At 45.7% G+C, this 131,693-nt stretch overlaps 1 protein-coding gene and 1 pseudogene across 2 annotated transcripts; one reads left to right on the plus strand and one right to left on the minus strand.

Moving 5' to 3' along the window:
- The first annotated feature begins 28,707 nt into the window (after nt 1-28,707).
- On the plus strand, nt 28,708-121,569 carry ITGA6 (integrin subunit alpha 6). 2 transcript variants are annotated; one of them, XM_055122485.1, is made up of 26 exons: nt 28,708-29,049; nt 76,183-76,307; nt 78,374-78,453; nt 79,888-80,143; nt 82,322-82,453; nt 85,948-86,158; nt 87,241-87,434; nt 87,783-87,871; nt 88,529-88,647; nt 92,995-93,093; nt 93,385-93,446; nt 100,703-100,863; nt 101,013-101,156; nt 104,326-104,438; nt 104,562-104,751; nt 104,842-104,925; nt 105,020-105,099; nt 105,251-105,328; nt 105,417-105,519; nt 107,617-107,790; nt 109,754-109,852; nt 110,299-110,409; nt 110,507-110,611; nt 112,425-112,550; nt 116,645-116,774; nt 119,158-119,295. In XM_055122485.1, the coding sequence occupies exons 1-25, from the start codon at nt 28,856-28,858 to the stop codon at nt 116,750-116,752; spliced, it is 3,237 nt and encodes a 1,078-aa protein (XP_054978460.1). In that variant the 5' UTR covers nt 28,708-28,855; the 3' UTR covers nt 116,753-116,774; nt 119,158-119,295. The 2 variants fall into 2 exon arrangements, with proteins under 2 accessions (XP_054978460.1, XP_054978459.1); XM_055122484.1 differs by lacking the exon at nt 116,645-116,774 and having other exon boundaries at nt 119,158-121,569.
- Nucleotides 43,715-43,915, minus strand: LOC129400334 (small nucleolar RNA U3; annotated as a pseudogene).
- Nucleotides 121,570-131,693: the final 10,124 nt, after the last annotated feature.

The following is a 131,693-nucleotide window of genomic DNA, read 5'->3' on the forward strand; positions in this document are numbered from 1 at the left end:
TTAGAGTGGGCTCTAGGTAAGTACAGAAAGTATATCGATTTTATATCTGTTTTTGCTTGTTTGTTTGTTTGAGGGCCAAAACACTGAGGTGTTCAGAGCTTACATCTCACTTTGTGCTCAGAGATAACTACTGGCAGGCCTCAGGGGACTATATGTGCTGCTGGAGATGGATCCCAGGTTGTCCATGTACAAGGCAAGCATCTCTCCCTCTGCTATCTTTATTAGATAGATTGGTAGCCCTGAAATGTGCATCTTTTTTTTTTTTATCTTTGGGTCAACCTGGTGATGCACAGGGGTTACTTCTGGCTCTGCACTCAGGAATTACTCCTGGTGGTGCTCAGGGGACCATACGGGATGCTGGAAGTCAAACCCGGGTTGGCCGCATGCAAGGCAAATGCCCTATCCGCTGTGCTATCACTCCAGCCCCTGAAATGTGCATCTTTTAAATTAAAAAAAAAACATTTCAAAGCCACCAGACTTTTGCACATGTCATTCGCTTATAACTAATGATATCCCTGGCCAGTTTAATATGAACTACAACCTGGGACATCTGTCAACATCTGCTTTGCATGTTCCTTACACGGCCTTAGGTCCCAGTCCAACAAGTAACAGAACTCTGTTGTGCTTGAGACTGGGAGAGGAACAAACTCTGAGCCCCTCTGAGCATCCTGCCTACTCCCCGGTCCTCTCTGTCCTGGGATGTGCCCACATTCAACAGCATCACAGCTGGGCAGCCTTTGCTGAGCTGAGGCAGGCTGCCCAGGGAGGCAAAGAGGGTGGCAGGGAACACTGGCTGCCATCTCACCTGGCGGGTGGAGACCACAGGCTGGATTGCAAGTCAGGACGTTAGCAGGGAGCAAAAGGTCGAGAGAACCCTACAAAAGGAACTAGACAGACCTCAGAAGGCAGAACTCCGAGAGATGTATGGAGGTTGACGTCTGGGCTCCATCCCGTGGTGAGCTGGGGGGGCTGCCACACAGGCCCCGGGCGGGTATCAGAGGACTTGGCAGTGGAACTCCCACCGGGAAAGAGGTTTTAAGCCAATGTTTTTGTTCTTTTCTTTTTAACCGCTCTTTGAAGACCAGGGGGCCTCTAAAGTGGTGCCCCGGGAGCCTTGGGGTCCCACTGGCGATTCTTGGCAACCTGATATAGTAGGGCTCGAGGGTGCCGCTCTGGCTCTGTACTACCGGGTAAAATCCAGGCCCTCTATGGTGCTGGATAGCCAGTGAGGCCTACGGACCATGTACTACCGGGGATGGAACCTGGGAGCTTGCAGGCATGCGCCCTGAATGCCGTCCTATCTCCGGCTGTCTGTTGCTCTTTTCTGCATTCCAAGCTGTTCAGATTCTGATAGCAAATCCTCCTCCTGCAACCAGGGCAAGGCGGAATTCACTGACACAAACAGGATTGATCGAGTGTCAGAAGCAGGCCTGATAATGGAACCCAGAGCTGGCCGGAGAGCAGCAGACTCATGCCCAGCACCTGGTAAGTAAGAGAAGTCGGGGAGGAGAAAATGGGAAAACTTGCTTCTACTTTCGTCTGGTACCAGTCTAGCACGTTTAAGTATGAAGAAAACAGACTCTCCACTTTGCTCTTGGAAGGAGGTACTTTCTTTCCTAGCCAGTTTACGTCACAGTAGAAGATGGGGGGTTGATAAAATAAAAAAAACAATGTCTTTATTTCCTATGTATATTGCTTTGTTCCAAAAGACGCGCTAATGTGTTTTCATGTTGGGTTCAAAGAAGAATTTGTCCTGGAAAATCCCAGCTCCTTTGGAAGGGCAAATGAAACACGAAAGACCTTCTACTAAATCTTCACCCTGTTAAATTGAGAACTGAATTTCCTGAGCCAGGGGGAGCATTCTGGCTCAAGTGGTTTTTAATTAAAGCAATTTATATTCAGAGAGTGTGCTCATATGTGTAGGCTCACATAAAAATCAATGAAGTTGGGAGGAAATGGAGGGGGGGTGGGGAACTAACCTAACCAAGAAGCACTGAGGGAAAAGGAAAAATGAAACTTTCTGTTCAATCTCTGTTTAAGATATTTGTAGGCACACCCGCATTTCAGCCAAACTGTGAAATATGGTGCATACTGTTTATCATTCTCCCAGCCTCCCTGCCCTCTGTCCACAAAACTAAAGCCCAGTTGAATCCTAAGAAGGGCCCTGCTCCTTCTTTGCTCCATATTTAAACAAGTACACAGTTTGAGTGTCTACCAGAGCACGTGAAATAATCTGTAGCCAGTGCCGTGGGCACGAATGGGTGAATCCTCTTAAACAAGCTGCACCACTTTATCATCTCCGTGAAGTTTGCCGCATATAAATATAACCCGCATTCTTTTATGAAACACATTAAGTGCAATAAAATAGTTGCTTTGGTTCTTTTCTGGAGGCAGAGGGAGAAAAATGTCAACCTCTCATTGTGCAGTGTTTCTAACTGTTCGTAACAGATCCTCTTTGTGTACCCTCCGTGGCTTTCCAGCACCAAGTTCCAAACTGCAGATAATAGCTTAGAAGGCGATCTGAACCCATTCTGTTATGTAGATGAAAGGAAGTCTTTAAAATTAATCTATGGCATCTCTGAATAAAAAAGGAGGGCACTCATCCAACTCATTTCCTTGGGCCAAAGCAGTGAGCAAGCCGCAGAAAAATGCCAAAATTCCGCTGCTCAGAAACAAGAGTTTGATATGGCACAAGCACAGCTGACAGGCCACCAGATTTTTGCTTCAGACTTGTTGCTGTTTGGAAATATGAAACCCTGTTATTATTCAATGTTATCTCTATATGAAAAGTTCACATAAAGCAGCCAATGAAATAATGAGTATCTAAAGATGTTTAGAACATGTTACATTGCTGCTTTGTCTCAAAATATTTTTACCAGGGATACACATTAAATGGAGATGATATGAGCAGACTGTCAAAACCAAGGAAAGCAATGGTGAAACTGTCACATTGGGATGAACATGCAGGGAAATATGCAAGGCACAACATCCTAAAGAGCCTGTTCTATTAGTAAAAAGGTAGTGCAAAGAAAGAGAGTACAGAGGGTGATGTACTTTCTTTGCATTTGGCCCATGCCTGTTTGTCCCCAGTACCAGATATGTTCCCCTGAACATCACCAGGAGTGATCCCTGAGTGCAGTGGCCCCAAACCAAAACCAAAAATTGTAGGAAAAAGATACTCACTGTGGGGCTGGAGCGATAGTATAGAGGGTAGGGCGTTTACTTTGCACAAGTCCAACGTGGGTTTGATTTCCAGCATCGCATATGGTCTTCTGAGCCCTGCCAGGAGTGATCCCTGAGTGCAGAGCCAGGAGTCAGCCCTGAGCATCACTGAGTGTGACCCAAAAAGCAAAAAATATACTATATGTATATATATATATGTGTGTGTGTGTGTGTGTGTGTGTGTGTGTGTGTGTGTGTGTGTGTATACATATATACACATACGGATAGGACGTTTGCCTTGCACACGGCTGACCCTGTTGCAATTCCTCCATCCCTCTCAGAGAACCTGGCAAGCTACCGAAAGTTTCCCACCCTCTTGGCAGAGCCTGACAAACTACCCGTGGCATACTCTATATGCCAAAAATGGTAACAAGTCTCACAATGGAGACGTTACTGGTGCCTGCTTGAGCAAATTGATGAACAACAGGACGACAGTGCTAATGCACAGTGCTAATATATATTCTCATTGTTAGGGTCAGAGAGATAACACCAGGTTAAAGTGATTGCCTTGTGTGTAGATGACCAGGGTACAATTCCTGGTACCACTTATGGTCTCCTGAGCACCACCAGGAGTGATCCCTGAGCACAGCACCAGGATTGAGCCCTGACCACTGCCTTGTGTGGCTCAAATACCACCCTCCTCAAATTTTAGTGTCAATTTAACTTTTCCCCTTTTCTTTCTTCTGTTTTTAGCGTGCTAGAACTCAAACTTAGGTCCTCACACATGTAAGGTAAGTGCTCTACCACTGAGAGTGCTCTACCACAGGTTAATTTATATTACAGCAAACACCAAGCTCAGGACTCAAATACAAATAGGCTACATGGGAGGTTAAAATAAATTTTCGGTTAAATACATCAGTTAAAATGGTTTCTTACATTCAGGATATTTAGATGCAGAGCCTTGGAAGTTCTCAAGCACTAGAATCAAAGATGAGTGCTGCTCTTATATCATCATCATCATCATCATCATCATCATCATCATCATTCCATTGACCATCGAATTTCTCGAGCAGTCTCAGTAATGTCTCCATTCGTCCTAGCCCTGAGATTTTTGGAAGCTCTCTTTACTTGTCCTTTCCAACAATGCTGCATTGGAGGCTCTTTCGGGGTCATGAGAATAAGACCCAGATTGCTACTGGTTTGGGCATATTAATACACCATGGGAACCTTGCGAGGCTCTCCCATGTGGGCAGGAAACTCCCGGTAGTTTGCCAGGTTCTCCCAGAGGAGAAGTAGGCTATAAGATATCTATATATATGAGGCTGCTCTTATATATAAACAATAAACAGGAAATTTAATAAAGATATGGATCCTACTCATAATACAAGATGACATATAAAAACACAAAATATACAGGAACGGAAATATGCTAGACCTACCATAAGGAAAAAAAATCCCTTTGGGGACATGTTAAAGAGAATTTGAATACATGGAGAAAACTATTCCACGTTTCAACCAACAAAAAAATGTCCTATTAATCCCTTCCTTCATCAAAATTAGGCTCTGATTTTTAACATATTCCTAATGAAAATGTCAATAAACACAGGGGAAAACTTGTCAAAGTATTTTAATATTGACTGGGGGAAAATATCTGTATAAGTGAAAGAAAGTCCTTTAAAATGTACAATAGCAGTATAGAACTTGCTCAGGCTTTTAAGTATTATCATAGGGACTGAGCTTACATGGGGCAGAGTTGGAGATTGGAGGAAGAGGCAATCTGGTGAGGGTGTGATGGGTATAGTGTTGGAGTGATGTATGCAGGAAATGTATAATCAACAGTTTTGTTATCATAGGTGCTAAGGATATGATTCAAATAGTAGAGCACATCCTTTGATGGATAAGTTTTCGGATTCAATCTTTGGCACTTCATATCCCCATCTCTACCCAAGTACTGCCAGTGTGGCATCCACACAATTATAGTTTTATGGAAGAAAACTTCTAATGATATTAGGAAAATACAACAGCTTCAGATATTACTAAGTATTATTGACAAAATTCCCTTTCAATCTTTAAGTTGGAAGCTGGAGAGATAATTTAGTGGGTAAGGTGCTTGCTTTGCACATGACTGACCCAGCTTCAATCGTGGCACCCCATATGGTCCCCAGGACCCTGCCAGGAGTGATCCCTCAGCATACCAGGAGTATGAGCCCTGAGTATAGCTAGGTGTTGTACCCCCAAAAAATAAGTAATATTGGAATAATATACTTTATGATAAGACTACCAACCTCCAACCTCTAGCTGATGGTTTAATTCATTGTTTTCCAAATTACTTTGAAACTGTTTTTCATAGGAAAAAAATTATTATCTCAAGCAGTAATTCAAATTATTTTTTAAAGTAACATTACTTAATTACAGACAAAACACAAAACTAGTCTATACTTCTTAGCTTTATGACCTAAAATGGACATAATACCAAAATATTTCCATCAACTACATAGCCATAATTATAAAATTAGCACACGTACATGATGGTGTTTTACAGAAATGAAAACTGCGGATGATATTTTAGTACTAGGAAAGCTTACTTAGTTGTTTTGACATTACACTAGTTGGCTTGAATATTATGGATCTCACCGAGGAAGCTTTTATTGTGAATGCTTCATTTTCAATTTCATACAGTTGGGTTTTTATCCATTGATCCATTCTGTTGGTTCAATAGTTATCTGATCGATTGAGCACACTGACCTGTGTGCAATGTGTGATGTGGGCTACAACCAGAAGGTTTAACACCAAGTCTCCGGGAAATAAAAACACAGGTGCTCTCAAGACAGCTGGTTCCTGAGTGGTCACCTCAGAGTATGGGATACTCTTTGATTGCTTTTCTTAGATACAGTTCAAAGGAAAATCCCAAATTTAAAAAAAAAATGCATTTTGGAACTTGCACATTTCAAGTTGTAATTTACTTTTATTTGTTTGTTTGATTGCGGCCACACTTGGTTGTGCTCAGTACTTTCACTTGGCTCTGAGGTCAGAGATTACTTCTGATGGTGCTCAAGAGACAATATGGACGCCCTTGGCCCAGATAAGATCCAGAGCTGCTGAGTGCGAAACAGACCCTCTGCTCCTAAAGACTATAATCCGAGAGGTCTTCTAACCCATTTTGGCACCCAGAGCGGCTTCTTACAGACATGCATCTAGACTGTGAGCTGTGCTACAACCCTGCGCTGCTTGGGGATGGATTTTTCCTCTCCACCCTGTTTTTCTGCGGTGGCAACATCCACGTGGCGAGAGCCACCTTCTAAGACGCCCAACCCAGAGGTATGAATTTTGCGGTTTTGTGGCTCATAGGTGATCATGGGAAGGGGGCATTACCAGCACTCCCTCGGCCCAGATAAGATCCGGAGCTGCTGAGCTCGAAACGGACCCTCTGCTCCTAAAGACTATGATCGAAGAGGTCTTCTAACCCATTTTGGCACCCAGAGCAGCTTCTTACAGAAATGCATCTAGACTGTGAACTGAGCTAAAATATCAGAAATCCAAAACTCATATAGAGTCTTCATTCTCAGCAATGAAAAGAAATTATTAAATGATGCCTTTTCAGCAGGCCTGATTGTTGGGGGGAAATTCTAAACAATAATAGCGAGTTCTCTATTGAAATATTGAATTTATTCAAAGTATAGAGAGAATAAAGTGAAGATCATTAGCTACTTAGGTGGGGGCTGGATGGGAGGAGGGTATTTTGGGGTTCTTGGTGGTGGAACATGTGCACCGGTGAAGGGATGGGGGTCTAATCATTATATGACTGAGACTTAAACCTGAAAGCTTTGCATTTTTTTCATAGTGATTCAATAAAATAGAAACTTAAAAAAAAAAAGAAAGAAAGAAAGAAAAAAGAGACGATATGGGGTGCCAGGGATCAAACCCAGGTTGATCACATGCAAGGCAAGTGCCTTACTTATCCATAATATCTCTCCAACCCTTGATTGTTTGTCTCTTTTTAAATTTTAGAATAACAGAAGAGATTGGGCAATCTATCTTTCCAACACCCATCTTACGGGTAAAACTCCTTTTGAGATCAGTGCAGCCAACCTGTTCTTCAGATGAAGAGTCTGACGCAGAGAGTTGCACTGCGGGTGTGCCAAGAAAGTAACGGTGAAATTTAGGTAAGAGGTCAGAGTTGTGTGTATCTAGGAGAAAGAGTGTGAGGTAATCAACTGGTTGCCCAGCCTTTGGCTTACTCGCTTAGGCTTCACCATCTTTCTACTCCTAGCTACACAGGCAGGTATTTCAGAAACCGCAGTATACAGAACCTTTGAGGCCTGGTGTGAAGCACCACCCCTGTGTAGGTTCTACTCAGCTTCAACGCTGCTGACTTTTCTGAGGCCAGGTGAGTCAGGAGCCTGCTTGCAAAGTGTTATCTGCTCCTAATGAGAGACCTGCAAGGACTGAACACTGACCCAGGGGAGCCACCGTACCTGCCCAAGTAAGGGCGTCCCTTCTTTGGTATCAGCTGCCAGGTGCTGGGCGTATTTGGTGTACTTGGAGCCTTCAGATAAACAGTACCTGAGGTTACATTGCCGAGGCTGGTGGCAGCAAGTATGGGCACAACCCTTAGGTATTTGGATATGTACGTATCTTAGTCATAGTGAGGCCAGAGTGAATTTCCCATCAAATCAAACCAGTTACAACCACCTCCTCAGATATCAGGGGGAAGTAACATCGCCCTTGCCATTGTCACAGACAGAACCTAAAGAAATCACCCAAGAGTGCACAGAATTCCAGGGTGATTGGGCCAAGAAGATTCCTAACTCTTGTTCAATAAGATTACATTTAGTATGACATCAGCTTCGCTAGGCTTGAGCGAAGCATATCCTTTCTGCAACTCAGCAGAATAGCAGTGGGATATAATTGCAGTTCCACGGCTCTTATTATTAACTCTTGCAGGAGCCCGAGTTCTTACAAAAGCTGGATAAAATGACCAGATTTAACTCATTTGCATGTCTTGGGGTAACGTATCAAGACCAGTCACAACAGGCCAGGTTGCCATCATCTGTACTTAACCTATTTTGTTTGCTTCTTTTTTAGGATCACCAAAGTTGAGCTTAAAACTTTTAGAGGGAGTTTGACCTACGCGCTTTAATAGGAACTTCTTAACCTTAGCCAAGGTTTGAAGGCCAAATATTTATAAACGTGTTCCTACATGCATAAAAGGGAGGATGTAAGCCCAACAGTTAACAATGATTATCTCCAGGGAGTGGTATCGAACGGGGTGGAAAATATCACTTTCTGTTTTATACACTTCTATTGTCTAAGTTTCTTTGTTTAATAAAGAGCATATGATTCATGCTTTAACTTTTAAGGATGTTGTTTTTATTTAGAATATTTTCCTTCATTTGTGAACAATGTAACTGGATTCACACTCACACCAGAAGCAATTATGATTCAAGGAATGTTCGAATACATAGATCTGTATTGACTTTAGAAGGAACTGGTATACAAAGACTGTCGCAATTCATAGTCGAGTCTATCTGTCAAGCAGGACTGATGCTTTCTCTTGGTTTCTTCTCCAAACCCCCAGTGAGAATGTGTGTGAAACCAGGAACACTGCTTGTTGCGGCATGAAATGTGGGTGGTGGTGACTGGTGACAGATCTTGGTGGAACCCTGCAGCCAGACCATGGTTTGAAACTCACTTCAGCCCCTGCCAAGTATTTAATCTACAATTCTCAAATTTCTGGGCAAATATCCTTTGTATGGTGGTGTTCCACTTCAGAGCTCTGTGGATCCTGGTGGGTTGGGTTGTAGCCGAGAAAAGGAATATGCACCCTCTGTTCTCATGTGGTCTGCTGAGAAGATGGTGAGAGGAGGGATCCTGACACAGTCTTTGACGGGCCAGCAAAGCTTTCCAGGTGCTTCCCCAGCCACTTCTTGAACAGCTTCAGAACGAGGCAATCTTTGGCCTTCATCCCTACCTATCTATAGATTCTTCATATGTTGACAGAAAAGCTTCTTTTTTCTTTTTCTTCATTCTTCTTTTTCGCACACACCTAGCAGTACTCAGGACTTAAGGATCACTCCTGAGTAAGGCTCTAAAGATCATAAGGAAGCCAAGTGCTCTAACTGCTGTATTGTATCTGTCCAACACAACAGAAAGACTTTGTCTGAAGCTCCTTCTTGCTACTGAAAATATGAAACTCTGATGTCTTTCCATGTTTATAAAATAATTTTTTAAAAACAACTTGGCTTTCTTTTTCTCAATTCCTTCTAACTTTACTTACAAGCCATACTTTGATTGTTTTGTTTTGTTTTGTTTTGTTTTATGGGCCATACCTGGCCATGCTCAGGGTTTCCTCCTGGCTTTGTGCTCAGGGACCATTTCTGGTCTTGGGGAACCATATGCCATAATAGGGATGAAACCTGATATGGCTGTGTGCAAGGCAAGTGCCTAACCCACTATACTATCTCTCGAGTCCATACTTGAATATTTTTTATTATTCTTGGACTACTTGGTGAAAGTTCTATATCTTTTTTAAAAGAGTAATACAAATAGCATGTATTCTATGTAAGAGTTGATTAAAGTAGAGCAGAAAAAATTAAAACCCAAATGTAAAAAAATCATAATTCATAAAACTTCTATACTAAGTTCCTCCCAAAGTAGGGAGTTTGTTTCTCTTGTACTTTACTATGAACTTTCCTATTTTCTTTTTTTTTAATCACAATTTATATAATGAATTCCTTTTTCTATAAGTGAGTGTTTCTCAAAGTGAGCAATTTCACCCCCTAGGGATCTATGTAGTTTTCCAGGTTTGGGGAGGCACGTGGTGGTGGTAGCCTCTCGTGCATTTGGGAATTCCAGGTTAGGGGTGGGGGGTTGTAGCCTCTCGTGCAATTGGGAAGCTATTTCTGTTTGTTTGCTTAAAGGTGGTAGAATTTCAGGGGATTGCTGAGTGACTTTTTTTTTCTTGAAGAGTAGACAACAGGCCAGATAAGTGTGGGAACCCCTGAATAGGTCAACACTGCATTGAGCCTTTATAAGATTTTTACAGAGGTAAATCACTCTTGATTTGGTGTCATTGTTCTTTTACTTTTTGCACATTATTTTCCTAACTTATTTTACAGCAGAAGCTCTTGATCTAAAAATTTTTCCTCTAAGATTTTTACTCGTCTGATTTTCACTTAGGTTTTTCTATCTGAAAGGAGCTAAGACCCTCTTGAACTATATCTAAGGTCATGGGACTTTTAGGAGTCCCATTCAAGGGTCCCCAGGCACTGTGGATCACAGTGGAACCTGAGAATCCTCAGAAAACTAGTTTTGAGTTGTGAGTTCTGAGCAGCAACTCAGAACATACCACTCTGGTCAATCCTGTTCAATTACTCACATATACTTCCTTTCCTTCCCTTTCTCTATCACTTTTTATGCCTCCATCTTTCCTCTAAACTTATTCTCTTATTCAAAGTTTTACTCATCGCTTTGGTTACAGATGCATAGGACTATAGTACCCTCCCCTCCCTTTCTTCACCCTTCCCCTTTCTTGCTCCCCTCCCCTTCTCTCCCCTCTCTTTTCCTGTCTTGCCTTGCTTTGCCTTCCCTTCATTTTGTATTTTGTTAATGCTAGCACAGCAGGCAGAGCATTTGCTTTGCACGCAGCCGACCCAGTTCAATTCCTCCGCCCCTTCGGAGAGCCTGGCAAGCTACCAAGAGTGTCTCGCCGCTCGGCAGAGCCTGGCAAGCTACCCGTGGCGTATTCGATATGCCAAAAACAGTAACAACAAGTCTCACAATGGAGACATTACTGGTGCCTGCTCGAGCAAATTGAAGAGCAACGGGATGACAGCGACAGTGACAATTGTAGAGTACACATCTAATGATGCTAAAAGCCGCTCTCAGCAGTGTTCAGGGACCACCAGGGCTTCTCCTGGACATGCTCAGGGGCCATAAGGTTTTGGGACTTGAACCCTGTGGGCTTCTCATATAATATTTTTCCAACTTTAAGTCACTATTGCCAATAGCAGAGCTGTCTTTCTGTTTTCTTAGAAGTAAGGATCTAAGAGACATACTTCATCTTTATGTTCATTCCAGCCTTGATCTATGAGCAAATGCCCCAAGTCAGGTGTTTACCCAGGTCAATCATCTCTCTGAGCATGTGAGGTTTTCATACAAAGCAGTAGCAATGGATGATTTGGCACTGGAGTAAATAAGTGCTCCTGCACATCTAAAATGAATCAAGTAGTTCTTATTGAATCTTTTCCCTGTTTTTTTCTGAGAGTTTGAATTTCTGCTGTCTTCTGGGATACTAACCATTCACCAAAGTCATTAGTATTTTAAAAACTGAAGGCATATATTTTATACTCTTAACTTAGATAAATAGATAAATTTGTTGAATGAGATCGATTGTAAGAATTGAACCCCGTGTTCAATTCTTTGAACTCCGATGTTCTTAAGAACTCGTCAGAACATTGGGTGAACTCTGTCCCATCTAACACTATTAATTTTGTGGGAGTTTGTTATTGTCCGTTGTTGCTGCTGTTCTTTTCTCTGTTTTTTGTTTTTCGGATCACCCAATCAGCAATGCTCAGATCAGAAGTTACTCTTGGTTGTAACTCAGAGTAACTCTTGTACTCTTGGTTGTACTCAGAAATGACTCTTGTTGGTGTTCAGGGAACCATATGGGATGCATGGAATCAAACCCTGCTTGGCTGCATGCAAGGCAAAAGCCTTGCCTGCTGCATGATCCCTCTAGCCCCAAACACTATAGTTCCATGGGTAAGCCATGATTATAACTCAGACGAAAGAAAATCAAAAGATAAAGTTTTTATTGATTGATAACATAGAGTCACATTTTCTAAGAATCAGCCAGTTTTAAGTTTAATCCTGGTTCCCACACTCTGATCTGCATATATTGAGGGTCTCATGTGAGCCAGCAGCTCCCCACTTTCCTCATGTATAAAATAGGGCTACAAAGAATATTTTTGATACAGGCCATTGCTAATATGGCATGAACTAATAAATGTAAAAGATTTGCCTACTATGGAGTAAACATCCCATAAATGCTTGTTTTAGTATCATTATTAATTCCATAATCACTGTTGACTACCAACTAGTTTAAGCTCATTTCGGGCAGAATTTTGTGAATTTTGCAACCACAGTGCTCTTGAGAGAATTTAGGATTTTCTGTTGTTTTTTGACAGTTTCTGTGGCCATAATTTTTTATAGAAAGAAATCTGGACTGGCTCAGCATGCTAATTTTCTTACTAATTACACAGGGTATTTTCTATATTATTCTTATACATATTATTTCATGAATTCCTATAAGAAATAGTTTCAACCACCTGAGATCCACTTGAGAGAAACTATAAGTTTCATGCCCTCCCCCAGAATATTAAATATGTATTTAATCCATAAAATTATCTTTAATATAATATGACATTTAAAAATAAAGCTCATTCTTTGTATCTTACAGTGATATTATTCTTTATACTACCCATACTCCCCCACTCTTTATATTACTATTTTGTATAGGGACTTAAAGCTGTGAATATGTCGATGTGAAAATTTATACAGAAACAGACACAAAAGACATTCTAGAATTCAAGTTCGTGGACTACCAAGAGCCTAATCAACAAAGAAACATGGTGTTTTTCGCGGTCATCTTAAACTAAGGTGCAAAAGTTCTGCTGCAGGGTTCCATCACAATAATACCCTTGTCTTATTAAATATCCATATCAGGTTCACTGCCTCTACACAGGCAGCCTCTTGTAGCCCAGTGGTAAACATTTTAATTAGTGAGAAGTGTTTGCACATCTGCTTACTTCAAGCACAAGTGCTTTCCTTCTTCTCACAGAAAAATTGGGATATGACAAATATTATCATCTCTATTCATTTCCATTTGCAATTTCAGCTAGAATGTATATATGAGTCTCACAGGACCAGAAAATGTCTTCACTGAACAGCATTATAACGGCGTTGCCCAATGCTAGGGGCTGATGGGAAATTGGCATTCATAAGTGGAGCTGTGGCGAATATTCATTTTTCCATCTGGAAACTAAGCATATGTGATTTAGAAGATTGAAAATTGGTGTAACTTTGGGACTATAACTATATAAACTTTACAATCGTGAGAGTATAATTCCTATTTAAAAATGCCTATGTTGCTGTAAAACTGAGACATAGAACTGAATTAGCTGTTGAAACTGATGAAGTCTATTTTCCAGCAGCAGCCTGAGGCACAGCTACATGAAAAAACCTCATTGGTGGGAATTTAGGACCACACCTTGATCACTAATATGAGGGTCCTGAGAAATTGGAGAGGCTCTCTGTTCGTTTCTCCACAGGATTCCGATTTCAGTAAAAAATTCCAGAATCTCCTTGGAAATACAGAATATGGAGGAAAGGAAAGGAAATTGAGTAACTCAAGGACACACCTTATTCCATAAATAAAATTCTGCAGTTAGAACTTGGATTGAAAACCTCCTGGGGATGGACCACTCGTTTCTCTGTTAGAATTGCTCTCTGGAAATTAATGGGCTTGGCTTTGTCCCTCTCACTGTTCTGCACAAATGAACCAAACTGGGAAGCAGTTGGAGTCATTGAAGCTTAACACAACTCCAGCTATTATTTACATGACTCCCATGAAACCCTGGTGCCAAACTGATTAGATTTACAGTTCATTCGATAAGCTTGTCTGCTCATGGCACATAAGGCAGTGAACCTTTTCACCAAATGAAACCAGAGCTGGAGAGAGAGAAAACTAACAAAGCCTTTAATGAAGAGGGAGGCTGAGAGACTTTGGTGGGCAATCTTTTAAACTTTAGAAAGCCTCGCTTAGTCTGGGATTCTTATGCTCACTGTTGGATTGACATTTTGGGTCCTGCCCTCTTGCGTACCAGAAACTCTGCAGTGCTGTTTTTAAATTTCTTGTGATAATGGAGCTATTTAATGCTAATAGCAACTAGGGACTATAAAAGACTCTTGAAAGTAAAGATGCAATGGGTCAGGGAGCATCATGGGGATCAGTGGAAGCTATGGCCAACCACAGAATGCCACACAGAGCTGTTTTTTGTTCTTCCCCTATCGCCCAAGCTAGAGGTTAGGGGAAAGGGTACAAAGACTACCCCATTTTCACAGGCTTTGGGCCTATTATTGAGTTACAGGGATTTAGTCATGGACCCATGAATCATCAACTCTCTGCCCCCCTTCACACACACACACACACACACACACACACACACACACACACACACACACAACACACGACTCTGCCTTGTTACCTTTAGGCAAGTATAACTGATCTCATTTCTCAATAAAAAACATGACTCAAACACTTTGTCAACCATGGCCTTGTTCCCTCTGAGAAAGATGGCAGAGGAGGAGCCAAGTGAATAGAAGCTGCTGTGCACCATCAGTGGCTCACAGAACATCTGGTTTGGTCATCGATTGCTTCACCACACACTGCCCTAAAGCTTAATGGCTTGAAACAACAACTACTTCATTAATATTTCACAATTTTGTGGGTCTGGAGTCAGGCAGAACTTAATTGGGTAGTTCTTTTGCTGCATATATTATCAGCTCGTAGATAGGTGGGTTTATAGTGTACAAGGCAGCTTCATTCCCATACCTGGCACTGTGGCATGGGTTACTAGAAGGCTAGACTCAGCCAGATTTCTCTCCCTCTCCTTCTCCTCCTCCTTCTCCTCCATTTTCCTCTTCCTCTCCTTCCCTTTCCACTCTCCTTCCCATTCCCTCTCCCTCCCCTCTCTTTTCCTCTTTCTCCCTCTCCCCTTCTCTCCCCACCATTCTCTCTCTCTCTCTCTCTCTCTCTCTCTCTCTCTCTCTCTCTCTCTCTCACACACACACACACACACACATACACACAAACACACACACATATCCTCTGAAGTCACATGATTCTCAGGGAAGTAGTCTTTCTTAGATAGTGGCTCTGGGCCCAAGAATGAGTGTTTCATGAATCCCAGAAATAAGCTATAAGACATCTTATACTTTATATTAGAAAGTCCCAGAACATCATGTCTGCTCATTCTCATTGGTCAAGAAAGAACTCTCTGGACAACCTGAATCCACACCCCAAATACTTCATGCAACTTTAGAGAAATAAGTTAGTATTGTAAATCATTTTTCAAATCCCTTACCCAGTAAGGGGGCGCATTGGGGGAAACAAAGGAGACACTGACAAACAACTTAAAAATGATGAGTGGTTGATAATACTTGATAATTGATAGATCCATTAAAGTATATGATTGAGAATAACTATACAGGCTTCAAATGAAGAGCTTTGTCATCAATTTTACTATCAATCTTGAACAAATCAGAGAGAAATTTTGATGTTTATATATAACAGTATAGCCTGTGGGCTGGAGAGATACAGGAGCTAAGTTATTTGCCTTGTACATAGCTGACCTGAGTTCTATCTTCAACACCACATATGGTTCCCCAAGTCCATCAGAAGTGAACCCAGAGCACAGAGCCAGGAGTCAGCCCTGAGCACAACTGGGCTCTTTTGTCTGTAGGGTAGAGACAATAAACATTAAATTCTGAGACTCACACACTAGATGTCTTTTCCCACTGTTGACCTTAAGGGCTGTCATCTAACAACTCATGAACTTACTCCTTCACCTACTATCCATATTTCTGGAATTCCATATAAACTATAGCTGAAACATTGCCCCATATCACAGCATCATTGAAAGTGCAAACAAAAGCTTATTTCCTTAGGCTTTTAATTTTCATTATAGTGAGAGATCACATCTATAGTATTCCTTCAGCTCAGCTGTGTGAACTAGAGTATTCGATGCATGCTTCCTCCCAGAAATCTTCCCCTGAGAATTCCTGGCAGGCACTGGGCTTCCTCCATGGAGGCATGTGGTATGGATTGGGGAGATGACAGGTGCAGAGACAGAGCAGTGAGACACTTGAATGAACTGTTGGGGAGTGAGGAGGTAGACCTGATTCTTTTCCACTTCTTGTCATCATGTCTTCTCTTTCAAGAGTACAGAGAAGCTACATTGGAGGTGGAAATACTGTGGACACCTCAGAAGAGTAGGCCAAAGTGTGAGACATATTCCAAACTAGGAATCTTACCACCACCCAGAACCTTTTGTATTTTGTTGTTATTATTATTGTTCTTAGAAGTCCTTAAAGTCCTTAGGACTTTATGGTTTTCTTTGGGATGGAGATGAGAAGGGGCAGGGATTGAACTCCATGCAAGGGTCGGCTGCATGCAAGGGAATTGCATAACTTGCTGTACTATCTCTCTGGCCCTCAAAGGATTTATGAATTTGTCACCATCAGGCCCCCTTCTCCAGACCACTTTCCTCCTCCCAACTTCCCCCAAATTTTGTGCAAGAATTTCCACTCCAGAGTAGGTAGTCTACTTTCACTTTTTTTCTTATCTTTGAGTTGGGAGTAAGATTATTGCTTTGGGGAACTTAACTCCCAAATGGGGACTTGTTAACTGACCAACTTGACCACCAGGGTTTCTGTGAGTGTTACTGAGTCTCACAGGAATTTGTGTAGAGAATATATGCCCTTTAAATAATGTATGCTTGGGGCTAGAGAGATAGTAGGGTGGGAAGGTGTTTGCCTTGCGTGCAGCCTACTGGTGTTCAATCCCTGGCATTTCCCCAAATACTGCCAGGAGTAATTTTTGAGTGTAGAGCCAAGAGTAACCCCTAAGCATCACTGGGTGTGCCTCACACACACACACACAAATAAATAAATAATGTACTCTCTTGTTTGAATAACATGCTTCATTTTTATCCTGTAATACATGAGTGATATATCTTCCATAAGACCCCCCCCCCAACTTCAAAACCTATTTAACCTGAGAGAGACTTTACAGACTGCTGTCCTCAGTTATTTTTCAGTAGTTCCCTGTTCTAGGCCTCATTGTTTGTATTTGGCACACCAAGATGGATAAAGCCTAGTCCTTACACTCAAGAAATGAACAGTCTACCTGCAGATAGTCAGAAAATGGACTCAGAGTAGCATCACTAATATAAAGTAGGAGAGAAGTATGCAGAGCACTGATTGGATCAGAGAAGGGACTACCAGCAAGGATGAACAGGCTGACTACTGAGCGCCAGCTGTCCTCTTTGAATATCCCATTCACCTGACTGCTGGAATCATGTGTGTGTATCTATTCACATTCTTACCATTAACATTTTAAAATTATATAATATATAATATTATAATATATTATACAAATAAAATTATATATACATACATATATAATTCAGCTATATATATAAAAATCTAATTCAACTGCTGGAGTTATATATATCACTGGAGTATACATATCACACATATATATATGTATATATATATCATTCCAGCAGTTGAATTAGTTTTTTTTAAAAAAAATACACGTTGAAGTCATTTATTAAAGACATGACTGGCTGGAGATAACACCAAAAGACACTCAGAGAAATAGATATATTTGGATTATTTCCAGAGTGTAAATTAGAAAATTCTTAAACCCTTCATAAATAGAGTTGACTATCTCAAATACTTTTAAAGACTTGTTCAACCACTATGATTTTTATCCAATCTTTTTTGTACTGAGACACAACCATGGTGGGTTGGCTCCTTGGGGGAAGCAAAGTTCTTCTGGAGCAATGGGGCAGAGATTATTTCCCAGAAGGGTCTAAGGTTGAACCTGGGTCAGCCTGGATCCAACTCTCGTTCACTGCATGAGGGAAAGTCCCTTGATGGCCTTTTTGTGCCTTCTATCCTCTGGAAGCAGGAAGAACAATCAGCTCCTATTTATGAATGAACCACCCTGCTTAATGAACGAGATGTTGCTGCTGGTTCTTTTCTGCCAGAGGACACCTTCGCTAAAGAGTATAGGTGGCAAATTGCCCCAATCCCTCATTTGAGGCAGGAAATCTGCTCTCTGGAGACTATTTATCAGCCAGTGCTTAAAATATGAGACTCAGTAGATAGTAAAGGGGTTAAGGTACTTGCCTTGCCCATAGCAGACTCCAGTTTGATAACTGGCACTGCATGGAGTCCTTTAAGCACTGCCAGGATTGATCCCTAAGCACAGAGCCAGGACTAAGCACTGAGCACACCAGGTGTGACCCTAAAAGACACTTGAAAAAGAGAGAGGCAATCAAAAGTCTGGAAATTCTGAGTTTTAATGTGTTCCATTGGGGGTTGGGGGCTGTTCAGTGTGCAGGGTCATACCTGGATCTGTACTCAGGCTCACGTCTGGAGGTTCTTGGGAAACCATATGCAGTGCCAGGAATCAAGCCAGGGTCACAAGGCACTCATACGTTAGAAGAGTTTCTTAACCTTTGTACTGTCTCTCCAGACCCTGAGTTTTAATTTGATCTGGGATGTTAATATTTTCTCCTAAGAAAAGCACATGTTAGGTCGGGGAGGTAACTCAATGGTAGGATATAAGTTCAGTTGAACAAGGCCCTGAGTTCATCACCAGCATCTCATGCTCCCAGCCAATAAACATCTCCAGGGAGTGGCCTTGCCCTCACTTCTCTCTAGCACCTAAAATGTGGTATAAGTATCAATGACCCATTTTTTTTTCTTCATGATGGCAGGAATACCCATACATACATTGTACAATCTAGAAGCATTTGACCTTTCACTTTGGGTCATGTGACTGGGGACAGCAAAGCCATTGTTATAGGAACATTCTTAGCTATTAGGTGGTCCAAATTTCTGAATTCTTCTTTCTTTGTTCTTTGTTCTAGTTAGTGGTATGTTCACTGGGCAGATTTTGTTACACCGCCTTCAAATGTCTTGAGAACCAGTTAATAGAAGTGACTTGGTAAGTCTAATAAAAACTTAATCATTTATATGCAGATAGCTTGCTTTCAGATTCAGAAAATTTAAAGTTCAAGGTCTGATTTCCTTATCAGTAGCATATTTTCTTCATGACCCTGCCAGTTTATTTTAAGTCCTGTAAGCTGCTTTAATATTAGCAAGAAGTGTTTGATAAAGATAAAGCTTTAAACAAAATAACAATGACTTTTCAACAGGCCACAGTTTGGGATATCTCCATTCTCGGTCTTCCCCTGACTAAATAGGTGGTGTGAAGAGGAAGATAGGATGTGTCTGGAGATGTCTCTCAGTTATCTCTGACCAGTCCTGGCCAGAGAGTTCTCTGAACTAGTTTTCTGTTCTGAACTTCAGATGTCTCGTCTCAGACCTGTTTTTGCCTCCCCAATTCTGGTAAGAGATAATTCTGGTCCAGAGCAAAGCACCAATTTGCCATCATTTTAGTTCACTGAGAACCCTTGGTATGAACAGAATTATTTACCCAGGATACCAGGAAGGAGTGGCTTGTCCTGACCATTTGCTTGAAGTGAATGAGGAACAAGTGATGTCATCTGCATATCTGCATTCTCTCCCTACTCCCTCCCCCCAACCCTGTAATTTCTAGTACCTGATGTCTTTTTGATTATATATCTTAGCATTTTTTTATCTTCGTTTTCACAGCTGCCATCTTATTCCATCATTAATAATAGACATTGTGGTTGACACCTCACTTGCAGAATCCTATCTAATCCCTTCACAGCCTGGTAAGATAAGAATTCAGATCCTTTTTTTCCATAGGCTCCCCCTTCTTCTGACCAGTTCTGGGCTTCTTTTCTCCTTGCCCATCACTTTGGAAAGTCTCCCAACAGTATTGGAGTATTCAAGAAGAGAGAATTTATCAGAAACTTCAGAAATATTAATGCAGGAGCACTCTGGCTCACCACCCTGGATGCAAATTTGCAGCAAGGTGCCTCATCATTTGGGGATTGAAGAAGAATCTGGAGACAAAGGTGTACTTGCTGGGGCCGCCTGAATGAGGGCATTTCTCCATAAGTTAAAAGAACACTTAACATGGAGCTGGAGTGATAGCACAGCAGGTAGGGCGTTTGCCTTGCATGCAGCCGATCCGGGTTCGATTCCCAGCATCCCATATGGTCCCCTGAGCACCACCAGGGATAATTTCTGAGTGCAGAGCCAGGTGTGACCCCTGTGCATCAGACGGGTGTGACCCAAAAAGCAAAAAAAAAAAAAAAAAGAACACTTAACCACGGGTGTTGAAACATTCTGTTGTATGATTGAAACCCAATCATGGACAACATTGTAACTGTTTATCTCATGGTGATTTAATTTTTTAAAAAATTCAAAAGAAGAAAAAGGACACTTAACCAGTAGCACTTGGGCTTGAAAGTCATCTAGCTTATGCATGGTCAGTGCCTTAACAGCAAGCCCCTTTGGAACGATGCATGAACTCTTGGAGGTAGCTTTTAAATCTAGGGGTCATGTCGCCAAATGTGGGGGAGGGGTCACAAGCAATATTTGAAATTCGTTTGAAAATAAATTTCTTTGTGACTAATTATCAGTAAATATTTGATCTTCTCGGAGAGCCCGGCAAGCTACCGAAAGTATCTCGCCCACACGGCAGAGCCTGGCAAGCTACCGTGGTGTATTCGATATGCCAAAAACAGTAACAACAAGTCTCACAATGGAGACATTACTAGTGCCTGCTTGAGCAAATCGATGAGCAATGGGATGACAGTGAAAATGACAGTGAAAGTGACCTATTTTATATACCTATATACCCATGATCATGCATAAACTTCTCTGGTGAAAAGGGAGGCGGGTGGAAAAGCTTAAGAAGCCCTGCTATGAGAGACCTCCCTACTGTTCTCTTATTCGGACCCGAGACTCAGACATGATTTCTCAATGGGATAGAATTTCCCAGACGGGTATGATGGAACACATAACAAGAGTAATAGTTGGTTCAGTACCTGCTCTGATGTGTATATGAGACTGTGAATATGCAAAAGCAATCAGAAGAGTGGAAGGCTGAAGAGAACACTGAGGTAAGGTACTATTTATGATTTGATCCCTAGAGCCTCAGAGGGTTCCCTGAGACTGCCAGGAGTGGCTTCTGAGCCCTGCCAGGTGTGTTCCCCCACCCCCACTCCCCGACCCCCAGCTCAAACCTTGGTAGGAATTAGCTTCTCTTTAAAAAATATGAAACAACTCAGGCCACATTACAGATTAGCGTTTTAGAGAAGTGGAAGAATTTGCTCTAGTCCCTTGGCTGGAAGACAGGTTAGCACCTTCCTGTGGTCTTGCCTAGACCTGAACTAAACTCTCCTGAGGGGATGGAGGAGAGGGAAGAAGGGGGAGAGAGACAGAGGGGGAGAGAGAGAGAGAGACAGAGAGAGACAGAGAGAGACAGAGAGAGAGAGAGAGAGAGAGAGAGAGAGAAAGTGCCTGCCATAGAGGCAGGCTGGGGGAGAGGAATGGGGGGGTGGCAGAAGCAAACTGGTGACACTGGTAGTGGGAATTGTACACTGGTGAAGAGATGGGCATATCCTATGACTGAAACCCAGTCAAACAATTTTGTAACTGGGTATCTCACGGTTATTCAATAGAAAAAATAAAATCACTATCATCCTGTTGCTCATGGATTTGTTTGAGCAGGCACCAGGAACGTCTTCATTGTGAGATTTGTTGTTACTGTGTTTGGCATATCGGATATGCCACGGGTAGCTTGCCAGGCTCTGCCATACGGGTGAGATACTCTTGAGAGCTTGCCAGGATCTCCGAGAGGGGTGGGGGAATTGAACCCGGGTCGGCTGCGTGCAAGGCAAATGCCCTACTGCTGTGCTATCACTCCAGCCCAGAAAAAATAAAATAAAACTCTTAAATAAAACTCTCCATAGATCACTGGTTTAAGTCCTGGCTCACAGTTTGTCTTTTTAATTTTTCTCACTGATTATATATATTTTTATGGAAGTTAAAACAATTTTTCTTTAAAGAAAACAGTCTTTGAGATGTCTTCCACATTTGGCCTTTCTGAACTACACTATAACTGGCACGAGAGACACAGAGCTTGACGTTCCTCTGGGGAAGGGGGGGATAAGGTGGAACGGGTCGAGTGAGAAACCAAATATTTCAAGTACAGGTTTTTACCTTGAACTTGGGAGCTCAGTTTTCAATCTAACTTGATTCATTTAAGGTCTGAAGTTAATTCTGACTGATTAGGAAAATGTGACTTTTCTGGCTCGAATTTTCTTTTTTTCTTAAAACAGGGGCCAGAGAGATAGTACAGAGGATCGGGTGCTTGGTTTGCATGTGCTGACTGGGCTTTACTCCTGGCATCTCATATAGTCCCCAGAGTCTGGCCATGCCAGGAGTGATCCCTGAGCACAGAGCAAGGAGTAAGCCCTGAGCACTGTTGAGTGTAGCCACACACACATACATTTTTCTTCTTAAAACAAACTTCGAGAGTGGGGCCGGAGCAATAGCACAATGGGTAGGGTGTTTGCCTTGCACGTGGCCGACCTGGGTTCAATCCCCAGCATCCCATATGGTCTCCCCAGCACCGCCAAGAGTAATTCCTGAGCACAGAGCCAGGAGTAACCCCTAAGCATCACTGCATGTGACCCAAAAAGCAAAAAAAAAAAGAAAAGAAAAGAAAAACAACTTGGAGGAAAGAACTCCAACTAACATGACAACTAGAAATACTCTACAACCTCTCTCATGAGTTCATTATAAGTGAATTAGAAACATTTAACTAAATTAATTGTATCTGATTTATGAATGAGATCATTATGTGTAAATTAGAGACATTTAAATTAAATTTACCGAGTAAAATAAAACAAAATAGATTTGGGTGAATGAACTAAGTATCCTAAGCATCAAAGCTAAGTGGTTAAAGAAAAAGTTATATCCATGTATACAAACACAAAGAATATTATTCAGTTATTTTTAAAGGAGGTTTCCTGAAACAGAGAGATAGTGCAGTGGGTAGGTGCTTGACTTGAATGATACTGAGCCCGGTCCTATCCCTGGCACCACATATAATTCCCCCAATCACAAGGAATGATCCCTGAGTGCAGAGCCTGGAGTAAGCCTGAAGCAGCACCTGGTATAACCTGCAAAAAGACAAATTCTGAAATCCAGCTATACACAGATAGATGTTCTGGTTTTGGCCCAACACACTAAAAGCTTCAGGTCACGTTAATTTTATTCACTCATAAGGCCAAGCTTTTACTAAATGAGGGTAGATACTAATGATTTCTCCTTTATTGATGAAAAACTGAGGTCTATAGAGAGTAAAAGACCTTTTCAAGGTCATTTGGCTGGTGAGGATGAGAGAAAGGCTTTGAAACACAGACTTGGCTTCCACAGACTCTGTGAACCTTCCTGATGTATGGCTGCATTAAAGAGCTCCAGGAATGTATAAATCTGTCAGTATCTTTCAACCACAGAGAAGACGAAAGAGTTTTCAGTAGCGAGTGTCCGGGTTGCCTGGAAGGAGCACATACGATTTCTTTGTTGTAGTGATGATGACGTAATAGAACAGTGGCCTATGGGGCTGGAGCAATAGTGTGGGGGTAGGGCACTTGTCTTGCACTAGGCTGACCTGGGTTTGATCTCTGGGATCGCATATAGTCCCCTGAGAACCGCCAGGTATAATTGCTTAGAGCAGAGCCAGGATCGACCCTTGAGCATTGTTGGGTGTGGCCCCCCTCAAAAAAAAACCCAAAACCACAAAAAATCCCAACAATGAATTTGAGAGCAAAATAATTAAAGTGACTGGGGTGGGGGCATGGGAGTGGAGAGTAGCTCAGGCATGCCATGGGTTCCTCAGACTTCTCCCAGGGGGCCAGTATTTTAAATGATTTAAAAGCTTCCCTGCTAAAGGTGGGATGTAAAATTAATTTCCCGTGAAAAACAGTCTTTGTGGAATTTAGCCTTGTCAGAGTTGATCCTCAAAATCCTTCAGCCATAGATAACCTTGTTTTCAAACACATATGTATATCTTGAGATATGTGTGCCACACAATGTGTGCATACAAACACACACATAGAGACACACACAGACACACACATGCACACACACGTGTGCACACAGACGCACACAATTTGCCCTGAATAGTCTGCATACCTTTTTAATCAGCAAATAAAAATGAATTTTGCCATTGAGTAACAGATAAACATCTTATTGTCCCAGATTTTTTTTCCCATTAAAATTATGTCTCTCTCCCCAGGTCCTTTTATTAGTTAATTTTTTAAAATTTATCTTTAATAAGACACTGTGGTTTACAAAGTTGTTCATAATAGAGTTGTTCCAGGACCGATCCTACCACCAGTGTGCCCTTCCCTCCACATCAGTTTCCTCATCCTTTTGGCCCCCAAGACTGACATTGTCTTTAGTAGGTCCCGAAGGACCTTTAAATCTCCCTTTGTAAGACACTTTTCTCTTATGTTGACCCAACTCTATTTACCACAGAAATGAAAACTGATTCATCTAACTTACTAAAGTTAATCAGTCAGGAAGAGCTGACAATCTTCAAAGAGATCATTGTTCAACGCCTTTGTGTTGGGGTCAGGGATGTGACACTGGTAATGCCTTGCATGCATAAGGTCTTGGGTTCGATCCCTGGACCTACAGATACACAAAAGAAGTCTTTGTGTTTGGCTCATCTTCAAGGATATTTTACTGCAGAGAAGTAGAAAGTAGGAATATGGCTGCTAAATTTTTCATCTATGATGGGCACAAGCCAAAAACTCAGAATGTCTCCTATCCTCGTTCTTCCTTCTCTTACAGAAGTAGCATTCAAGTCAACCTGCACTATACATTAGTAGCCATATTTAAATATAAAGTTATTTAAAGTTTATATCTGAGCATCACCACATTTGGGATTGAAGAAATAACTCTGACCATTCAGTCATCACCTAGATATATCTTTCGAAGGAAGCAGTGAACAATGTACAGAATTCGTCTAGGAGAGAAAAGGTGATGATGGTCAGAATAGTTAATAACTAGAACTCGGAGGCATACCCCACCAGAAGGCAGCTCTGCAGTTCTACGGGGTTTAAGGATTTAAACCTTTAGTTGCTAGACTGTAGGGAAATTGATGGACAGAAGTTGGTAGACCCTAAGAAATGACTATGTTGTGTGTATATACCTGTGAAGCTGAACTTAGGGAACTCCAGGCAGACCTATCAACCAAGTCAGGCACTGCCAGGCATGCCCTTATTTAATTAAAAGCAAAAAGAAGTCTGAGGGCCGGAAAGATAGCATAAGGGTTAAGACACTTGCTTCTCATGTAGCTGACCCCATTTCTTCTTCTTCTTCTTTTTTTTTTTTTTTTGCTTTTTGGGTCACACCCGTCGATGCTCAGGGGTCACTCCTGGCTCTGCACTCAGGAATTACCCCTGGCCATGCTCAGGGGACCATATGGGGTGCTGGGAATCGAACCCGGGTCGGCCACATGCAAGGTAAACGCCCCACCCGCTGTGCTATCACTCCAGCCCTGATCCCATTTATTCTTTCTTTTTCAAATTTTACATGTTCAGTTTTATTTATTTTTAATAGACCTTACAAAACTGTTCATGATTATATTTCAGTCATATGGCATTCCAAAACCCATCCCTCCACAAGTGTACATTTCCCAGAATCAATGTTCCCAGGCTCCCTGCCATCACCCCGCACCCTCTATCCCCAGTCTACCTCTATGGCAGGACTTTTCTTCTCTGTCTCTGTCTCTGGAGCTGACCCCATTTTAATTCCCAACTCTGCAAATGATCCCCTGAACACTCCTAGCAATGACTCCTGAGCACTGAGCCAGGAGTTGCCCCTGAACATGTATAATTCAAAAGACCTAACAACAACACCAAAAAAGTGCAGTGCAATAGGTTCATTTTAGGAAATACTTTGGAGATCATACTTTTCATAGGGGTGTTTTGGGTTACACTCAGCAGTGCTCAGGGCTTACTCCTGGTGGTGCCCTGGGGATAATATGTGGTGCTGGGGACTGAATCAGAGCTGTAGCTTCATGTATCTGAACCCCTGGACTGTATCTCCAGTCCTATGCCCTACGTTGGACTGTATTTAATTGGAGTTACTGACAGGCAGAAGAATTAGGCTTTGAAACTCTCTGGCATCTACCCCCTAGTGTTCAGGGCCCCCCTCTCTGTGTGGCAGGGACTGCTCCCTTAGTACAAATGCTGTCAATGTCACTGTCACTGTCATCCCGTTGCTCATTGACTTGCTGGAGCGGGCACCAGTAACATCTCCATTGTGAGATTTGTTGTTACTGTTTTTGGCATATCGAATATGCCACAGGCTCTGCCGTGTGGGCGAGATACTCTCAATAGCTTGCTGGGCTTTCTGAAAGGGGAGAAGGAATCGAACCCAGGTCAGTTGTGTGCAAGGCAAACACCCTACCACTGAAAACTATTTTTTTGTTTTGTTTTGTTTTGTGGCCATACCTGGCAGTGCCCAGGATTTACTTCTGCTTATGTGCTCATAGATCACTCTGGTATGGCTCAGGGGACCATATACAGGTGCTGGGGATTGAACCCAAGTTGATAGCGTGCAAGGCCCTACCCACAGAACTGTCTTTCTGAGTCCTGAAAACTTCTTGATGTGAAGAGGCACAAGACTCCATGTACCTGCCAAAAGTTTCTATTTTCCCCTGCTTCTATTTCCAAGGCAGGGATGGCATGCTGCAAGGTAAAACACTTCTGGGCATTCCAGGAATCTCAGGTTAGCACTTATGAACCGTTTAGGGTTTTTCTTTTCCTTACAAAAAAAAGAAAAAAGGATTGAGGCATCTTTTGCAGGCTCTGAAGACCAAAGGCGCCTTTTCAGAACAAGGTTTTCCAGTACATAAAATACGATTTGCATAAGATTCCAAGGAAAGGAATTAAATGGAGATTCAGCTAATACATTGTTCATTGTTTTATGCAAGACCAACATATACATTTATTCTTAACTGATACATCACGTAACAGCATCTAGTTGAGGCTCTATTTAATAAATACTATCACTTAAGCTACTTGCAGTGACTGAGATGTGGTGTAAACCCTGTGGGTTCCACTGGAGACAGGCTCCCAGACATTATGCTGCTGTCACTGTGAAGTGTTAACTTGGGGCTTTAAAGTAAGGTGGTGCTAAATTTCACTTAAAGGTTAGTGATAATTAAAAAAGTAAAAATTTTTCGTCATCCAAATTTGCAATAACCCTGAACTCTCTCAACCCAGGTTAAGAACCCAGGGGTTTGAGTGATAACAGAGTGGGTAAGGCGTTTGCCTTGCATGCGGTGGACCCCGATTCATTCCCAGCATCCCATATGGTCCCCTGAGCACTGCCAGGAGTAATTCCTGAGTGCAGAGCCAGGAGTAACCCCTGTGCATCCCCGGGTGTCACACACACACACACACACACACACACACACACACACACACAAGAGAGAGAGAGAGAGTAAAAAGAGAGAGAGAAAAAAAGGAACCCAGCGATTGTACAGTGGTAGGGCATTTGCCCCGAACTCAGCCAACTGAGGTTCAATCTCTGGTGGTCCTCCGAGTACTGAGTACCGACAGGAGTAATTCCTGAGTGCAGAGCCAGAAGTAACACCTGAGCATCGCTGGGTGTGCCCCAAAAATAAAAAAAGAAAAAGAACCCAGCAGAATAAAGTTGCTGTAGGGACTCACACCCCATTACTGACTCCACCCTATGTCCTGGAGGCAGGAACCACCCCACGTTGGTACTGAGTTCAGAGCTGCAACTTGGAGAGCACATTTCCCTCCCATTTAACCTAGCAGTCTCGAGGAGGAGGGAGCCCCTGAGTTTGTGCCACTTTCAATATTTAAGGTGCCACTTTAAATAATCCGTCTTTTGCTGCCGAGCAGGCTGCTCCTCAGTCTCTGAACCCCTGGAAAGCTATGGCGTCTTCTGCAATCCCTTCTTTCCCCTAGGCACTGATCGCTGAGTGCCAATTTGGGACACGACTAAACTTCGGTTTTTCTCATCGGCAAAAAAGAAAACACCTCCATAGGAGTGTTAGGCGGCTCAGATTAGCTCATGGCTGCGAGCTATAAATTGTACAGCGTTATTGAAAATTGACATAAATATATATACACATATATAGTTTTTTTGGACGATTCTGTCTGAGGACAGAGATCCAGTTACGCAGCTTCGTTCCCCCACAAGTCAAGCGCTCACGTCCATCAACAACTTGTGGAAAGAACGCATGCATGCATGAGGTCTGCAATTGCACGTGGGCCCCCCCAGCCCCCCAGCGCGCGCGAGCACCGTGCTCGCCGCTTCCGGCCTGCAGGGCACCCCACCCCACCAGCGCCGCGTCTGCTCTAACAGGTAGTCAGCAGCTCCGGGGGGTTCTGCACGCACTAGTTAGCCGCCGTCATTCCAGCGCTTGCTTCCCGGGGAACATTCCCCACCCTCCAGCGCCGCGGAAACAGCCCGGCTCAGAGTTGGTCTGGGGTGTCTTCTTCCCGGGGCGCTGCTGCTGCCAGGCCGGCCAGGTAGGCGGCGGCCGCAGAGCGCGCCGAGGGGCGGGCGGGCGCCCCAGCAGCGGGCTGCAGCGGCCAAGGCGGCAGCCCGGGCCGGCCCGGGAAGGTGCGGGCGGGCGGGCGGGCGCGCGAGGAGGGGCCAGCGGGGTGGGGAGGGGCGGGGCCGGCGCCCTCGTCACTTGATAAAACGCCTGCGAGTCTCCAGAGAACAACGGGCTCATTCAGCGCTCGGGAAGCTGCCCGCGAGGGGGAGCGGCCGGGCGGGGAGCGCGACTCGTCCCGGGGGTGGGGACCGCGCGCGCGGTGGCGAGCGGAGACCGAGGGGACCGCGGCAGCAGCGTGCAGCCGGCCGCCGCGCCTCCGCGCTCCCGCACCTCGCTCAGATGCGCCGGCCCATGGCGGCCGCGGGGCGGCTCTGGCTGCTCTACCTGTCGGCTGGACTCCTGCCCCGACTCGGCGCCGCCTTCAACTTGGACACCCGCGAGGACAATGTGATCAGCAAAAGAGGGGAGCCCGGGAGCCTCTTCGGCTTCTCGCTGGCCATGCACTGGCAGCTGCAGCCCCAGGACAAGCGGCTGTGAGTGTCCCCCCCACCCCCATCCCTCCACCCCTACCATTCCCACTCCCACCGGGGCACCGGGCGCGCGCGCCAGGCGGGGCGAGGGCGCGCCGCGTTCCCGCCCGCCGGCCCTACCCCTGCGGCCGCCACCCGCGGGAGGAGCAGCCGGGCCGGCCGGCCACCCCCGCCCCACCCCCGCCCGACTCCTGCGCCCTCCCCGGGCCCGGAGCGGCCGAGCCCTGCGGACCGCGGGCACGGGTGCCGGGCGGTGCTGCCCGCGCCCCCTCCCGCCGCCCGGAGAGTTTTACTTTTTTTTCCTTCCCCCGCCTCTCTTGCAAACAAAGTGATTTCCCGCGGCCCCTCCTGCCGGGCGTGTGTGCTGGGAACCCGGCAGGTGGCACGCTGGGCCGGGCTTCGCGTGTGTCCGGGCCGGGGCTGGGGAGGGAAAGGTAACTCGGGGTGGAGGTAACTCGCGGTAGAGGGGTCGCGTTCCGGCGCTGAGCCTCCCGGGCGCGTTGTTGGGGGGCCCCAGGCCTTCCCCAAACTCCAGGAACGTTCGCGCGCCCCGCTGAAAGTTGGAAAGCCACTTTGCTGCGAGTGGTGCGCGGCGATTCCTGCGGGGCGCGCGATCAGGGCGGAGGAAATCCTTTCCGCGTCTTCCAGAGGTTTTTCTCTTTGGAAATGATGGAACTCACCGAACACCTGTTGGAGGACTAAGTCAGCTGAGAAAACAACCCTTCCCCCTCCCCACCCCTCCCCCCCCGCCCGCAACTCCCGGGAGCAACGTGCATGCCTCTCCCCAGCCCAGGCCCCAAAGCCCAGTGGCACCCCTGCAGTTAGTTCTCTGGGCTTGCTTGGACTGGCTCACCCCAAGGGCGAGAGCCGGATGTCCCGCCTGGGCCGTGGCTTTGACTCACAGGCTTTGGGAATGACAACCCCGCACCATACAACCCCCCCCTCCTATGATGAGCTTGCAGACATCCACCTGCTCTCCTGCCTTTCCTTGTCTCTCCTTGACAGTGTTTGAGTCCCACTGCAGCAACTAACTCTTTAGGAGCCCGTGTGGACCCTTGGTAGCGGTAATGCCTGTGGAGTTGCGTTCTTGATCTGTGCTACCTCAATCAAAAGCTCAGGCCTTTGATTGAACCGGTGTTGGGGGGGCTGGGGGGGATTGGGGAGTGGGGAGGTGCTTCCAGGACCAACAGACCAGAGAAAACAGAATGCAGCACAGGAGAATGAGGTTTTGACCATGTAGGGAACTTCTGGAACTCAGCACTGGAGCACTCTGTGACTGGTGGCTATGGTGGGCCCGCTGGGTATTAGATTATTCTGATGACACCTGCTCCTGCAGCAGAGAGATTGGCTGGAGATGGGGAAGTTGCCTGGCCTAGAGGCCTGGCGGACTGCCTGGCACTTCTCTGTCTTGGTAGAAATAATGATTAAGCTGTAAATCAGAAAGGCAGGGTGGGATCTGGGAAATGGAAGCTGGGCTGGTGACCTAGGAGTGGGTCCACCCAGAGGGAGAAATGGAACTGGTGAGTGTAGACCCTGTGGGTGTCCAGCAGAGGGAATACATTGCCCAGGGCATTGGGTGTGCACCCCAGACCCCTGTGGGGGCTGCCTGCCACTGCTTTCTCACACAGACTCTGTGAGAGGTGGAGGAAATCCTCTTTAGATGGATGGGTTTAACGGGACACTATAGTTGTACCGAGGTCAACTGCGGCTTGCTGAACTCCTTACTGCTGGTGGGTTTCTCTAGTTTTAGAGCTGCTGTAAACCCTCCCCAAGGGGCCAATCAGCCGGCAATTACGGCTGATGCTTCCTAGAAATGCCCTTTTTTAGGCACTGGCAAGAGTGAATAGCTGAAGAGGCCGTTGGGTGGGGAGGGGCTCCCTTTTGGGGGATTGTATCTGTCCCTGGAGTCCAATGTTTAGGTCCTATGCTTCCTTGGGTAAAGCACCCCCATTTTCTGGTGCAGCCCTTGTCCACCAAGAGAACCAGTATTCAGCATGCCCGTTGCTGACCTTTGTCAGCAAAGAATGTGGTTGTAAAAGACAGTGAAATCAAGATCCCCATAGCTTCTGGTGGAGTTTCCTCAGCTCTGCACGCTATGATGGAAAAGCTCAGGGAGTGTGGAGGGGCCTGTGCTTGGTCCCACTTGGCAGGTGTTAATTTACTCTGGGCTTTTGTCTCCTTACCTGTAAAATGGATTATTGCTTAATAGAGTTGTGAGAATTAGGAGAGAACTTGCGAAGTGGCAAAGTGGTAGGGATGCCTGCTGTTAATGGTGATTAGTTTCAAAGCAATAATACCTGTCCTGTGCCAGTTAGGTGCAAGTGTTGCAAATTCATGATTCTGAGACTGTGAAAAGCCTGTTATAGTCTGGGTAGTTGTCATTTTAAATTCTTAGTCACATTTATGAAACCAGTGTTTAAAGCAATTATCAATCAATCTCAGATTTATGGCAAATTTGCTGAGTAGTGATTTCATTGAGGTAGAAGTGAAAAATCTAAATGTGGGGCTAACAGATGAAAGTGTGACAGTAGAAACTGCTCTGGATTTTTGTGAGTTAAATTTTCTACAGTGCTATTGAACTATTTAATAATATCTAAACTTTTAACATTTTATAACAGAATAAAACTGTGACGAAGACTCTTAAAACATGTTGGGTGTTCCTACAACTTGGGAGACTATAAAACTGAACTGAAGACTATAAAATACCACTTAGGTTTTAGATTGAGTATTAAAAAAAAAAAAAGCAAGCTTCAGATTCAAGAATTATAAACCAGTGGCTACAGTTTCTGAGATCAGGGAATTATGAGCTGATGGCTACAGTTTCTGAGATCAGGGTGTGTGAGTAGAACTTGGCGTTGTTCTCGGAGTGGTTAGGGATGCGTCACCACTTCCAGGTAACAAATGCTGGAGGCCTCCTGTGGCCTTGTCCATCCTGTGAGTAACCGCTCAGCATTGCTGGGTGGAGATCGGTCGGTCTGTGTCTGAACATGGAATAATCTGGAAGGAAGAGTCTACGGTAGGTACCTGTCTTTTCCTTGTGGCAACGTTCAGATCCCTCGTAGCTTCCAGACTCTCTCCAGGTCCACCATCAGTCACTTCTGTTCTGAGTCTGTCTTCTTCCTGGCTTGTAAAAATCATGTTCGGTGATCTTGGCTCCCTTTGGAGATAAAGTTGAAAGCTGAAAGTTGGGAAATGCCTTAGGTCTTCTAAGGGCTTTAGTAGAATCTTAACAGAAGCCGGGTCTGGAACCTGGTATTTCTGCCTCATGCTCAGACCTTCCTGGAAAGGGACAATCAGAAATGTTCTGCAGCTGGGAGAAATTGGCCCATGCTGGAGTTCCGATAACATCATCCATGCTGTTGCTGTATGGAGCTGCTCCCTTGTAGGGACCAGGCCATATCTATTTCAATATCTGTGCCTGTACTCTCTTCCTATTGACCCTTATTCCAACTGGCCTTGGATCAGCTCCTGGGGTTTTTCCTTCTTTGCTTGACTCACCGTCCGTCACACACACTCAGTTTCTGAAAAAGTTCAGTGAAGAGTGACGGGAGCCATCCAGGATGTGTACTTAAGTGCTTGCTTCCTTGCGTTTATTCTGAGTGCCAAAGGACACAGAACCATCACCCAAGGACTGTGCTTGGTCACCTTGAGTCCTAGGAGTGCGGAAAGAACCAGACTGGACAGAGAGACCTTGGGACTCAAGAAAACACAAAGGGACAGATTTAATTTTAGTGCAGGCTGGTATGAGACTATCCAGGTAATAAGCTGGGGTGGAAAGGATGAGTATTCATACAGAATGAGTGATCTACTGGGGAAAAGGGTCTCACGCTTATAAAGGCAGTTATTCTGTGTTCTGAGTTGTACACTTATTCTGTGTTAGCCTATCAGTGTTCCCATTTAGGCTTTTATGAGAAAGTCCTGCGGGTAAGTGGTTTCCCCTAGAACCTTGACTCTAGGACAGAATGAAGTATATGGCACTTTCAAGAGGGTCGGTAGGAACCAGATAGGAAATACAACCCTATGCTTAGATGTCAGGTTTAGTTTGACTCCGAAGTTGGATTGGTCGGATTGGGTGGATTGGTTCGGAGTCAGCTCATTTTAAAAGAACCAGAGAGCTACAGAGCCAGATCCAATTTCTCCCTGAATGTCTTCTGAGTCCTGTCTCCGCCCTAGCACTCTCTTCTTTCGAATGTCTGAAGTGTTTAGTGTCAGGTGCCGTGACAGTTGGACTGGTTTTGTATTTAACTGTTACCACCACTAAAGGATGATCTAATTTCTCCTGAGTGGATTATTGGTTATGTGAGACCAGGGGTTTGGTGTTTGTTTCTTTGTCTGATAGCACCTAGCTTGGCTCTTTCAAGTACAGTGGAGTCATCTTATACACTCAGTTTAACTTGTGAAATCCACTATTCCAGCCCAGGTTGGAGAGAGGGAGAAATTCCTTTGCTTAACCCTTTGCCCTTCTCTGGTCTAAGTGGATCCCCAGGAGGAGAGAGGCCTTAACCTTCCGGCAGAGACACACAAGATGTTAATTCTTAGTCTTCGAGTGTTCAAGAGCCCAGCTCCCGACAGAGGGATTTTCATGAGTGATTTTTAATTATACTTGACTTTTGCCTTAAAAGACAGACCTCAGAACTTAACCCCCAAAATACAGGCTTTCCCAGCAGTGGAGACTCAGACTTCGGAAGTTGCTATAATACAAGTAGAGAGAGAAGGATGGGTTGGAGGATGGAGGCCCTGGAGTCACTTGACAAGGGGGTGGTGACCAAACAGGATTAACGGTGTGAGGACACTTGTGAATTGATGGCAGGAGTCTTGGCTCTCCGAGAACAGTAAAAGGTTCTTGAGGACATGAAGTCTTCAGGAGGAGACTTGAGGACACCGCTGACCTAATCCTGGAGGTCAGTAGAGCGCCTGAGAGCTGGTGAATGGCCTTCTGGGTAGACCCGTGTCTGCACCAGAGTTCTGAGGGACTTGTGGAAGCTCATAAAGGTTGAGCCCTGAGTAACGGATTCCAGTGCTCTTCCCCATCCTCGGGTGAGTACAGATCTGTCTGGGAGGGAACCTCAGGACTTCCTAAACCTGGCTGGACATTAGGGTCACTTGGAGAATGCCTTCGTTAAGAATATAATCCTTGGGCTGGAGCGATAGCACAGCAGGTAGGGCGTTTGTCTTGCACGCGGCCGACCTGGGTTCAATTCCCAGCATTCCCCGAGCACCGCCAGGGGTAATTCCTGAGTGCAGAGCCAGGAGTGACCCCTGTGTATCGCCGGGTGTGACCCCAAAAGTAATATATATATGTATATATATATGTATATGCATATACATATATATGTATATGTAATCCTAGACTCAGCCCAGCTCTCTGGCACTCATTTTTATTGTTATAATTCAAAGATCTGTTCTTAGAGTTTTCTTGGTTTGAGCTCGATAAGCTTTCCATTCTTCACATAGGTACACTGGTGGGAAGACAGTAAAGTGGACTAGAGTAGACTCAGAGTTCGCCGGGATAGATTCTGTCCTGCCATGACAGTGCGTGGGGTTTAGATAACTCCGCAGTGTGTGTGTGAGGGCGGGGGGTGCAGGAAACGACTCACCATTAAACAGTTCCTACAATTCAACATAATTCAACATTATTCTAACACTCGCTTTCCAGAGACTGTCGTCAGCTCCTGCAGATTGAGGGCTCAGGCCCACCAGACTGTGTCCCCCATTTAAGATGCCAACCAGTCCTGGTTGTCGTCAGTGTTCGTGACTGACCAGCCCCTACAGAGGGAAGGTTGCACAAGCCTCTTATGATGTTGGCTGATTCCTTAGAGCACTTCACAGAACTCAGTAACAGTTTACTTAGTAGGTCGCTGGTTATTATGTCTGGCTGTGACTCAGGGCCAGCCAGGTGGCAAAGATGCATAGGGCAAGTTATGAAAAGAGTTTGAGAGCTTCCACGCCCTCACCCCAACCCTCTCTACCTGCTCACCAGCCTGGATGTGCTTCAGATCCCCCTCATTTTGGGGGTTTTTAATTATGCCAGCATCATGAGTGAACTCATTGGCCATTACTGATAGCTTTCAATTCAGCCCCTCTCCCCTCCCTGCAGTTGGAGAGTGAGAGGTGGGGTCTGAGAGTTCTAGTCCTTCAAGAAGTGGTTGTAGGATTTCTACCTCTCTACCTGGCAACCAGCTGCATCCTTTATTTATTTATTTATTTGTTTGTTTGTTTATTTTTCTTTATTCGTGAATCACTGTGAAGTTACAGACTTACAAACTTTCGTGCTTATGTCTCTGTCATACAACGGTCGAGGGCCCATCCCTCCACCAGTGCCCATTTCCCACCACCAATGGTCCCAATATCCCTCCCACCACCCCCACCCCGTCCTCCCCCCGCCCCACCCCGTCTCTGTGGCAGGGCATTCCCTTTTGCTCTGTCTCCTTTTGGGTGTTGTGGTTTGCGGTAGAGGTATTAAGTGGCCATCATGTTCAGTCTGTAGTCTACTTTCAGCCCGCATCTCCCATCCCGAATGGGCCCTCCTAGCACCTGTTACTTGGTGGTCCCTTTTCTATTTGAGCTGCCTTTTCCCCCAACATTCGACGCCAGCTTCTAAGCTGTGGAGTAATCCTCCTGGTACTTATCTCTACTATTCTTGAGTATTAGTCTCCCATTCTGTTACTTTCTATTCCACAAATTGTGCAATCTTTCTATGTCTGTCCCTCTCTTTCTGACTCATTTCACTTAACATGATACTTTCCATGTTGATCCACTTATATGCAAATTTCATGACTTCATCTTTTCTAACAGCTGCATAGTATTCCATTGAGCAGCAATGGAATACCAGTTGCATCCTTTAGTGGGGTCCCAAAGCCACCTCATTAACTTCATGTGATGCCGTATTGCTCTGGTAGCTTCCCAGGTTCCCAGGGTTTTAGCCGCTCTGCCAGGAACAGTGAATATACTTGTGTTATGAAAAACCACAACAACTGACCTCCTTTGCCCTTTCCTGCTCAGCTGAAGAGCAAGGGGAACCTTGCTTCGGACTGTGCTGGCCCAGAATAAACATACTGTTTGCTTGTTAAATGTGCTAATGTGGCCTGGCATGTAGAGCAAGTTGGCTTTATGTCCGCATCTGCCTTGTCTCATAGCCTGACTTTGTGCCAGCCACTCGCCTGCCACCCCCACCCCCACCTTATTCCTTTTCTTCCCCTTTATCGTCTCCTGTGTCCACTGTCTGGTGTACAGCATGTCTCCACCCTGGGAACCTCAGCAAGGCTTTCACACTGTTGGCTGCAGTTATCTGTAGCACTAGACCTGTATGTTGTAAATGTTCAGCAGGTGTCTGTTCTAACAGATGCGACTTCTCCAGGAATCTTCCCCCCACTCCCTCTCGCCACCCCCCCACAATAGCAGGTCCATTGTTTTCCATGGTTATGTAACGCTCACAAGACCCTCTGCTTTGGGGTTTGACTTTGGTGATGAAATTTTGGTGTACCACCTCCTTTTCTTCATTCCACTCTCGTGTCTGGGAAGCACATTTCAAAAAGCACATTTCCATGGCGTTTCAGTGTGCAGAGACAAAGTTGGGAACATCTTGGCCCTGTGCAGACAGAAATGGCGATGTGCCTGCCCTTGCTTTGTTTTATAGGTTGTCCGTTCTGCGGACGTGGGCTGTGAATTCTGGGGCGGCGTGCACCCTAAGGAATGTCAGCTGTGTGGTCGCTAGACCCTGCCAGACTCTGACTTCGGAGATTCCCCTTGGTGCTTGCTGGGCAGCCCACACAAGCAGGACATGATGACTTTCATGTATGGCAGGAGGAGCCTGTTCAAAACTGCATGGATGGAATGTGTTTGTGTGGTGTGTGTGTGTGTGTGTGTGTGTGTGTGTGTGTGTGTGTGTGTAGGGGGGAGGGGATGGGAGTGGGGAAAGGAGGGGGTGGGGGAAGTGGTAGCCTTAAACTGTCATTTAGACTCACAAACTCTGATCTCTTGCAGCTAAGTTAGGAGGCTAACAGTTAATTCGCCGGAACTGAGGCAGGTAGATTGGCTCCTCACCAGAGCCTGTCCCTGTTTGCCTTATTACAGGGCGGAATGATCTGATTTGTCCTCTCCGCCTATTCTGTTTAGGAAAGACCAAACAACTGCCAATCTGCAGATCACTTTAACTATTCCATGGTTGACCATTTTCTGTTTCTTTTTTCTTTTTGTGTCACACCTGGCAATGCACAGGGGTTAACTCCTGGCTCTGCACTCAGAAATAACTTCCGGTGGTGCTCGGGGGGGACCATGTGGGATGCTGGGAATTGAACCTGGGTCGGCCGCATGCAAGGCAAACGCCCTACCCGCTGTGCTATCACTCCAGCCCTGGCCATTTTCTGTAGGTCACTGAATGTCGAGCAGACTCTCCCCACCTCTCTCTCTCTCTCTCTCTCCCTCTCCCTCCCCCCCCTCTCTCTTTCCCTCTCTCTCTCTCTCTCTCTCTCTCTCTCACACACACACACACACACAAACACACACACACACACACACACACATTGGGTTTCAGTGTTAGATACTGCTATCACTTCATCTAATCTCAAATGGGAAAATATACTTGAGGAAGCTTTACAGTCTCAAAAACCAATTAAGTGGGAAAGGAGACTGTTCTGAATTAGGAGGGCTGGGTGGAACGGGGTGGGGAGAGCGAGCAGTACAAGTGAGGAAGCAAAAACAAGTGACATGCAGTTGTGGATATGTATGTGCACACATGTTTATTTGCCCAGTAGTTAGATGTGTTTGGCACGGCATACAATCTGAGGATTACTTTTTTTTTTTAAAGCCATTTTAGATGTAGTATAGAGAAACATTTTAGAAACTCTTAGATTTCTAAGCCTGGGAGTATAGAAATAAAAACAAACACTGGAATAACTTGAAATGAGTCCATTGGGTAGTGATATGAAGAATAAATGAAGCGCACGGTAATGCTCATTTCCTCAAGCTCTCTGATGCTTGGTGATAAAAATGGCAATGCAATTTCTTCATTTTGAAAAAGACATTTATTTGTATTTAGATTTTCGGGTTTGGGTGGGTTTTGGGGGCGGCATGAGGGAGTGGGGCACACCTGGTGCTGGTCAGGGCTCTGCGTACGGGGGTCAATCCTGATAGGCTTGGGACCATATGGGATGCCAGGGATCAGACCCAAGTCAAGGCTTGGGACCATATATGATGCCAGGGATCAGACCTAAGTCAGCTGTGTGCAAGGCAGGACCCTTACGTGCTGTACTCTCTTCAGCCCTGTATTTAGGTCTTTATTGTTTTGTTTCTGTCAGCCGACCCGGGTTCGATTCCTCCACCCTCTAGGAGAGCCCAGCAAGCTACCGAGAGTATCCTGCCCGCACAGCAGAGCCTGGCAAGCTACCCATGGCGTATTCGATATGCCAAAAACAGTAATACGCCTCACAACGGAGACGTTACTGGCGCCCACTCGAGCAAATCGATGAGCAACAGGATGACAGTGACAATGACGGCTGCTGTAGGGTTTTTGTTGGGGGTGGGGGATACCCAACTGTACTCAGAGGCTACACTTGTCAGTGCTTGGGGGGATCCATATGTGGTTCCCAGGGATCAAGCCAGTGTCAGTTGTACAGTTGTGTGCAAGGCAAGTGTTTTACCTCCTCTGCTATCCCACCAGCTCCTGCCTGTATTAAAGTCCCTTCTCCCATCCCTTCCCTTTTTTTCATTGCTGTCACTGCAATGACTAGGGGTCACACACTTTATCGTGTTGCTCTTTGGGAGTCACATGTCTGGTTACCGGGTGGTACATTTGTCCACAGAGCTCAAAAGGTCACACGCACTTAGGGCAGTGCTTCAGCACATCTGGTTATAGTGCTCATTCTGGATTTTTCCAGTACTCTCCGGGAGGCACACACTCTTGCAGCAGTACTCACAGTGCCCTGGCTGCAGTGCTCACACACATTCTGGCCGCAGTGCACTGGGAGCCCCACCAGAGACCCCAGGCAGCAGGACCACTGGGACCAGAGTCCTGCACGGGGTGCACTGGGAACTGAGCTCAGCCTCACACTTTCGAGGCGGGAACTTCCTCCACTGAGCCATTCCCGGGGCCTTGCACAGAGAGGATTTTAATTGTGAGTCACATAAACATGAAATATTTCAGATTCAGGAGATAGGAGGTCAGTCAGCTAAAGCTCCTGGGCCTTTGTGACCTTTGTGTCCCTGTAGGATGGGCATCGTCCACTCTGGGCTCCTGGGCTGTGGCTGGAGCGTCTGCATTGGTCCTGGTTTCCAGGTCACGCTTGGAGCCTCTTGCTCCCTCCTAGTCCAACAGAGGAAGGAACCCTTCCTTGTTCCTTACCTGCTGATGCATTTGTCCAGCCACAGCCTGACCACTTTCTACCTACTGCTAGTGGAGTTTTGTCTGTTTCTTGCAAACAAAGGTATGTTCAGTTAGTGATAGGGAAACAATTCCACAAGGCTCTGGAGAGATTGAAGATAGGATAGAAAAGAAACTTAAAACCTGGGGAATGGATGTGAGACATTCAAAATGTATTGATTGGGGTGGCTGAGAAGCTAATTCATGTTGAGATCCTGAATAGGACTCCAAACAATTCATGACCCCTGTCCCCAGAGCCAGTGGGTCTGATCCTGGTGATTCCTGAGTATCACCAGTGTAGCCCTGGTGCCTCTAGCGCCATTGGGTCCGAGAATTGAACCATCCAGTCTGGTTGCTCAACTGTCACCGGTAGTAGAATCCCTTGGCCACCCAAGTACTGCTTGAGAATCCTCTTCCCCCGCAAAAAAGAATAGGCTTAAAAGAGTCCAATTTTGCTGCCATAAAAATAAACGGAGGTGGGGCCGGAGCGATAGCACAATGGATAGGGTGTTTGCCTTGCACGCGGTCGACCTGGGTTCGATCCCCGGCATCCCATATGGTCCCCCAAGCACTGCCAGGAGCAATTCCTGAGTGCAAAGCCAGGAGTAACCCCTGAGCATCGCTGGGTGTGACCCAAAAAGAAAAAAAAAAAAAGAAAAAGAAACGGAGGAGTTTTCAAATAAGGAAATGCTTAAAAGCCTCATAGGTGATAGGGTGTTGCTATTCCAGGATAATGGTATTTGCTACAGAGACCTCATGGTTTCCTGTGCGACCAGACCCAGAACCAACTTAAGCGACACTTTTGGGAGAGTGAGAGTGGGGAGAATAGGTTTGAGCTACAGCTGGTGATGCTCAGGGCTCACTCCTGGCTTAAGATCACTCCCAGTGGGGCTCAGGGTACCCTAGGTGGCGATGGGGATCAGAGCAGGGTCAACTGCGAACAGGGCAAGTAACTTAATCCCTGTGCCTTCTCTGGGCCCAAGGATCACTGTCACTGTCACTGTATCACTGTCATCCCGTTGCTCATTGATTTGCTTGAGCGGGTACCAGTAACGTCTCCATTGTGAAACTTGTTACTGTTTTTGGCATATCAAATACGCCACGGGTAGCTTGCCAGGCTCTGCAGTGTGGACGGGATACTCTCGGTAGCTTACCGAGAGGGGCAGAGGAATCGAACCCGGGTTGGCCACGTGCAAGGCCGCTGTGCTATCACTCCAGCCCGGGGCTCAAGGATAACTTAGAATAATATTCAGAAAAAAAGCTCAGCTGGCTGAGGACCTGGGTGGTAAAGAGGCTTCCTGCGAACACACAAGCATATGAAAAGGTGGGTGACCTGGGGCTTCTAGAGCGTAGGGGTTGAGGGCTTGGGAGAGGTTGACAGGAGATAACTGATGCACAGCTGAAGGGAAGACTTTGGGGGGCCACCGTGAGAGTGCCGAAGCACCCCAAACATGGTTGAATCAGTCAGTTTAGAAAGAACCGTGCTTTGCAAGTCTTGTATAGAGAAGACTGCGACCTAGGGGTTAGCTCAGAAAAATGGGGGAATTGTGGAAGGCACCCTAGGGTCCCCTCCTTAGGGTGATCCCAGCAGGTAATGCCAAGAAAGTGACCCCCACGTTGAGCAACACCCCAGCCAGGAGCCAGATGAGCCATTTTTCACGATCACAAAGTGTCTTCCCTAAGTATGCTTGTCTGTGTGGGGAAAGCATGTATTTATTGTATGTGCAACTTTTGAGGAATGTGAATTTCCATCCTTACTTGACCATAAGCACCAAGAAAGACTCGAGGAAAATGTGCTTCAGATCTGCTGAGACCACAACACTGTCTCTCTCTGAATGTGTGTGTGTGTGTGTGTGTGTGTGTGTGTGTGTGTGTATGTGTGTGTTTAGGGGTTCTACCAGTTTTCATCAGGCATCTACTATACGTTCTGCATAGAACTCTGATGCTGGAGGTACATCAGCATACCAGAGGTAAAATTACAACTTAGGTACAGATGCAGGAGACAATAAATGAGTGTATTGCTTTGATGGTAATTGGTAAAGAAGAAAATACCAGTGGAGAGAGGGAAGAGGGCATGGGCAAAGGGCAAAGGGACTACCAACCTAATAGTTGGTAATAAGTCAGCCTAGGAGGACTTCACCAAGGCAGAGGATAATTATACCCTGTCACTCTTGGGGTGGAGGGGAGGAGCATTTCTGACCAGTAAGTGCAAAGGCCCTGAGGTGTAAGATTGCCTGGCAGATGAAGGAGCAAGAGGCGAGACATAGTCTTCTTGAAGGCACATTGTCACAGAAAGACTTTGTTTCTCTGAAAGAAACTGAGAAGAGTTCCACTTAGAGTCCCATATAGTGTTCTGAGAAGAGGATGAACTTTATTTTTTTTTCAGTTTATTTATTTTGGTTTCAGGGCCACACCTCGCTCTGAACAGGGGTAGCTCCCAGCTTGGTGTTCCAGGATTGCTCTTCAGGATGCTCAGGGGACAATAGGGTGTCAGTATCAAACCAGGGCCCCAGACCTTAGAACCATTTTTCCTGGATCCTAACGTGGACTTTAAATGGATTTTTTTTCCAGGTGCGAGACTATTGAACATGGACAGAATGGGGGTGAGGATAGAAGTAGGGACTAGTAATTAGGTGGCTTCTGTAATAACAAGTAAGATTTGGTGATGGCTTGGATCAGAGTAGGAGTGAAGATGGTAAGAAGCGGTTAGATCCTGGGTATATTTTGAATTTGGAGCTGACAGATTTCTTATGGACTAGGTATGCAGTGTGAGAGAGCAGGAATGAATGTTTCCAAGGTTTGGCCTGAACCACCGTAAGGATTGTTGCTCTTACAGTGGTTTAGGCAAGACTCTGAGGAGAATAGGCTCAGGGGCAAGAACAGGATTTGACTTTCCATGGTTGGGTTGGAGATGTCAAGACAGCCAAGTGGCTTCGTCGAGCAGGTATTTGAAGGAAGTTTGACTTTTCAGATGGGAAGGTTTGGCTTAGCGATGCATGTAGTGGAGACATAGGTGTCGAAGTGGTACTTAGGGTAATGGGCTATGATGATCCATGAGGGGGAGGAGGACAGAGACTGATGACCAGGCAGTGACTCTTCCCACTTGGGGATTAAGGAGTATGAAATGTCCAGCGCTGGACACCCGAGAAGATGGGGCTGTCTCGGAAGCACATAGTGAGGGGGCTCAGAGAGGGAGTGCAGGCTCCACTATGTGGAACGACCCTGAGAATTGACCCTGGTGAAGCCATATGGGCCATTGACCGTGTGTCATTGACCGTGTGTCAGAGCCCTGGCAGTGATGGGGGGTGGGGGGGAAGAAGGGCAATGCCTATCATCGGTTTGGTGAGGGGCTAAAAGAGGAACGGGAGTCAGAGAACAGGAACTCTTGGTTTTGCTGAGGAGCAGAGCAAAGAACAACGGGCAAGGGCTGAAGGGAAAACAGAAATCAAGAGGAAAACATTTTTTGAAAGATGTAAGAAAGTGATAGTGAGCTTGTTTGTAGCTGCAGGTGCTTGAAGTCAGAAAGGAATAGGGACCAGGGGAGGTCCTGTGGGATCTGTGAAGCACAAAAGATCTGGCAGGAAGGAGTTAACCTTTATTGGAGCTCAGGTGGCTCCTCACAGGACACTGGGCACTGATGGGGGAGAGGCGAGGGGGGGATGGTGAGATTCCCCCTACCCCTCCCATGCCCCCCTCCCCCACTCCCATTACTTCTACTCTTTCAATGAATGGAAATAGTGCATGAGACCCAAATCACCTAGGGCCTGTCAAGAGGTTTGTCGTGATTGGATTCCATTCTTGTATCAAAGGCTGAGGAATGTGGGCTTGGAATCCCAGCTTCCCCGAGTTCTGTTGCTCTGACCTTGAGGAATTTGCTGGTGCCCATGTAGTAGGGATAGGCTTACGATGAGATGTGGGTCATAGAGGGCACCAAACATGGCGCTGGATTCCATAGGCATCAGCCTTTAGGTGGGAGCCCTTAAAAATACCATTTCCTTCATGGCAGAGTCTTTGAAGCCATTTCTTTAGAGTCTGGTAGATTACAGACACTACTTTGGGGGGGGCAAGTCAAAGATGAAGGTTCCCCTTGGGAGGGGCTCAACAAGATTTTGGTGGGGGGGGTGGTCGGTCATTATAGGCAGTTGGAAACTCTCCGAGTGTCTTGAACCAAGGGAGAGAAATGGGGGCTTGGAAGAGGAAGAGAAAATGTGAACATGCAGATTCCTAAACGATCTTTGTTTTTTTGTGCTATATTTGGGCATCAGAGAACCGCAGCCATTTGTTTGATGAGTTTTTTTTTTTTCAAACGGAACCACTCAGACTGCCTCCTCTCCCTCTCCCTTCCCAGGGAAGAGAAGAAGTGCTCATCTGTGGTAAAGGGCACTTGCAAAAGCCACACCTAGAACCAGCTTCAGACCCAGGAGAGGATGCTCATGGTTTCGGGTGCTCTACACGATCAGAGAAACTTCTCTAGTAACGAACTATAAAAATGATCCCAGAACGTAGAGTCATTATTTGATAAGATTTGGCGGGGTTCATTTTTTGGTCCTTCATGTATGGGAGCATCTGCCTGGATGGACACAGTGCCCGTGGCCCCCGACACCAGGTAGAGATGGGGGGGGGCTTGTGCTTCACGAGAAGTGAGGTGGGAGCAAGGCCTGAGAGCCCAAGCTTTGCTTCCTGCTTCTGACCTGGCGCCGATGGGCCTATCATCTCATCCTCCTCCGCTGGTCGAGCACCTTGCTGCGTCTGTTGAATACAAACTGCCTTAGGAGTTGTCGGGAATGTGGAAAATGGGCATCCTGTGTTCTAATATATGGTCATTTTTAGGAGGGAGGTTAAGGAGCCTACGAAGGGGTACTGAAGAGCTACTCTCAGCTCGGGGCTTGGAGACCCACTCCTGGTAGTGCCTGGTGGACTGTGTGGTGACAGGGATGGTGTCTGGGCTTCCAGCATACAGAGCATGTGCTTCAGCATGTGGTAAGAAACAAAAACCTAATCCAGCGTGTGCTCCTGAGCCATCTTCCCCTGCCCACTGGGGTCCGTTTTCAACCTCTTATTTCGCAGTGAAAGTGGTGTAGGCTAAAGAGGTGCTTGAAATAAATCTGAATGGGAAAGAAAGTAAAGTGTCTTTGAAATGATCCAAGAGTAGCACTGTAGCCCTGTTGTCCCCTTGTTCATCGATTTGCTTGAGTGGGCAACAGTAACGTCTCCATTGTGAGATTTGTTGTTACTGTTTTTGGCATATCGAATACGCCACGGGTAGCTTGCCAGGCTCTGCTGTGTGGGCGGGATACTCTTGGTAGCTTGCTGGGCTCTCTGAGAGGGACGAAGGAATCGAACCCGGGTTGGCCATGTGCAAAGCAAACGCCCTACCTGTTGTGCTATCACTCCAGTCCTCAATAATTGAGGTTATTTGGAGTGATCCAAGAGTATCAGTTTCATTCTGGGATGTTCCACAAACTAAGTATGAAACATCTTTCTGAGGTAGCATCGTAGAAAGTTTTTTTTTTTAAAGGTCATTTTATTATTTTATTCTGCCCTAGAATCATACGTACAGGGCCTACAGCAAGTAGGGTTTTGGCTTGCATATTCTGACCTGGACTCCGTCCCCTATCCTCCGTAAAGTTCTCCAGGCACCACTGGATGTGGCCCCCAAACCAAACCAAAACCAGAATTGTGTGTACATTTTAAAATACATTAAATATGAGGCCTTAAAGATGTCCTAAGCTTTGAGCTCTGACCCTATTGCATTCTGCTTCCTCAGCCCTTCAATTCTTTCTGCATGTGGTTGGGAATCATTGATCAGCCCAAGCTTTTCTCTACAGAGGACCATGAGCCTCCAGTGTCTGGGGACAGGAGGTACTGGTGATGTGAGCCTGGCTCCCCCCGAGGACCCAGACTTGGAGAAACCAGTCATTTTTTTGTCGTAAGCTTTCAGCTGAACTTAAGTGATGATTGAGGGTGGGGATTGGGGACTAGCTAGACTTGTTGCTTCTATCTTGCTACTCGGCGTAATTCTTGATGGCTCTATAGTGAAAGCCAGGAGATAGTATAGAGCTACCTAGCATGTACCCGACCCACTTCTATACCCAGCACCACGTGGTCCCCTGAGCATTGCCGGGCGTGGCCCTGGAGAACCCCAGCACTGTGTGTGTGTGGGGGGGGGGTGACCCAGGTAGCCCTAGCCCTACAGGGCCCAGCCAAGCAACACTACCTCTTTGGGCCATTGCATAGACCCTTGCTTAGCCAAGAGTCACTAATGGATCCCCTTCAGAGCCCGCCACTCCCCCACCCCCCGGTAAACTGAAAGCATATTTAGGTCTACACTGTGTACAGGTTGAAAGTGAGGTTTAATACGATAGTGGTTTATTTACAGGTTAAAGTCCAAAAGAAGTGTGCACCAGATTAGACTAACAGCTGTCCCTGCTCCCTGACCATCTTTAGCCTGATTGGCAAGTACTTATTTCTGCCACCGCCGTCCTGTCTCCCTCTTACACAAGCAGCTCTGTTTTATTCTTTTGTTCCTTGCCCCTTTGACTTCTGGTGCCCAGCTCCTGTGGGGTCAGCTCTATTCTTACCGATAGTTTTATGTCAGGGTTTCTGGTGAGGTTATTTGGATATTGTTAGAATGCAAGTGGACCTGATGGTTCTGAACTCTGTGCCCTTTGAAGGCAGGGCTGGGTCTGGTTTATCTTCTATGTGCTCAGAGCAGTAATGTGGAACGTGACATGTATCATTCCTCAAACATGAAAATGAAATAAAAGTGATAGTACAGTGATCAGGGAGGGCGCTTGCCTTGCTGACAGGGGGAGGGGTTGTGCAGACTGACTCTAGGGCATGATGAGGTCCTGCATTCCGTCGCAGCACTGCAAGTGTGGCCCCTAAATAAAAACCAACCAACCAGAAACCGAACACCTCTGCTGCAGTTAGAGTTGCTTTTACCTGTGCAAAGAGCGGCATGTTCTTGGAATGTACAATCCAATAGTGCTTTTGTGGATTTCCTTACCACTGAAATCGTTTGCCACCCGCAGAAGTGAGGGAGGAGCCCAGGGAAAGTTCTAGAAAGGTCAGCTTCCTCATTTTCTAGATCAAGGATTGTCGTCCTAGGTCTCGCTGCCCGCCCTGGCAGCTGAGTGTCTGTCCCACCTCCACTCACATCCAGAGCTCTTTCCCTTGCATTTCCTGTCTGCAGCCTGCCACCGGCCTCCAGCTCCCACTCCAGCTGAGATCTGGCGACCAACACAACCATACTTAGGAAACAGCCTCCAGCAGACGCCTGAGCAGAGCAGCCCAGGTGCCACTGCCTGCTCTGGAACTCTCTCTCTCTCTCTCTCTCTCTCTCTCTCTCTCTCTCTCTCTCTCTCTCTTTTTTTTTTTTTTTTTTTTGGCTTTTTGGGTCACACCTGGCGAGGCACAGGGGTTACTCCTGGCTCATGCACTCAGGAATTACTCCTGGTGGTGCTCGGGGGACCATATGGGATGCTGGGAATCCAACCTGGGTCGGCCACGTGCAAAGCAAACACCCTACCCGCTGTGCTATTGCTCCAGTTCCAGGAACTCTCTCCTTATCAGGGAGCACTACCACCGGAACAGCCATTTCTTTGTAGGAACTGGGCCAAGGTGTCCTTGGGTGGAAACAGGGAGACCCACTTGGTTCCACACTTTCCGTCCATAGCCCTTTTTTTTTTAATTAGTGAATCACCGTGAGGGTACAGTTACAGATTTATACATTTTTGTGCTTGTGTTTCAGTCATACTATATTTGAGTACCCATACCTCCACCAGTGCCCATTCTCTACCACCGATGATCCCAATATCCCTCCCACCCCCCAATCCCATCCCCGCCACCCCACCCCGCCTCTGTGGCAGGGCATTCCCTCTTGTTCTCTCTCTCCTTTTGGGTGTTGTGGTTTGCAATAGGGGTATTGAGTGGCCATCGTGTTCAATCTATAGTCTACTTTCAGCACACTTCTCCCTTCCCGAAAGGGTCCTCCAGTCACATTTTACTTGGTGTTCTCTTCTCTATCTGAGCTGCCTTTTCCCCCAGTATGTGAGGCCGGCTTCCAAGCCATGGAGCCAACCTCCTGGAACTTATTTCTACTATTCTTGGGTGTTAGTCTCCCATTCTGATATTTTATATTCCACAGATGAGCGCAATCTTTCTGTGTCTGTCTCTCTCTGACTCATTTCACTTAGCATGATACTTTCCATGTTGATCCACTTATATGCAAATTTCATGACTTCATCTTTTCTAACAGCTGCATAGTATTCCATGTCGATGTACCAAAGTTTCTTTAACCAGTCATCTATTCTCGGGCACTTGGGTTTTTTTCCAGATTCTGGCTATTATAAACAGTGCTGCGATGAACATATAAGTGCTGATGTCATTTTGACTATACTTTTTTGCTTCTCCGGGATATATTCCCAGAAGTGATATTGCTGGGTCAAATGGAAGCTCAATTTCTAATTTTTTGAGAAGCGTCCATATTGTTTCCCAAAAGGCGTAGCCCATTTTTATCAGATGCTCAAACTGTTTTGGTCCACTGCCTCCTTTGCAGATCAAACGGCCCCACCTACACCCCTGGAATTCCACCTTTAAGCAAATAAACAATTGTATCCACAGTTGCACTGAGGCTACTCCTGTATACCTCCTGTTCGTAGTATGCAGCCCCTCTCTGGGCAATAATGGGCTGGATCAAGGGCCAGGCCTGGACCATGACTAACTCTGCTCCTCCCCGAGGAAGTGGACACTGCGGTGGTTGGGCCACGTCTGCCACATCCAACACCAAGGACATTGAATCTGAAGCTAGTTGTATGTGATGCTTAGCTGTGCTGGTGCTCTGCATACTGGAATGCCCCTGCTGTGGACAAATCCACTGCCTGGAAAGGAAGGGAGGACTTTCATGTTGCTGTGTTTCCATCTGCAGCATCTTCCCCTGAAAATAGTCTGTGCATTGGATGTTTTTGAGTTTGATTTGTTTGTTTATTTGTTTGTTTGTTTGTTTGGTGTGTGTGTGTGTGTGTGTGTGTGTGTGTGTATTTGGTGGTGGTGGGTTGGGAGAGTGTTTGGCTACAACCAGCTGTGTTCAGGGTTTACTCCTGGCTCTGTGTTCAGAAGTCACTTCTGGCAGTGCTCAGAGGATTGTATGTGATGCTGGAGATCAGACCGGAGGTGGCCACATGCAAAGCCAGTTCTTAAGCCCCTGTACTTCTCTCAGGCCCAGTGCCACGGGCTTTTGCAGTGAGAAGCAGAACTCCTCTCTCAGACCTCACCTTTCATTCCGACCATGGCCATCATTGCCAAAGGTGCTTTTTTACCCTCTCGTTCTTTGGACTTCCTCCTGTGTATTTCATTCAGCCTCTGCCTCTGCCTCTGCTTGGGTCAGCAGAATACCTGGTCCCCAGGAGGGATTATTTATACACAATTTTGTTGTTGTTTTCATGGAGCTGTCATGCGTCTGGTATGCCTGTAAAGCCGCCTTTGCCTCCTGCATGGTGCCAGTACCCACAACAAAGAGAGCGTGTGTGAGCTTGTCTGCCCCGTGCCGGCAGCAGCTGTGTGATTGGCCAGGAACCTCGCCTCTGGCGACCACTGTCATTTTTTTTCTGCTTCCCATGCTCCACTGGATGTTACAGATCACAGTTGAGATTCATTTTTGAATGGGAAACACAGTCGCAAGGTACAACGATTAAAACACTGCGAGCAAATGTGAGCCCTCTCTTTCCCACCCCGACCTGATGCCCCGTTCTGACCGAAGGCAACCATCACTCAGCACTTCTTGAACAATGTCTCTGTTCTTTGCGGAGCACATATTGGCCACTTTTTGTGCCTAGGTGGTCACATGCCACTTGTATTCTTCACCTTCTTTTCCCTCTCCTCCCCCGCCCCCGCCGCCCCGGTGTATTTAAGAGCTTATTTGGAGTTGTCATAAAGTGTCTCGTAGTATTTATAATAACTGCATAGTATTGGCACCACAAGGTGAATCTTATGTCACCAGTTTGGAAATGCAGGTCATTTCTAACCTTGTGCTGTTCAAAGCAGGATTTCAGGAAAGACTGTGTCACCTCTTTAAGCAGAGGTTCCCATCCTAGTGTAGTGGTTTTGTTTTTTTTTTATTTCTTGCAAGATCTTAAAGTATATTTTTATTTCTTGCATGTGCTCTCTTAGTGAACAGAAGAAAGCCCTCCATGCGAGATTTTTTTGTGTTATTTGTGTGTGTGTGTGTGTGTGTGTGTGTGTGTGTGTGTGTTTTGGCTTTTTGGGTTATACTTGGTGATGCACAGCGGTTACTCCTGGCTTTGCACTCAGGAATTACTCCTGGTGGTGCTCAGGGGACCATATGGGATGCTGGGAATCGAACATGGGTTGGCCGCGTGCAAGGCAAATGCCTTACCCGCTGTGCTATTGCTCCAACCCTGTGTTTTTTTTTTCTTTTTGGGTCTAACAGGTGATGCCTGGGGCCCCACTGATGTTTCTCAGCCGACTGGTCTCCCCAGTCAACGTGAGGGCCCAAGGATGAGATGCTGCTTGGGCCCTGAAATATCCGGTGGTACTGGAAGCCTCCAGGGCTCCACACTGTTATACTTGTGTGTGTTTTGTGGGGAGTGGGGCGGGGCGGGGGGGTGTCAGGGGCAGTGCGGATGGACTCAGGGATCAAACCTGGATGAGGTGCATGCGCAGCCTGTACCCTAACCACACCATACTCTCTCTTGGCTCCAGATTTTTCTTGGTGGGTTTTGTTTTGTTTAGTTTTCATAGGGGTAGCATTATTTTGCAAGAGTATAAATGCTTATGCTTTAGGAGTATATGTACCCCATCTCACTACTGAAGTGTCCGCAGCCCTTCAGCAGCCCTCTGGGAGCCTTTTAGCCTATAGCACGCTCTTGTTGCTCTCAAAAATTGTGTCCTCAGGGGCTGGAGTGATAGTTCATCGGGTAGGGCCTTTGCCTTGCTCACGCCTCACCCGGGTTCATTTCCCAGCATCCCATATGGTCCCCTGAGCACTGCGAGGAATGATTTCTGAAAATAGAACCAGAAATAACCCCTGAGTATCGCCAGCCATGGCCCAAAAAGAGCAACAGCAACAACAACAAAGATGTGTCTTCCTGCTGATATTATCAGAGGTTACTCTACCAGTGGAGTGGAGTTGCTCGAATCTTTTCTGCCACTGGAGTTGACAGTCTTACACCAAACAGATTCCCTGGCCCCACCTGCATCTATACTTGCTCAAGATTTCTTGTCAGAATTAGAACTAGAATGGAATGTGCCCATCAGATGCTAATAAAGGATATATAGTGCTCCATCACTGCTTAAGTATCTACACAGTTCTACAAACTTTTTTTTTCATTTGTTGCTTGAAACATAGTATGAGAAAATTGAGATAGAATCATAGTACAAATAATCTATACCAGATGATACTCAGTTTGTCTGTGATGGAATCATTCTATTGATATGATATACCAGATGACATTCACCACCAGAATTTAAATCTACCAGGTCCTCTTGTAACTTCTCTATATTTCTGACTGTTAATTGGCTTGCAGGGTAAAAAGTATGAGTACTGGGAGTTGGAATGATAGTGCAGTGAGTAGGGCACTTGCCTTGCACATGGCTGACCCAGGTTCGAGCTCCTGTATCCCATCTGGTCCCCCAAGCCTACCAGGAGTGATCCCTGAGCTCAAAGTCAAGAGCAAGTCCTGAGCACTGCTGAGTGTATCCCAACTCCCTCGTTATACCATCATCTTCTCCCCCCCACACAAACACACACTCACAAAATGTCTGAGGTGTGACTCTCTGGAAGTAGTAGTGGCTCTGTGAGCACATACCCACATAGCATAATATCCCAGCTATGATAGGCCCAACCAGGACTGACGTTCAGCCAGTGTATTCTTGTGAGGTTATCTCATTATTTTGTTAGACTTATTGACATCTTCTCTTCAGGCTGGCAAATCCTAATCCTGCCAGAGTTGTCTCTTGACAATTCCCTGGATGTTCTTTCTGTAGGACAACCCCCCCCCACCCCCCGGTAATCTAGCAATCGAAGAGGAAATGTCATAAGAGACCAGGACATCTGGGATAGCTGCAGTGCTCCATACAGCTGGCGTCTTTAGGATCACTCGTTCCTAAACTGTCCTGGTTGCTCCATAGAAAATATTTTCTTTCAGTGCAGGAAGGTAGTGTAGTAAACATTGTCCATGTTGAGCGACAGAACTTTCGTAAATATTTACGTGTGTGTACACGTCCACTTAAAACACTGTATTTTTCACTTGACCTACTTCCAAGCCTCCTCTGGAGTGAGGTATCACGGGCCTAGTGCCCATTCTCCTTATGCCACTGTGCGGAGCTGCAGCTGCTGAATCCCAGGTGTCAGCATCGACTTTCTTGGCAGGAGGAGGAAAAGGACAAAGACAGCAGAGCGTCCATGGGACCTGTGCACCCTCTTTCCAGGGTCCTGCACACACCGGTGTGACACTGGTCATGTTTCTCAGTTAGTGGGACTAAGTTTCATGGCATGTCTAGGAGAGAAGGGAGGCTGGGAGGTCAAGTCGTTATTGGTGTATCTTTATGCCCCCGTTAAAATTTTTACTATGAAAAAAGGGGGTACAACAGATACAGGACGACATCCAGCCATGTCTAGCACAGATCCAGAGCTGTCCTTTCAGTTATCACATTTAGAGAACAAACTCGGTGATTGGATTAATTTCCTTTTCAAAGCATTGAAATAGTTTGAATTCCCTACTATTGCCCTCATTATGGACTGGAGCGATAGCACAGCGGGTAGGGCATTTGCATTGCATGCGGTCAACCTGGGTTCGATTACTCCCGTTCCTCTCAGAAAATCCTGCAAGCTACTGAGAGTACCCCACCCTCACGGTAGAGCCTGGCAAGCTACCCGTGGTGTATTGGATATGCCAAAAGCAGTAACAAGCCTCACAATGGAGACATTACTGGTGCCCACTCGAGCAAATTGATGAACGGGACGACAGTGCTACTATTGCCCTACCCGTGGTATATTCAATATGCCAAAAACAGTAATAATAATGGGCCTCATTCCCCTGATTCTGAACACGACAGGGACGAATGAGACGTTACTGGCGCCCCTCGAGCAAAACCGATGACAGTGATACAGTGATACTATTGCAATAGTAAAATAAACGTGGTCACTTACCAGGTACAAGTTGTGTTGGTAGCAGTCTCCCAAGCACAGAACCAGGTATGACCCAAAACCAAAAAGAAAGAGATGAGTTTTTTTTTTAAGTATTTTTTTTTTAAGTATTAGCACAGATACTGTTGATGTTTCATATACTTGGCAGATAAAAACCTGCATGGCCGCAGGATGCTCAGATCTCTAAGTATTAAAATGTGAGGATAAATGTAGACTATACACATGATTTTGCCAAAATTGGCCCAAGGATCTGTTCTGTGCCAGGTCCTGTGAAGGTCAAGGATGTGAGCCTGGTTCTTAGAGTTGGTTCTACGAAAGAACAGTGGACTGGAAGGAGAAGCAGGACATTAGGACAGCTGGAACTGCAGGCATCGGTCGGATTGGTCAAGCACAGGGTGTGATGAGTTGTCACATTGGACAAAGTCCAGCAGGCGCTTTGTAAAACAGAGAACAGGATTGCTTGTTGACTTTGAGTTTTCCTTTTCTTACTGGAATAAATAACAGCATTTTCTGCAATAGCTGAGTAATGAATTATATACTCATTATGAGTATTATGTATTATATACTGATGAGTATTATGAATATGAGAGTTATTTAATCAGTTGAAAAGCCCTTTTGGGAGGCTGAAGAGATAGTACGGTGGGTAGGGCTCTTGCCTTGCATGTGGCCCACCAGGGTTCAATCCCCTTCATCCCATTTTGTCTTACAAGCACTGTTGGGAGTAATAACGGAGCCCAAAAAAAGGAGTAATTCCTGAGCATCACTGGGTGTGACCCAAAAATCAAAACAAAGAAAAGTCCTTTTTTGACTAACATATTATTTAAACAAACCAGTTACATATTTGCTACCTATATTCAGTTTGCTGAATTGAAGTGGAATTCTTGGCCATTTTAAATGTAAATCAGTATCGAGGTGATTTATACCATGCTGGGTGCTAGGATAGTCTTTTCCCTTTCAGTTATTTAAACTCTTTTCCCCGGAAGATTGGTTGCAAGTGTTGAAAGAAATATTGCTCCAAACAGAATTCCTTCCCTATCTTCTTCATTTTGCTGATCTGACCTGTCTTGTTGGCATTCCAACTGAGGCCGTTGGAATTGATACCACAGTGTTCCTTCTCTTTCTCCCTGTAGAAGGTGGCGGTTTCTGAGCTGGAGCAGGAATGGGCTGTAGTGAATAATAAACATGCAATGCTTTGGGTGTTTCCCTTATTGCATGAACTCCTATGTTCTTGGTGAGAGACACACCTATCGTCAAAAGTACCAAGTCAGGTAAGAACTCGAAGGCTCGGTTCCACGTCAGGAGAGCTCCAGACTCCCTGGAGGCTGGATTTAGTCCTGGCATGTTTGTTGCAGGAGACAGGAGAAAAGTCTCTTGTGAAATTTCAGGAAGGCGGGGGTAGATACAGTGGTTGCTTCTCTCACCTACAAAAAGGCAACAGCTATTCTTTGCGCCCCTGGGGACTTGGATCTCAAGTCTTTCTAGACCTTAATTGAAACTGCCCATGCTTCGGTGAAGTGCTCTTTTTCAGAAACACTAGGGAAGTGGTAGTTTTAGGTGCCCTTGTGCTGTTACTTGCATCCTACGCAGCAGAGAGGAACTTAGGGGTGTTTGGGTTTGTAGCAACCTCCGGGTGCAGCACCAGGTGCAGCTCTGATTCTAGCACGGAGAAGCTCCCTCACCTCTGTCCATGTAGAATTGCCAGAGCTTTTATTTGATTATTTTCTTTAATGGGGGGCTACCCCGTCGCAGTGCTTTGTGCGGTCCTGGCTACTTCTGGTTATGCTCATCCGGCCAAGTGGCTTGATAGTGCTCAAGCCTCGTGCTGGAGTGGGGCCACGGGGTGGGGATCAACCTCAGGGCCTGGCACTTGCTTTACGCCCGAGGCATCTCTCTGGCTCATGTGATGTTTTTGAGTCTTGACTCTGCCCGTCTGGCGTCTGTGCATGGCTGCTTATCGGTGGGAGACTCCAGGAGAGACCCCTTACTCCTCTCGATGCGGCCACCATCGGGAGCTGCTCCTGTCTGCAGTCACCTGCCCTCCGTCCCTTCTCCTTCTGTAGCCTTACCCGGACTGTGACCAGACTGGGTGATCTTGGTTCTTTCTAAGATCTTTGTTCTCAGGCCACTTTCTGCAAATGTCGTTTTTGCAGCACGCCTTTCCCCCACCTCCCCGTCCTACACTTCGTTGGCCCTGAGCTGCTCTGCCACTAGGATGCTGGCTCCTCCTTCTGCCTCCGCTGGTGCTGGTTGCCTGTGTGCTGAAACTATACCCCCGTGGCCCTTTGGGCAGACCAGCTGCCCTCTGGTGGGGGTGTCCTCGAGGACCCAAGGAGTATCAGGGAGGTCTTTTTTGAGCCTCCTTCAGGAAGACATGAATAATGATGATTCAGAGATGACCCAGCCAGGTTGCCACGTCAATAAGGCAGCCCTTGTTAAAGACATGAGCAGGAAAACAACAAACCGTCTGGAAAGAGGAGCAGAAAGTTGGGGGAACATGCACAAGGAAACTATCCACGTTCCTCCTCTTTCTGAACCAAATTCTAAAACCACGTGTCATGACATCTTTTGAGAGGAATCCCCAGAATGTCAAATTCCTCCATCAACTCAGCTGCAAGATTAAATATCAGAGCACCTCTTCTCGGTTGAAGCTTTCAAGATTATTCTTCGTCCATGCAGAGAGAGCCCTTGTTAAATAACCTTTCGCTGTTAACAAATTGTTCTGTTATCTGTATACTCAAGGCTAGGAACTGTGCCTGCTGGCCTCCTTCCTACCTCGCCATGCAAGGAGAGCTTCCAATGGCGGGCTCACAAGCCTTGTGTAGGGCGAGCCCTGGACCCCAACTTCCTGTGCCTTGCTCTATTTTGATCCTTGCACCCCGTATAATCAGACCTCCCCACTAAGCACCACACTCAGACACCTCCTTAGCACTTACTGTGTGCAGAACAGAATTTTGCTTTCAGCTGCACTCTCCACAAAGTGGACGCTTGAGCAGTACAGGCAGTCAGGAGTGCCCATCCCCCACACGGAATGTTCCACGGTATCATTTGGAGTTGGCCTTCCTTATAGACAGGTTCCACAGCACAGATACGTCAAATCTGTGAATGTAGGGGGGAAAAACATCCCTGGGTCGTTCAAATCCAGCTTGTCCTTTTACCTAGGACTCGAGGCCGCAAATCCAGGTGCCCGTCCTTCCCTCATATCCCACCTTCTCCTGCTGCTGCTTCCGCATTTCATTCTGACTCTGACTACTTTCCAGGGGCTCCTCGACTCAGTTCAAGTCACGCCACACAGGCATGCCTCAGACTTCTAACTGGTCCATGCACTTCCACTCCTGCCCCAGCCCAGCCCATTCTCTGCAGAGCAGCCGTTGTTTTTTCTACGTGTGACATCATAAGTCTGTGACTCCCCTGCCCACAGTGGGCACCTGGAACCCCGAAGGTGAAAATGACCTTCCTGCCATGCTCTACAAGACCCCCCGGAACTGCCCTTTAGCATCCTTACCAGCCTCACCACCTCAGTTGTGCATCCCACACGCCATGCTGGACCTGGCTTCTGTCTTTGGGACGCGCTGACCTGGATTCTCCCTGAACGTCTCTGGAGGAGAGTCCGTTGGCTTCGAACACTCGAGCCTTGGCTCTTTGCTCCTTATTCCGTACAGCCCTCGGGAAGCTCAAACTAAATGTCCCCGACCTCAGAGAGTCCTCTCCTTGCTCCTCTGAACTGCCTCAGTCAGTCCGTTCATTTCTGCACTCTTAAGAATCTCCACAGGGGTTGGAGCGATAGCGCAGCAGATAGCGCGTTTGTCTTGCACGCAACCGACCTGGGTTCTATTCCAGCATCCCATATGGTCCCCCGAGCACTGCCAGGAGTAATTCCTGAGTGCAAAGCCAGGAGTAACCCCTGTGCATCGCCAGATGTGACCAAAAAAACCCCCAAACAAACCAAAAACCAAACCAAAACAAAAAAGAATCTCCACAGCCTTAACCAGTTTCACAGCTTAGGACATTTGGTGTGTCAGCCACTCATTTCACCTCCACATCTGGCTGCTGGGTGTCTGGGGTGTCTGCTCCTCTGTGTCCTGAAAATAACACCTAGAGCGGTGCCTGGCACAGCCTTGGCGTTCCACACAGGGGCCTTCTGTCACCCTCGACACCTATTACTCACACATCTCATAGTTTCCTTGGCGGGGAGGCAGCAAGCCCATGGAGTGGGCCAGTGAGACAGATTTGTAGGACAATTGCAAGGCCCTCCACGCAAGCCTGTGTTTGAATTTGTCTCAGCATTGGAGAGATGGAGAAACAGAGGCACAGACCTGGCTAGGGATGCAAACCCAATACATTTCCCGTGTACCATACCTTCCCCGATACCCCTAAGAGCCCTCCCACTGCCAGCTGACCATGGTCTACACTCTGACCCATCTCTCATGAGTGGCTCCTACTCTTTCTCACTTCCCAAGCAGACTGGTCAGTCAGCCCTTAGGGACAAGTTTCTCACCCTGGCCAGACTATTCTTCAACACCAACACTTTTCCGTTTTTTTTTTTTTTTAATTGAATCATTGTGAGATACAGTTACAAAACGTTTTTTTTGCTCTTTGGGTCACACCTGGCAATGCACAGGGGTTACCCCTGGCTCTGCACTCAGGAATTATCCCTGGAGTGCTTAGGGGACCAAATGTGATGCTGGGAATTGAACATGGCTCGGTCGCGTGCAAGGCAAAATGCCCTACCCACTGTGCTATCGCTCCAGCCCCAGTTACAAAACTTTTATGATTGAGTTTCAGTCAATGATCGAAAACCCATCCCTCCACCAGTGTACATTTCCCACCACCAATGTTCCCCGTATCCTCACCCCCGCCCCCCCAGCCCTCAGTCCCACCTCTCCAAATGCCTCCTGTGTGGCAGACAATTTCCCTTCTTCTCTCTACTTTTGGGTGTTATGACCAACACTTTTCTTACTCAAAAATTCTGAACCCCAGCTCCGGCTTCACCTGTCAATTTCAAGTCCTCAGTTTTTTTCCTCTTCAGGGTACATGTCGATGGTCCAGGTTTTCTCCCAGAAGTTGTACTTTCATTCCTGTTATAAACTCCTTGAGGGCAGGAATCTGGTTCCTTCTGATTTTATTTTTTAGTGACCTCAAGGGTGTTTGGCCAAGAAAATCTGAAAGCCTGTGTAACTGTCCCAGCCGGCTGATCCGGTTGGGCCAGTCGGAGCTAAGCTTCACTGGGAAAGTCATCTGTTGCCCACATCTCCTTGGCTTTTCTGTTTACAAGGAAAAGTGGTTCGAAGAGGCGGAATCCTCTATGACCTGCCATCAAAGCTCGCCTTTCCAAGATGAGATTTCTAAGAATCTTGCAAGAAATCACCTAAGAAATGATTAACCCCGTGTATTGGGGGCACTAAGTTATTGTCACAATTACTGACTGCCGTTTACTTTTGCTGTTAGTTGGAAGCAAGGTTCAAATTTCATTTGAAGGGTTTCTGAGGTTTGCTATTAGAACCTTTAATGGGATGGTGGTAGAGTTCACTGCTTTGGCTGAGAAGCCAGAGGTGAGGACATTGAAGGCATGGTAAAGCCCCCCTAGGTGGTGCAGACTGGCAGGGTGCAGTGGAGGGAGACTGTCTGTGTGTGGGAGGTGGTGGTCACTGCTCTGTTTTGAAGGACGAGTTTTCCTTTCCACCTCACACAAACATTGACCTTAAGAAGTGGCTGGAAAGTAGCAGCCAGTGACTGCGCTCACAGGCGTAGCCCAGGAAGGCAGGGGATGGGGAAATATTTGCGGAAGGAATGAACGGAATGAGTGAAAGTCTGTGCTTTCACCCAAAACTGACTGCCAAAATGTCGGTGGTATTTAAGAAAAGATTTGTTGGCAATTTTTTTCTTTGCTTAAAATAATGCCACACTATTAATTATAAGCTTTCACATACTAAAAAAAAATCAGTAAAAACAAAGCAAATATTTTGCTCAAAAATGTACAAGAAATGTTGAAGAAGTGACTTTCCGTGATAGCTCCTCTCCCCACCCCCCACCCCTTACTGGTATGGTAGAAAGAGTGTAGCTTAGGGTAAATCTAATGTGCCGAAATTATTAAAGGTGAATATTATTGTCTTTGCCTTTGTTTTGTTTGTTGGAGGGGCCACACCCAGCCGTGTTCAGGACTGTCTCCTGGCCCTGCCCTAGGGATCATTCCTGGTGGTACTGGGCAGACCATATGCAGTGCTTGAGATGGAGCCATGATTCACTGCATGCCCCTAAATGCCCTCCCTGATGTACTACTGTCTGTCCAGGGCCTCCCCGACCTTTTAAAAATAGCAACTTTCGCAGCACTGCTGGGGGATTCTGGGTCCTCCCAAATCACATTACATGCATAGACCCAGCAATACTCAGGTGGGGGGTACTGGGGAGGGGGCACTAGGGCTACCCCCACTGCTGCTTGGGACCATGACTAGGTGGGCAGGCTCTCCTGTCCCCAAACTGAACTTTGCCATATAGGTGTATAAATTTCTACAAGGAACTCATTTTATGTTTTCATTAAAAATACTGTGTTCTGGGGCTGGAGCAATAGCACAGCGGGTAGGGCATTTGCCTTGCATGTGGCCGCCCCGGGTTCGATTCCCAGCATATCTCATATGCCCCCTGAGCACTGCCAGGAGTAATTCCTGAGTGAGAGCCAGGAGTAACTCCTGAGCATCGCCGTGTGTGACCCAAAAAGCAACAACAACAACAACAAAATACTGTGTTCCTGGGGCCAGAGTGATATAGGACAGCTGGCAGGGCACTTGCCTTTATGTGGTCTACCCGGGTTCCATCTCAACAACCCATAGGTGAACCCCATCAGGAGTGATCCCTGAGCTCAGAGCCAGGAGAGAGTGCTGGGTGTCGCCCCTAGAGCTGCCAAAGTAAATCATTAACAGTAAATCATTAAATGAAAAATAACCTTCCATGCAGCCTGAAAGCTCTTATAGCACTGAACTGGGGCATTAGAGGACAGGGCAATGGAACTGACCATCTCAGACCCTGTCCCTGTCCCTCCTTGGCGCTGCGTGAGGGGATGGACAGTTCACACGTCCTCTCCAGGGTGTTCGGAGATGCACTCCTGACGCCGGAGGGACGGCTGAGGAGAAGTGACCACAAGCCTGGCCTGGCCATGAATGTGGCCTTTAGAAGCCGCCACGTGGCCTGCTGTTGCTGAGGGCCCTTCTGTGTTTAAGTTCCTGGTGTGCGGGTGTACTGGAATGTCTAGAACAGTCTGTTCAGAGTCCCCGCTGTCCCCGCAGAGTCCTGCCCACAGCCGTGCCGCTCAGCCTTGCCTTTCCTCCTTGTCCTTCCTGCAGAGCCCCTGTCTCTACCAGTTGGCTCACATAGCTTTGTGCCATGGCACCACATTGACGATTTTTGTTTTGTTTTTTTTTTGGTCACACCCAGCGGTGCTCAGGGGTTACCCCTGGCTCTGCACTCAAAAATCACTCCTGGTGGAGCTCAGGGGACCATATGGGATGCTGAGGATCAAACCCAGGTCAGCCGCATGCAAGGCAAATGCCCTCCCCGCTGTGCTATTGCTCCAGCCCCTGACTGGTGGCCCTCTAGATTCCTGGCCGAGACATACTGGCCTGCTGGCGTTCCTGGGTTTTTCAGTAGTGGGTTTTTCAGAAGTGCCAAAGGCGCACTAAAGCCACATCAGCTGACTTCCCAGAAGGGAGAGTGTCCTGGGTTATCTTGGGGAGCCCAGAGTTTCACAGGGATTCTGACAGCTGCTAAGGAATCCCAGAGATGCTGGGGGGAGGGGTGGGCATGAGGAGGGGGGTTGGCATGCAGGGGACATTGTGGTATGGGGGATTGATTGAACCTGGGCCTCGTGCATGCAAAGGCCTTTCCCTTATGTCTCCAGTTCCAGGAGCAAGCTTCTCTGGTAAGGACAGGTTATTCTCTTGCAGGGACAATAGAACAGTCAAAGCAGCCGCCATCGAGCTGTGCCCAGCAGTCTGGCTGGCCACTCCACCCCCACCTTGTTTTGGACCTGTGAGGCACCTTGAATGAAGTCCCCTGGGGGTGTGCCTCCTTCCCCTCTTAACTACACATATCCCAGTCTCCCCCTCCTACAATCCTGGCAGCTGGGGAGGAGGAGAGTGGAGGGGGGGAGGGCTGTGAAGTCAGGAAACAGGAAACACTGTCCCCCAGATTCTTATAACAGAATGGCAGGTGCCTTGTTGAGCCCAGCAACAGGGTCTCACTGCAGAGCTCTAGGATAACACATTTGTGTTGCTTGAAATTACACCATAGAAAGTGAGTGTCAGTGCTGAAGGCTGGGACTCAGGCACTGCGTTCACGTGGGGGCTTCTGTCGCCAAGTCACTGCAGAGAGTAGCTCTTACACACCTGCCCTTGAGGAGATGGAGCTGTGATTGCTTTTCAGTAGATGCTCATTGACTGCCCGCCCCAGGCCCGAGACGGTGCTGGGAGCCTGGGAAGCAGGAGGCATGTCCCCATGGGACTTCACTCAAGGTGCCTCACAGTCCCAACCGGGGGGGTGGGGGGGTTTCCAAGGTGGTGGTCCCAACCGGGGGGGTGGGGGTGGGGTTTCCAAGGTGGTGGTGGTGGCCAACCAGACTGCTGCTCACAGCTAGATGGTCAGAATAGCGATCATCTGGCTATTGTCCCAGCGAGAGAATAATATGTCCCTGCAAGAGAAGTTTGCTCCTGGAACTGAAGGCATAAGGGGAAAGGGTTTTGCATGCAGGAAGCCCAGGTTCAGTTCCTCACACCACATAGTTGTCTGCACAGCGCCCCTGGCACCGCTGGGATCCACCCCTGAGCACTGCAGAATATATCCAGCCCCAACCTCCACTCCCAAAAAGACATGTTTCCTATCTTTATTACCTGGATGAAATCTAGAGTTTTTATCAGCCGTATTTGTATTTAGTTTTCCTTTCAGTTTGTTTCAAGAGTTTCTTCGGGAGTGATAACACAGGACACATTAAATACAAGAATATTTGTGAATGCTTAGCTCATTTAGTGTACATTTCAATGAGTGCAGAGTTCTCGGGTTGATTTGTTCCTTTGTTTCTATAAGCGGTCACCCTGGCCGTTCTAGGTCAAACTGGCCGAGGGTACTGGCCGGAGGATTTGGTTCAATTCAGGTTTTGTTGTATATGTGGTGCTGGGGGTTGCCTGGGCCACCTCGGCAGTGCTAGGGGACCCCCAGGGCCACACCCAGCAATGTTCAGGGGCTTGCGGGACCATGTGGTGCCTGGGATTGAACTGGGGTCGATGTGTGCAAGGCACACCTAGCAACGTCATTCCTCTACTCACTCTCCAGCCCCTCGGGTACATTTTTTGTTCTCCAAACAGACAATCACCGAGAGAAGGAAAGGAGAGATTTCATGACTTTGTTAAAAATGTCATTTCATAAATTTGTATAGGGAAGCCTTGGGATGGGGTGTTAGTCTGACGCCTGGCAGTTCCGGAGGCAGAGAAGCACAGCCTCCCAGGGGCACGAGTGGGCTCAGGAGGATGGGCACAGGAAGTCTTACAAGCTTAATGCAAGCTTGACGCTGCCCCCCCCCCCACCTCTGTTCCTCGAAGGTGGAGCAGGTGTGGGGAGGATTTTTTTTTTCAAAGCATACTTGTTTATTTAGGATTCAAGGGAAGTTGTGCCTTAAAAATCCGTTTTTGTAGCTGAGAAATATGACTTGAATGAAGATAGGGTATTCAAAATGGGTGGTAGGAGGTGATGGGAGGGCAATTGGGGACACTGATGCTAGGAAATGCACATGGGTGAAGGGAGGGGTGGCAGAACACTGTGCAACCGGAACCCAGTCATGGAGAGCTTTGTAAGGGTCCATCTCACAGTGAGTCAATAAAAAAATAATAATTACAAAAACAAAAACCCAAACCAAAATAAAATGAGTGGCATTTTTTATTTTCAAGAGAAAATTTGTTGGAGAGTCGGGAGGATGAGCAGAGCTGGGAGGATCTTTAAAGGTCTGAGTCCAGGGCAAGGTTCCTGAGCACTCAGGAGTAGGTAGGGCAGCCTGCCAGCCTTCCCGGCAGGTGTGCACAGGGAGGCAGGAAGCAGTGTGGCCTGGGGGATTCCCCCGGGGCCTGGGGAAGCCGCCCTTCCCCCACTAGCCTGGTGAGTCAGCCAGGCAGCTGTGGACTAGTGGCCCTCAGGGACTCTGAGCCTTGGAGACTGACCATCAGACACAGGCTTACCTGTGCCAAGGAAACCTCAACAGACCTTCCCTTAAAAAAAAAAAAAAGTCGGCACTGTGATTTTCAGAGCTTTTAATAATAGCTTCAAGCATTCAGTGTTCCAGTTCTCCAGTGTCAGTGTCCCTCCCCTGCCATGACCCAAGGTTCCCTCCATCTTTTCACCCCACCTTCTTAGCAAACTTCCTGTTGGTTTTTTTAAGTTGACATATTAAGTTTGGATCACATACGAACACTAGTGTTAACTCTTCTGGATTGTATATACATAATAACCTCACCTGTAAACCACTGAAATTTCCCTGACTCATGACCCTTTATGTTATCACCATTTCATCTCCCTAAACATCTCCCTAAAACATGTCCCTAAAACATGTCCCTTCTCCAAGGCCTTGGTGTCTTGTTTTTGTAATCCAGGACCAAGGGTTGGTCATCATCTGTTGCCTTCCATTCTCTTGTCTCGTTGCTCTCTATACCGAAGCTGAATGAGCCCGTCCAGCACATGTCCTTCTGCTGCTGACTTACTCTCAGCATCACCCTGTCCAGTTCCATCCAGGTGTTGGCGGTACACTGCAGGGTTTAATCTTTACTCAGAACTGCGCAGAATCTCCGGGTGTGGAGGTACCACGGCTTCTTGATCCATGTGTCTGCCTTTGGGCGTGAGGATTGTTTGCATCTGCTCCATTGCCCGCTTTCTGTCTGAGGCTGGGTGGTCTGGTAATCTGTCTTCCAAACTGAGGCATTTTGCAGAGCCAAAGGGGGCCCCAGGACGACAGGAATGAACTTTGCTGGGGGAACCCTGGGCCTGTGATCAGCCTTTTAAAGAACTGGAAGTTGTGACCACATTGTGGCAAATGATGAGTCAAAAGACCCCCAGTGGACTATCCTAGTTGCCTTTGTGCAGAAGACTGGGAGGAGGAGACCGCCCTGGGGTCTTTCCCTGCAGAGGCAGTTCTTCCCCCTGGGGGTCTCCAGCTGCAGTCTGTGTGCTCTTGAACACAGGCAAGATCTTTTTTCTCACCTCCAATTCATCCCTCTTTCTATTTAAGCTCTATAAAATCTGTTTAAGAGAACTACCGTCTGGCTGATTTTATTTTGAAAACAAAGTTCTCTCTCCTAAACACATTAGCTTAAAAGGACCTCAATGAGTCTTAATTGTACCCGCTAATAGAGGTTAAATTGTGTTTTTACAATATTTTAACTGCTACACATTGACATAAAGAAGGCGGTAAGGAAATTAAGTTTACATTTAGTAATAATGCCTCAGGATTTGACATTCTAATTGCAAGTCTTGGGTGTGTTGTTTCAAACTTTGAAATGTTCCAGAAAAGTGGAGGTTAGATATGGATTTAGAACTAACATTGCCCATTTCCTCTGGAATCTGAGGAAAGGTATTTTAAGAAAGGTGAATAAAAGGCTCTTCGTTGTTTGTCAGTAGCTAATAAACTATTTTGTCTGCATTCGCAGAAGCTAAAATAGACAAATTGACTTTGAGGAACTGACTTATACGTAGGCACTGGAGGAATCTGAGACTTTAGAAGTCATGCTAATAAAAAGTGATAATACTGTGGAGGTGACATTTACCTTTAAGATGCAGGACAATGGAGAGTGAAAACCCAATTCCTTCCAGGAACAATTGCCTGCGGATTTGTGGTTGCAGCTGTAGAATAGTGCTGCGGTGTGACTGCCAGGCTCTTGGGCCCCACCATGGCTGAACAGTGTCAAAGGCAGAAAGAGTGGTCTGGTCTGACTTTAGGAAGGGAGAGTGCCTCCCCACAAGAACATTAGATGGGGCCTGGGAAGGGAGTCAAGGATGCTACGGCCTGTGGTCCCTGGGAATGACCGGGTAGAGCAGGGCCAGGAATGAGGGAAATCCTATGAGAACAAGGGATTCCAGAACACAGCATCCCTAAGCTTTGCAGCATCCTAAGCAAAAACAAAACCTTGCTTACTTTTTTTTGGTAGAGGAGAAGGGGAATATTAATGTGCATATTTTATAGGGTCTGAGTGGATTATAAATGAATTAACAATGAAAAAGTATGTTCCTTCCCGAGGGTGCAAAAAAAGGCAAAAAAGCACAGTAGAAATGACATCTGCACCTGTATGTTCACTGCAGCACTGTTCACAATAGCCAAAATCTGAAAACAACGTTGAGTATCTGGTTAAAGAAACTTGGTACATCTATACAATGGAATACTACGCAGCTCTTAGGAAAGATGAAGTCATGAAATTTGCTTATAAGTGGATGGTCATGGAGAGTATCATGCTAAGCGAAATGAGTCAGAAAGATAAGGACAGATATAGAATGATTACATTCATTTGTAGAATATAAAAAGAACATAATAGGAGGCCGACACTCAAGGACAGTACAAACAGGGCCAGGAATATTGCTTCATGGTTGGTAGCCTGCCTCATGTGCTGGGAGAAGGCAGCTGGGATAGAGAAGGGATCACTAAGTCAATGATGGTCGGAGGGATCACTCGGGATGGGAGATGTGTGCTGAAAGTAGATAAAGGGCCAAACATGGTAGCCTCTCAGTGTCTGTATTACAAACCATAATAAAGTAGAGAGAGAGTATGGAGGAAATTATCTACCATAGAGGCAGGGGGAGGGTTGAGATGTGGGGGGTGTTCTGGGAACATTGATGGTGGCAAATGTGCACTGGTGGAGGGATGGGTATTTGATCATTGTATGACTGGAACTCAAACATGAAAACTTCATAACTATCTCACGGTGATTCAATTAAAAAAAAAGAATAAAGTATGTTCTTGTGGCTGGAGAGACAGTACAACGGGTAAGGCACTTCTCTTGCATATGGCTAACCCAGGTTTAGTTTCCTGTACCACAGTTGGTCCCCCAAGTCCTAAAAGGAGTGGTCTTTCAAATAGGAACTTAGAGCCAGGAGTAAGACTCCAAAATAAAAACAAATAATTTGCTTTTATAAAGGTAGCCAAGGCAGTCATGACAGCATTTGAAAATAATTCTAAACATCTAGGGTCAGAGTGATAGTACAGTAGGCGTGGCCTTTGCCTTGCACGCAACTGATCTGGATTCAACACCTGGAAACTTGTATGATCCCCTAAGTGCAGTCAGGAGTGATTCCTGAATGCAGAGCCAGGAATAAGTCCTGAGCAACACCAAATAAGGCTTCCAAACCAAAAATAATTAATTCTAAAATAAATAAATAAATAAATAAATAAAATTGGGAGGTGAGATAGGGGCTTAAGGACACACCCGGAGATATTGGGAACCACTCCCGGATCTGTGATTGGCAGTTGCTCTCAAAGGTGCTCAAGGGACCATGCAAAATAGGGTGTCTAGTGTGAACACTGGCACCCAAAAAAAATAAAGCCTTACTCCTCTGACATTTCAAGAGTGATTTTCAGTGTGACAGCTCCCTGCCCAGCAGGCCCCACCCAGGACTCCTTTCAGAATTCCTGCCCAGGATACAACCGAGCCAGAAATGCACCCTGTGTGAGATAGCAGCAAGGCAAGAGGACCAAGGATGGTCAGGCATGTGTGCAGAGCGTGAGCCGGGTGCATAGAAGGGAAGGGCCCAACTAAACCAAAGGAAATGCTGGAAGAAACTGATAATCCAGCACAGAACTCCAGGAAAACAGACTCAGGGTTCTGAAAACACAACTCCAGAGTAATTGGTGGCCTGGTTGGGTAGCAGGCACCAGCAGGACAAAGCTTCTGGAGATGACAACTGTAGCTGCTGAACTTTCAAAAGGTGTCTCGAAGTAACAGAAAATGAAGGTTGAGAATCTAGAGCCCCAGAGAGGAAAGGATACTGAGAGCAGAGACAAGAATCCAGAAGGCCCATCAGAAAATGGAACAAGTGGTCCATGCACGTTAGGGGTTCCTGGAGATCAGTGTTCCTAGGTTCATAAAAGAAAACATTCCTCCGAGAGCACAGTAATAATTATAAAGTGTCTCACACACAGACACTTCTTTGAGGCTGTTCATTATGCCTCGCTTAGAAGCTGCCCTCAAAGAAAGAAAAACTGTGGGATCAGAGAGTATGGAATGAGGCCTTGCATGCAGCTAACTCCAGTTTGATCCCTGGCATGGCATATGGTTCCTGGAGAACTGCCAGGAATGCCTGAGCACAAACCAGGAGTTAACCCTGAGCACAGCCTCGTGTGACCCAACCTCCCCAACCCTCCACCCTCCAATTCCTGCAGAGGAGCTCGTCCAAAGAAGCAGCTCAGGTAGCTTCGTGCATATGAGAGGCCTGGATTTGGTTCCCTAAGCGCTGCCAGGAACAAACTGAATACAGAGCCAGGGATAGCCACTGAGCACTGCCAAGTGTGGCCCCAAAACAAAACAATTGAGAAAGGAAAATTGAATTTATAGGGGCTATATCCAGCAGTGCTCAGGGGCTATCCAAGTTCAGTGCTTCCTGACTGCTACCAGTTGTGCTTGGGAAAGCACGTTGTGCCAGGGATTGAACCAGGATTTCTGTATGCAAAGCATTTGCTCCAGATTTTTAGGTGCCTCTCAAGAAAAAGCTTTTAAACCCAGACTCTTTTACTCAAATCCCACCAATCAAGGGTGAGAGTAGGACCGTGATGCTGCTGCATATTCAGGGACTCAGTTTACCTATTAGTTACTGTTCCTTAGTATAACATTTAGGAAAACTCAAATACAAGGGAAGCACGGGCTCCTGGGTAAAAAGAGATGGACCCCAAGAAGGAACTGTGAGAAAAATCCTCATATTCCTGTTGATCAGGTGGAGAGAGAGGGTAGTTTAGTCCACAAAGCAGGAGGTTGGTGGGCTGGAGGGGGAAACCAGAGCCAAGATGGGATCCCAGTTTCAGGCAAAGTGTGTTTGGGAGCTCAGAAAAGCATGAGGCTGGATTAAAGGCAAATAACCACAGAAAAAACAAAGGGCAATGAGAAATGCCAAGAAAAGCAAAAGTCATGGCCAAGTGTGAAGTATTCTTGAGCAATTGAGCGCAGGTAAGAAAGGTAGGTCTGTTTGACCTTGACACTAAGAATAGTTTTCTCTAAGGTCAGGGAAATGGATCTGCTATCCTTTAGTTCCGGACTGAGATTAGTTTCCATGCAGTCAGTTCACCTGGTTACTTAAAAGAACTGATAATGGAATTGTGGTTGTAAGACAAAATATCACTGGCAAAAAGCTGTAATTCTAGTATATAAGGTATAGCTAATAGCTTTCTGGAAAACAATATGGACAGTCCTTCAAAAACTAGAAATTGAGCTTCCATATGACCCCGCAATACCACTTCTGGGAATATATCCCGAGGATGCAAAAAAGCACAGTAGAAATGACATCTGTACCTATATATTCATTGCAGCACTGTTCACAATAGTCAAAATAAGGAAACAACCCGAGTGCCCTAAAACAGATGACTGGCTAAAGAAATTTTGGTACATCTACACAATGGAATACTATGCAGCTGTTAGGAGAGATGAAGTCATGAAATTTGCTTATAAATGGATAGACATGGAGAGTATCATGCTAAGTGAAATGAGTCAGAAAGAGAGGGACAGACATAGAGGGACTGCATTCATTTGTGGAGTATAAAATAACATCACATGAGGCTGACACTCAAGGACTGCAGATATAAGAGCCAGGGGAATGGCCCCATAGCTGGAAGCCGGCTTCATGAGCGGAGGGGAGAAGGCAGATGGAATAGAGAAGGAATCACTAAGAAAATGATGGCTGGAGGAACCAGTTAGGATGGGAGATGCATGCTGAAAGCAGATAATGGACCAAACATGATGACCTCTCAGTGTCTGTGTTGCAAGCTATAATGCCCAAAAGTAGAGAGAGAGTATAGGGAATATTGTCTGCCATGGAGGCAGGGGGAGGGTGGGGAAGGGGGTTATACCTGGGATATTGGTGGTGGGGAATGTGCACAGGTGGAGGGATGGGTGTTTGATTATTGTAAGATTGTAACCCAAACATGAAAGCTTGTAACTATCTCAAGGTGATTCAATAAAATTTAAAAATTTTTTAAAAAAAGGTATAGCTGATGGATGGAAGGATTTGGAGAAAGAAAAGGGTTGAGAAAGAAACAGGTTAGTAATAAAAATGTCATCTCACCAACTGGGGAACAGAGATTTAGCTGAAAGCTTTAAAAAGGGGAAATAAAAAGAAGATATATTTTTAAACGAAAAGGTCAGCAAGATGGGGAAAAAAAACAAAGAAATATGGTTATTAAGAATAGATGGGAAAGTATTCAATAGTATAAGTACTTACTTTTTCATATTGTGGTATCGGCAGTTGTTTATCACCTCAGTAAATCAATCAATAAATGTATAAGCACAATATCTAAAGTTATCAAGAACCAAGTGATTGGTTTAAAGATATCCAAAGAGCGGGCCTGGGGTATGGACATCTGTTGATTCCTCCTATACATTGTTTTTTACTCTTTGATTTGTCTTGGTATTTATTACTTGAACAAAACATTAAATTGAGTTTGAAGATGGGTCAGATGCAGAAGTCCCCTAATTGCCACAAGGATGCCATCTTCTAGTTTTTAAGGCCTAATTTGGAAAAAAAGCAAAGAAAAGATTGGGTTTTAAATGAAGCAATAATAGCGTCCTTGTTCTAATGAAGCAATATTTCGCATTTCCTGGGACAGAGTTGCATGGCTCGAAGCAGAAACTTTAATCCTTGAGGAAATGAATTATTGCCAAAAACAATGAAGCAAAGCTATTGTTAAAGTTCTAAAAGTGTCCCAGTGTTTAGAGCTTTTGCTTGAAGTTGCTATGCAAAATATACCAGCTCTCCTTGGGGGAGAACTTTTGTCTATGAAACAGAAGTATGGCTCCTTAGGTATCTAAAATAACTGGTGGCAAATCTTGTGATAGTGGATCCTGAATCTTTGTGCCAAGAATTTCTGCCTAAACTCCATTGATCTGAATTTCTGTGAACCTCAGCTAATTGCCACGCTTGTGTAGTTTGCCTTTTACATGGGATTTAATATCTGAAATTTCATTTCTCATCTTTAAAGCTGTTGTTGTGACTGTGGGGCAGAGAGATATAATACTGGGACTAAGGCACTTGCCTTGCATGCAGCTGATCCCGGTTCTATCTCTAACAATGTACGTGTTCCCCCGAGGATGAGGTCTCACTCCTGATTACAGAATCTAGACTATCTCCTGAAAACCATGGATGTGGCCCTTAAACCCCCAAATGCTGTGGTTTTATAAGTTTTTGAATTTCATCTTTGTGGTTTAAATGTGAGCTTCCGATATGTTGGAATCTCCAAGTATCTCCCCACCCCAGGAAGACCTCAAAATCACAGGTGATTTATCTGCTGACTCTTTCTCCCTGTGCCTTTGGTCTTTCAAATAGTATTAAGTCAACCCAGCTTCTTGCCCCTCCTTGGTTCCTTTCTTTCTCCTTTTGACCTGGTCATTGTCAGCCTTCTGGGACTCCCATGCTCTTCCCACCACTGAAGACACCAGCTTACTGTGCTTGTTCCCTATTTGTCACCCAATGGTGAGTTGTGACCAGCTCGAATTCCTGGCTCCCTACTGGGAGAGCAGCAATAACAACAGCTGCTCACGAAAATGTGCCCCGAGCAGCCGGACAGCTGCCCTCTATTTCCTCGCTGCTGTGGGCATCCGGTAGCTACCGCGCGGGCGTGAGTGCCTCCCTGTCCACCCCCAGCCCAGCAGCAGAGAGAGGGCCGCCGGGCTAAGGGAGGAAAAGTGGGGTTGGGGCTGCAACTGGATTTTGGTCCGGCCTTAAAGCTCCCTTCGCTGTAGACTTGTTTCTCCTAGAGCTCACCTGTCTACTCTCTTGGGTGCTGGCTGGGCTCTGAAAACAGGGGAGACCAGACAGGACCGCTCTACTGTGAAGGACGGCCTTCCCCTTAAGGCCTGTGCCCTCCAGTGATCAAGTTGGTTCTAGGCAGTTAGGAGTCTGGTTTCCTGAGCCAGCGAATAGCTTTGTTCGATGAGGAGACCCCCAAGTAGCTTTATTTGATGAGGAGACACCGGACAATTTGGTGGGGTTTATTATGGTGATTATTGCACTGTGAATTACAGAGTTATGAAGTTATTCATGATTAGCTTTTAGACATGAATGTCTCAACACTGAGTTCCTTTATCAGTGTCCACTTCCCTCCACCAGTGTCCCCAGTTTCCCACCCTCCCCTCCCAGCCTGCCTTTATGGCACAGGCTACTTTGGGTCACGACCGGCCATGCTCAGGGTTACTCCTGGCTCTGCATTCAGGAATCACTCCTGGTGGTGCTCTGGGGACCCTATGGGATGCTATGGGTCGAACCCACATCAGCTGTGTGCAAGGCAAACGCCTTACCCACTGTACTGTGTAGCTCTGGCCCTATGGCAGGCACTTTTTTCTTTTTATCTCCTTTCAGCACCCCATCCTCCTCCAGAGTGACCATTTCCTTCCACTGTTGTCCTGGTGATCCCTTCCCTGACCTCTGCCCCCTCACCAGTGGCAAGCTTCCTACTGAAGATCATTTCTGCTGCCCTTTGTTTCTACTGCATCTGGACATTTATTACCCGCCCCCCCCCCGTTTCTTTATATCCCGCACCTGAGCAAGATCATTCTGTGTCTAACCTTTCTCTCCGCTGCCCCCCCCCCCCCCCAACTCAGTATGGTACTCTTCCAGATCCATCCAGTAGCAGCAGATTGCCTCATTTCCTAAGGCAAAGTACTATTCCTTTGTGTGTATGCACTGAAGTTTCTTTCTCCAGTCTTAGGCAGTTCGGTTGTTTCCAGATTCAGGGTATTGTGGGTACTAACGCCCCATGAACACAGGCGTGTGGCTAGCTATCTTTCCTGCATCCGGCTCAACCGACTAAACTCCAGGTGCCTCCCCCATGACTTCCCTGATTTGCCTGTGAGAGGTCAGAGAAAGGGCGCACCTGGACTAGGAGTGCCCGCCCACCCACCCTTTTCATTTCTGCTTTTCCTCTGGCTGGGGGAGAGGGCTCACAGTACCCCCAGCTTCCGCTAGCTTTTCAGGGCCCTGGGATGGGAGGAAGACCGTCTGGAGTGTTTGTGGCAATGAGTGAGCCAGAACAGTCAACAGGACCCAGACTCACCTCCTGCAGAGATCATTTGCCTCTGGGGCGCTGTTCACTTTTTCCTTAGAGTGGTTCCACCCCACCCCCAGAACCTTCCTGCGGCTCGAACCCTTCCGTGTGCCCAACCAGCTCTTCTGTGGCCATCTCGCAGGAGCCCGGCACGTCTAGCACCCGTCTCCGCCGGCCCCACGGGAACCACATGCCATGGGTGCGGGGAAACGGGGACAGAGGGGGTGCCCTAGACTGCAGCCTGGCGACCCGAGCTGGAGGAAGCAGCGGCCGGCTGCAGGGCGGTGCTTGCAAATGCAACAGTGTCTACAGCTTCTGTAAATAACAGGAAGCGCCGCCTCTGCAGGGCACCCGGGATCGGCGGAAGAGCCCGAGGGGGGGAGAGGGGACAGGGGTGTGGGGGTGGGGAGGGGGTTTCCCCGGGGCTGCTGCACCCGGGAATGGGGCTCGGCTCCAGTTCTCTGGCCACACGGCGCGCCCATTGCGCGGTTTCCTCCTGCCCTCTCGCTCTCACTCGGGCCCCTTGGAGACCCCATCCGCGGCCTGGGACCCTGCCTCTGCGCCCACACAGTCTGGTCTCGGTGCTGGAGGGCACCCGCGGGGGGCGCCCAGGGCCACAGTGTTTGTGGGGTACAAACCTGATGGCACGGATGAGCCCGCCCGGAAAACAGGAAACCCCAAGTCCGCCCAGCGCCAGCCTCACCAGCTCCTGGGTGTGTCCGAGCCCCAGGGAGGGGTTAGAGAAGACACTGTAATAACCTGGGGCGCCTTTGATGCCTCGCACTGAAGTCGGTTACCTTTACAGGAAATCTCTGCACCACCCCGCCCAGCCTGCAGCCCTCAGCCCTGCAGCCCTGCCCCGCCTTACCCTCTCACTTTCCCTGCAGCCCTGCCCCGCCTTACCCCCTCACTTTCCCGGGCTTCCTTGTCACACCTCTTCAGCCCTCCCTGCGAAAATGCCTTCTAGGTGCTGGGATTGATGAACTCCCAGGAAGGCCTGGAGAAAACTTAGCTGTGAGGTCACCTTGGCTCTGGCTGTGAGGTGCCAGGGGCAGAGTCCTGTCCACCGCGCTGCACCCTGCGCACCCCCTCCTCCCCACCCCAGCCCTGGGCACAGGCTTCTACCCCGCTGTCCACCAGGTGCTTGCTCTTGTTGCTGGTGGTACAGGCCGGGGTTACCGCTCTGCTCTACCGTGTGGGACACGTGGAATCAGGCCTGAGACAAGGCGGCACTAGGTCCACAGGGGCACCGCTGGGCAGACACTGGTCGCTTGACCTTAAGTACTCCCTGCCCAGATGCCTGACGTGCCCAGACCCAGACCCTACCTTCTCCATCCCAGCTGTCTCCTGTGCAGGGTGCGGTAGAACGGGATGGGATTGGAGGTGGCAGGTGATCATGCTGCTCTCCAGGGAGCTGGGAGGGCCGTGGGTCCCCAGCCAAGGGTCCCCGCCTGAGCCAGGCCCCGTTTGTCCTGTAATGCCTAGCTGCGCAGGCATCTCTGTGCTCGCTGCAATGACAATGGCTTAAAAAAACGATGTAAATGAGAAGAAGCACGATGTTGTATTAAGTGATTTTAATTTATTTGCCTATGCAAATCACATTGCAGTCAATCATCATGAATTGATTTTACTGATTTATTTTCTAGTAGTTCCACTTGCTATTCCTTGTAAGTTTTGTGTAACAAAGCAATAGGAAGAAAATTTACTATATGCCTGCCACCGAGGCAGGCTGGAGTTGGGAACCTGAGGACATTGGTGGAGGGATTGGTATTGGAGCACTGTGTGCCTGGAACAACTACATGAACAGCTTTGTAAATCATGGGGTTTTTAAAAAAAATGGGGGGGCGCCACACCTAGCAATGATGAGGGGGTTACTCCTGGTTGTGCACTCAGAAATGACTCCTAGCAGTGTTCAGGGGACCTGAACACATAGGATGCCAGGGATCAAACCTGGGTCAACCTTGTGCAAGGCAAACACCCTGCCCACTGTACTATTGCTCCAGCTCCCAAATTAGAAAAATATTATTTCAAAAGATATGAAGTCCTCGATGGAGGTCTCAGCAGAGAGGGAAGTAGGGGATATTATCTGGGACCCCGTGGCAGGGCGTATTTGTTGCTTGGTTTGTGCCTTTGCACCTTAGATGTGGGTAATCCTGAGGGCACCCAGTGACTTGCCATCTGTCCGGAGTGAGTACTTGGTGCTCCTGACCCCCAACTCTGCCTGTGTTCTTTCTGTCTATGCAGATGTGTGTTCTTTTCTCTTTGTTTCTTTTCTGAATTGTCCCATCAACCAGTCAGATCCCAGAGAGTGTAAAATGGGTGGCAAGTAAGAACGTTCGAAAAGGAACTCGGCAGAAAGGCAGCAGCTCTCCAGTGCTCCCTTCTTAAACAACAACTGGTCAGAGCCATGGGAAAGGAAGATTTTGTCTAGAGCACTGTGTGTTTACGTAGGGCAGCGTAGTGGGACACTGGTGGAGGGAAGTGGGCTCTCTGGTGATGGGTGTAGTATTGGAATGATGTGTGCATGAAAAGTATGATTGAAAATATTGTAAATCCCAGGATTTCAATAAAAATGGTTTTTGTTTGTTTTTAAATCCCTTATGTTTGGAATGTTGGGGTGGGGTTGGGTTGTGTGTCTCTTACAGGGGATGCCACTTGAAGTGGAAGGGAAGGACTGTTGCAGTGTCTGGTGTATATAAGTAGTAACCCCCAGGTACTGCCCAAATTGGTGGGTGGTGGGGCAAGCGGTCACAGCGGCAGTGCTCAGGACTTACTCCTGGCTCTGTGCTCAGAGATCATTGCCGGTGGTGCTTGGGGATCATGTCTAATGCTAGGGTTTGACCTGGGATTGGCAGGTGCAAAGCAAGGGCCTTAACTCTTGTACTGTCTCTTTGACCCCTTTCCTGAATTTTTAGGGAGAAACTGGCTGGATGCTAGTGGAGGAGCTGGTGGGAGAGAAGCATGTCCAGAGATTTAAAATTCAGCTGGAAAAGAGACCAGGGTGGCAGATGCGTGATTCAGTTGGGTTATCGTGGGCCAGCGTTCAGTTCAGTGGTAGTATTGCTAACAGATTTTATGGGGCATATTAAACATTGTAGGAGTTGATCTGGGCAAAAATGGAGTCAAAACTGACAGCCCCAGACACGCAGCAGTTAGGATCATCCCTGTGCAGAGATGAGCCGTGAGAGAGGCTTAGAGAGAAAGTGTCTGGAGTATCAGAGCCTTGGACTGCCTGGGGCTTGAAGCCTGTGCTTTTGGCACTGGTTGTCTTCAGGGTTTGGTGTTGTGACCTTGAGGCCTTTGCAGACTTAGGTTTGGGTGTGCTATCATTGGCCACCAGCGCATTAAAGTCTAATGACCTCCTTGTTGCATAGCATATAAATGGAAAATCCAGAGTATTGGGCAGCTAAACTTATTGAACCTATTGACTTCTTTCAGAGAAAAGCAAAACCAATCATTCAGACATGCTCCACCACTTCACTTTGTAGAAATTCATCTTCTTTTAAACAAAGCAAAACAAAAACAAAAAGACACAGCCCCCAATTATACTCAAACCTATTATTCTCCCACACCCCCAGTGCCTCGCCCCCATCCGTGGGCACGGTTCTGCCCATATTGGACAGTTCTGATCTAGGGAAGACGCAGTGTTTAAAAAAAACTGCCTGTTAGTATTTACTAAGTCTCATGTGACCATTTTTCTTTCTTTGGTGTGAGAGTGTTTTGTTGGTTGAGTTCTGTAGGATGACCTTGACTTAGAGGTCAGGGTCTCGTTCTGTTGAAAAGTGGTTCAGCCCTTTTTCCGATTGGGTGGCCCATCTATCCTGGACCTGAGCAGCATCGAATTTTGGTCTCTTGCATTAAACTGCTAGATCAGGTGACTGAGAATCACTGGTGAGGCCCCCCGAAATTGGGATGGGGGCCGTGGTTATACAGCCAAGCCCTAGAGAGATGGGTCTTCTGTGGCTGTGAATCTTGGCTTAATTTGTATGTTTGTGTGTTGTTTGAACCAGCTTAGGACTCTGCCTTTGTTTTCCCTCCCCATATAGGATAAAAGAATAAGTCATCTCTCTTTTTAAAATTTATTTATTTTTTTGTGTGTGGGGTGCACTCTCTCCCAGTGGTGCTCAGGGCTTACTCCTGGCTCTGCATTCAGGGATCACTCCTAGCACGCTTGGAAGGACCCTATGGGGTGCCAGAACCCAAGTTGGCCTCTTGCAAGGCAAAAGCCCTACTAGGCTCTGTATTATCATGCTGCCCCTCAGTCGTGTCTTTGATAAAGAATTCTCTTGGTTCTGTCAAGCGCAAAGTTAAATGCCTATAAATAACTCATTTCCCCACGGTCTGTTTTGTCCACAGATTGCTGGTGGGAGCTCCTCGGGCAGTGGCCCTTCCACTACAAAGGGCCAACAGAACAGGCGGCCTGTACAGCTGTGACATCACCTCGCAGGGACCTTGCACACGGGTGGAATTTGATAACGATGGTATGTTTCATACTTTCTGTGTTCCTGTGGCCAGCCAAGGCTGCTGCACGCTTTCTGCTTTTCTTTGTGCAAGAGGAAGAGCGGCGAGCGTTCATTCTTGGAGAGAATAGTGTGATCAGCATTGACTACAGCTTTGTTTTGCTTGCTCCCATAAACACCCTCTAAATCTCTGACCCTTAATGCTGAGTGTTTGTAAACCGATTTCATGTATGCATGCTGCCATCTAGTGATGAAGTGTGGTTCTGCCGGGGGGTTGTTCAAAACCTGGATTCAGAGCCACAAAGAAAATGAATGTGCTTAGTCAGCAGCCAATACTTCGTGCTGTTCAGGTATGTGGCAGAAAGACTTTAAAATCTCAGGTCTCTTCAAGTGAGAGCTGACTGACATTGATAAAACTTGCCCGACTGTTTCAGAAGCTTGTTCTGTGGGGAGTGTGTGTTGAGCAAAACAATTAATCTCCTCAGCAACTCAGGTCAAACCTAATTTGACATGCTTAGTCTAGTTAGACCTGCAGATTCATCTTTATATTCATCTTTTGCTTTTCCATCTTCTAGCGATAACACATCATTGTTATTATTCCATATAAAAATGATGCATTAACTATGGGGAATGTCTAGAGAACAGACTGATAAAGAACAAACTCAGAACCCACTATTAATTTAGACATCAACAATCTTGAACATGTCTGATGTTTTTTCTCATTTGCTTAAAGCTCTTTCTCTTTCTTTATAATTCTATGAGACAGAAGTTCGTGCCCACCTTCCTCAGTGAGTAAGGTAACATTTGGATATAGGATCATGCAGTGTGTTCAGATTGACACTGATATATGGTGAGCACAGGAATTGCCTTTTGAGCATTGATCTGTAGCACTTGTCATTTATCAGACCAAAAGCAAATCCAAGATCTTGCTCTTTGTCTCAATAAAGAAAAGAACGGTTCACGCTCTGATGTATCAGATTTGGGAGTATGTGGGAAAGTGATGGCTTTGCTCATTGGGTTGGCAGTTAGACTTGACAAACTGGATATTATACGGTCGATTTAAGAGGCACATGGGGGGAACTCTTAGTCATCTAACTTTGAAATTCCTTTCTCTGTTCAGGACTGTGGCATTAGGGCAAAGCCACATGGTAGAGCTATGAATTGTAGGTGAAGAAGTCTATAAAAGGGTCCTGGGGAGGCTTAGTGGCAAGAGCTCCTGCTAAATTAGTTAAATTAGCCCTCCACTAGTCAAAAAATAAATTTGGGGGATCAGGTAATTGCATTTACTTAGATACCCGAGGTGAGATTTCAGTCCCTAACTCTCACTCATGGTTGGTGTCACTCAGAGACACACCTAGTAAAGTCAGTATAAGTCCCCATGAACTAATGTGCATGATTCCCAGTGAGCTTTGTGGCCAAAATGTGTGTGAGAACCACAGCTGAAGAGTAAAGAGGGGCCCAGAGAGAGAGTACAGCGGGTAGGGCATTTGCTTTGTATGTAGCTGACTGAGGTTCAATGCCCGGCATCCCATATGGTCCCCTGAGCACTGCCAGGAGTAATTCCTGAGTGCAGAGCCAGGAGTAACCCCTGTGCATCACCAGGTGTGACCCAAAAAGCCAAAAAAAATTCATAATGTCGAGAGAGAGAGAGAGAGAGAGGGAGGGAGGGGCAAATCTTTGAAAAAATTCATAATGGAGAGAGAGAGAGAAAGAGAGGGGGGGAAGGCCCTGCCATAGAGACCAGCTGCAGGGGGGAGGGATGGGGAGTGACGTCGGGAGGGAAACTGGGGGCATTGGTGGTGGGAGGTGTACACTGGTGGAGGGATAGGTGTTGGAACATTGTATGACTGAAGCCAATCACGAACAGTTTTATAACTGTATCTCCTGGTGATTCAGTTTTAAAAAAATTCATAAAGTATTCTTGGAATGATTCACTTAAGATGAAAAATAAATTTGGGGGATCGGGTCATTGCATTTACTTAGTAGCTAGACATGGAGTCGAGTCATTTAGAAAATGTATATTTTGGTGACTCTGTTAGTTTATAACTGTCCAGTTGCTTTCAAGTCCTGTGTTGTGCCTTCCACAGCTGACCCCACGTCGGAAAGCAAAGAGGACCAGTGGATGGGCGTCACTGTCCAGAGCCAAGGCCCAGGGGGCAAAGTTGTGGTGAGTCTAGAGAAACCTGTTCACGCCACAGTGGCTGGGTGTCTTCATGTGCCAACTCACAGCAGTGGCCAGACAGGCGGGCAGAGCTCTTGCTGACACGGGGTTTCCTTCTAGAGAATGCACTGCTTTACAGCAGAAATCGGTGTCAAGATGAAATAAATAGTCTTTGTCCCCTGTAATTCCTGACAAAATTTAAAACAGCTATACAAGTTGCTTCTTTTTCCAACTTTCAGATAACTACTGATAAACCTTCCTGAAGATCACTCCTTACACTCTTGATTGTCTTTAAAAAAAAAAAAAAAAGGCAGAACAAAACTAGGTCTGGGTTTCTGTCCCAGAAACTGTGTACCTTTCATAGAAGAGAATGTTCATGGCAAGGGGTAAGATTAGACCATTTAAAATCCTCATTATTATGTTGGAGATACTAATGAAATGGTAACAAAGGAAAGAAGATGTATTAGCTGAATTATGCAAGATGCCATATTAGTATTCCAGGCTAGACTCTGATGATCTTTTTGTTGCTTTTAAAATCTGATTACTGTTGAACAGGTGTGCATACGGAAACTTTATGTAGAAAAACGACTTCTGTTCAACATTATTTTTTATATTTAAGGAATGCATTCTGGGATGTTGGCTTGACTATTATGAAGTATTTTCAGCCTGTGTGACAAGGAGAGTAACTGTGAGATAGTTTTAATCACACCTCCTATAATTCTCTTCACCTTTTCAAAATAAATATAATGAGGCCAGAGCTATAGTACAGCAGGTAGGGTGCTTGCATTGCATGTGGCTGATCCAGGTTCAATCCCTGGCACCACATATGATCCCCTGAGCAGTGCCAGGAGTGGCCCCAATTTTTTTTTTAATTAAAAAAAAAGAAAATAAACATACACATCTCACATGAGTATTTTTCACAAACATAATCGTGTGAAGAGTCATACAACCATTCAGAGCCAGTTGAGAAAACAGAACAAATTCTTTCCCATGGCTTGGTGGCAGGTGAATTTACAGATCTCCTGCCTATGGATTACAGATTGGTGTTCAGTATTGGTACTGCTGTGTCCTGCTCTGGGTGAGAATGAGGCAGAATCCTAGCTTCCACATGCTCCTTAATGTCGCTTTGGGAAGACTTGCTGATTTTGGATCCGGTTCTTGGATAACCGGTGTAATCATCCTATTTAGAAAGAACCTCTTTTTTTTCTGGTTTTGTTTCATTTCACTTGTTGGGTCATACGCGGAGGCGCTCAGGACTGGCTCTGTACTCAGAGACCAGATGCGATGCTGGAGATTGAGCCACGGTCAGCTGCATGCAAGGCGAGCCCCTTACCTGCTGTCCTATCGCTCCAGCCCCAGAGCTTCATTTTTATGGACAGTCTTAATCCTTTTGTCATCAGATATAAAGCAGTGGGTTATTTTATTCCATCTGCTTTGCAGACGTGTGCGCATCGATACGAGAAGAGGCAACATGTTAACACAAAGCAGGAATCCCGGGACATCTTTGGAAGGTGCTATGTCCTCAGTCAGGACCTCACGATTGAAGATGAAATGGACGGAGGGCACTGGAGTTTTTGTGATGGTCGATTGCGAGGCCATGAAAAATTTGGTTCTTGCCAGCAAGGTGTAGCAGCCACTTTCACTAAAGACTTTCATTACATTGCGTTTGGAGCCCCAGGCACTTATAACTGGAAAGGTACGACTTGTATATTTGCAGGAATAGATATGAGAAGGAGTACGTAAGTTCTGTGCCAATTATTTAGTATATTTTTATATACCATAGTTTACTATATTTTAAGTTAAAATAAATGTGTTTGTATTTTCATACACAACTATAAGGTACCTATATATTATAGAAGTGGGGTAGAACACGGAAGTCTGAAAATTATATGATTTAAAAAAAACAAATGTTGGTAGAAACATATGTTTTAAGAGATTTAACCCTGGTTCCAGTAATTGACGTTAATACAGTAGTTCACCTTTTTTTTCCCCTATAAGACAACCTGAGTAGTTTTTGCTCTTTTATATCTGCCTATTTCATGCATCTTGAAGGTCTTTTTTGATTTTTTTTTTGTCCAGAGCAGAGAATGGTGTGGTTTTGATATATAAAAGGGGTATATTTTATTAGTAAAGCAGCAAAGGGCAGATGATAAGGGAACTTTGGGATAATAATTTCAGGTAGCTTGTTTGATGTTGTGATAGAGATGAAAAGGGACATTTCAGGGAGATAAAGAGGGTGGAGAATTGCCTGTTTTTTGACTGGGTGAACCTAGTTGGTTCGCTAATGAGGAACTAATATCTCAAAAAATTAAACAGGCATAGAAAGGAACTACATTATAAAGAATAATCTCTTAACTGTCATTGTCAGTGATTACATATCAGGCTTTTGAGAGAAGTTTATTTAAATAAATGTATGTTACATAACATTTTCACTAGTCAGAAAAATCTTAGGAAATTTCCTCTGTTCTATTAGAAATTTCATATTTTAATGTGTATTAAATTTTTTATCCTTGAGAACAGTTTCCTCTGTTTGTCAATCATAATACTGGGAGCAACTTCATTTGTGTCTCTTATAGTCAACTAATCTTCCACATAAGAGTGTTTGCAGGTTATTTTTGCCTAACTGAAATAGCACATTGCATTAATTTTTAAAGTCTACTTTTTCTTGAGATAACACGGTATTATTACATATTTCAGGAGTGCATCATTGAAAATTAGCTAAGCTCATTATATGCTACATTACATGTTACATTGAGTACATTAAGTCTATTCTATCCTTCACCATGTCACTGTTCCCATTGACCTGGATTTTACCCAGCCCCTAACCCCTTTTCCTTCTGGTAGCTAAGAAGCCTTATAGTCTGACTGTTTTTGTGTAATTTAGTACATCTCTTTTGTCTTCTCTGTGTACCACATGAGTGAATCCATCCGTGTTTGTCTTTTCTCCATCGGACTTATTTCACGAACATAAACAACACCCTATAGGTCTGACTATGCCATTGCACATGAATTTCTTCTTTATTGACTGAGAATAGTGCAAAACATGTTGAATTTGGAAATAGCTTTACTTCTGTTTTATCTGTTTTTTGTGGGGTGGGGCATGGAGCTCAGCTGTGCTCGAGGCTATTCTATCTCTGTGGCCAGGGGCCATTCCTGGCAGTCCTGGGAAACCATATAAGCTGACAGGGGAGAAGCCAGGGCTGGTCACACACAAGGCAAGTGCCTTAAACCCCGTACTATGTCACTGGTCCAGAAAAAGTTTTAACCAGAATAGAGTTATATGTAGCTATAAAAAAAAAAAAACACATAAAACACTCAATTGTGTATGGAAATATGGAAATTATGTATTAATTATCTGCTTTGTAAATCCTGATTTTGAATGTTGCCGTTAAAAAAAAAAAGGTGATTTGGCTTACTATAAATTTTTGTCTTTTTAGTTATTAATTGAGAATTATTAACTAATCTTAAAGTAATTTGAAGAAAAGATTAAGGTAATTCACTTAAGTTTTACTCATAGTGAGGTAGACTGATTAGTTTGCAAAGAATGTAAAACATATCAGGTTTATGTTATTTTTAATTATTTTCTGTGGGTTTCATTAATTAAATCCACATTCCATTTTCCATCTGGCATTATATCTCTAACTGGAAAAAATGCATAAATCATTTTTTTGAATTATCAAAACAAATTTCTTTGATGTCAGATTTGCATGAGCAGGATTTTTCTTTTTGACCTTAGTAACCCTAAGGGTCATCGCTTTCTTTCGCCCTTTCTTCCCGTACTGAGTGATAACATAAGGCTGTGTCTTAGGAGCCATCTGTTTTATTTTGATCATCTTCATTTTTTTCCATTGTTTTTACCATTTCATTCCTTTAGGGATTGTTCGAGTAGAGCAGAGGAATAATACTTTTTTTGACATGGACATCTTTGAAGATGGGCCTTATGAAGTTGGTGGCGAGACTGACCGTGATGAAAGTCTAGTTCCTGTTCCAGCTAACAGTTACTTAGGTAGGAACGAGTGCAGGGGGCCTGTCTGCCTTTCCGGCTACTTCTGTTGGGACGCTGGCCTCTCGGAGCCGGGCACGTCTGTGACTCTATTGACTGGAATCTGATGTCAACCTTGGTGATCCAGAGGGACCCCTGGCTCAATCCCTTGGATTCTTCTTCCTTCTGACCTGGGCTTCCTCCGTGGGGGAAGGAAGCCTGTTGTCTCTTAAAACCACCAGTCTCCTTGTTGGGAAGCTTGTCTCTGGTCTCAAGTTAGCCTCCGAAACTGAAACGGGCCATTCATGCAGCTGCTGAAAAAATGTCTGGCTGTGAGCAGTGAGCTGTTTCCTCTCTCTCGCTGCCGCAGCCAAGGAGGACTCAAAGACCCACATTCATGAAGTTGCTCCTAAGAGTCAGGGCAAGACCTCCAGGACCTTCCTCAATGATTGCGAATCTCCAAAGGTTGGAGATCTCCAAAGATGGGGGCCCCTCGGGTCACAGGGCCCCTGGAGGATGGCCCAGGGGCTTTCTGACTGAGGCCATGGTGGACTGCAGAAGCAGCTTTGAGGACCCCGGCTTGTGTCTAAGTGCCAGTTCCTTAACTCCCAGCCTTGTTTGCATTACTAATGGGTGTCCTAAATTATTCATGTGCATTATGGTAATTACACAAAGGCTTTTAAAAGCTTTAATTCTTGGTATGAGTTGACATAAAGAATAATTACTAGGCATTTCTTGGGGAAAATGTAAAATATCTCCTAAACCTAAATAGTAACCTATTAAAAAAAAATAAGGAGAAAAGTACCCGTATGCTAGAGCTATGACTAGAACAATGGAAAATAAAAAGAAGTCTGGACAGATGAAACACTCGCTAAACAGTATGTTAGTAAACATAGTCTTTAAAATTGTCCTACTTATATAAATGTATATGAACAACATTATTAAATTTAAAAAAACCTGATGATTAGGATTGTGGTGGAAGGTTATGGGCAATTTGGGCATGGTGGGGTACAATAACTTTGTCCATCAGTATGTACTATGGTAACATCTTACCTAAATTGTTATAACAAATGAGCAAATAAAACTTCAGACTTTCTTTCATCCCCACTCCCTCAAATAAAAAACCTTGATATGAAAACATAGAAGAGGGAAAAGTTACACAAATTCCTTGTGAGGCACCTGTGTTTGTTGTAAGACGGGTAAACTTATTCAAAGTAGTGTTTCGTGGCATTATTTGAACTTCCTAATAATATTGTAAAACGAGTATATTACCCTTCTTTTGATAAGGAGAAGGTTCAGAGAGATCAATTTCCTAGTCTAAGCGATACAGTGAAAAATCTCCCTGCCACAGAAAGGAAATCTGGAGAGAGGGACTTTTCGGGAGGGACACCATCTGTGTGGGCTAAAGGTTAGTGGCCAGGCAGTCGGAAAGGGAACTAGGAGCCCAACTATTTACAGTCTCCATTATTAAATTTGAATTTTCAATAATGGAATGCTATATGAATTTTCAAGATTTAAATATGAATTTTCAAGGCAAATATTATCAGTAAGCTGGTATTTTATTTCAGTATATTTAAAACAAAATCCTACCTTCAAATGTGTTATTGAGGAATTCATTTGGAGAAGAGGTATTTGCTTTTAATCTCTGCTCTGGTCAAGAAACCAACACTTGGATGTTTACATGTGGATTTTCTAAACCTAGTGGCTACTGGAACATTTGCATATACAGAACATGTTTTATTAAACACCTGTCACCTTTAGAACAGGTGGATACCAGGGAGGGGGAAAAAAAAATACTCTCAAAAGTGGATACCAGGGAGGGGGGAAAAAAAAGTCAGTTATGTTCTTAATGCTTGAATCGTCCATTGCTGTTTGTGAATCTCTCTCCCCAAATCAGTGGCTTGGAGGAATCATTTATTGAGCCTTTCCCTTTAAATTAGTGACTTTGGGGAATAAATTTATTGTGAATCTTTTCAAATCAGTGGCTTTGGGGAATAAAATTATTGGGACTCTCTCCCTCCAAATCAGTGACTTTGGGAAATAAATTTATTTGGAATCTTTTTACACCGATGGCTTTGGGGAATAAAATTATTGTGAGTCTTTACCTCCAAATCAGTGGCTTTGTGGAATAAAATTATTTGCACACGGATTTGGGAGCTGGTGGCCTAGTGTTACTGGATGTGGAGTCAGCCTCGACAACCAGCCACAGCGGCCGTGGCCCCTTGCCTCTTACCAAGCATAATTGTTTTTTCTCTTCCATCTCTTCTGCCCTGTGCCTGTGTACAGGCCTGCTGTTTCTCACCAGCGTTTCCTATACAGATCCTGATCAGTTTGTTTATAAAACCCGGCCTCCCAGGGAGCAGCCCCACACGTCCCCTGATGTGTTGATGAATAGCTACCTAGGTTTGTGACCTCTGAAATGACAAATAAATTGTCTTGGTCATGGTCATTTTTTTTAAAAAAAAAATTTGGATCCATACAGAGCATAAATCTTTTCATTTTCTCTTTCATTTCAAGTGAAGCACACATAAAAAGCATGCCAGGGTGGAGGCCCTGCCGCCAGATGGTTTTCAGAGCTGGATTCGATTATATCAGCCCATTCTAAATTTGCAGCTCATCGTATTTTTCCACTCACTTCACAATTTGAGAACTGCAGCAGTAGCGGTGAAGCTCCTCACAAATAAAGACCAGTACGAAGGGTGAACTCCTGCCCGCTCACCTTGTGATAGGAAGATGCACTTCATTTAACTGGCATCGAATGTCAGCGAATCAAAAAAACACCTGAGCATTTGTAATCCGACATCCTGATTTTTCACAATTTAAATGTCCTCATCATTTTCTGCTCCTTAGTCCCTGTATGTAATTGGATAAAAACAACTTGCTTACTGCTATTGTTTCTGCCAGGTTCTCAAATACTACCTCATCAATCTTAATTCTGTTTACATGCTTGTATCTGACAAATATGTCGGTCTAAAATAATGTCTGTGGTCTATGAATGCTGTTAGCATTTTCTTCTTGCCTGATTACCAAGAAGACTGATCAATATGGAAGATTCTCATGTTTTGTTACAGCAGTTCTGTAACATAACATTAGAATCCTGTGACACGGATACAGTGGTGCTGTCTGGTTGTATCTCTGCATATGATCTGGCAGTCCCATAACTGAGCTCCATCTCCTAATACAACCCAATGTTCATACCGGGGTTTAAACCGAGTATTAAAGATAAAGGAAGTAAAGTTCTTTGGGATTGAAGTTACACACAGCTGAATAGTCTACAAATGTTTCTTTAAAGTCAGTTTCCCCAGAAAGCTGTGGAAAGAGCCTATGACTTCATGCTTAAGTCAGATTTCTTAGCTCTAGGGCTCTTTCCTGTTCCAAATACAGTGACTGCTGGAGAGGGTCAGAACGGGAGGGGTGGAAAGGCAAAGGGGAATGACAGAGTTCCCAGTGCTAGGTACTGGGAATGTCCTAATGACAAGGCTTATGCATATAAACTCTTTTAAAATGTTTCCCTCTAGGCTTTTCTTTGGACTCCGGGAAAGGTATTATTTCTAAAGATGAGATCACTTTTGTGTCTGGGGCCCCAAGAGCTAATCACAGTGGAGCTGTTGTTTTGCTGAAAAGAAATCCGAAGTCTACCCATCTGCTGCCAGAGCACATATTTGAAGGGGAAGGTCTGGCTTCTTCCTTTGGCTACGACGTGGCGGTGGCGGACCTTAACAAAGACGGGTGAGCACCTTGGGTTCTTTGGGATTGGCCGAGAAGTCACCGCTGCCTTGACTTCTGTAGGTCTGGGGAAGCCAAAGGCAAGTTGACTAAAGAATATTTCCACTGTCGCTGGCCCCGAGCGCCCCCATCCCTTGTATTCCAGCAGCCAGGGTCATCGCCCTCCCTGGGGTGCGGGGTTAGATTGTGTACTTTGAGATTTTTATTCATTTCTTGGGATCAGGGTTCTGTGAGAAATTGAGGTGGAAGTGAATTAAAAAAAAATGATAAATCTGCATGGTTCAGGTCGGTGGGTTTGGGAAGGGGTGTGCGAGCAACACCCAGCAGTACTCAGGGAGATCATGAGGTGTGAGGGACCGAAACCGGGTCACCTGGTACTAACGCTCCAGCTCCTGTCCTGTGGTTCCTGAGGGGCTGGTGGAGACTCCAGAATATCCGGTTACATGTGGGATTAGAGACTATTTTAATATGTAAATTGGTGGCTGATGATGTCAGTTGTGGGGGTGGAGATAGGGTCCTTTCTAGAAGTCTCACTGTATTATAGTTCTGACTTGAGGAACTAGCTTTAAGTGACTTCTTAATCAATTCCTACAAACTTTTCTTTAAGCTATTTTGGTTCTTGATTTTTTAAAAAAAAAATTTTTTTTCTTTTTGGGTCACACCCAGCGATGCTCAGGGGTTACTCCTGGCTTTGCACTCAGGAATTACTCCTGGCAGTGCTTGGGGGACCATATGGGATGCCGGGGATTGAACCCGGGTCGGCCTCATGCAAGGCAAACGCCCTACCCGCTGTGCTATCACTCCGGCCCTTAAAAAATGTTTTAATCTGGGACCTGAAAGATGATTTGGTGGCTTCAAGTACTTACCCAGCAGACATAAAGCCGTGAGTTCCAACCCCAGTGTGAGCCCGACAACCCTGCTGTCTGGGGATCCCTGAGAAAGATTCAGAAATTTGAATGGAGATTCCAGATTTGAGGTCTTTTCACCTATTCTTATGGCCTTAGTACCTGAGCAAGTGGTATTTCTCCGAAGCTGCTGATATTTTAGATGATGGTTCCCATTGCTGCTCTTCCCCCTGTTTCCAGGTGGCAGGATATAGTCATTGGAGCTCCACAGTATTTTGACAGACTTGGAGAAGTCGGAGGTGCCGTGTATGTCTACATGAATCAGCAAGGCAGGTGGAATAATGTCCAACCAATTCGTCTTAATGGAACCAAAGATTCTATGTTTGGCATTGCAGTCAAAAACATTGGAGATATTAATCAAGATGGCTATCCAGGTATGTAATGGATGCTGAAATAATTTTTACTTATCAAATGATTGCCTTTAATACTGAAAGCTTCTTGTAAAAAACGTGTTGAGAAGTTTAAAAAATTTCATGCTTGTGATGACCTCTCAGTGTATGTGTTGCAAGATATAATGCCCAAAAGTAGAGAGAGAGTTTGGGGGAAGGTGGGAAAGGAGGGTATCCGGGGGATATTGGTGGTGGGGAATGTGCACTGGTGGAGGGATGGTGCTTGATCATTGTGTGATTGTAACCCAAAATGAAAGCTCGTAACTATCTCACGGTGATTCAGCAATATAAAAAAAAAAATTCATGTTTGTTAAAACATGGTATTGCCAACAGATATTGCAGTTGGAGCTCCCTATGATGACATGGGAAAGGTTTTTATCTATCATGGATCTGCAAGGGGAATAAATACCAAACCAACACAGGTAAACACACTGCCCAGATTCGCACCATAAGAATCTCAGCATTTTTATGTATAACAAGATGTTTAGGTTCATATAAATGTTCATATAGATCATTTATACTCATGAGTCAATAGTATTAGTAATTTTTGCTTTTAAATATATAAATGTACCTTGATAAATAGCTATGAATGCAATGAGCTGCTTATTGTAACTAAAAATTCCAAAGGAAAAGATTTTTTGATACTATCTTTTTGATAGCATAAGTAGATAGAAATGTAGTAGATTCTCTTTGGTCACTTGTTAAAAGAGGGGTAAAACTGGGTGAGAGAGATCATTGTGGTGCATGTAGAATTTCAGTACCATAAATTTAAAATTACTACATAAGATGTTTGGAAGACAGGTAGGGATGTTTGGTTTGAAATGCCCTGGGTGACCAGTTTAGTAAACAAACTCATCAAAAATGGACACTTTTATCCTTCGAAATATATCATGGCTTTAATGATATGAAATCTATGACATACTGGATCCTATGTATACTTACTTATAATTTGTTTATAGTGTAAATAGAGCCTACCTGTGAGTAAATTCTGAAGCTTCAGTTCAAAATAAACCTGTGTCTTCTCCCAAGAATAGGCGAGCTCATTGTGGTGGCTGTGTCTGATGCTGTGTTTATTTCAGGTTCTCGAGGGTAAATCGCCTTCTTTTGGATACTCAATTGCTGGAAATATGGACCTTGATAGAAACTCCTACCCCGATGTTGCAGTTGGCTCTCTTTCCGATTCGGTCACTGTTTACAGGTATGTTATCTCTCACTAGTTACATCTCTTCAACAGAGAGATGCCTTTCTGAATTTTTTTTTTTGCTTTTCGGGTCACACCCAGCGATGCACAGGGGCTACTCCTGACTCTTCACTCAGGAATTACTCCTGGCAGTACTCGGGGGACCATATGGGATGCTGGGAATTGAACCTGGGTCGGCTGCGTGCAAGGCAAACGCCCTACCCGCTGTGCTATCTCTCCCGCCGCTCTGAATTAAAATTTATATGCTCTGCTTCATAGGCAAAGACTTTTATAAATTTCAAAGGAGTTTTTGTGTATGTGAATATATGTTGGGGACAGGGGGAGGCACACCTGGCGGTGCTCAGGGTTTCTTCCTGGCTCTGCATAGGGATTACTACTGGTAGTGCTCAGGGGATTATATGTGGTGCCAGAAATTAAGCCAGGGTCCATGTCCAGGGCAAGTGCTTTGCCCTCAGTATTATCACTCTGGCCCAAATCTTGAAAATTCACGGTATCATAAAACCACGGTATCAGGGGGCCAGAGAGATAGTACAGTGGGTAAGTTGCTTATGGGTAAGTTGCTTATCTTGCATATAGCCCACCTGGGTTTCATGGTTCTCCAAGTCCTAAAAAGAGTAACCCCTAAGCACTGCAGGGCATGGCCCAAAACCAAAAACAAAACCTATTGGAAAGTAAAATTGTGTCAGGCCAGAACTATAGTATCCAGCCTCTCTATGGTTCCCCAGGTACCACCAAAAGTGATCCCTGACCATAAAGCCAGGAATAAGCCCTAAGCAGTGCCAGGGTGGCCCAAAAACAAAAAGCCCGGGAAAAAATAGAAGAGAAAGTAAAATCATGTTCATTTTGAACTCATTGAGGAAAAGATAGGCAGGACAATTTTTATTTTTATCATTTTTAAGTATTTTAGGCATGAAGTATATCAGATTGGGCGTTTACCCCCATGAGGACATTTTGGTTCAATCCCTGGCACCTCGTATGACCTCCTGAGCCGACCAGGAGTGATTTCTCAGTGCAGAGCCAGGAAGTACCCCTGAGCACTGCCAGATTTGGCTCACGACCGCCCCCCTAAAATAGCACTGTAGCACTGTCTGTAGCACTGTTGTCCCGTTGTTCATCCCGTTGTTCATTGATTTGCTCGAGCGGGCACCAGTAATGTCTCCATTATGAGACTCGTTGCTACTGTTTTTGGCCTATCAAATACACCATGGGTAGTTTGCCAGGCTCTGCCGCGTGGGTGAGATACTCTCTGTACCTTGCCGGGCTCTCAGGAGAGGGACAGAGGAATTGAACCTGGGTCAGCCGCATGCAAGGCAAATGCCCTACCCACTGTGCTATCGCTCCAGCCCCCAAAATAAAATAAAATATTTTTGGTAAAATACATAGGTAACTTGACAGTGCAGAGAATTCACAGAAGGAAACAAAAATCTCCGCTCCTTCACCTCCACCCCATTGTTCAACTCCAGAATTTGTGCAGTAGCTTTTTGCTTGGCTTTCTCTGTGAACGTACACGCATATCAAACAGGTTGAGATCATAATACGCCTACTGTCCCATCACCTGCCTCTGGCACTTGGTGACATCTCGCAGACTCTTTTCATGTGCAGGTGTCTGTGATGCCCTCCGGGATCCCCTCCTGTGCTGAACACTTTAGTCAAAGGAAGTTTCTGTCTTTCTGAGCTTCGCTGGCAGAGCTGGCGCCCTTGAACTTGTGTTTGATTGTGTTGACATTGTTGGTCTTCTTCAGAGAAGTTTCTGTCCATTTTTTTATAGAGTTTGTGGATTTGGTGGCGGGGGGGGGGTTGATCTTTGTGATTGCTTTATATATCTCATATATTAGTCCGTAGTTGTGTCTAAAAAATTTCCTAGAAGTATTGTGTTAAAAAAAATTTCCTAGAAGTAGAATTCCTATGATAAAATTTATCCCATTTTTGTAGTAATATACACACCCTCAAAATTTATGCTCATGGCCACAGCCTGTGAAAGGACCTATTTTCTCATCCCATAATTAGCACTAATCATGATGAATCTATTGAATTTTACCAGTGTGATAAATGAGTTTACTTTTTGATTGAATGTACCTTTTGGCTCTATGGTCATTTTTATCTCAAGGAATATCTTTAGTAGACAGTAAGATGCAGTGAGAGCATGAGTAGGAAATAAATGTGTGCCAGCCAGGTGTATTCCTGGTGTCATAGATGCCTGCAGACTTCCAGAAGTCTACCTATAGATAAAAAGCCTAACAGAATCAGTCTTAGACAAATACATCCCAGAGGATGAAAAACTGACACCGTGACACTTTAAAGAGATCATTATAGGAGCCAGAGCCATAATATAGAGATAGGGCGTTTGCTATGCATGCGGCCAACCCGGGTTCAATCCCTGACACCCCATATGGTCCCCCAAGACAGCCAAGAGTGATTCCTGAGTGCAAAGCCAGGACTAAGTTATAAGCACCACAGGGTGTGGCTCAAAAACCAGGGGGAAAACCCCAACAGACCACTATATAGAAAAAGAATATAGTAGATGCATAGATATAGTTACAAAAAAATCCCCCTCTGGGGCTGGAGCAATAGCATAGCGGGTAGGGCATTTGCCTTGCACGCGGCCAACCCGGGTTCGAATCCCAGCATCCCATAGGGTCCCCTGAGCACCGCCAGGAGTAATTCCTGAGTGCAAAGCCAGGAGTAACCCCTGTGCATCGCCGGGTGTGACCCAAAAAGAAAAAAAAAAGAAAAATCCCCCTCTGGTTGATGACAAAATGTATGAAATCCATTTCTTGTGGAAATTAGAAGAGAATTACAGGTAGCCAAATCTGTCCACATGAAATTAGGTGGAAAAGGATGGATCTGAGATATTAATGAGACAAAAGGAAGAAGTGAAAAATATAGCTCCGTTAACTCATGAGTGCATGTATGTGACTGGAAAAGGGCTCGAAAAACCTGGGTACGCTGTTAATCCTTTGTGTTGATCACTGTTGTTTGCACCAGACCCTTCCTGATCTCCTGAGCTGCCACATGGGGAGAGGTGGGTCCCATGCACCAAGTGAGGTCAAAAATCACCTGTGGCCTCTCAGAGATTTTAATTATGTCTGTGCCTGTATGTTTCTTGACTTAAAAGTCCTCACCATTTTTAAAAGGTAGAAGAGAAAGTATCAGTCATTTATTTTAGTAAAGTTTCCATCAAAAAGCAATTAGAAGACATGTGTCTACTTTGAGATATCAACCTCAAGAGACAAGAAGACCACTTCCTCTACCAAAAATTGGATGCTAAGTTTTCCCTGGCAGCTCAACCAGATCTATCAATTAGATACTTGTCTCTGCATGCAGTTAGTATTTTAATACTCTTTCTTCTCTGTCCTCATAAGTGGATTGGTTGTGAACCCTGTGAACTTCTTTCCTCAATGATTGTGCACAAGGAAAATTCAAATTCCTTCAGTAGCAGGGCAACCAACTATCTTACTTTTGAGAAGGTTCAGGTCTTGAATGTTTAAGACTAGATTAAGGAGGACAAAGCCTATTTGCTTGAAAACTCTAGAACATTTCACACATTGCAGAACACTGCTCTTTGGATTTAGTATCTCTAATATTAAAACCATGACATATTTGTACTTTTAATTAGATGCCATATTTTTTTACAGTTACAAAGCTTTCATGTTTGAATTTCAGTCATACAATGATCATCCCTCAACCAGTGTACATTTTCTACCACCAATGTCCCTAGTATTCTCCCCCCCCCACCTCTCCCCTCCCCCTGCCTCTATGGCAGTCAAGTTCTCTCTTACTCTCTCTACTTCTGGGCATTATGGTTTGCAATGCAGATACTGAGAGGCCATCATGTTTGGTCCTTTATCTACTTTCAGCACACATCTGCCATCCCGAGAGATCCTTCCAACCATCATTGATTCAGTGATCCCTTCTGTCTCTCCGCTGCCTTCTCCCCCAGCTCATGAGGCAATAAATATCATATTTCAAATGTTACCTGGAAAATATGGAACTAATGCTGCACATAGTAACAGTTTTCTTTAGCATCATGGGTAGAGAAACTCTTGGGTGGGAAACTTCTTTTCCTCTGATACTTGTTTTGTTTTGTGTGTTTTCTCCTACACCTGACATTGCTCAGAGGATTCTCCTGGCTTTGCACTTGGGGGTGACTCCCTGAGGAACTCAGAGGACCATGTGGTTTGAGCCTGGGATTGAGCCTGAATTTCCCGCATGTAAAGCATGTGCTTCAGCCTTTTGAACCATCTCTCCAGCCCTTTCCTTCTGGTTTTTGAGATGTGTAGGATGCCATTTGGTATATAAGTCCATCTTATAGGGTGTTCTTCGTGTATTTGTCTTTGTCTTCAGATCCCGGCCTGTGATCAATATTAAGAAAACCCTCACAGTAACACCTGACAAAATTGACCTCCGCCAGAAAACTTTCTGCAACGCTCCAAGTGGGATCTGGTGAGTGACTGCGCCATCCCCACTCAGCACCATTCCTCTGCTTTGTGAGGACCCAGTGACCTGGGGGACCCCAGGAAGCTCAAGAGAGAAATGAATGGGTGGGGAGAGGGAGAGTTAATCTAGAACTTTCCACAACCCTCCCCCCCCACACACACCAATTGGTGCTGTGGTATTTGAAAGTTGGGAAACGTGTGTGTGTGTGTGTGTGTGTGTGTGTGTGTGTGTTATTTTATTTTTTTTTACAATTGCACTAATGCATCTTTTAAGCAGTATGTGTTTGATTTTACACAGCCTCAAGGTCAAGGCCTGTTTTGAATATACTGCCAAACCCGAGGGTTATAATCCTTCAATAAGTAAGTACCTTTTACATGGGGTGGGGGGAGGGGGGAAACAACGTGGGTTTTTTTTGTCTGCTCAGTTGAAAGTTCTGCAGAAATAACAAAATTGAAGCAGTAATAGCCTAAATAGCCACAGTATCTTAAAGAACTACATGTATCTGGTGTTTTCTCTTTAATCAGAAGGATGTCGCCTGTGAAGGGGAAACTGCGTTTGGTCCCCATTTGAATTTTCCAGAACAGATGGTTTCGGACAGGATGCCTTAGAAAAGTAGTCATTTGTTACCACAAGCAATTCCTCTCTCTCTCTGTCTTTGAAAAGCAGTGTGGAAAATTGGTTTTGTGGTTGTGAGGCGGTGGGTGGTGGTTGGAGCAGGCTGCCTGCAGGAGCCGGGGTGGTGCCCAGAGTAATTGCCGCCTCGGGCCCTCCCCACCCTCCCGTCCCTCCCAGAGGCTCCATGGTGGCCCGGAACACCCACCCTGGCTGTGATCTCCAGGACACTCGGGCCTCGGCACATCAGACCCCGGGTTCTGCTCCTGCTTCTGCCTGTGGTGCTTGCTGGCTTGCCACACGGGAATCCTCTTCACATGGGGGGTTTTTATTTTCCTTTCAGCTAAGACAGTTTAAAAATCATCACGCCCCCACCCAACCCCAATAGTCATTGCTTTGTAGTGGAGTTTAAATGGGACCATGGGGAGGTCATTTATAATGTACAAGACAGTATTTTGACTTAGTTCTTCAATGAGGAAATGTCTTGTCTGTTAAAATTATAAAATTGGGTTAGCAGGGGTGGAGCTGGGACACTCATATTTTGCTACTCTTTATGCTTATCTTAGAATTAGCAAGTCATGTGAAAATGTAAGACACCAATCATTTTAACTCATTAAGCAATGTTAAGAATAAGGTAAGATATTTAAAATATATATACTAATAAATAAAATTAAGAACATCATACTTTACACTGTGACAGGGTATTTAAAATATATGCTAATAAATAAAATTAAGAGCATCATATTTTACACTGTGACTTAAGTGCTTTGAAATGGATAACATGTAGGGTTTTTTTTTAATATAATTTGCTCAATAAAAAAGTATGACCATTTGTGTGAGGAAAACTAAGCATTTCTAAGCTAAGAATGTACAAATAAATATTTTCCTTTTTTTCAAAAAAGATAGTATTTTACTTTCTTTTTAAAAAATAAATCCGGGGCTGGAGCGATAGCACAGCGGATAGGGCGTTTGCCTTGCACGTGGCCGACCCCGGTTCTAATCCCAGCATCCCATATGGTCCCCTGAGCACCGCCAGGAGTAATAACTGAGTGCATGAGCGAGGAGTAACCCCTGTGCATCGCCGGGTGTGACCCAAAAACCGAAAAAAAATAAATAAATAAATAAAATAAAAAAATAAAAAATAAATCCTACGCAGAATTTTGCCACAAATATTGCAGGGTTAGCCAAACTCTCAATGGTAATACAAGTCTGTACTGTCTCTGCTCTTAACAGTAGCAATGGTACAGTGATGAGGGTTCTTGCCTTGCAGACCTTCAACCTCAGATACTAGTCCTGTTCATGGTCCCCGCAACAGCACCAGGAACCTGCCCTGAGCACAGCTAGGTGTGATCCAAGACTCCTTTCTCTCTGTCTCTGTCTCTGTGTCTCTGTCTCTTTCTCTCTGTCTCTCTGTCTCTTTCTCTATCTCTCTGTCTCATTCTCTCTCGCTCGCTCTCTCTCACTATTTGCCATCTCTCATGAATCCTAGCTGCAGCCACACCACTTTAGCTATGGAGATGTGGGAATTTCAAGGAAAAGTGTTTGCCACAGAGGAAGAGCAAAGAGGGAGAGAGTGTGTTTTCCCTCTGGGGTCACTTCTGGCTGCCCTAGAGCACGTCCATCTCCCAGAGAAGCTTTCTGACTAAGGAGGTGAGGCAGGGCTGCCCTATAACACATTCGTTAGTATTTGTTTTTCCTTCAGGATCACAGTTGTTACGGCTGGCGGCTTCAGCTGGCGGCTTTGGTTCTTGCCAGTTTTAGCTATCAGTCCTCAGTGGTGCCAGAGGTGTCAAAAGGTCAGAAACCACACGCTTTCCTTACACACCTCCAGCCTGGGTTTGATTCCCAGCACCTCATTGGGTGTCCCCCCTCCAACCCTGTCCCCCAACAGCCCTGGCAGGATTCCTGAGTGCAGAACCAGGTGTCAGGAATAAGCCCTGAGCATCATTGGCTGTGGCCCCAAAACAAACAACAGCAATAAAAGGATGTTCCTTTCACAGGCACAGATTCAGCTTCCCCACCCTGGAGGCGCTGCCTTCCTGGCTGCAGAGGTGTCTGTCAGCTGCCCATCTTGTTTAGTGGCCCCCAGGGCCCCCTCGCCCTGCTGGCTCCCTTGCCGTGTCCCTGCCTGCAGGCCTGGTGTGTGCATTTGTTATGACCTTGTGTGCCAGTGAGCCGAGACCCCTCACTTGATTTTTTGGGGGCACAGCGGGCGTTTTTTTGAATCTAGAAAACAGTTCTTTGTGCAGTTTTCAATGACAAGAAAGGACTGCTGTGATTTATCAGGATCTGTGTTCTTTTCAGTGTTCTTTTTACCCGAATTCTTAATTGCTTTTTTTTTTCTCTCTCCCACTCCCTCCCACCAACATCTCCCCGCCTAGCCCCCCAGTCCCCACCCTTGGGCCACACCTGGAGACACTCAGGGGCTAGTCCCAGCTCTGCACTCAGGAATTACTCCTGTCTTGCTTGCTTTTTACCTCTGTTTGGAAATGATTGCAGAAGTACCAAGGAGCAGGAGTTTTTAGACAAGGCAAGGATGGAAAATGAGGGGAACTTTTTTTTTTTAATTCCATTGGTCTGTCCTTTGTAACTGTTGTCAGCTTGACTGAGCTGGAAATCTCACCAGAGCGTGCCGTGTTTGCTCCCTGGCCAGTCACATATGTGAATTCAGCGGTAAGCTTTCTCCTGGCTTTCGTGCCATGGTCTTCATTTTATATTATATAACCACCCTACATCAGCCAAGTGCTTATTAAGTATTCCGTTCACCAAATGTTTTCTGACAGTCTGTTCTCGATAGAAATTTTTTTTACTCTGAAGACGTTTGGAGAGACATGTTTTCATGGACTTACCATCCTATGGAGAAATTATAAAGCAGGTCAAACAGAGCTTCCATAAAGCTGCCCAAGATGAAAGCATCTAAGAAATCTCTGCTAAGGAGAGAACTCAGGGGTCAGGGGCCATACTTTGCATATACAGCTCCCCCAAATTCAAGCCTTAATATCACATTCCCCTGAGCCCCAAGCACCACTGGGCCAATCCTGGGAGCTCCTCCAAGCAGCACCCGGCCCTAGCATGAGATGACCCAGCCCATTTGGGTGAATAGCACCAGGAGTGCCCCCTTTCCCCGGGGCCCTCTAAGCATGGTTTGGGAACTCCACTCCCCCAAATAGAAATAAACTCAGTGCCTGAGACCAGTGTCTCAGCTCATTGCTGAGGCACTGTAACTCATCCGTCCTCCCAGCCTGGTGCTCCACCCAGAGAGATCTAGGTAATGGAGCCTTAATGAGTATTCTACATGGCTTGCCCCTCAGAAAGGTCAGCCAAGGTGACCCGCTGGGATTTTACGGTGATATGAACTGTTGGGAGAGTGCAGGAAGGTCAGTGAGGATTTGGTGGGTGCGTGGTCTTCATGCCCCGTGGCCCGGCTCCCTTGGCTGGGAGGAGGCCACTCAGCACGTGAGCCTTTGCCTGGTTCATGGTGAAGTTTGCAGGTCACGGCTAAGTGGATGGTGTTGGGGCTGCCCAGGGTCTCATGGGAGGAGCAGCATTCCATTGGGCAGCGGTGACATATAAGATTTCTATAGATGGATGCAAAAATGACCATTGAAACTGTTAGGGGTTTCTAAATTTTGGTCTCCCACGTCACCTCCCTTTGGAGGCGAGCGTTGTTAAGCATGCTGATGTGGACCTGCTTCTCCAACTTCATTCATTCTACGCATTTTTAGAGGGCTGGAGGTATTAGGGCCACAGCTTGTGATGCTTAGGGACTATTCCTGGCAGTGCACCAGGGACTATATGCAGTGCCTAGAGTTTGAACCAGGGCTCTAGATAGGACACCCACATGCAAAGCATGCAAGTACCTCCCGGACTATCTCTCTGACCCCATTCTATACTTTCTCCTGCTCCCAGGAGTTGTGCCAGGGCCAGGGCTGGGACATTCAGGGGTGAGTGGCCCGGCATGGATCCTGTCCTGGGAGTGACATCGCAGTGGGCTGAGTGGAATGATTGGAGAAATAGATTTCTGTGGGATCCTGCTGGGCAGTTCCTTGAAGGAAACCGTGCCCAGGGTGAGCGCTGAGAGAAGGGCAGGCTTGTAGTCATCAGATGGAAATGAAGAAGGATGTGTTGCTGGCTGAGGAACAGAAACTTATGCTGAGGCCATAAAGAAGAGGCTTCATAAAGCATCATCCTTGGTGTCTGTGACAGGAGATGGGAAGCTGCCTCGGTCCCTCAGCCTGAGGCCCACTCAGCCACCTTGCAGACCTGTTTCCTCTGCAAGAAGAGGGTGTGCAGGGAGACGGTCTCAGATTTCTTCCAAACTCTTCTGTGAATATATCAACTTGGCTCATTCCTTGCCCAGGTTTCCTTCAGCAGACTTGCCCCTTTTGTTTTTACATCAAAACCCCGACCTTGTCGAGGGGCTACTCCTGGCCGTGCTTGGGGTCACTCCCAGTAGTACGTGGAGAACCGTGTGGTGCCTGTAATCGAACCCGAGCCTCCAACAGGCAAAGTGTATCCCCAGCCTTTTGAGCTGTGTGTGTCCCCTGGCCTCCAGGCCCCTTCCCTGAGACTTGTTTTCTCTGGCCTGCTGCACATGGAGTTTGTTTTTCCCTCTGGTTAGTGAGTGATGAATGGCTGTAAGTCATTTAAGTATTGCCCCATTTAAAAAACAATAATAATGACCGCTGCCTGGCAGAAATAATGCCCGCGAACTGGCAGAAAATGTTTTGTGGAGTCAAGAAATAAGAATTTGATACTCTGGTTTCTCTTCAGATCATATAAATCTTTCGCGTTTTACTAAAGAAATAAGATTTTGGTCATCCAGATTCTGCCTCACTTCCCAAGTTTTGTTAGATCCTTAAGGACCGTGTGTGCCTTCTGGACCTTGGAGGGCTGGAATCTACGGATATAGGAGCTTGGTTAACTGACAGATGTGTCCTCTGCCAGTTGAAAGGGAGATGTTTTATCTCCCCCTCCCCCAGTTGTTTACAAGTCATCCTGTTTTCAATGGCTTGTCCGTCTCTAATCCTTAGAATTTTTCTTTCAAGTATAGATACTTTCTCTAACAGGACTGCTTCAACTTGAATAACTCTAAGAACCCACCTGGAAGTTCCTATTAAAATGCAGATTTGGGTTTCGGTGGGTTGGTGAAACCTGATAGGTTCTGTGAGGGGCTGGGGATCAACACTCCCCCTCACAGTATGTTCCAGCACCGCTCTGCATCCCCCCCTTTTCCTGCATTCTTTCTCATCCCCTTCCTCTTCCCTTTGTCGCTGTGGTTGCCATCGCTGGGGGCTGTACACACTTGTTGGTGGAAACTTGCCAGGGCCTTGCGCATGAGTGGCAGAGCTCACACACTTGCTTACCATGTTGCACTCCTGGCTGCTGTATGTGCCCATCCTTTTTGTTTGTTTTGTTTTTCACAGTTTTTATTGAGTCACTGTAAGTTATAGCACTGTAGCGCTGTCCTCCCGTCATTCATCGATTTGCTCGAGCAGGCACCATTAAAGTCTCCATTGTGAGATTTGTTGTTGCTGTTTTTGGCATATCATATACACCACGGGTAGCTTGCCAGGCTCTGCTGTGTGGGCGGGATACCCTCAGTAGCTTGCCGGGCTCCCCAAGAGGGATGGGGGAATCGAACCCGGGTTGGCTGCGTGCAAGGCAAACACCCGAAAATGCCCTACCCACTGTGCTATTGCTCCAGTCCCGAAAAAGTTACAGAACTTTTCGTAATTGAGTTCTAGGCATTCAGTGTTCCAACACTAATCCCACCACCGGTGTCAATGTTCTCCCCAGTGTCACCAGGTTGCTTCCCACCTCCCACCTCCCCCCAGCCTGCCTCCTTGACAGGCACTTTTATTTTTACACACTGTGGTTTGTAGTACTGTTGGTGGTAGGGTTCTATACTGAGAATCCAGCACCACTCCCTCCCCTAGAGTGTGCACTTTTGTTCACCGTTGCCCCAAGATCTTCCCATCAGAGACAGACTTCCTCCTGCTAAGTTTCTGTTCTAGTTTCTGTTGTCTGTGGGCATTTGCAATTCCCCCCTACTTTGTTTCTTCATGTCCCACAAATGTGAGCAATCTTCTCTCTGTCCTTCTTCCTTTCACTAGCTTCACTCAGCACGATATTCTCCAGGTCCATCCACATAGCAGCAAATTGCATGATTTCATCTAACAGCCAAGTAGTATTCGTATATGCACCATTGTTTTTTAATCCAGCCATCTGTTCTTGGATCCTGGGTTCCCCGAGGCCCCCCCCCCCCCCCCCGCCCCAGACTTTGGCACTTACACATTGCACTTGCCTATCTTTATTTGGTACCCGCACCCATTTGACTCTGCAGAGCTTGATCATCTGTGGTTCTAGGTGCCCAGACAGCAGAGTGGCCGGGACCTCACTTGGGACATGTGGGTGGCTCGGGGGATCCAGTTCATGGTCTTATGCTTGAAGGACCTGTGTTTTTTAATCCATTGAACTATCCCCAGCGTCCTGTTCTGCATTCTGAACAGACTTCAAGAGCTGCTGCTGGCTGACTAGAGACTTTATTTTTCTGGTCTCAGGCACGAGGCCAGATAAACATATGACTGGGGAGACCGAAGGGGGTGGGGGGGTGTTGGAATAGTTAGTCTGGGTCCAAAGTGTTGGGTGCTCTGGATCCTAGAGTGTCAGGCACGCCTCCTGTGAGTGGATTAATGGAAACATTCTTAGCTACTGCTCAGAGATTTTTAACTGATTCTGGAGCTCCCCCAGGTGGCTCAATGAAAGTTTAACTTTAAAACACTAAGCGTCAGGGAAAAGACAGTTTGATTGGAAACCATCATAAATGAGTCAAAATGCACATTCCTGGGAAATACCAGAGGCAGTGGGAGGTGGAACAGTGGGTGCTGCACAAGCGAATTAAACTATTTTTAAAAGGAAATCAGCATACCTGTACATAGAATAGCTAAATTGTGCCTGTGTTTCTCCTCCCCTCTCACCCCCCCACCCCACCCCACTCCAGCCATTGTGGGCACCCTGGAGGCTGAAAAGGTGAGAAGAAAATCTGGACTGTCATCAAGAGTTCAGTTTCGGAACCAGGCCTCGGAGCCCAAGTATTCTCAGGAGCTGACGCTGAACAGGCAGAAGCAGAAGGCGTGCATGGAGGAGACCCTCTGGCTGCAGGTGAGAGCTGCACTCCGTCTCGCGGGGGGCAGCACGGGTGCCAGCCAGCCACCAGCCACCTGTCACTTGGTGCGGAGGAAAGGTTTCTCTGGGAGCTCTGCAGCGGCATCTGTGCCAGGCTGAGGTCTCTCTCACCATGTCCTCCCTAGGAAAACATCAGAGACAAGCTGCGTCCCATCCCTATCACCGCCTCGGTAGAGATCCGAGAGCCTGGCACCCGGAGGCGTGTGAATTCGCTTCTGGAAGTCCCTCCAATTCTGAATTCCAACGAGCCCACGACGGCGCATACAGATGTGAGTCTTTCTGTTTTGCCAATGTTCTGGCCAAGCTGCTGGGCCAAACCAGCAGTCCCCGGGGGCCATCTTTGCCGTTCCCGAGTCTTGAATAAGCTTTTCAACCCACACAGAGTTCGTCAGCGGGGAAGGCTTGTTTCACGAGTGAGGAGTGAATATTAAAACATGAAGGAGACAGTTTAGAAGCAGAGCCTCCTTCCTCATAGCTGTTGGCCACAGTGAGGGCTAACTTGGCAGAAGTTCTTATTTTCACATCCAGTTACTCTCCTCGCTGTGGGCGGAAGGGGAACACTGCATGGCATTTTGCCGTTGAGTACACTGAAATGTAGAAAACGAACGGTCTTTATTCTGAACATTGGAAATCAAGGAACATCAAAATTCAGCAAGGCAAAAATTTTTTTTTTTAAAAAAAAGAGCGTTAGCAATAAAATAGCGATGTGTTAGGGAGATGGTCGCAGGCTGGCATGTGTGCTTGGTACATGAGACCTGCAGCTTCCTTCCTTTTGTTTCCCAGAGCACTCCTGAAGCCACCTGGGGCATCACTGGGTGTGGTTTAGTCCTCTCCCCTGAATCTTTTAGTGCCCCAAGTAGCCCAGGTACTGGTAGAGAGGAATGCTTGACAGTGCTTGCTCTCTCCCTCATAGAAGGTAAGGTCTATTTGCAAGGTCTGTTTAAGATGCTGAATTCAGCCAGGGGCTGTGCCCTCTTGATTGGACACTTCCTGTCCACATCCAGTGGGTGTGACCAGTCTTTAGCTCCTCATTCTGCTGACCCCAGAAAGCTTTCAGAAGTGACATTTGTCGAGTTAGGCCTAGGAATCACAGAATCCAACTTCAGCTCACCAAGAATAATTCTACTTTCAGATACTTTTTATTTCTATTTTTTTATTATTTTATTTTATTTTATTTTATTTTATTTTATTTGCTTTTTAGGTCAGACCTGGCGATGTACAGGGGTCACTCCTGGCTCTACATTTAGGAATTATCCCTGGCGGTGCTCAGGGGACCATATGGGATGCTGGGAATCAAACCTGGGTCGGCTGCATGCAAGGCAAACGCCCTACCCGCTGTGCTAACACTCCAGCCCCCTATTCTTTTTATTTTTGATGGGGGGCAGTGGGGTATGCATGCCCATCCGTACTCGGGCTAGTCCTGGCTAGCCCCCTGAGGAGACTATATGAGGTGCCAGCAGGTTGAAGCAAAGCCAGCAAGTGCCTTACCTGCCTGTACTACTCTCCAGGCCCTCCTTTCATATGCTTTTCATTTGATTTTTTTAATTTCATTTAGTTTAATTTTTTTTTTGCTTTTTGGGTCACACCCGGCGATGCACAGGGGTTACTCCTGGCTCTGCACTCAGGAATTACTCCTGTCTGTGCTCAGGGGACCATATGGGATGCTGGGATTCAAGCCCGGGTCGGCCACATGCAAGGCAAACGCCCTATCTGCTGTGCTATTGCTTCAGCCCCCATATGCTCTTTAAATATGCCTCTAATGGCACTGATTCTCACATTCAAATTCCTTGCACGCATTCCCTGCTTCGTAGCTATGGGAAATGTTTCTGCTGATTGTCACAGACCTGGGGAGGCCCCTGGGCTACAGAACGTGCTTTCCACTGCACCACACCACCTCAAGGCCCAGGTCGGAGTGTTTTCAAAGGACAGAGTGGGGCTCAAGGAGGATTAAAGGGGATCAGGGCATGACAAAGTGATCTTTTTTTTCTGTATCAATTTTTTTTTCCAATTTTATTTTATTAGAGCACCGTGAGTTACAGAGTTATTCATAGTTAGGTTTTGGCAGTGTTCCATCATCAGTCTGCCAGCAGTGTCACCCTCCCTCCAGCAGGACCCTCAGGGTCCCCTCCTACCCGCCCCCCATCCCCCAGCCCCAGCCTACCATCTTTGCAGCTTGGTTATTAAAGTTTGGGTCTCGAAGTTTCAATGTTGCTGACTGTGGTTAGGGTATTGAGCTCTGTCATTCCTTAACACCACCAATGTACCTGAGTCCCCTTGACTCCCATCCCCATTGCTTCTCATCTGTTTCTTCTCCCCTTCCCTTTCACTCTTTTTTTCCCTTTTTTGAGGGGGGAGGTCACACACAACCGCTCCAGCCCCTTTCTTTCACTCTTTCACCCTTCCTTCCTTCCTTCCTTCCTTCCTTCCTTCCTTCCTTCCTTCTTTCCTTCCTTCCTTCCTTCCTTCCTTCCTTCCTCCCTCCCTCCCTCCCTCCTTCCCTCCCTCCCTCCCTCCCTTCCTTCCTTTCTCTTCCCTATAATTTGGGGCCAAGAGTGATTTAGGCATACTCCCAAATTTTTCTTTAAATTGTTTTTTTTTCGTTTTGGGTCACACCCGGTGATGCACAGGGGTCACTCCTGGCTTTGCACTCAGAAATTACCCCTGGCGGTGCTCAGGGGACCATATGGGATGCTGGGAATCAAACCCGGGTCAGCCGTGTGCAAGGCAAACGCCCTACCCGTTGTGGTATCACTCCAGCCCCTCTTTAATTTTTTTATTGAGTCACCTTGAGATACACAGTTACAATGCTGTTTGTGATTGGTTTTCAGTCCTACAGTGTTCCAACACCTGTCCCTCCACCAGTGTACATTTCCCAGCACCAGTGTCCCCCAGTTCCCCTCCACTCCAGCCCGACTTTATGGCAGGCACGTTTCCTCTCTCTCTTTCTCTCTCTCTCTCTCTCTCTCTCTCTCTCTCTCTCTCTCTCTCTCTCTCTCTCTCTCTCTTCCCTCCTCTCTCTCCCCCTCTATCTCTTTTTGGCATCCCTCTTTAAACTATAGCATTTCCTCATCCAGTTATTCTAAAGGCCATGTATAAGTGATAGCATCCTGCATTTGTCCTTCTTCTAGCTTACAAAGTAATCTCTTTAATTTAGGGCCATCCCAGCAGTGCTCGGGGACCCTGGTGACCTGCTCTGTAGGCTCAATGCTTAGTGCTCAGTCCAGCCATGCTGGTGGGTGTATGTATAGTGCCATGGTGGGGCACAACATTGAGGCCCAGCCCCCACCTTGGAGCCAGCTCCCCAGCCCCAGCCAAGCAGGTTGAAAGCTGGCAGTTCACTGTCACACGGGGACATGAATGATAGGACAACAAACATCCAGTTAGATGACTTTCTGGGCCCTCCATGGCACAAATGACCACGGTTTTCTTTTCCTACAGGTGCACTTCCTAAAAGAGGGATGTGGAGACGACAATGTATGCAACAGCAACCTTAAACTAGAGTATAAATTTTGTACCCGGGAAGGAAGTCAAGACTTTTCTTACTTACCCATGTAAGATTTGCTCTGTGGTACTCACAGAAATGACTGGCTTTCTAATGCATTTTTGTTGAGTTCTGAACATGGATTGAAGACTTCTTCACTTTCCTTTTTTTGTATGTTTTTTTTTCCCCACAGTCATAATGGTGTGCCAGAACTTGTTTTGAAAGATCAGAAGGACATTGCTTTAGAAATAACTGTCACCAACATCCCCTCCAGTGCCACGGAGCCCATCAGGGCTGGGGATGATGCCCACGAAGCTAAGCTCATTGCCACATTTCCCGATGCGCTGACGTATTCTGCATTCAGGGAATTGCGGGCATTCCCGGTCAGTATTCTGAGACCTTGGCAGAGGGGCAAGCCAGCGCCCCGTGCCGGGTGGACAGACGCACGGTGACCCTGTACACTTCTCTTCCAGGAGAAACAGCTGAGCTGTGTTGCCAACCAGAACGGCTCACAAGCCAACTGTGACCTCGGAAACCCTTTCAAAAGGAATTCCAGTGTAGGTGATGCCTTCCCAAGTTATTTTACTGTCTTGACAGCCTCTCTGCGTTGAGGTACTTGGCCCAAGTTAAAGGCTGTTTCTATGTTTTTAGGTTACTTTTCATTTGATTTTAAGTACAACTGAAGTCACCTTTGACACCCCGGATCTGGCTATTAATCTGAAGTTGGAAACGTGAGTTGTGTGAATCTTTCCATTCAGAATTATTTCGTGAAAACACTGACATTCCGTGAATCGGCCCTGATCTAACTCATAAAAGAAGTGTAATTGTAATGAGAATACCAACTGTTCAAATAAAAGCCTATTGTTTCCTCTTCATTTTCAGAACAAGCAATCAAGATAATTTGGCTTCAATTACAGCTACAGCAAAAGTGGTTGTTGAACTGCTTTTATCGGTCTCCGGGTAAGTGTTTGTGTTTAGCATAACAAATCAGTATTTGAAAGAACCATTTACACTCCTCACTAAAACTGGTGTTTTTTAAATTTAACAGAGTTGCTAAACCTTCCCAGGTGTATTTTGGAGGCACGGTTGTGGGGGAGCAAGCGATGAAATCAGAAGATGAAGTGGGAAGTTTAATAGAGTATGAGTTCAGGGTAAGTTGGAACGGTCGGCCCACTGATTACATAGGCCCAGAGATGACAGACAGAACCGTTTGCTCTTTTTGAATACTTGATTTTAATCATGACACAAATAAACGTCAGTCAATCAAAAAGTGAGCTTACCAGTTTTAAATGACAGACTGGTATTGTCCCCTAGGAGATAGGACAGCACTCTTTCCATGCAGAGCTTGGGTCCAAAACTCAGTGCTATTCACAAAATATTGATTGTTAGGTGGGAGGGAGTGCAGGGAGGGGAGGAACAGCTTGTAGGAGTTCTGTTGGATAGTGGCAGAGGGGATGGGTGTGGTGTGGTACGTGTGTTTATGGAGTTGTAAAGCAATTCTTCCGGAAAATGTCATGTTGTCAAAGGCAGTGCAAACTAATCAGACTGCAGTAGGATTTTTTTTTTTTTTTTTTGCTTTCTGGGTCACACCCGGCGATGCACACGGGTTTACTCCTGGCTCTGCGCTCAGGTATTACTCCTGGTGGTGCTCAGGGGACCACATGGGTTGCTGGGAATCGAACCCGGATTGGCCGCATGCAAGACAAACACCCTGTCCGCTGTGCTATTGCTCCAGCCCCTACATTAGGATTTTGTTGCATCCTTGAGAGTTACACTAGATGGGGGGGTGGAGACAAAGGAATACTTGAACTCCCACTGCCCCCGCCCCCAATACCCATCTCAAGACGGTTAACCAAAATGTAAAAGCTCGAAGTGTTTTTTTTTGTTTTATTTGGGGCGGCGTGGAAGGAGTGGGCATAGCCAGCAGTGCTCAGGGCTTATTCATGGCTCTGTGTCAGGGATCACTCCTGGGGATCAAACCCAGGTTAGCCACATGCATGGCAAGTGCCCTACCCACTCTATCACTCTGGTCGCTCTGGTCCCTCAGAGAGATACTGGCTTTCTTTTTCTTTTTCTCTCTAACGTCATGTGTCTCCGTGCTTGTGGTGAACATTCACTACCTTTCAGAGTCTCGGTTTTGTGATGGTGAGTGTGCCTTGGTACCTGGCAGGGGAAAGGACAAATGATCATGGAGCCATGTCAGAGCAGGCATCACCGGGCAGCCTAAGGAAGGCCAGTCCAGAAAACATACCTGCAGGGTAGAGGACGGGCCTCCCTCTCAACCACAGAATCCGAACTTTGTGGCTCAGGCCACAGGCCCGGGAACATGGCGCGTCTTGTCAGGACGTGGGTCTGAAATGTCCAGGATGGCTCCACCCGGGCTCGGGCCAGGCCAGGAGAGAGGCTGTGAATGCCTCCGTGTTCTGCCGCCCTTACAGCCTGACAGGCGGATATGTGAGAGGGAGGGCGCTGCCCTGCTTATGCAGGCATAGGTGGAGAAAAGAATCGCGTGGGTTCTGGAGCGTTTGTCCACAGAGACCAAGAGAGCCCTGAGCTCTGTGTGCTCCTGGGGCAGCCGCTGCATCACCAGCCTGGCCCTGTAGATTCATCACTGCCCTTGTGGTTTTGCTCATCTCCAGCCCCCACAGAGAGAGAGGACGGAGCCTCAGTCTTGCAGTGGGGGGCATTGCACGGCGGTTTGCATTCTGCACGGGAGGTGCCAGTTGCCCAGCAGGGCAGTTCCGGGCACTTTGCCACTAACTGAGGAACTTCCTTGTGGGCATTTGGAAGCACAGCTGGTTGTCGAAACCATCGATTTCATTCTGTTGCTCACAGCAGTTGCTCCTGGATCAAGTGAACTATCTTCCCTCTTTGACCTCTTTTTTGCCTCCCTTTCTTGCTAATTTCATCAATTACCCTTTTTAAGCACCCGTATCTATTTTGAGCCCAGCAAGCTACCAAGAGTATCCCGCCCTCACGGCAGAGCTGGTAAGCTACCCGTGGCGTAGTCAATATGCCAAAAACAGTAACAAGTCTCACGATGGAGATGTTACTGGTGCCCGCTTGAGCAAATCGATGAGCAACGGGATGACAGTGATACAGTGATCTATTGTGAACGCGCCTGTCTCACGCTTCATGTTTGGAGCCTTGGATAATGCTACATATTTGGATTTTTCTTTTTATGGCAATAGGAGCTGCCTCCTTCATTTTACCTGAGATAATCATAGTATTATTTTTTTTTCTCATAGGTAATCAACTTGGGCAAACCTCTCAGAAACCTCGGCATGGCAACTTTGAATATCCAGTGGCCAAAAGAAATTAGCAATGGCAAATGGTTGCTGTATTTGGTCAAAGTAGACTCCGAAGGCTTGGAAAAGATCGCTTGTGAACCACAGAGTGAGATCAACCTCTTGCATCTACAGGTATGTTGGCAATTTCTGTTGGGTCTCCCAGGATGCAGGAGGAAGCAGCTCTGCTTCCCTTAGAAATCAAACCTCCTGCTTGGTGACTTTCCTTTGGTGCCACAGTTTCATTCGTCATTGAGTAACTGAGTCAGCTGAAGATTCTGATTGTGGCCTTTGTGCACCTCAGCCAGGGTTACTCGGTTTTTGCAGAAGCAAATGACACTCTCTGAAGTTTTAATGACATGTGAGAAGGACAGGGTCATGCTGCCAGGTCTAGGTTAGCCCATGTGATTTCTTAATAAACCAAAGATGCTGGCACCTAGCAGGGTGCCCTTGAAAACTTCATTCTTTTTCCTTTTTTTTTAATGGTTAAAAGGGAGTATTAACTGTTTTTTACAGTGGTAAGCACTTCACGTTTTTCTCACTTCATGCTCCCCATGGTCCTCTGAGGTATTTGTCTATGCCCACAAATTTCGGATGGGGAATCTGAGACATAAATTTCAGCAGCTTCCATGCAGCTGTGCCAGCTCCCAGAGCAATGTCCCCTCCCCATCCCAGGCCCCCTCTGTGCCGTTCTATATGTCCCTTATGGGTTTAACCATTATGCTCCAGTTTCTTGAAGATGTGCTTTGTTAATGCAAATCTGTTTCCTTCCTTCCTTCCTTCCTTCCTTCCTTCCTTCCTTCCTTCCTTCCTTCCTTCCTTCCTTCCTTCCTTCCTTCCCCTCTTTTTTCTCTCTCTTTTTTTTTTTTAAATGTCTTTTAGTCATCAGAGAATGAGATTTTACTGCTTGCTGTACGAATGAGGTGAAGAGGTTCAGTTCTACTCTTCCCTTGTGTGTGATCTTGAAACAATCACTTCATACCTCTGAGCCTCTTTTCCTGGTTCAAGGACCAGAGAGATAGTACAGGGATTCAGGCTCTTGCATCTTGCCATCCCCTATTCAAAGCCAAGATGGTATATGCTCTGCCAGGTGCTACAGGATGTGATTCTACACCAAAACCTCGTTGGGTGGCTTAGTTCTTAGTTTTCTGCTTTGACTAATTTGGCATGTTAGTTCTTTCTGCTTCTTTCTTGCTCCTGAGTGTCATTCGTTCTTGGTGTGCTCAGAATCAAAGATTGAGCTTTTTTCCTGACCTTGCGATGTTCACAGTATGAAAGGAAGATTAGAGAGGCAAAGAAAGCATCTCTCTCATTCCTTTAGTACAAGGGTCAGACTGGGGTTAAATGACCTTCATCAGTAAACTGGCAGTGAGTCAAGGAAGAGCCTTGCTGAATTTACACTATAATAATTTCTTGTACCTGTGGTGACTGGAGAAGTGAGAAGACGAGTTGCTGATGTTGTGACTTTGGCATTATTTGGAGGGAAGGGTGTCCTCAAGAGGTTGGCATAGAAGTAGCAAGGAAGAGGCCAGAGTGATATTGAAGGAGGTTGTTCATTTGCCGTGCACACGGCAGGCCTGGGTTTGATCCCCAGCACCCCATAGGATCCTCAAACCCCTCCAGGAGTGATCCCTGAGTGCAGAGTTAGTTGGGAGTGAATCCTGAGCAATGCCAGGTGTGTGATCCAAAAACCAAAACAAAATGGAAGTGACAATTCTATGTCACTTCAGGCCAAGGAAGGTGAGAAATGAAGTGGGGGGGGGACGCAGAAGAGGAGGTCTGGATATAACATGGAGCAAAAAACTTTTGCCCTTCGGTGTCGTAAAGATGAAGTATGCATGCACGTGTGTATATAAACCTCTAGATCCAACACGGGGCCCAAGCTACAACTATTAAACTTAAATGCATCTGTCCAAGGAGTCAGGCTGGGGGTGAGAGGGAACCTGGGGACAGTACTGGAAGGATAGGGAAAGAGTGGTCAGGTTGGAGGTGAGAACACACTATGCCTGAAAACCCACTCTAAGCAACTGCATAAATCTTGGTGTCTAAATAATTTTTTTTTTTTAATTTTTACTCTGTGGGATGTCATTCTTTTCAGGAGTCTCATCACTCAAGAAGGAGGCGGGAAATTGCTGAAAAACAGATAGACGATGGCAAAAAGTTCTCTTTATTCGCCGAGAGAAAATACCAGACCCTTGTAAGTATTTTCAGGAGCTGTGAACAGGTGCCAGAGGTCTGGAGGAAGGGCTGCTGTAGACAGTGATACTCGTTTTGTTATGTTTTAAATTGTTTTTTGGAGATGCTGCAGAGATAAAACAGGGGGTAGGGCACTTGCCTTGCAAACGGCTGACCCTGATTCAATTCCTGGTATCCCATATGGTCCCCCAAGCACCACCAGGAGTAATTCCTGAGTGCAGAGCCAGGAGTAACCCCTGGGCATCGCTTGGTATGACTCAAAAACTAAAAAGAAAAAAACAATTTTTTTAAGTTATTTTATTGATTGAACTTCTGTGGTTTACAAAACTCATGATGGTTTCTCATGCATCTGTTCCTGATACCCCACCCTTCCTCTGTACCCGCCTCCCTCTCAGCACCCTGCTGCCAACTGAGTTGTTTTTGACACCCCTCTTTGTTGTTTTCCAGAACTGCAGCGTGAACGTGAACTGTGTGAACATCAGGTGCCCGCTGCGGGGGCTGGACAGCAAGGCCTCGGTGGTCCTGCGCTCCCGGCTGTGGAACAGCACATTCCTCGAGGTGTGACCCACCGCGAGCCCGTCACCCAGAAACAGCGGCTGACTCCTCGGCCACCGTCCCTGTCTCTAAAGCTTTTTCTAACTTTGTCTCCCAACAGGAATACTCGAAAATGAACTACTTGGACATTCTTGTCCGGGCTTCCATCGACATCGTTGCCGCCAGCGAGAATATCAATATCAAGCTGCCAAACGCAGGTACCCAGGTGAGCTGAGCGCTGGCTTTGTTCATTCCCCCCACACCCCCCACTGTCCCAGGCCCCTTCCCTCCAGGCTTCCCTTACAGCGCTGGTAACCCTACAAAGGAGCAATCACATCGTGTCCCAAAATGTAGTCCACTGACTGTACTGAACCCCGGCCACACTGTCACTGAAAAGAGTACAGTCACTGAAAAGAGAAGTCCATCCAGAATCATCTTTGTGGTGCCCGTGGTAGACCTGAGAGCCGCTGGCTCCACCAAAGGAAAGGGTGCAGGGCCAGAGAGATTGTATTGCAAAGACAAGGTGGCAGTTTCTGCCCTCATGCTTGCAAGGCAAGTTACTTTGCTCCTGAGCTGTTCCTGGGCCTGAGAATTGGGTTTCAGAGGTTTTAATAAAAGATTATTAAAACATCCGCTAGATCCTTCTACTTACATACTAGCATTTAAACTCCCTAAGAATTCCAAGGTTGATGTTCTAGACTTTTTGCAAAAAGAAGGAAGTTGGGAGGCTGGAGCGATAGCACAGCTGGTCGGGCATTTGCCTTGTATGCAAACCGACCCGGGTTTGATTCCCAGCATCCCATATGGTCCCCTGAGAACCGCCAGGAGTAATTCCTGAGTACAAAGCCAGGAGTAACCCCTGTGCATCGCTGGGTGTGTCCCAAAAAGCCAAAGGAAAAAAAAAAACAACAAAAACAAACAAAGGAAGTGGGGGGAATGGGTGAGGAAGGGAAGGTGGTGTGTGGAGTGTGATAGTTCCTTGGGTACGGCGCTTGCCTTGCATTGGTCCACTGAGCATCAGCAGGTGTATGGCCCCAAAAAACAAACAAGCCAGAAAAAAAAACAGGAAACAAGGGCAGAGAGGAGGAACAGAATCGGGGGTCTGGATGGAAACCCACAACTGTTTGACTTCAGGAAACCTGTTCCTAGATACTTAGCCCCCGATAAATCCTCAGATCTCGCATTCAGATAAGAAAACTGAGAAACTGAGTCTGAGGAAGGTGGGCTCTCCTTGGGGGCATGTGGCCGGGCCTGTGTCACCACTGTCACCAGGTACTCTTAGATCCTGGGAAATGATGGGGCTGGGACCCCAGTGTCCAGCCTAGTGAGGTCTCGAGAGGAAGTGTGATGGTCTTGGGCTCCCAGCAACACAGACTCACTGGGATTCCCAACCCACATTACCCAGCTTGCTGGTGTTTGCCATCTCTCGTCGGTATAGAATATAAAACTCCTGGTGAGCTACAACTTCACATTCTAACAGAAGCAACTTCTGGGGTTTTTCTTGGGGGGCGGGGTGTTCTTTGTTTTGGTTTTGGGGCCACTTGAGGGACTCTTCCTGACTCTGTACTCAGGGGCCACTCCTGGTGATACTCGGGGACCATGTGTGGTGCCAGGGATCCCCTGGTTGGCTGAGTAGAAAACAAGCCCTGTCGTATTTCTCCAGCCCTCTAAGCAGTTTGAATGAACCCAGCGGCCAATTCCGAGTGTCAAGAAGTTGCCTGGATTTCTTACAGGGGATGATATCAAGTCACTAAGGGATGCTCTGGCAGTTCCCAGGAATCACTCACCCAGTTGTTGTTATTGTTGTTGTTGCTTAACACAAGAAGGAATTAGCTTATTTATAGCTATGCGAATATAATGAGACTAAGAAGACACTTTATACAACCCACTGAGTAATTAGATGGAGTTTTAGAAAGGTTACGTAAAACCTAATGAGCTTAAACATTGTCCGTAAATTCAGATTTGTTCAGTGCAACTCAATGTTTATCAAGACCTTATCCCCCAGTTTTAAGGCAGTGTTGCTTTCCTTTGCCCCACAGGTCCGTGTGACTGTGTTCCCCTCCAAGACTGCAGCCCAGTATTCAGGCGTGCCTTGGTGGATCATCCTAGTGGCTATTCTTGCTGGAATTCTGATGCTTGCTCTGCTAGTGTTTTTACTATGGAAGGTAAGTCATAGCTGTCACTTGAGTTTTGTGATGGAAAGCTTATTTTATATTTGTAATGAATTTATGTGAATACTGCTCATATGTACTTTTTCCCCCATTGCTTCCTTTTCCTTAACTTTATTTTGAAACTTTTCTGGTGTATAACCAGTGTAAAGGTTTTATGATGAACTTTATATCCAAAGGTTTATTACTTTGGTGCATGATAATTTCTTAACCATATAAAATTTGATGTTTTTCAGATATACTTTTTAGCATGTCAGGCAAATGACTTTTAATTCTTTTTACTATGTTAGCCTATTCTTGCTCTAAAATTAATAGCAATTTCTTCCTAGAAAACCAAATTCTGGATCCAAACTGAATCATTGGAGATCACATTAATCTGAATCGTGTCCTGAAATATTCAGGGCAGCTACTATTATGGTTGTTATAGTTGTAATTAGCTTAGGAGCAGAAAAGCCACAAGTGTCTGGGTGTGACTCAGTGGCAGATTGGATTGCTTGCCTTGCATGTCTGAGGCTTTGGGTTCCAGCCCAAACTCTGCAAAATAAAAATAAGGGGGGGAAAATGAAATGATGATAACTTCTCCAGGGATTACCATACCCTGTATCAAGCATGAGAAAGAGCTGGCTCAACATCATGTTCTTCCGGGGAATAGGGCATGCGGCCAGCATGCACCAAGGCCGTGAGTTGGCCTCAGGTGTGGGCTTCGTTCCAATAAATAAATGGATGGACAATATAACTACATTTTTCTCCAGAATGTTATCCTTTGCAAATAAATTACACTCTCTCCTGCCTGCACAACCAAATAGTGTGCGTGAGATGAGTGTACATTTTTACTGCCAAAGATTACTATGAACTAGATTATTCTCAATGTGTTCACAGTCCTTTTCCTGCAACTAGAAAAATATTAGTGCAATTGAAAAATATTAATATAATTAATATCTTAATTGCCATGGCAGTATTTATGCATACAGAATACTGCTTTTCTAAAATGTCCAAAATTCTAGATTGTCAATCCTGACTGGTTAAGAGCGGTTCTGGATAAAGTTTCACCAGCTATTTTGGACCAGGCTGCCCTTATTCCTATCCTTGCACCCTATTGCATCACGGACAAGGATTCAGGGTAGTCCTGTTTTCAAATAGTTGATTCTCTAAAGGAACTTCCTCTTGTCCATGTGGGATCATTTTCTGCTATCCTTCAAATGGGGGTATGAAGTGTGGCCCTGCTTGTGGCCACATCTGTCCCTTGGGGAGTTGGCCAGTCTTACCGCTGAGGTTTATTAGAGGTAGGGACACAGACAACTGATCTGAGAGCAAGCACAGTCAATGTAAGCAGAGCTTTGAAAGCTATTCCCATATCAGGAACAGTATGTGTGAGTGGGGGACAGAGGGTGGGACAAGTCCTGCCCAGCAGTGCTCAAGAAGTCTTGGGCCACTCTCAGTTGTACTCAACTGTCCTGACAGTGCTCATGGCCGGTCACAGGGCTGTTGCTGTTTTTGTCCAGCAATGCTGGGGTCACCAGCTCTCTGGGGACAGGGGGAAGCGGTGGCGGGGACTGAATGGTGACAATGGTTGGTGACCTCATTGCATGCTCTGGGAGTTCACAAGCATGTCCTTGGTCACAGCAGCTCTTTCTGTTCGTTTTCCATCCGGGTGAGAGAGTGGCAGGTTGAGCATGAAGAAGTCCAAGCAGTTTCATCTTGGGGCACTCATTTAACCTCCAGGTTTGCCTCTGCTCTTTAATAATAAGTAGCTGGGACTTGATCTCAGTAGTATTTGTTGTGTTTTGCTCTGGGAACTGTAAAACATCTGGACTCTAATCACATGGAACCAGAGAGACAGTACAGGGATTAAGGCCCGTGGCCTCACCCTTAGCTGAGCCTGGTTCCAGATGCCACGTGGTCCCCTGAGTACAGACAGTTCTGGGAGTCGCCCCCAAGCACCTTCAGGCATGTCTCAAGAGTCCCCTGTTTTGGGTTTGTGAATCACATGGTTTCTATCGCTGCCACTTGGAAATAATTTTATTACTTTATAAACTACTCCTCTTTCTGAAATAGAACCATGTGTTTTAATGTGTTAAAGTCAGAGTTTTTCCATTTGTTAAGAAAAGAGGATTTGGGGATCAGAAATGACGTGGCTCAGTGACCTTATAATGGATTTTGCCAAGATAAAGCCAGGCAACTGGGGCTAGATCCAGATGTCCCCTAGCCAGGACTGTTGCAAATATCAGGAGTCTGCATTGGATTTTTGTCTGAAAGAGCCAAAGAGAAAACTGGTCCAGTCACCTTCATTTTTTGGACAGAGGTGCTCTGTGATCTAAAGACTGATGATAATTGAACGGATGATTGAGTTCTTGATTCCTGGTTCATCCTGTCCCATCAGCTTTGCTAGCACATTATTGAAAGTTGGCAAGTTATGTTCAGTGTGTATTATATGGAGAGTCACGAATACCAAGATAAGGAGTCAATACTGAATCAATACTGCCCATCAATACTGAATCAATCTTACCCTCCAAAAAAATGTTATAATATTGGAAACATTCTGAAGTTTCCTTGTCCAGTTGGAAATAACTGGTCATATATAGTCACTGAGTTCCTGGAATACAGCTAAGTCAACTCAGAAATTGAATGTTAAATCTGTAGCCACGTGTAAGTAATAGCTACTATATTCTGTAAAAGAAAAATCTGGCTTTTTACCTGCATGAGTTGCCAAACCAGGGTGCAAAATTTTTGTGGAGAGTAGAGATTTATTTGACCAAGTTTTATCTCAGAGGACAGTTCTGTGGCCTTATGAACTAGATAAAATTAAACAGAAAAGATTCCCCACCATCAAATAAAATTATAGTAGAAAATGAAATAAAACTTTTATAACTCATTTAGAGTAACCTAGTGTGAGGGTCACCGAGATTCCTACCACTTAAGGGTTAGAAGGTGGTTCAGAATTTGAAGAAAATGACAGCAATTATTCCTTCATGACAATGTATTCCAATTTATGTTGTGATTCACCCCCCAAATCCAAAGGTCTAAGGGAGTTGGCATTTGTTCCTTCAAATTTCCTGAGAAACACAGAAAAATATAGAATCTTGCTTTTTATTTTGTGCCAAATTTTAACAAATAATTCTTTACCATGTGTCCAATGATTGCAAAATTCAGTCTTTTGCCTATTTTTCAGTCCAGGTTCTCCCCCAAGGGGGAAAAATAAACACCCAAAGTTCTACTCTTATGAATATATTTTTGGGTCAGGGAGAGAATTCAAGAGTTAGTGCCTGGGCTGGAGCAATAGTAGAGCAGGAAGGATGTTTGCTTTGTACATAGCTGACCCGGGTTTTATTCCCAGCATCCTATATGGTACCCTGAGCAACGCCAGGAGAAATTCCTAAGCATAGAGCCAGTAGTAACATCTGAGCATCACTGGATGTGACCAAAAAAAGCGAGAGAGAGAGAGAGAGAGAGAGAGAATAGAGCCATAGAGCCAGTAATGACCGAGAGAGAGAGAGAGAGAGAGAGAGAGAGAATGAGAGAGAATGAAGCCATAGAGCCAGTAGTAACATCTGAGCATCACCGGATGTGACCAAAAAAAGCGAGAGAGAGAGAGAGAGAGAGAGAGAGAGAGAGAGAGAGAGAGAGAGAGAGAGAGAGAGAAGAGAAAGCTAGTACATATGATTTATAAGAAGGAGGTCAGGTTCCATCCCTGGTACTGAATGGTCTTCTGTGCATTGCCTGCAATATTTCCTAAGCAAGGTTTCAGGAGTAACCCCAAAATATCATTGCATTTTTAATAGCTTTTTTTTAAATAGCCATTCACAGAATCAGTCCCTTAGATGAATCTTATCTTCAGGGTTTCTGTTAAAGATGATAAAATCGTTTAGGTATCATTCATACAAATAACAAACTAGAGGCCTGTAGTAACAGAGTTAGTTGGGTTGGATGCCAGCGTGAGGTACCATAGCACAGAGGTCATTAACTTGGGGGTCTATTCATAGAGACCTCTATGCAGATGAGCTGTCAATTTATTAAAAGCTGAGACGTTTTCTTTTGTTGAGTTCTTCTACCCAAAACTATAAAACTGACCAAAATACCTTGCTTCCTTGTAGTGTGGTTTCTTCAAGAGAAATAAGAAAGATCATTATGATGCCACATATCACAAGGCTGAGATCCATGCTCAGCCGTCTGATAAAGAGAGGCTTACTTCCGATGCATAGTATTGATCTACTTCTGTAATTGGTAATTGATCGATTGTTTTTCCTTGCTAGCTGTGGGACCTGCTATGGTTGTGGTGGCTAACTTTAAGAGCAACAGCTTGCTGTGTGCGTCCCATTAACCAATGTTTCCAAATGTCCACACTGGCTTGCCTTGCTTGGATTTGTTTTATTTTTATTTCACTTGAAAGCTCATAGTTTGTGCAAAGAATGTTGCGTTGCAGGTAAGTTATTTTGTGGTGGTGGTGTCGTCAAGCATCACCCATAGCAGTGAGGGAAATTGTAGTCTACAAACCCAGCCAGAGTCTCCAGACCTTCACAGCTGTCCCATTTGTCATGTGTTACCATTCTAGTCTGTAACAGCCCTCTTGGAATTTCAAGCATGCATAAGAAATCATTCCTTGTTTCTTGTGCATTTTGGAATTTCTCGACTGTCTAATTAACCTGTTGCATGTGAGAAACATTTCTTTTGGTGAGGAGATTTTCTTGCTGTTTTTTTTTTTTATCCTCTTGCTGTGAGGGGGGAAGGCTTGGAATGCTTTCACTGTTGGCATGCACAAGTTACATGCCAGCTAAGCATGTAACTTCCTTTTCCTGCCCATCTATGACAGGTCAAAGACCATTACAACAAACTGTGATTATTGGCATGATGGACATTATAGTCTATTTCAGAAGGTGAACTTTTGCCAAAATGACATTAATACACACAAAAAAATCCTGTATATTTTACTAATTCCTTGGACAGTTTTTCACCCTCATGTTGTAATAGAGTTTGACCTTGTTTCATGTGCCTAGAAATTATATCCCACCTTGGGTCTCAGTTGATTTAAGTTCATGCTTCTCTTATTTATCAATCCATGGAAACAGGAATTTGGCTGTGATTCCTTTTTCTATTTTTGAGGGATGAAAGGATTACTTCTATAATCCCTCTCATGGCATTACTATCACCCTTGATTTGCTTCTTTGTTTAAATGGGTTAAGAGCATTTGGGGTAACCAGAAATATGTTTCATCGTAGATAATGGTTTGGGCCCTTTTGGGGTACCCAGAATAATAAATAACTACATATTAGAATAATAGAATTGGCCTTAAACAAAACTTCTTGGTCCGTTTCTCCCATTGATTTATAAGCTATAAATCAATAGGAATAACAGCATATAATTTTATTTTGCCCATGACATTTTAATAACATAGTATCACTCAATGTAAAATTATTCCTACTCATGTCAGATAATAAACACATTAATGTATCTGTCTTGCCCCTTTTCCTTCTGCATTTCTAAATTGAAAATACAACTTTTTAAAAAGACGTTCATTAAAGTAATCAGTCTGGTTTTTACATTTCTTAATAAAAGTCTACTTTTAATCAGACTGAATATTTTCTGAGATAAAATATATATTCTTTAACAATTTAAATGTGCACACACTGTCTTTCTTTTTGGAAAACAAAGAAAAAAATTAGAGGATCCTCTGAAATAAAGTCCAGAGATAGCCTCCAAGGGCTGGAGCATTAGTCCAGATTTGATCCCCAGCAATATTCCCCCCCAAAAATTTTTGATGCTTTCCTAAAGTTCTACACAGTACATGATTGATTTTATTGCACTGCTTGGGTACTGTGGGATATATCCACAAAGCTCTTTAATTTGGAAGCACACCAGAAATCCAGGCCATGTCAATCACCTTCTAGCAAATGGGAGATGTGATGGGTTACCCTGGAGCCTCAGAGAGAGATGATTCTGACTTTGGAACACTGAACACTCACATACTCAAACATCAACTTTTAAAATACCTGTGGCCTGATTTCCACTGAATGGGAGGAGGGAAGAGCTTGAGATGTTTGGCATGTGGTGTTTAACTAAAGTTGTTTTAACAATTAGAATGCCATCCTGATCATAGTAAAATAAGACCTCTTGTTTGACCTGGAGTGGTAACACAGTGGGTAAGATGCTTGCTTAGCACGCGGCTGACCTTGCATCCATCCCCAGCACCACATATGGTCCCCAGAGCACCTCTTGGAAGGATCTCTGAGAGCAGTGGGTGCGGCCTCAAAACTACTAACAGGAACAAAAAGATCTTATGTTTGTAGTACTATGACTTAATAATGGAGGCATATTTTCATAAACTCTTCAGCTGTTAGTTCAGAGGTAGCTTGCAGTGTTATCAACAGTACAGACAAATGAATATGGACTTTCTTCCTATTTTCCAGCCGTTCCTCTTTTCCTTTTATATCCCCATCTACTACCATTTCTGTCAGCCCATTAGCACTCACATGAAAGAAAACCAAATCCTTTTTCCTTACTCTAAAGGTCTAGGCAGAGCTGACCAGAAAGCTTAGCCATTCCCATTGGTTCACCTCGCTTGTCTTGAGATGACTGAATTTGCCTCTGTTTCTCTCCCTCTTTTCTCCAGTGTGGATTCTTTAAACGCTCTAGGTACGACGATAGCGTTCCCCGGTACCATGCCGTCCGGATCCGCAAAGAAGAGCGAGAGATCAAAGATGAAAAATACCATGATAACCTTGAAAAGAAACAGTGGATCACAAGGTGGAATGAAAATGAAAGCTACTCCTAGGGGTTTCCCCCCTGAATCTCACAGGACCCAAAACTGCTTTTCCCATTCTCAGAAATTCAAATGGAATTGAAAGCCTGTTCAGTACCTGAATATTGATTTCAGATAGACGACACCCCGTCCATACCTGCAGTTTTTAACTGTGGATGTCACGTGGCCTAAGGCTCCTGTTTTGCACAACCAAATATAAGCCCGTCGGAATGGATCTTTCTTCAACTGCCTTAATTTAACTTTTCGGGTGGATTTTGTCTCTGTGGCTCACTTATATGAGCTGAGGAAGGGCCTGTCCCACCCCCCATGTGTGTTGTGTGACTGGAAGAAGGCACCCACTACTGGCAAGCAATGCATGGACAGGATGCCTGCCCAGCCTCATGGCCACCTCTGCAAACCTTCTCATAAGACTGGAGAACCTGCCACAGAAATGTCTGGCATCGCAGGACTGGGCCGTCGGGTAGCTGCGTATCTATTTGAAGTGCTATCTTAAAACGAAATGTGCAATAGGTGGTGAGGTTGCCATCCGGCCATCTTCCCCAGCTGCAGGAATATCTGCTCACACCAAATGCGTCCAGATTCCACTCTCCCTTCTCGCTAAAATATACAGCAGCAACAGACTTGAATGCTAGTTAGACTTATTTGTATATGGTATTTATTGTTTTCCTTTTTTTTTTTTTTTTTTTTTTTTACAAACCATTTTGATATTGACTTACAGGCCAAAGATTCTCCGTTAACCTTCAGGTTGGATTAAGCAATCAGAATTTAGAACAACGGGAGGTCGTTGACGGGACTGCTAAGGAAGAAAACCATTCTTTATAAGTGTGCCAGAGAATTGTTATCACTTACAGATAAGCTTAAGTTATTAAAAGGTCTCCCCTCTATCACAGTGCTCACCCCCCATTTTTCCAAACCTAAAAAGAACAGTATAGAGGGCCGGAGAGATAATACAGGCATTATGGTGCTTGTCTTGCACATAGCTGATACCTGGTTTGACTCCCAGCACCACATACGGTCCTCTAAGCCCCGCAAAGAGGGATCCCTGAGCACAGAGCCAGGAGTAAGCCTTGGGCACCACTGGGTATAACCTACCCCACCCCCTAAGAAGAGAAAAAGGATTGGCTGTTGGGCCCTGTCATTGTTAGAAGAGATGGGATGCTTTTTGAGTTTAGAGCCTGTGATATTTCTGACTTTCATGATACAATTTTCAGGAACTTCTGCAGAAAAGGGGCTTGTCCATTGGATATGAGTATGGTTTAGTCACTGGTAGATATTCAGGACTGGGACTTTCTGTTCAGGACTTGAAAGACAAGACGAGAGCCTGTGTCGGATCCTGACTGAGACCGTGTGAGACTACTGAGTATCAGAGACCAAAGTTCAGGCAGAACAGCAGGGCTTGTAAGGTATTTGTTCTTGGAATCACGAAATCGGTGTCCGCGTCTGGTTGGCTTTTGCTTGGCTTCCTCCCATTTCTGTTCTCAAAAATTACTACTACTCTCACAAGAATTTTCCACTGGCTTTTAGTTGTAAAATTGGAACGAGAGGGTGGGGGTGGGGGATGGAGAAAGACTATCCTTTCTGTTTATCCCGTGGAAATCAAACAATGCAAGAGCTAGCTGAATTGCATTTACAGCGCTTCAGAACGTTAAGTTCTATGGGGAGCAGCAGCAAACCAGGTGCTAACTTGTTTGGATTCCATGTAGACAGCGTCTCAGTCAGGAACAGAACAGAGCCTTAGGTGCCATTGTTGCTTTAAAAGTTTTAATTTGATTTCTTGATAGAAATCTTATGCCCTTTAGATACTAACCCTATTACTCTAGTTGTACTTTGGAATTATCATTCCCAGACATAGTTTTACAAATGATATATTGTTTACAGAAATTTCTCTAAAATAGGTCATAACCATGTTCAAAATCTCAAGTTTCTTGCTTAGGCCACTAGGAACCTAATGCACTGGCTTTATAGGTTGCTAAGACACTGATGTTTTGGAAATGTTTATGGACCTTTGTTATAAAAAGGAATATCCTGAAAAGGGAGGGCTAGGGTGGGTTAAAGTGAGGTTTAACAGTTAAAGAGAAAAAAAAAAGAATGTAGTGGTGGTCGAATTAATAGTTGTTAAAAATGTCATCTCAAGTCAAGTCACTGGTCTGTTTGCATTTGATACATTTTTATACTAACTAGCATTGTAAAATTATTTCATGATTAGAAAATACCTGTGGATATTTGTATAAAAGTGTGAAATAAAAATTTTTTATGAAATTGTTCACTGCTTAGTAAAACAGCATGATGTGGGACTGGAGCGATAGTGTAGAGGGTGGGGTGCTTGCCTTGCACTCGTCTAACCTGGGCTCAATCCCCGGCATCCCATATGCTTCCCCTGAACCGCCAGGAGTTTCTTCCTAAGCCAGGAGTAACCACTGTAAAAAGCAAAAAAAATAAGACAGCATATTGTATGTGAAACAAAGCCAAAATTATAAGTAGCTTTAAGTGGCTTTTTTAAAAACCAAGTCAAACCAAAGTTTTCAATGTTTTTATTAATATACAGAATATTCGCAGATCCACCAAAGATAGTAGTGACCAGAACTGTAACAAACACATGTTTAAGGGTTTCCTACTTTTCTTCCTTTTCTCTGTTCAGTAGAACTTGGAAAGAAAATGATCTAAAAAGTTGGTTTGGGGCTGGAGAGACAGCTCAACAGGACGGGGCACATGCTTTGGGTGCTGGAGACCGGGGTCAGGGGTCAGTCTCTCGCATCACATCTTCCCCAGCACAGTCAAAAGCAACCCTTGAGCACAGAGCCAGGAATAGCCCCTGAGCACTGCTAAAAGCATGGCCCAAGTAACAACCAACAATGAATAAATAAAATGTGCTTTGTTCTGGATAACTCTATGTCTACATCAGTTGTCTATTGTGATTGATTCGCCTACTTCCGTGGTTTCTATCTGCCAAGTGTAGAGTATGTAGCAGTGAGACCACATACACAAGTTCTCATGGTTGAAGTTTCTTTCTTAGAACACACTTAACATAGAAGAGTGGTTCCAGCTGTCTTCATGTGTCATTTATGTGGATCACCAGGATGAACAGCAGGATTGAATAGTCATTATCTTTCATCATCATCATCGTCATCATCATTATCTGTTGATCATTGATTTTCTCAAGCGGTCTCAGTAACATCTCCATTCGTCCTAGCCCTAAGATTTTAGCAGCCTTTCTTTACTCGTCCTTCCCAACGGTGCCGCATTGGAACTCATTCAGGGTCAGGAGAATGAGACCCATATTGTTACTGGTTTTGACAAATGAATACGCCACGGGGAGCTTGCCAGGCTCTCCCATGCAGGCAGGAAACGCTCGGTAGCTTGCCTGGTTCTCCAAGAGGGAGAACTAGTCTATTAAATGTCGAATGCCAGCAAAGTGGCTGCACACTTCGGGGAGCTTGGTTTTATAGTCTATGGATGTTGGCTGTTGATGGGATTAGGCGGGGAGAGAGAGGGGGGTGTTTCTGGGTGTGACCGCCTAGCTACTGGAAAATCGGGGGAAGAGGCCCAGTGCCAATCCGAGCAGGCCTGGAGATCTCAGCCCTGGGTCCCACACACCTGGATTCCTTTCCTGGTCCGTTCAGCGTGAGGCTCGTCTGAACGTGTGGAAAGGGGCCTTGAGCATGACTGTGGCTGGATTCTGGAGGTCTTTGGCTGCTGGGGCTCTGCTCGGGGCGGGGAGGGAAACTCAACCCATCCCCTCCAAGGGGCCCCGGTGAAGACAGCCAGGCGCGGGGGCAAGAGACTCTGCTGAGTACCTGGTACACGGTAAGGTTTTAGTAACAGCTTTTATCTTTGTTGTGATGATTACTATTATTATCATAGAACCTAGATTCTCTTAGAAAGTGTGTATACTGATAAAAAAAAAAGAGAGATGGAGAGCATGGGAGAGCTGGGAAGAAAGCAAGGGGATGGCATGAGGAATGCAAGGCAGACTAAGATATACAGGGCATGTATATCTTAGATATACATGCAAGGCATGCAAGGCAGACTAAGATATACAGGGAACCTTAGAGGAGATGGCTGCTCCTAGATTGACCATTTTCCACCAGTTTACTCTGATGTTCTTGCATCACTCACACTGCCTTGACACTCACTTTTTAAATCCCCGCATGATTTTTCAGGAATCAACCAGACCTCATACTAAAAATGAAAATGTCCTAATGAGAAACTCATAATTGTACACTTTAATGGATACACTGACCCACAAAAGGGAATGTGGGAAGGCACTTAGGATGACAACTGTATTAAAGGGGAAAAGTGAGGGGCTGGAGTGATACAATAGTAGGTAAGGCAATTTGTCCGGCACACAGTCAACCCAGGTTCAATCCCTGCCGCTACATTTGGTCCCCTGCCCTGAGAGCAGAGTCAGGAAAAGGCACTGAGCACAATCGGGTGTGGCCCAAAACCAAAAATGAATACATGAAGGAAAAATGGAAATATTGTAGGCGAGAAAACAGAAATGTGGAAGAATTGTTGGATCAGCTAATCACATGTCATATATATGATTAGATTCAAGATAGTTCCTTGAGACCAAAGAACAGGCATCAGCAATTACTATAGTCCAGTATAGGGTGAGGTTCAGAGAAATGAAGAAAGAACTTCCGAGCCAGACAGCACAAGAGTTAAGGTGCTTGTTTAACACGAAGTTGCTGTTAAGCAGCCTCCATGACCCTGAGTCGAATTCCATCACTATACATGCACCACAAGCATGGCTCCTGAGCACTGCCCGGTGTGGCCCAAGACTAAGAAAAAAGAAATAAAAAAGTCTCTGAGATTGCAAAAGAACGGCAGATGCAGAAGAAAGCAATGGGCAATTCTTCCAGTCATTCAAAGTAGCAAGCGTTTTTTCTCTCTCATGGAGCGATAGCACAGCAGGTAGGGCGTTTGCCTTGCACGCAACCGACCCGGGTTTGATTGCTCCGTCCTCTCAGAGAGCTCAGCAAGCTACTGAGAGTATCCGGCCTACACGGCAGAACCTGGCAAGCAACCCGTGGCGTATTTGATATGCCTAAAACAGCAACAAGTCTCACAATGGAGACATTACTGGTGCCCACTCAAGCAAATCGATGAACAACAGGACAACAGTGCTGCCTTAAAAAACAGGTTTGACTGACTGAGGGGCATGTGTTCTGGTGTTGAGTGCTGGGGCCAGTGGCTGAAGTCAGGTCTGTACAGATGTTATCACGAGCCCCAACAAGGAGCAAAGCTATAAAGGGATTAGAGTGTAATCCTCTGAGGCTAAGTGAACTGTAAACACAAAGGACGAAACTGGCCAGGCGCCATGAGGGCAAAACCAGAGAGAGAAGACGGCTGGAGTCTGGGCTAATGTAAGGAGGCAGGGGTATGCCTCGGTGTTCTCTCTGCCCTTAACCTAGAGCCTTTCTCAGGCTCCTCGTGCTAGGCTTCCCGCAAAAGGCCATCACGCCTGCATCCGCAGAGAAAAGCACATATGCACTCTTCATCCTTGTAGAGATTCTACCAAGACTCAAGAAACTTCGGGGAGAAGGTGCTGCTGCCTTTACTGATACCAAGCCCGGGAGATCCATATCCCGTTCACCGCCACTAATGAAACGCCAGTGAGCATAGTGAAAACCTGTTTACCGTGAGGTGGACATAGGTGTAGTTTAATTTCTTTCCCAATGTCTAGGAATAGTGCTGGGCTCTGGAAATACACAGATAAATGGCACTAGCTCCATCCTTTTTATTATTATTATGTTGTTGTTGTTGTTTGAGGGGGAAGGGGCCACCGCAAGTGGTGCTTAGATACTGCTCCTGGATCTGTGCTCAGGCCTGGATCCAATTGGGCCTCTTGCATACAATGCATATACCCCAGCTCTCTTTCCAGCCATAGCCTGGCCGTACATGGAAAGCTTAACCTCCAAAGCAATAGATGGTACAGTAGGAGGGGAAAGGCTGCCAGTATAAAACCATCATTGGGTCTGGTGCGGAGGGATAGTTGGGCAGGTAGCCTACTTGCCTTACAAGTCACTGACCTGAGTTCAACCCCCAGTACCTGATACGGTCCCCAAGCCCCACCAGAAGTGATCCCTAAGCACAGAGCCCGGAGTGAACCTCTTGGCCCCTCTAGGTGTGGCCCAAAAGCCAAAATAATAATATAAATGTTGTTGAAGCCATGATAATGTGGAGCCATGATATCACTTCACTTTCTCTAACCAGTAAATAGAACTCTCAATCTGGTACTAAGGTACTAAAGCATGGAAACTTGTGGTTGGAACTTCCTTCTGGAACACCATTCCCAGAAAATCTGAAGTATTTTTTTTTTTTTTAGTTCAAACAAACTGGGGGGTGGGGGGTGGAGGACCACACCTGAAGATGCTCAGGAATTATTCTGTATGCACTCAGGGATTACTCCTGACGTGTTTAAGGGACCGTATGGGATGATGAGGGATTGAACCGGGGTCGGCCGCATGCCAGGCAAGTGCCCTATGCGCTGCACTATCTCTCTGGTTCCTTGAGGCTGTTTTCAATATGATCTGTTCATTTGAATTCTTATCGTTGAAAAAGAAAACGATTCCAATGTTCAGAGTGACTCAGTATGGATTTCTGAGGGCAGAGCTCAGGCATCAGTATTGTTGAAACTCCCCAAGGGTTTGAAAGTTTTCTCAGGTCAAAGACTGCTTTAGAGGTCTGTGCAGCCTGACTACTCACGAAAAAGGGATCCTCTCAGCTGGTGGCACTTCCACTGAACCAGTAGAGAGCTGAGAAGCTGGAGGTACTTTGCATAAAGAAGGCAAGCGCATGGGCATGAAAGAATGAGGCTCAATTTGACTTGAGGCATGCATTTAGCTTCATGTCTGAGACTGCAACTCTAGTGAGGGGTGCTGTGCTCCCTTCATCTGTGAAATAGGATTCAAAAATAGTCCCCAGCTCAGAGATCTTGTGGGTAGTAAGAAACCAGCATAACTGTTCATTGGATCATGTGTGCATGTGCACGTACGCGCACATGCTATACCTAGGGCTAGATTCCTCACCTCAGTGAAAGTTAGGTGTCCAGAGATAACAAAGCACTTTGTTATCCATCCACATATCTGGACGAACGGAGATGAGGTATAGTACGGGTTGCAAGGTTCATGGTATTTTAATTGCTTTAAAGATCAACTTAATTTTCCAAGATATATGTCCAATATTGGACTGGAGCATTAGCACTGCAGGTAGGGCATTTGCTTTGCACACAGCTGACCCAGGTTCGATTCCTCCGTCCCTCTAGGAGAGCCCGGCAAACTACCGAAAGTATCTTGCCTGCACGGCAGAGCCTGGCAAGCTCCCCGTGACGTATTCGATATGCCAAAAACAGTAACAAGTCTCACAATAAAGATGTTACTGGTGCCTGCTCGAGCAAATTGATGAACAATGGGACGACAGTGCTACAGTGCTACATATGTTCAATAACACACATTGGGGTAAATCTTGTTTGTTTTCCTTCATCTCCTTTATAAAGGGTGGATATATGTATGGGTGGGGGAGTGGGGAGCTATTTGTGTTTGCATATTTAGTTTTTGTTTGGGGACCATACCCAGTGGTGCTCAGTGATCACTCCTGGCAGTGCTTAGAGAAAATTATGTATTTATGTATTGCTAGAACAGAATCCAGGATGGCTGCCTACAAGGCAAGCACCCTTCCCACTATTCTCTCTCTCTCTCTCTCTCTCTCTCTCTCTCCCCCCCCCTCTCTGTGTCTGTCTGTCTGTCCCTCTGTCTCTGTCTTGCTTTTTTGAGTTTAAAAATAAGCAATTGGAAATCGGTGAGAATGTAAGGTAAAAGATAAGAGGTTTTCCTGGACCTTGTTTAGATCCTAGCACCACATATGGTCTCCCAAGCACTGTTAAGGGTCACCCCTGAGTACTGAAAAGTTTGACCCAAGCCAAAAATAGATCACTGTCACTGTCATCTCGTTGCTATCAGTTTGCTTGAGCGAGTACCAGTAACGTCTCCATCGTGAGACTTGTTGTTACTGTTTTTGGCATATCGAATACGCCACGGGTAGCTTGCCAGGCTCTGCCGTGTGGGCAGGATAATCTTGGTAGTTTGCCGGGCTCTCCGAGAGGGATGGAAGGGACGGAAGAATCAAACCCGGGTCGGCTGCATGCAAGGCAAACGCCCTACTGCTGTGCTATCACTCAAACCCCCCAAAATAGGTAAATAAATAAATATAGAAAAAGAAAGACAGGGAAGGGGTTTTGGCAAAGTGTTAGTACAGTGGGCAGGTAACTTTCCTTGCACATGGTTGACCAGGTTTGATCCCCAACATCCCATGTGGTCTCCCGAGCCCAGCAGGAGTAATTCCTGAGTGCAGAGCAGAAGTAATCCCTGAGCACTGTCAGGTAAGTTAGCTCAGTAGCCTTTGGGCATGCAGGCAGGAAGGCTGGATTTAATCACCAGGACTGAGCAGTCCCAAGCACTAAAGCACTAAGTCCAGAGTAGCCCCGAAAGAGCTGCAGGGTGTGGCCCCAAGTCTAAAACAAATCAGTTAAAAAAAAAAAACCCATTTCTCCGCGCCCGCACCCCCAGAATGACTGATGAAGAGGAGGGAGCTGCTTGGGACACCAGCAGCCCACCAGCAACCTGCAGTATGTGACTTGAGAGTTTCCGCCAGGTCCCCCGAGTAGGGGCCCGGCGTTTCTCTTTTTTTTTTTCTTTAATCTCTCTCTCTTTCCCTCAACTTCTCCTGGGCACAGCACAGCATCTACCCCACTTCTCTGAGCACAAAATGGAGAGACGCACCCAAATGCGCGGCGCGGCTGGAGGGGGATCGAGGGCGGGGAAGTACCGGTCTCCGCCCACATCGGACACTTAAAGAGAGTGCAGCCACATGGGCTTTCCCATTTCTCCGCGCCCGCACCCCCAGAATGACTGACGAAGATGAGGGAGCTGCTTGGGACACCAGCAGCCCACCAGCAACCTGCAGTATGTGACTTGATAGTTTCCGCCAGGTCCCCCGTGCGGAAATCTCTCTCTCTCTCCCTCAACTTTTTCCCTGGACTTTAGACAGAAACCCAAAACCGCGCGGCCGCGACCTAATGTCATCTTAGTATCAGCAATATGTAATGGTTCCTTCTTAATGGGTCGGACTTTTGTGGGTGATCCTAACAAGAATAGTAAGTATTTTGTTGAAATATCGAAGGCAATCAAAATGGTAGCCATCTCTCTAGACTGAACTAAGCTATATCCCCACGCTGGCTGAGAAGAAATATCCTTCTTTCTCGGGAAGAAACGTGGCGTGGTGTCAAACATAGTGTGATGTCCATTAAGCAAACAGACCTGGTGGCGTGGGAATGGGAAATAAGGGGAAAAATTAGGTACATGGACCAGCGGGACGCTGGTGGTATCTCGAGCCGGAGCCGATATCAGCACAAGACCTTTGGTTCCAGAAACTGCTTGCAGACACTCTACTAGACTATCAACTAAGCCAGAGCCCCACGCCGGCTGATGACGGGAAATAACCATCCTCTTCGGTTTTTTTCCCTTTGTCAGACAGCGTGGCGATTACTAAACAGGCATGAACTCGGTGGCGCGGGGCAAGGGGGAAAAAGAAAAGTTATGTAACAAACAGCGGGACTTAATATCTCTATATTCTTAGCAGTGGAGAACTATCAAATGCCTCCTTGGCAATAGGACTGCTTTTCTTTTTTGGGGGAAACCCCAACAACGGTAGTGAGTTGTGTGTTGAAACATGGAATGTAATCGAGATAAGGCGTAAACGAAGTGAAACTTACCATGTACAAGGGTGGGGACTGGGGAGGTGGGAGGGGGCGGCAGGTATACTGGGGGGGTTGGTGATGGAAGATGGGCACTGGTGAAGGGAAGGGTGTTTGAGAATTGTATAACCGACATAATCCTGAGAACTATGTAACCCTCCACATGGTGATTCAATAAAATTAAAAAAAAAACTTGTTAAACAAAACAAAACAAAACAAAATTGTAGATAACTAGCAATGCAAACACTTTTGGCTATGATCTACGCAAAAAATTCTCCAGTGTCCCAATGCATTGAAGGTATCGTCCTACAAGACATGCCCCCATCATATAAGAACAGACTTAGTTTTTCAGCTCCTTATTCATTGTGTTCCTATGTTTTGACTTCTCTCTTGAATTTCCCCCTATCCTTCCGGAGTCTTCTTTGATCAGTGAAACCAATTAACATCAGACAGATCAGCAGGTGACAAAGGCTAAGTTCCTATATAGGGAATCTACAGTGAGAGGGAACCTCCAAAGTAGGGTGAAAGGGATAGAGGTCCTTGGCTGCAGAGCTGGCTATGGGCCTGGGGCTTCAAGAAGACGTAGAGGAGCTCAGGAAGAGAGGGGACACATAAGATGAAGAGCAGACTGCCTTGTAATTGATGTTTATCCTGCCGCATGGATTATTTGGCTTACATTATTCCTGGCACTAATCCTAACTCTGGATGTGACCCCAATTTTTATTTTCTTAGGAAGGTGGTAACTATTTCTAGCCTGCAGGGATTTAGCTGATCTCAGCTCCAAATAATCTACACACTAAAGAGCCATGGGCTGGAGCGATAGCATAGCAGTAGGGCATTTGCCTTGCACGCGGCCAACCCGGGTTCGATTTCTCCACCCCTCTCGGAGAGCCCGGTAAGCTACTGAGAGTATCTCGCTCTCACGGCAGAGCCTGGCAAGCTACCCGTGGCGTATTCAATATGCCAAAAAACAGTAACAACAAGTCTCAAAAATGGAGATGATATTGGTGCCCGCTCAAGCAAAATCGATGAACAATGGGATAACAGTGACTAAAGAGCCATATTAACTGTTACCTAAAAAAAAAAATCCAATTTTGACTTGGGTAAAGGCTCAGGGGGGCTGGAGTGTGTGCTTTATTTATGAGAATCCCAGCTTTGATACCTGTAGCACTGGGTGTGGCCCCAGTGGCAAACAAAACAAAGCCTTCAGCTGATTTCTTTCCAACATCAGGCCCTAAGTCTTTCACCAATAAACAAGTTTATTCTATTTTTTAATATGTACTAAATACCTATATATTGGGTGGAACTTGGTGAATGAACATTTAAATAACAAACTGAGTCTGCATATGTGAGGCCCTGGATTTGATCCCTGGCACTCCCTGCAAATAAAGAAAAACAATTTAAGTTTATATTTGAACATCAATCTCCTAAAATCAGATTAGTAGCCAATCTACTAAACAAAAAAGTTACTCTGAGGAGCTATACAAAATGGGAGTCTTTTACAGGCAGAAGGGAGGGCCAGAGAGATAGTACGGGAGTCACGACACTTGTCCTGAATCCAGCTGACTCCTGTTCTATCCAGCACCACATATTGTTTCCAGAACAGTGCTGGGGGTGTATACAAAGCTAGGAGTAAGCCCTGAGTACCACCAGGTATGGGTCAAAACCCAAACCAGCTAAATAAATCTAAAGGCAGAAGGGATCTGTAAAAAGGAAATGAGCAAAACACAATTTTGTTATTGCAAGATTACTTTCTTTTGGGGAGAGTTAGCCAGTTAATCTTTCATTAGCAAAGAATTGTTAAAAGATAAAAATATTGTAATCCCTAAATAGAATTGCTTATACTAAGCCACATCATAGTACAGTGGGTAGGGTATTTGCGTTCCATGCTGCAGACCCAGGTTCAATCCCCAGCATCCCATATGGTCCCCCAAGCCCATCAAGAGTGATCCCCGAACTCAGAGCCAGGAGTAAGCCCTGAGCACTGCCTCATGTGGGGCCCCCTCCATAAAAAATAAAAAATGCTTTCTATTTGGTGACGTAGCTTAGCAAAAGCAGTTTTATTTATGGCCTACTATCACTTGTATCATTTGTCATCCCATTGATCTTTGATTTGCTTGAAAGGGCGCCAGTAACGTCTCCATTCATCCCCATCGCTTGCTAGTGTAGCCCAATGATATCTGCTCACTCCAGAAACACGAAGAGCCTCAACCGGTTCAAAGCCTCAAACCGTTTGATGAAGAAGTCTGACCATCTCTCAGGTGGGCGGGCACTCGTACTGTGGAATCCAGTTGGTAACAGCTCTAGTCCAGCGGTCGTCTCTAAATCGCATTAGGTGTCCGGCCCATCTGATTTTCGAGGTCTTGGCAAATGAGGCAGCATCCCTGATTCTTGACTGTCAACAGAGGTCGCAACTCCGGATTCCTTCTCTCACTTGAGTGAAACGTGATACTCCAAGCATAGCTCTTTCGATTCCTCTTTGGGATACTTGAAGATCGTTCTCATCCTGTTTTCATAAGGTCCAGGTCTCTGAGGTGTATGTTAGTACAGAAAGAACTGTGGAGTCGAAAAGATGTGCCCAGAGCCGGAGGTTCTTCGTCCTCTTAACAACTTCTTCACTTACTATCTTTTT

Source organism: Sorex araneus, chromosome X (assembly GCF_027595985.1).
Source record: "Sorex araneus isolate mSorAra2 chromosome X, mSorAra2.pri, whole genome shotgun sequence".
Taxonomy (NCBI): Eukaryota; Metazoa; Chordata; class Mammalia; order Eulipotyphla; family Soricidae; genus Sorex; species Sorex araneus.

Excerpts from the sequence above, each read along its gene's own strand:
- ITGA6 (XM_055122484.1), top strand. The coding sequence starts at position 28,856 with ATGCGCCGGCCCATGGCGGCCGCGGGGCGGCTCTGGCTGCTCTACCTG. Across the intron at positions 78,454-79,887 it reads GCCCAGGGGGCAAAGTTGTG|ACGTGTGCGCATCGATACGA; the intron begins GTGAGTCTAGAG and ends TCTGCTTTGCAG. Across the intron at positions 93,447-100,702 it reads GGGTTATAATCCTTCAATAA|CCATTGTGGGCACCCTGGAG; the intron begins GTAAGTACCTTT and ends ACCCCACTCCAG.